The sequence below is a fragment of the Vigna unguiculata genome, chromosome 3 (assembly GCF_004118075.2).
Source record: "Vigna unguiculata cultivar IT97K-499-35 chromosome 3, ASM411807v1, whole genome shotgun sequence".
Taxonomy (NCBI): domain Eukaryota; kingdom Viridiplantae; phylum Streptophyta; class Magnoliopsida; order Fabales; family Fabaceae; genus Vigna; species Vigna unguiculata.
Window position 1 is genome coordinate 57,753,944 of NC_040281.1, and position 144,179 is coordinate 57,898,122.

Here is a 144,179-nt window from a genome sequence, read left to right on the forward strand (position 1 = left end):
GCAATACAAACACAAATTCATTACTCCAGGACATAATTCAAGTTCATTCCTGCATTTTCTATTCAAATTTGAGAAGAGGAGTTAGCTTCCCTTACCTCTATATATAATCCTAACTAGCTAGGGTCCTCCCACCCAAGAGCACTTCAGTTGTACCACTTAGTGAGCTAAAATTGCAAATTCCAAGTATAAGAAGGGTTTTCAGAATGGCTCAGCAGAAATGGGTTCTACAGATTTCGAATTTGAGAGGAAGGTAGAGGTTAGGAGTAACTTACATGGAGGAAAAGGGATCGTAGCAGAGAGGAGGAGTCCTGAATTGGCCTCAGGTCTGGATTTCTGCAAATCAGAGGAGAGTGATTCAGAATTCTCTTTTGGTAGAGAGAAGGCAGAGGAAAAGAAGAGGGAAAAGAGGTGTAATGTTGTGTAATTGAAGTTCAGTGGTGTGGGTGGCAGAGAGAGAATAGAGATTAATGGCTAAAGTTTTTGGGTCTCCACATAAATATGAGAAAAAAAATTAATAATTATATTCTTATAATATTTAAAATAATTATATTCTATTTAGAAATTAAATATAAGAATTTATTCAATTTATAATTAAATTTAATAATTTATAATTGAATTTAAAAAATAATAAATTTAAAGGTCAATTTTAGAAAAGAAATTAGTATAATTTGTATAAAAGATATTAAATTTAGTGTCAATTTGAAAAGGACAAAATTGATTTATTTTAATAAAAATTGGGACTAAATTGAACAAAAATAACGAATATAGGGACTAAATTGAACAAAAAAATAATACTACCACAAACTGACACGTGGCACTAGCATTGACATGTGGCACAATTGTGACTTGACACGTGGACCATTTTTTTTGAAATTAAAAAAATTAAAAAAAATTAAAAAAAATTAAAAAATTAAAAAAAACCAGGAGCTGACACGTGGCATATACCGTTCAAAAACGTTAACTATTTAAACACCGTTAGTGAAAAGGACCAAATTGACCACAATTTGACGAAAATGAGAACCTAATTGAACATAAAACGAAAATAGGGACCAAATTGAATAAAATCAACAAAAATAGGGACCAAATGTATATTTAAGCCTATTCGTTATTATATCATACTATTATATCATGATATAAACTATGAATATCATTTTGATAAGCCCTTTGTACCTCATCAATTTGATTTTTTTTGTAAGTATTGTCAAATTTAAGGACGTTTTTTTCCGGATCGTATTCTAATGAATTTTTAAATTCATTATAGTAACCCTAGAAAATTTAGAGATTTGTTTTTCATTGTCTTGAATTCTTAGTTCTCATGAAATTTCTTAAGTTTAGTTAATGTAGATGATTTTTTTTCAACTTCATCACAAATCTTCCTCTTTCCAAAAATGAATCAATTCTTTTACTCTTTATCATAATCTTTCTAATCTAAATTTATCACCTCTCACCTATTTAGAAAAAGAAAATTTGTATTCACAAATCACAATTATCACAATGCAAAACATAACAAAATTCATACAACTTTAATTAAATAAGCAACATTATAAAAATTCAAAACTTTTAAAAAATTTACCATAGACACCTAAAAACATAAAATCCCTAAATTTCATAATTAAGGGTTATAATAATTTGGAAAAAATTATAATTAAAGTTCATAAAACAATCCCTAAAATCAAAATTAGGGTTTATACTCATTTGGAATAAATTTAATTTGGGAGAAACATCCTAAAAAAAATTATAAATTTAACATATATAAATTATAATAAGATACTAACCTTGATATGTGAGAGATCATCCGAGAATGTGTTCCCCAATCTCTGTTTTCTAATCTATTTCTTTATATTTATGTCTTCTCACATATTTTCATGATAATTTACATTATGGAAAGTTCTTATAGCTAAGAAAAAAACTCTAATCTCTTTTATAAAATAATGTCTCTATCAGTAGTAGCGGTGGTGAAGGATCATAAAATGGAGAGAAGACTAAATTAAACAAATTTAATTAAAATAGAAATTTATTTAAACAAAACACAATCAATCATAATGTAAACAATGACGTGTCATGTGATGTGACCTGAGTCAGCCTATATCATCATCAACTTAAATTGTGTCCACGGAAAAAATAAAATTAAACACAATTTAATAAATCAATTGACCAAATTGAATGCAAAAAAAGAAGAATCAAATCAAACAATTCGGACAAAAAAATGACAAAAAGAGTATTTAAACATTTAAAATATCAATTTAGTTAAAATTAAAAACTGGAAACTGTTTTCTTAATCGGTGTAAAAATACTATTGTTTTCATATTTTGAATGCGAAAACGATTTCGTCGTGATAAAAATCAATGGCTCTAGTTTTTAAATACAGATGTTGGTCTCAAGATTACGTTTCCCTTTTATGTTTTTAATCATGTTTTCGTGTTTCTCGTAAAAAAAGTGGGAAATTCTAAAGAATATACACTCTTTTCTATATTATTTAAATAATCATTTCCAAAAGAAAAAACATTAACTAAATTTCATCCAAATAATTTTCATCTGGTTTTCATCATGAGTTTATCTGTTTTAAATATTTAAAAAATAAAAAAAGTTTTTGTTTTCTCTCAAATGTACCAGGCTTAATTTTAGTCCACCTGATTATATTTTTTTCTATTTTCAACCCTTTATTTTTTTAAAATGTACTTTTAGCACCACTTAAATAAATTTTTTTTCTCCCTTTATCGTGTTATCAAAACCAGGATTAAAAGTAGTGCACTGTAAAAGTTAAAGACAAAATAAAAACATTTTTTAAAAGTACTAAAACAGAACTTAATTTATTTTAGATAAAATAAAATAAAAAAACATATTTTACCCTATAATTACTTATGTTGAACCATTACGAGGAATGTTTGAGCTTATGCCAATTTGGTCGTAATTTAAAATTTTTACACGAATTAAAAAAGATAATAAATATGTTCTTTTTAATAAGTTTACTAAAGTAACGCCACCACCTCCGACTAAATATAGATAAAATAAACAATTAATCTAATAATAAAGAATTAATATTCCGTTGAAAATTGAAAACAACAACTGAATTTTATCTTTTTTAATATATTAAATCTGTATAGTTTTGAAATGGTAGAATAGTTTACTAGTCATATGGATGAACTTTATGCTCTGATAATAAATAAATACATAAATAAGTCGAGATTTATACAATAAAATAAATCGAGTGCAACGGAAAACTCGTTAAATCCTATCCTCTGCAAATTTCAGATGAACTTTTTGTACAGAATTTTGCAGAACCTATATTTTATTTTATTAATAATTTTTGCTATGAATTTTTAATTGAAAAATAAGCCCCAATGCAAACAACAGAAAGGTACCTTTACTGAGATAGCTCATGTTGTGTTGGGCTTTTTCTTACTGGGTTTGACGCTCTGACAGGCTTTCCTTTTGGGTTTTACTAATTGCAGTGATGTGAGGGTTTTTTTTTCTTGGATTGTGAACTCTGGTTGGTTCTACTATTTTCACTTAAAAAAGTTTAATTTTAAATAAAAACAAATGAATAATCAAGATGACATTTTTGTTTTGTTTTAATTTGTTACCTAACGTGAATTCTATCTTTATATAGTAGTAGTTTTTAATACTTAATCTCACAAAAGTGAAAATTCACTTATATATATATATATATATATATATATATATATATATATATATATATATATATATATATATATATATATATATATATATATATATATATATAAATATTTTGAGTCTTATTTTTATTTGATATCAAATATTTAATACACCACGTCATGTTGAAAAATGTGTCCAATAAATTCAACTACTTTTACCATAAGAAGTCAAAGGAGCATACACTTAACTAATTCATATGTTTAATTTTAGCATAATAACTATATTTATTATGTGATCTTAATTCTTCCTAAACTAATATAAATTTCCCTTTTCCTGAGTTGTAAAGTAGTTAGAGCGAGAGAAAAAATTATAATTACAAATTAGTCTTTCTGACCCGTATAATATACATTTTGAATTTTGTAAAAATTCATAATTAATTATTATAATAAATAAAATCTGACCTAACAACCATTAACAACCATTAATATAGTTTTATTATATTTAAAAATAAAAATACGCTTAAATGTTATATAACTGCATTTAATATTTTAAAAAAATAAAAAATAATTAAATAATATTTTTTTAATGCTGTTAAAAATTAAAATATAATTAAACATAAAAAAATTTAAATTAACAAAAAACCAACAAAAAATAGTGTTAAACATTTTAAAGTGAAAAAAAAATATCAATTTGAGATTTCATTAAATCTCTTTACTCTAACTTGATAACCTTTTGCAACATCTCTGTTAACTCAACAAATCATTGTATTAAAAAAATAAACAATATTTTAATATCTCAAATTATTAATTATAAATAAATAAATTTAGTAATATAAAAAAATTAATTACTTAGATACCTTAAAAATTTTAAATTATTTATTTTGTATTTAAAAAATATGAAGGACAATTTTGTCTTTATAAAAGTTTTTATGTGTATTTATATTATTTTAATTAATGTACTTAATTATTTTAGTTTTTAATGTAAAAATAATAAAATAAGCACGTGATAGTTTTTGTAAGGTGTATCATGTAATATAGAAGGATAGTATTCAATTAATTGGAAATTTCTGACAATCAATTATCAATAAGGAATTTGATTATTTCCCCCAACCTTTTCATTAGTATTCTTTCATTTTTTTTTTCCAACAACATTATCGATATAGCATTAAATATTGATGAATAACTAATAGAAATATAATAATAGGATATAATAGAATATCCTCGAAGAACCTCAGTAAAATAAGTTTTGAAATGAAAGTAGAGTATCGAGAAAAGAAAAACGAAGATGGGTAAAAATTGTGGTGGAAGAAAGAGAGTGAAAAAGGGGTTGTTTGGTATTAGGTGTAATTTAGGTGAGTCTAAGTGAGTGGCAGTGAGAGTGAGTGTTTGAAAAGGAGCCAATGTTTGCTTACCAAATTTCTACTAAAACAGCGATGCATGACTAATTAATGCACATCTTTTTTTTGGTCGTAAAACGCAAATGTGGTTTACTCATGCATGCCACTCCATGTTCTAATTCTTAGGCCCCCACCACAAACATTAAAGTGTGCAAAAAGCACGCGATTTTCAGAAAATGGTGGAAAAGAGGAACACTCCCAAACCCAAAAACTGCATCACCCTTTTAATCCATCACATGGGGTAGTTACACCTACATCCTAACATGGGGCAACTGCTCACTGTTAAATTCCATCTCTAAGGAGACAACATTAGCTAACTTACTATTATATTATACATTTCAATTTTCTCTTTCGGAAAAACTGCAAATAAATCTGCATCTCTTCATAATTAGGTGTAACAACGCATGTTTATATGCTTCAAAATCACCCTCTTTAGTTAAGCTATACATTTTCAACCGGATAATGACTTTAAACATGTATAACACTGTCATGATCCTTTTTGTTTGAAACGTGAATCTACTCATTCAACCCAATTAAAGAATAAATGTTTTTACTTTTATATTCACAATCCACTTTTTAGGAGTGTTTTACTCATTAAAATAGTTCATTTTTGTATTTGTAAAGAAAAATAATAATAAATTTAAAGTGTGTGTAAATTTTTATTGAGTTTCAAAATAATAAAAGTAACAATTTTTAATATATATTCTTCCATCGATATATAAGTAGGAAATTAAACCCGTGTATGTACATAAAATTTAAATTTAATTATTTAGAATTCCCTTGTCATCATTTTAATAAACTATTGTTTTGAAGAGTTTAAAATGAATCGAAAGTTTTACATTTAACAAAAGTCAGTCAGATGAGTAATATACAAGTAGAAGGATTTGTAAATCTAAATTTTGAGTTGAAAATTGTGTATTAATATCTTATATGATTTACTGATACTGAATCTCTCGATATCTCCTCTCATGAAAAATCTTACAAGTGAAGATCTTCTCTCGTGAAAAATCTTACAAGTGAATATCTTCTCTCGTGAAAAATCTTACAAGTGAATAGTAGATTTATATAAAAGATGAGAAGAGAAGGAAGGTGGTGATATATGAAGTATAATGATACTATGACTCTCATTTTTTACTCTTATCTTTTACTTTCTGATATAATTTAGTGTGAGTCATTGATTAATATACCATTATCTTTTTCTTTGAAAGAATTAATGACTTATACTAAACCACTAAACCACCTCAGGAAATAAAATATAAGAGTTTAAAAATGAAATTCATAATATAATTTTCCATATATGAATGAAGATAATAAGCGTTAATAAAGTAGAAAAAAATGATAAAATTAAGAAATAAAAGAGATATGAAAACGTATTGAAAGGTACATGACATGCAGAAAGTGAGAGTGAAGACAAGAGGGAAAGAATTTAACATAGAGCCGATTTTACAGACGGCCAGAAACATCCATGTTTGAGCCGGCTATCCCCATCTTTGCCAGCACAATCTATTCTAACCCATCCTTTACCCCATTCCTTTATAAATAAACCCTCTTCATCACTTCAATCACTACTTATATATATTTCATATTCATACATTTCTATATATACATATATATAAACTTTTTTTTTTTCTAATTAACCATTAATATCATCAACATCTATATCTCATTCTTCTTTTCCTCTCGCATGGTGCAATCTTTTCCATGGCCAAAAGATCACACTCACAGCTTCGAACCCAGAAAAACAATAATGCAACCAACATTGCCAACAATCTTAATGCGACAAACACTGTCCCCACCAAGGTCAAACGAACAAGGAGAAGTGTCCCCAGAGACTCCCCTCCTCAACGCAGCTCCATATACCGAGGAGTCACAAGGTTAATACATCTTCTTCAATTCCAATAATTTTACGTATCATTAGCTAATTCCATTTAATGGGTGTTCGTTCATCTTCAGGCACCGATGGACTGGTCGATACGAAGCTCATTTATGGGACAAGCATTGCTGGAATGAATCACAGAACAAAAAAGGACGACAAGGTTTCATGCTCTTTAAATACTTACATGTGTATATGTGCAGTTTTAATGTTTGATGAAGTTCGCTAATGTTTTTAATGTAATTTACTTCCATGTGGTGTTCACAATCTTGTGGGGGTTCTTGACATACGTAACTATCTCAGTTTACCTTGGTACGTGTATTAGATTATATTAAAAAAGAATTAATCAGCATGTTCAGTTACATGGATATTAAGCAATTGGTTCTGTAATTCAGGTGCTTATGACAATGAAGTCGCAGCAGCACATGCTTATGATCTAGCTGCACTTAAATACTGGGGTCAAGATACCATTCTTAATTTTCCGGTACTTAATAATATTCTAACTAATCTATGTTCTGTGGTTTTTCATATTACATATATGTATGCATCGTGCGTGTGGATTAATTTAGAACAAAACACACTAAATTTGTGTTTTAATCGCAGTTATCAAACTATCTGAACGAACTGAAAGAAATGGGAGGTCAATCACGAGAGGAGTATATTGGATCTCTGAGGAGGTAAAAACATGAGATTTTGCAGAAAAAACTATTCCTTATATATGCAGATCAAGAACTTATTCAATATTAAACTGCAGGAAAAGCAGTGGTTTCTCTCGAGGGATTTCTAAATACAGAGGGGTTGCAAGGTATATTTATATCTATATTATGCATCAAAGACAACCATTTTGTATTTGGAGATCAACCATGCATCAGTGGTAATGATCATCTTAATTATAGTTAATTAATCATATTTTCGTGATTTTTCTCATGATTAGACATCATCACAATGGAAGGTGGGAGGCTCGGATTGGCAAAGTTTTTGGCAATAAATATCTTTATCTGGGAACTTACGGTACGTTCATCACCCAAAATACTTCTAGCCAGCAATGAAATAAGAAGAAAATGAAATACTATAATATCATTAGTACGTAATTAATACACGAAAATGTGCTTTGGATCTTTACGTAACTAACGCTTTGTTTGTTCTTTAGTATCTTCTATTATATAAAGTTTAACCTTAGCAATTATCATTACAAATAATATTTAACGTCTGACTTCTCAAAGATGAAGTTTTTATTTTCATTTCGTGAATTAATAAAACAAGTGCCATAAAATTATCACCATTTGAAACTTAAATGAAAGAACTTTCAGAGTGAGTTTTGTGAACCAAAACCATTGAATGAATCTGTTTGGTTTGATCCATCACATTCAATTCGGTTATTATTTAATTAGCCTATTCCCATGGCATGGGTTTGCATGGGTCATGTATGGCGAATTTATCAGCAGTATTCAATGGGGGCAGGCAGAAAAGCCACCAACTCTTAACTGATTTGTTAACTTAACCTTTTTCTGCTACGCACTATACAATAACATGTCATTATCATTAATAAACAAAGTTTAAAAAATTGATGATTTGATATCAATCATTATAAAAATCTCAAATCTGTCATCTTTAATTTATGTATATAATTATCACAGCTACCCAAGAAGAAGCTGCTACGGCCTATGACCTCGCAGCTATAGAATACCGTGGACTCAACGCTGTCACCAATTTCGATCTCAGCCGTTACATTAAGTGGCTTAACCCTAATAATAACAACAATAATGAGCAGATTAGCATTAATCTCAGTGACATGAATAACAATAATTGCAGCAGCAGCAGCAACTTCACCCCAAACCCTGATCAAGAACATGAGCAAAAACTAAGCTTCCTCCACAACCAGGATTCACTGAATAGTACTGTTGTAGAAGAAGCCACGTCGGTGCCACATCAGCCCCGTGCAGCGGGTGCCACGTCAGCGTTGGAGCTTCTGCTTCAGTCGTCGAAGTTCAAGGAAATGATGGAGATGACATCGGTGGCCAATATGTCGACACAGATGGAGTCTGAGTTGCCACAGTGTGCGTTTCCCGATCACATTCAAACGTACTTTGAGTATGAAGATTCCGACAGATACGAGGAAGTGGATGATCTCATGTTCAAGTTCAACGAGTTCAGCTCCATTGTGCCGTTTTATCACTGCGACGAGTTCCAGAGTTGAAGTGAGGTTTGCATAATCAATGCATGCAGAGAAGAAAAATTATATGTTTGTTTATTTATTTAATTGGTTGATTATATGTGTTAAAGACCACTCTGGAATCTTCTTCACTCAAGTTTAAGGTTTTCGAAGAGGGTCACCATTCACAAAAATATTATAATAAGTGGACTTATTTTCAATCTGTGAATATTAATTGCTTTGGAAATGGATCTGAATTGAACCATGTTTGTGATAACTCTATATTCCACTAGTCAATAATTTTTTTTATAATAATACTAACATTTAATTCAGTTTAATGAGTTATTGGCAAATACTTAAATATATAATAACAGTTTAGTTTATTTTATTTTTTAAAGAAAATTAGGAGGGCTAAATCTTCATTAATCAATGTATTTCTATACTTCTCAACATATTTAAGGCTCTAGAATGCAAGCAAACCATATACTTTTAATCACATAAAATCTTATTAACAAATTGAATCTTTGGATTTATTCCATATTGACTCTCTTAATAAAAGAGTTAAATTTACATTATGTATACAAGGGTTGATTATTCTAAATAAAAGAAAGCTTTTATTTGTGGTCAAGTTCTTGGATTTTAAAATGCAGAAATTTCTTGCAGTTGAATGACTAAAATGAAATTATATATGTACACTTTTGGCTTGTACTTCAAGTGAGTTTGAATAAGCTTTGTTTAATCGTTTGTGTTATAGCTTTTTAAGAGTTTACACAATTACGAAAACTGATGAGCCAATTTGCAATGTTTGGCCGTTGAAAGAGATGTGGAAGGACATTCTTTGAAACTACTGAAGGACAAAAACCTGTTTTCATAAAATTTGAGGTACAAAAGTTTGATGTTACTAATGAATATGCATCTAACTCTGGTACATGTGTTTTCTTCTGGGTTAAGGACCGAATTCAACTGCTCCATCAAGTACTTACAACTTATCCTTTCACACGCTAATGTTTACCAAGATTAAACCAACAATCACGAAGAAAAAGGATGGTGTCAACCATTTCAGGCTAAAATTGAAAACTCCAAAAAAAAAAAAAACTGTACTGAAGATTTTTTTTTGTCACAGATCCCTAAAAACAGCATCCAAATGCAATTTTATTTTGGCATGTAATAGTGTTACCATCTCCATATGGAGAGTGTAAGAGCAGTGCTTGTTCTGACTGGAACAGCTGGCATATCTGATGATTGCATTCAATTATAGCACCTTTGCTCAGAGCAACCGATGGGGTAAAAATATTGAGCTCATAAATTTTGTGGCTCTGCTGGTTTTTCTGTTTCATAAACATGATGTTGAATGAATAGAGAGAAATGAATTTACCTAGAATTCATTTGTCTGGGACAACCTTTGCAGTGGCTGCAGCTGACCCAGGGAACATCACATCCAATGCCATTCTGCACATAAATTTCACTGGAATACCCAATTGCACCCTTGTAAGTAAACCCCAAAATAAGCCTTGGTTTCAAAACTAAAGCAAAAAACAGAAGATTCAGTGCCTAAAAAAAACCTAACTTTGAGCTTTAAGAAAAACAAACTACTCTGTTATTTGTTCGGAGGAAAAGAGATGACATACACACATATCTCTTGAATATGAAACATCAGTAACACTCTATAACAACTATTGATGAATGATGAGAATGATAGCTAAAACCATCGCTTTCGAGAATTTGAATTCTTCGTTGAATTTTGTTCTGCTATTTTTTTTATCTCTTCATAATATACATATTACTACTAATTATAATGTATTTTTAATATTCAGTAAAAGACAACGTCAAAATAATCGATAAAGAATCTGGATTCGGCTTTCATGTCACCATTAAAATTAATGTATGACCTGTTCTAATATATCTAGCAAGCACCAATCTACAGTATCATGTACAGCGCCCCATCAATAATTTTATAATCCTCTCGTTTCTTTGAATTAAAATGAAAAAAAGGGCAAATAAAAGTGGAGGGATAAAATAACGGAAACACAAGAAAACCAGTGATCGAAGATACAAATCACACACACATATAGGTGATAGCCCTTCTATAGAAACATGATTTGTTCCACTAAATATTTTTTATTTAACTTCTAATTTAAATTACCAAAGTTCCAGAGCCATTAAATACTCATTTTAAGAAATATATATATTCCATTTAAGAATGGTATCACACATTTTATCAAACACCCCATCAACTTTATTTATTACTTTTTTTAAATTATTCGATTTTCATTTTTATTAGGGATAGCAATCCATCTTGTACGAGCAGATCAGTGTCTATTCACTACTTATTCTATTAAGAAAATCTATCTCATTGGTCGTCTTCTTATATTGTTGATGATCCGTGAAAAAGTATTTGAGGTTTTTTCATTTTTTATACTTACGAGAATTCTATATATATTTGTGGATATTTTTATATTTTATTTCTTAAAACTTTAAATAAAATTATTTAAAAGTAAAAATTTAAAATATAAACTTAGATAATAAAATTTAATTTTAAGTACAATTCGAATCAAATAACTCGATAAAATATTATAAATTTACTTTTTTTCTAAAATAAAATTTAATAAATTACATTAAAATATATAATTTAAAAAAAAGACTACTATTTTACAAATTAATTTCAATTTTAATTATTTATATAAAAATAAAAATATATGAAGTAAATTTTTTTAAGTAATTCCTTTGTGATTGATTTTTTCACAAATAATTTTATTTTAAATACTTAAAATAAAAAAATACTCAAATAAAATTCATGGGTAATATTAATACTTATTACACACATTAAAAATGTTCATTTAGTATATATCACAAATTTTACACATAAATATTAGCAAGTACAAATTTTTTTTATCATCTTTAATTCTAAATGTAAAAATAAGAATGTTGATCGGATTGGTTATTGGGAATCATGTAAAACAAGTTTTTTTATTTTTATTTTCTGGATCGAGAAGAAAGAGAAAGAACATAATTTTTGTACGTATTTTCACATGGGTACTATAATTTCTTTCTTTCACTTACTTTTTCAATATACTTAATTTAACTCCAACAAATTATAATATTGTTGACATCTACAAAGTTAAAATTTTCATGACATTTATATACTCTTTTTAATAATAGAATATAATGGCTTTAACACACATATATATATATATATATATATATATATATAATTCAAATTTTTGCTAACGATCTCCCATTGATCACAAATAAAAATATATCCTTATAAATATGTTAGACTTTATAAGTTCAAAATTTTTATTATATACTTAAATATATTCAAAAAATCTTGTATATTGATTATGAACCAAAATAGCTTTAATTGCATTAATCCCAAATGAATTTGACAATAATAATTAATGTTCACATGACCAAATGATATGGACTCATCTTAAGATGTGAAACATGAAATGTTAGTGAAAATGTCGTGTACACTTCTACTTCCAACTAGTCATTACTTTAACTCAATGAGATCAATATAATAACTTTAGTATAAGAAGTGTTAATCATTTGAAAATATTATTTTGCTCACTTAATTTATATTTTTGTGATTAATATATTAACTTTTTATGTTTTGGTTTGAAACCGTGTTGGATAAAAATTGTTATGATGACCTACATGGATGGTAGTGACAATAATGTTTAGTTGCCTAAAAAAAGAGAAAATAACATTAAAGTATGATAATATTGTTATTTAATATATTTCTATAAAATTAATAAAAAGCACTTGTAATCTCACATGGTTAACAATGATATTATTTTATATAAATCTCATATTTTCCTAACACTTAAAATAAAATAAACAAGATAATTAAGTAAGATGATAAAACTAAATAATAATCACTTTATTAAGTTAAAAATAATAAACAATAAAACTTGGTTAAAAGATGTAGAAATTTAATCAAACTTTTAAATGTTAAAGGATGAAATATATATTTAAAAATTTAGTGGCTAATATTGCATGTCGATAAAACTAGTACATGAAAAAAGTGAATAGAAGTTTATGGAGAATCTTAATTAGAATCCTAATTTAGTTTCATTATTTTTATATAATTAATTTTATTAATTAAAATAATATAAATATTTATAATAGTTTTTATAAAAACAAAAATATCTTTTAAAATTTTTAAGCAAATAATTCTCTGATACAAAATTAACATTTTGAAAATTCAATAAAAACTCATATTAATACTTTAATTATTATCTTTTTTTAAACTTTTTATATGTTTAATATTATTTTTTATTGATTTTTTTGTTAATTTAAATGTTTTTATGTTTAATTATATTTTAATTTTTTAACAACATTAAAATATAATTATTTTATTATTTAATTATTTTTTAAATTTTAAATTTTATCTATGAATATTAAATAAAATATTAACACAAGTATACAATATTTTTAGATATTTTTTTTTTAAATAAAATAAAACTGCATTAAATCAAATTTTATTTAAAATCACAATTAATCATACACTTTTGTGAAATTTAATGGGTACTAATTATTTTTAACCTAGTACCCTTAGTTAATTTTAGCACCATCCTAAATTTATTTATTTATTTATTTATATGTTTGCTAAGGTCTTAAATGTAAGTGCATAGAAGGGATAACAAGTGCTGGAGTGGAGATCTATTTCCCCTTAAGAAAGCTCCTACATATCATCTTCCAGCATTCTTGGTCTGGCTCAGCAGACTCAAGCTGACACTTCAAATCTTCTGCTAATCCTTTCTATCATAACCATAACAAGCCTCCACTCATACATTCGAACACCAAAAACAATAACAAAACTGTGAAATGAATATGGTACTTAAATGTTACCTCAATGACATCCATGTCGCGAAGGCGATCAATGAGATTAAACAGTATATCTGTGGTGTACTCAGGATGACCCTGAATTCCAAGAATGTGGTCTGCAATTGCAAACATTTCCACTCTAGTTTTCTCTGAAGATGCAATCACTTCTGCACCCACAGGAACCTCATAAACCTCATCTTGGTGCACCTCTATGATCGAAAGGAATGATGACATTTCATGATGATCAAGGTACCTATAACATCCACCTACATCTTTCATCAAATTCACTTCTCTATACCCAATATCCCACCCTGTCTTCGATTTCCCTACCCTTCCACCCAAAGCCCTGCACAGTACCTATAACATCAACATCATTCACAAAATTACAACTCTCAACTATGCTTGTTAAGATAATTATTACAAAATGAACAAACTCTCAAAGTTTCTAATTTGATGACCCTTTACTCAGAAACTAAGGTCCAAATAAGCATTAACACATATACCTGGTGGCCAAAGCAAATGCCAAGGACCTTCTTCTCCATGCCAACAATGATTTGCAAAATGAAACAAAGTTTAAGGATCCAGTAATCGTTTCCATAAGCATCACTAGGGCTACCAGTGATCACAAACCCATCATATTTATGCAGATCATTGAATTCGGGAAAATCCCCCTCATACACTCTGAACAAATCCCACACATCTCCCTCTTCCCCAAAGGCTTGTACATAGACGTTGTAGTAGCCACCGTACACTTTCTCTACATAGTCAGAATCTTGCACTGCTTGCAGCATAGCATATCTTCTACTTCCACAATCAATTGCCATTTTTTTCAGGCTTGAAAAAAATGAGTTGTGGTTGTTAGAAAGAGAAATAGAGAAACCAAATTTTTGTGTGTTGGGTCGCTGAGCAAAAGGTCTTATATAGATGGTAATTCCCCAGTACATTATCTAAATAACTTGTTTTTTTTAGGATCTCTAAGAGCAGACATGTATATTCGTGAAACAATGTCGGAAGAAGTCTCATACTGTGGTTCCCACTTGTGGCCCATGCAAAACAGGGACAAAACCATAGCTCATTTTTTTTAAAGGTAGGTTGAACTTAATTCAGAAAGAAGGTGAATTGACGCATAACACATCAAACATAATATTATTAATTTTTATATATTTTTTTAATTTTTTTATTATAATTATTTATTATTTTTAATTATATAAAGTTAAAATTTAATATTTAAAATCAATATACTTTCATTCTAATACAATAAATATATAAAATAAATTTTAAAAAAAAATTATTCGTAAGTGGATCAATTTATTAATCCACCAACACTCTTACCTAAAATACAAAATACTTTTTATTTAAATGTTATGATATTTAAATTTAATCTAAATCTTTCAAGTACCTTTCTAATAATGCACACCATTAGACAAACATTCAAAATTTCTTATTTTTATAATTTTTTTCACCAATAGCATAAATCACATATATATAGTTTTTAATTCTCCAAAATTAAAAAATCATTGCTCATTAAAAAAAAATCTAAAACCTACTTATTTGAAAGATAGTATTTGATATGAACAAACCACGTTTCAAACATCATGAAGTATAAGCTAATTAAGGATATACGTGAGATGTCATTAACGAGCATCCAATTCTTATTCTTTGCTAAATCCATCTCATCTATACGCAATGCTGACAGTATTTAGTAGCAAAGAATGAATAATTTAGTTAAAGTCACTAAATACGTATTATTGTTCCAGTATAGATTTTATTCGAATTTAAAGAGATGTAGACAGAATATTTTTTAAGTATGTGTCGTAGACTAAAGTTTAGTAAGTCAAATTTTAAGTTTTAATCCTTATAGTGCTACATCTCTATGTTTTGGAGATTGAAGTCAATCCATTTTATGGTATTGTGGGTGGCCAATATTAGGAGGTATTGTTGTGAGCAATTGATACCTATTCAAAATGTTTTTTTTTCTTTTATTGTTATAGAAACATCAAAATACACAAAATATTAGTAACATTAGTAACGTATATTTTTCTTTTTAAATTATCCAATTTATGTATAGTATAAAAAGAATACTAATAGAAATTTGAAGTTGGTAGAAAAAAAATAAAACAGTACTCCTCCCAATTTTGATCTAGTGTATAATTTCATTCATTAATTGAATAAATAACTATAGGACAAAATAATTCTTTAATTTTTTGAAATCTCATTTTATACGTAAAAGAATAAAATAAAAGGTAAAAGTGATTTTTTTTGTCGTATATATTTCATACTTGTGGAGATAATAAAAAAGGAACAAATAAGTTTCTCGTTTGAACAACTATTTATGCTTGAAATATATTTAAGAAAAAGACATGATATTTAATTTCTACGTTTCATGATTAAAATTTCATACTTTACCATTTCTTTTTAAAAGGAATAGAGATTTGAAATGAAGATAATGAATAATTTATTTAAGATTATATTAGAATACAAATAAATTATATATTTTATAATTTAGTTTGGATAAAAAAATTATTAAATGAATATTACCAAGAAAAAAAAATGAAATGAAAAGGTCACGTGATCCAAGACTGTTGTTGCAGAGATATTGAAGAACCCAAGAATGTTGATGCAGAATGCTCAATCTTTGATTTCAAAGACCTTCCTACAAAAATGATACATCAAAACCAACATCAACGCTAGACCATTTAATTTACTTTGTCTTTTTCCTCTAAATATAAATAATATTATATATAATATAAAATAATATGGTATGATATTATGTCCTATCATTAAGGATTACTTTTATTTCATCATAATTGGTATGAGATTTCTACTATTTAGTTTTTTTTTTTCGTATTTATGAACTAACAAATTTGTTAACAATATTTCGTTTATTTATTTTTAACATGTATGGAAAGCTCGAATTAGAAAAAAAACCCACTAATTTAAAAAAAAAAACATAATCAATTACATATTGTTATCAACATATAATAACATTATAATTCATTAGGTTAACGTACATTATACATAATCCAATATAATCAAATAATGTGGTAAACATTTTATTACTATATTTTTTAAATTATAATAATAAACAATTAAAAGTATTATTAAAAATAAATAATAAATGTAATTATTATTTTATCTGATTCATACAATTTTATTTTCATTTCTTGCGTCTTACTTCTCATATGAGCTAATCTACACAGCATAAATTAGGTTAGAAAACACTCTTTCAAGACTTATACGCCTAAATGAATGTATCTTTAGGCATATTAAAAGTAAATGGTAGGCTAGTGGAATATATTACTTCTTTTTTTAAGTTATGGCTAAGATATTAATATTAAGAACATTAAGATTTTAAAATTAATTTGTTAATGTCCACAGAATAAGGTTTCCATCACCCTAAGTTTTACAGACTTAGGTTTTGATGCATTATTTCGTGCTACATAAAAGAATATGACCAGAATAGTCAACCATTAGAAAAATATATATAGTTGTTTGTGCTATAAAATCAAACTACCCGTGAAAGTTGTTTTTTTGTTTTTCAATTTTAGCTCTTAAAAAAGTGAATTTGAAGCATAATTCTCACTATATTAATTAGTAAATAATGTTGCATTTGTATTGGATAGACAACAAATTTTTAAATTATTGATGCTAATTGTTTCATATTTGTTTTTGAAAGTTAAATACATGTAACGTTGGCTAAATCGATATTAATTAGTTACAAATACTTAAATTGTTTTTAATTAAAATAATATAGTGTCAGTTAAATCTAGAAAAATTACGTTTATTTTAAAATTTATTTAATTTAGAGTTAACTAAATAAAATATATTTTTAATATCAACTTAATTTGTACCAATGTAGTTAAAGTTAATGATAATATTTTAAAGAAAAATTATTGTCGACTCTTATTTTTTACAAAAAAAAAAATGGATAAAACAGTAAAAAATAAAACATGTACTTTTAGCCTAATATACTAACTTATTCTATTATTGTTTGAGTCTTTCCAATTTCATTATACTCCATGTAAACATTTTAATGAGAACTTTTTCAAATTGTGCGGTGATTTTTTTTTTAAAAATTAAAATAGATGACATAAGAATGATATAAGATTTATTAAAGATATGGAGGTTAAGCTCAATAGTAATTTTTGTTTTATATTTGAAATAGTGGTTCAATATTTTTTTAGTATTATTATGTACTCCTATTTTTGAAAACAAAAAGTCTCATTTTGTGGTTTTTTTCTATTAGATTATAGCTTTAACATAATTAAAAATCGATGTTAGAAAAAAAAAATAATAATATAATGATAATAATAATAATACATTAATATGGATAAAAAAATTGATTTAGTCAAATCATTATTAACAAAGAATATGTAGGATAAAATTATAAATAAAGAACATATTACAAAGAGTTGAGAATCAGACATGTATAATGACAAAATAAAATGTACTCCTCTTTCAAGATATATGGTTAGATCGATAAGCAAAAGATTTTTGAACATTATAAATACCACAAAGTTTCAAAAGGTAATACCGAACAAATAAATTGAAAACACTTTTGTGTGAGTTATTATATTTGTTGTGAGATAGATATTTAAATCTTTCTACATCTAGCCTATCCATCTTCTGCATGAATTTACTAGTCCAGATTCTTTACTAGCTTTTTTGTGTTGTCCTCTGTTGAACATTAAAAGTATACTATATTTGTATTTTAAATGTATTTTTAATATATTTTAAAACGTCAAAATTAGTGTTAATAAGTGTATTATGGAGGCACAGTAGAGGAACAACACAAAAAAACTTAGTCAAGAATCCAAATTCATGAATTTACATCAATGTGGTGCTCTCATTAGATTACAATATTGTTAAAGGTCAGTGATATGACCTATGCTAAGTCATTCTTTTTTTTTCTTTTTCATTTATGCTCCCTTTCTTGTCCACGACTTTAAACACTTTAAACATACATACATTAAAGACGTTAGGTAAAAGAAAGGGGAATGAAAAGAAAAAATAGACATGGATCCTTGGTAGGGATGATGATGCAAGGTAGCCCATGTGAGCCAACATGCACGTCCACACGAAAAAATATGGGGTGGGCTAAGTATTTTAGCTCATTGGTCCCCCCACCCCACATAATTTGCATCCCACATCGGTTAACAATAGACTGACTCGCATTTGGCCCACATAGTCTGTATTGACTTAAATTCCTAAAGCACTAGTACAACATGTCTATATTTTCTCGTAAGTAATTTGTTCACTCACAATTTTTTTTCCACCCAAAAGTAGTTGGCTGATTCACGTCTAACACATCCAAAAATAGCTCCCTCTTTCACATTTCTTCTCTTGTTTAAATATAGATCAAAACAATTTTTATTTTCAGTAGGCTTGTACTTAAAAATGATAAGTTATATAATTATGAATATTACTTGTCTTAAGAAATGACCTTATAGAAATTATTATTTCTACTAATTTAATTAAATAAAAAAGTTATTCAAATTTGTATATGAGCCGCAGAAAAAACGTTATGCATGGCAGGGCAGAAAAAGTAGTCTGAATTTTTTATGCGAGAGAGACTAAAATGGGGTTAATAAACTTGTATTGTCATCCCTAATCCTCTACTACGTACAAATTATATACGATACATACTACTCTCTTATGTTTTGACAAAAAAAACACACTACTTGAAAGAAGTATAGAAAACAAAAATCCACAAGACATATGCGCAGAAAGGCACAAAGGTTTATAATATGTCATGGACAAAATGTGAAAAAACAAAAGTATAGGAAATTGAAACATGTAGATACCTATCTTCGGAGCCTCAGGCTTATGCAAATATGAGGATCAAACCTATTTTCGAAACATGAAAAGAAGTGGAGGTTGTCAAGGACTTTTCTTATTAGTGAGGGAAGAAGTAGGAGGAGGAGGAGGTTGGAGCATTGGTAGAAACTATGAAGCTTGGGGAAATAAGAGAACTAGTATGGAAAAGAATGGAAGCACAAATAAAGAAAAAGAAGGGCTTAGGAATATGAAATTATCATCTTTTAACGACGATTTAATAAAAGATATCACACTAAATCTTTTAAAAAAAATATAAGAATGACATTGAGTAAAAAATAAAGTAAAGAAAGATATATTGTAATTGGGACACGAAGAGCAGTGGAAGGTGGAAAGCGATAGACATGTTAGGCCCCTTTTTCTTCATTTGACCACAACTCAAACATTTCCAACATACCTACTTTGGGCCTTTCTGTTTCAGACCTTATTTTCGTAAATTTACAACACTCTCGACTTTCTTCTATGTTGTATTAATAAATCAGCATTATCATGGTACTTCAACTTCAATCCTACACATGTGTTTTCTTACTTTTCCTATTCAAGATAAAAACTCTTCAAGCTACAACAGTTTCTTCTGTTCAACCTTATCTCGGTTTAAGTACCCTACTCTCTCCAAAAAAAAGACTTTTCCTCACACATTCTGTCTCTTCCTGCTCTCCAATCAAAACTTTGAGCTCACCGTTCTCATTTTTCACCTAATCATCTTCCAATCTTCCAATTCCCAAGAAAAACAAAAAACAAAAAACTCAGTTCTGCTGCTGCACAACAAAAATAATAATAATAAACTCATCTTTTATCATGATTGTTGACTATTAGGTGCATAAATTTGAATTAGTTATCGGAGTTACTTGGTCAAAAACTAGTCATAATTAACCGTGAGTTGGGTAAACAAAAGGAAAAAGAGGATTAGTTAAAGCCTAAAGCTGTGCTCCCTTTAATTCAAAGTATTTATATAATTGGTGAGAACTATAATGTTCTATTAATGAGTGTTTTTTAATTATAATAAAATACTGTGATAAAGTTGAGTTATGTGGAACTGTGTTGAATTATTTTTGAAAAATAATATTTGTGTAAAACGATTTGTTAAGGATGCAAGTGGGCTTTTTTTGGGCTTATGGGCCCTCCACAGGTGTAACAGTTGGATTGCATTAATGAAACGGAGATTAAGGAGATAAGCAGTTGAGCATCCCAAGAAAATAGAAATTGGGGAGCGAATGAATGTTATGTATTTGGTGGTTATCTCCACAACTTTAACCTCGGCCCAAGCGCTGTGTTTTCAATATATATATATACAATACCGAACCAAACTTTCAAAATTGGTGCTGTTTCTGTTTCTGCTTCGTTACAAAAACCTAACCATTACATTACAGTGAGAACAGTTCCACCCAACTTTTCCTGCTCCCGCAAAATCCTCTCATTTATTAAACAAGTAATAAAAACATATATTATTAAAAATTAAAATATTATAAATAATTACCAGAATTTATTCATCTTTGTGCAACGGGTATAATTTTATGTAGATTGCACTCATATTTGTCTAGTGTTCCATTAAATATTTAACTTCATAACATTTTCGATAGATTTTTAAGTATTATTTTAATTAGAATAAATATTTTAAATACAAAGTTTTATTATGTTCAGTTTTTTTTTTCTTTTCAGAGACACCTTCTTTCAAAACTTTAAAAGACTTCTCATCTTTTGAATCATATTCTAATTATCATAAATTGGAGAAAGAGACAAATGTCTAGTTGGTAAGGTTTTTGGCATTAGATAAAGAAATATATTCGGTTAATGGCTTTAAGTTCTATAAGGGATCTTTAAAAAAATTAAATAAATTTTATTTAAAGAGATTATTTTCATTTAAAAATAATATAAAGGGTAACTCGTAATATTGTTATCTTATTCGGGTGTTATTACGTAGAAATACATTTAATTGATCAATTAACACACGAGTAAAACCCAAATTAAACATTTTATATTAATCCTACTTAACTTTCACCGTTATTCTAAAAAAAAATTGACGATAATTGTTATATAAAAATATATAATAAATTAACATATTACAAATATTTATTAAATAATAATCTTCACTTCAATATTTAACTATATAATTAACCTATGTGCCTCAAACTTAGACAAAATTACAAGTTTTGTATAAAAATCGAACAACTTTTTGTTTGCAAATATGAAAAACATATTTTACCCAAACTTATAAAAGTGAATTTTTTTTTAATCAAGCATCAAGTCATATTGATTGTTGTCAACTATATCATGCACACATCGATAATAAATGCATGGAATGTGACATGTATTTAATATTATGACATGATTAGATTGAAAAATGTATAGAATACAATAAATATGCAGTTGGGTGGTTGAAGATATCCATGGTACTTGTTTTATTTTCTGTGGGTTAGTACTAAATTTATATGAATTAAATTGATTATTTTACTATAGAGAGTGAAAGGATTAATATTAATTTTGATTTTAATGTTTTTTTTCTTAATATGGCTATCATATTTTTTAAAAACGTTTTTTAGAAATACAAGTGTGAGTTTTAATAAAAATGAAGAATTTAAGTACTGTATAAGAAAAAGAATTATAAATTTATTGTTTAAAAATTAATTGTCTTCAAAATTTAGGTTAAAAGTGATATTAAATTTTTTATATGGGTTAGACTCTTATCATATAATCTCTTCTTAATGAATCTTTTTTAAAAAATAATCATTCATGATATGAGAGTCTCGTCTTGATATTTGGCTTAGATTGTTATGATAAAACAACAATACAACAATGTCACTGCAACAACAATAACAATGGGTGTATAAGTAAAAATTATTGTACATGTTTTAACTTGAAGGAAATGTACCAATGTAAAAGGAATTCACTTTTGAAGGGAAAAAGTAATATCAATCTATTTGAGAAAAACTTATTAGTAGTATCAAAGTACTTGTTTTCACTTAAGGAAAATTGTTGATGTAGAAAGGACTCTCACCCTTTAAGAAAAAATGTTGGAAATTCAGGTGTGATGCTTTCATTGGAAGGGGACATGCTAATATAGAATAGACTCGTTCTTGAGAATAAAATATTTGAAAAAATATCATATTGGATAAACAAATGAAAAGTTGAGTACAATATGCGAAAAAAATACTCATAAATCCATTACCTAAAGATTTTGAATTAAAAGTGATGTCAATCACTGATGACAAAAATATCCATGTCCGTAAGTATTTGTAGCGGTTAATTAGTATTCGTAAGTATTTATTACTCACGAGTAGTCAGTAGCGTGTATTTTAATATTTGTTTATAAAAGAGGTCGGATGCGAGTAGCGTGTTAACTATTCATGTAGATATTCGTTATCCACAAAAAAACTAAAAGTAAAACTAAAATTAAAATTAATTTATATTTTATTTAATTAAATTTAATTAAAATTAAAATTTAATTTATATTTTATTAGATTAAATTTAATTAAAACTTAATTTAATTTGTATTTTTTTCATATTTTTTTGTAATTTGAATTAAATTTTATTTTAAAAATTTATGAAATATCTTCTTTTAAAATAATCGCAGGTATCCACGGATACTTGTGAGTTTTCTGAAACATACAAGTATTTTTTAAATAAAAGATTATAACAAGAAAGATATCAGATAAATATTTTTGTTGTGAACCAGATTACGGATAGATTATACGTCCTAATTCGATCTATTCTTATTCTTGTAGATACGAGGTTGGTGTTAACCTCGTTCAGAGAATAATAGTAAATTTTTCTCATTTGGTGTAGTTAGGTTAGGTTCCCTCCTCTCTTCCTTTTTTTGAGTTTGGTGTAGGATTATTGTCACGTTTGGAAAATAAATGAAAACCTTAATTGCGTATACACAATCACGAAAACTCCCACACAAAGATTTAGTCTCTAAACTTTTAATCTCTAGTAACTCACGAAAACTCCAATTTCATTAATCCTTTCAGTATTTAAAAAAATAAGATGGTTTTTACAGTTTATCATATGTAGGTCATATTTCACTTTCATCATTACTCATTGTAACAACATTAACTATACCACATTTATTATTTTTAATAAAACGAAGACCACATTACAAATTAAAGAATTACATTAAAATCTTGTTAAAAATATTTGAAAAAAAAATACTATTAATACTTATGTTGTCTTTTTACTTCTGCTCTTACGATTCTACAACATTCAAGTTTAGTTCCATATATATATATATATATATATTTTAAACTTTTGTTGGACTAAAAAACTCTTTATTTTATTCGACTAATGTTCAGAAAAAAAAATTAATAAAAAAAAAGTAGCCGTACAATTTGAAGTAAAAGGATAAAAGGGTTTGGCATAGTAATTGGAGATTTAAAAGCATATATAAATGAAAATGGAGCGTAAATAGTAGTATTGTATGGTGAGAGAGATGTAGGAGGGAGGTTGGGAACTAGAATCCAAAGGGAGAAAAGAGAAAAGTAATAGAAAAAGAGAGGAGAAGCACTTTTGAAGAAGGAGGGACCTGAATGGAATTATGGTGATTGAAGAAGGCGAAGAAAGGAAGAGAAAAGAGTACAGAGGTTGCTTGCGCAAATCTAGCTAATCTGGGCTTCTGGGCACCCACTGGAGAAACAAAAGGATTGAGATTTGAGTTGAGGTGAGTTCAGAGTTCTCAGAAACCAAACCAAAACACAACACAACACAACACACAGAAAGCACAAGACAATTATCTCCATGCGCAAACCGTACACAAAAAAGGCACACCAACCGTTCGTTTTCTTTTGCCCACGTTATGTTTGGCCAGACAATCACACAGCTTTCTTCCTTCACCTCTTAGCTTCTTCTACTTACCTCACCTCTTCCTCATTCCACCACAACCCCTTTTCACCCTTTTGCGCCATACACCATTCTTCTTCTTCTTCTCTCACTCATGCTTCCACTTTCACCACCACTCTGGCGGAGCCCCTCGCTCTGGTGCCACCACCACCACCACCACCACCAAACTATGCCCACACGCTACGGGATCCAACGCCAATGCTATGTCTTTCACTCCACCATCGCTCTCAGGCAAAAGGGTTTCCCTGAACTCCAATTCTCGCCTGTCACTACGCTGTTCTTCTTTTTCTTCTCCTGATTATACATCATGCTGCTGCTGGTGATATTGGCTAGATGGCTCAATCTGTTAGTTTAGTGGTATTAGCATTTAGCATTATTTTTGTTTACTTACTCTCTCTGTAACCAATGTTAATATGCCAGGAGTGGATATTTCAAATTCAAAGCAAATCTTATGTTGCTTTGCCACATTTTTTCTTTCTTTCTTTTCTTGTTTCTCATCATGATCTGAGTTTGCTAACTTTTTTTTTTCTTTTGGGTTTGGTAAAAAGAAACAAATTTTGTTTTTTTTTTTTTTGCTGTGAGTGTTTTGAATCGAAGATGGTCTGGAGAGAAAGAAAGCAAGTGAAGGAGGTAGACATTACTTGGTTTGAGCTTTGGGTTGCTACATTTTTGCAGTAAATGGGGATGCACCTAATCCTGTAGGATTTTAGTCAGTGATGCTTTAAATTTTGGGGGTCCCTTGAGGTACAGACTACAGACCCTTCAACATCCAAACAATCTTTTATTACCGTTTCAAATTTAATGTCAGTCTTTGCTTCTGTCTCTTTTGCAAATTTTATTGATTTTTCTTGGGCAATGTGGGGGCTTCCTCATATTAATAACAAGGGTCAAAAAGGAGACCCATTTCTAATAAATTATTACCTTCAATCATGTTTAAACTTTAGATTAATAAATCATCACCAGCCTCTGCCTTCAACACCTTATTTTTCTGCTGTGATGTTGATAATAATATGATGTTTATGGAGTGTTGTTGTTTTTTATTTGAATGTATATTGTCCAATCAGTGTGTGTTTATGAGGGTGGGTGAGGTGACAATGCAACAGGTGAAGTAGGGTCTTGGGTTGCAAAACACTGAAATTGGCAGTCGAAAGGAGCCTGTGTTGAGCACAATCATAGAGCATTTTATTTTATTTTTCTTGCATAGCGAATTAACTGGGTTAGTATAGTAACGCAAAAACAGACACAAAGACAAAGAAAGTTGAGCTTCGGGTGACGAATGCTTCTTTAGTCTATTTGCAAGTGTCCTATCAATTGTGCTCCCAAACTCCTCTTTTCTCTCAATCCTTTTAGTTTTAGTATGCACGTGAAAGTGGGGATTCTCCCCTGCACCATTAAAAGGAATAAACCTTCAAATTTTAAACCAACTGGATCCTAACCATTCAACTAAACCAAACCATTTAGTTATACCCTTTACGCCACAACCTCAATTATTATTAATCTTAATCAGCATTTAGCGTGATAGCAAACAACACCTCACCAATCATTCTTTCTTACCAAATTTTCATTCTTATGATGTCTGGTCTCTGTTCCATTTCTATTTTTAATTATTTTCTGTCTCCCTAGCATTATTATAGCATGCTTTTGTCTCTGATATACTGTTTATAGACGTTCCTGTCATGTGTTTTCTTTATTTTTAATCTCTCTCTTTAATGTTAGGATTCTTTGGTAAAGTAGTTATGTGGCTAACTGGTGATTTCCTTTTTTCTTTTTTGTTTTTTTTGAACTATGGCTTGGGTCTTGTGCTACCCTTTTAAGATGGCATTGATGCAATTAGAACGCTCCTTTTTCATTTCATATGAACTTGTTCAAACAGAGAAGCAACAAAGGACAAAAAGTAAAGAAAAACATCACATGCACTCGTTGAAACCAGCATGCATCTTTGCACATGAACTACAACAACTTTCCAAACAAGCCTTACCATTTCCATTTTCAAGTCAGTAGCAGAGTAGCTTTCACATACCAAACCAAGGATTTTAAAATAACCAAAAACGATTCAGCTGAAAAGGGTCATACTTCAAAGTGACTCAGATCACTACTGATCTCAGTGTGTTTAGATAAACACAGGGATGAATTCCACTCCACAAAAACCATGATATTCTTATGAAAATCTTTTTTTTTTAATTATTTATTTCTTACGTAAAATTATGTAACTCTTTTAACCTTTTATCTGAAAAGTGATTAGAATAGTGTGATTGTAAGGAACCAAGTGGGTACGGTCCAATCGACCATAATTTAGAAGTACTTTGTACATTGTCTTCATAATGAGTTCGTTCCCTGCTTCTCTTTTTGTTTCCATATTGGACTTGTAATAAAGATCCATGTTGCCTTAGCAACTTTGAATTTTGGAGTCAGGTTTAGCCACGTGACTTGATCCCAACAAAAATTTCCATATTAATTGGAAGTTAGCAGTAGCAGTGTTCGAACTTCCAAGTTTAGGTACCAGAAAAGTGAAAAAGAAAAAAGAGACTTGCAGAACAAAAGCATATATTTTTTTTTTTTATGAATAACTAATGCATCATTTTGTATGGTAATGAGAGCTAATGAGTGAAAGCATAATTATTTCATTCACAGTCGTTTATTTTCATCTTGATTGCCTCAAATTTTAACAAAATTAACTTCAATCCCAGTTCACAAAGCCAGTGAAAAAGTACATGATATTTGAACTAAATAGCTTGAGTTAATTATAGTATCATTCTTTCTCAATAAGGAGCTCATTAATGAGTGTGTTATGATGACGAATTACCGTAAGAAATTAAAAAAAAAAATACTATTTTTACTCTCAGTTACAGTAAGGGTACATTACAAAACATAACAGAGCACATCAATTACTGCCCCTGCACATCAACATTTATATACTTAATGGGAATGGTTAAATTCATTAAATTTCATGACATGTAGTTTCGTTAAATAAAAAGTGAAACTGAAAACTTTTCAATGAATATCAAATGATAAAAGGTAAACTAAAGGAAGATATCGGAACCCATTTCACTGTTCCAAAAGAGGAAAGCAGATAGAGAAAAGAATAGAGGTAAAATAGTGAGACCACAATCACGATAGGATATGCTACATGTGCATTCAATATGTACATATATAGCAGTAAAATTGAAGAGACAAGGAGAGAAATATTTTTCTTCATTACAAAAGCCAAACCAGATGAAAGGATCATTCATTGTTAATCATCTACATCTGCATTTTCAGCATTTGCTTCCATTAGTATTATTACAACTAATGTTAACTTTTATAATTATGTTTAAAGTGTTGATGAACCAGATTAAATAGAATTAACAGTGCAATATGATATTGCAATTGAGGGGCTCTATATTTGTGATTTGAAGAAGTGAATCGTACAGTGGTTTTATCTATGAAATTGGGCTGCAGCCTACAAAAGCTAAGGTCCAGGAGAAGGGACAGGCACCATTTACGGCAAAATAGAAAAAGAAAAAGAAATCCCAACACGTTAAAGTTTAAACTGCACATGAGGGTGCAGCAGTAAATATAATCATCAATCAACTTTATCAGAAATCTTTTTCACATTTTAGTTTCTTTTGTCTGTCTTTCTTTTTATCATTATATCTGTCTGCAGCAATCACAACTTCACCAGCAGAAATTGCACTTGATATTAGTGCCTTTTTTATGATGCATTCTTCTTGTGAATTTGATTAACTCAAATATCTCGACATTTGGCTGCATAGAATGATACCAGTTTCAATGATTCGCATAGTGAAAGCAAATCACGGTAACCAGATACGTCAGAAGATTGTTCATGCGAAAAACCAGCATTGGCTTTGTTTGAAGTCATATACGTGTCCCTCACTCACTAATTCTGAGTTAAGAATTGAATTATTTTGATCTCAACATCAGTGACAGAAAGTGGCAGTGGATTTTACGCATAAGAAGAAAAGAGAAAATAGGTAGTGGCAAAAGAAAAGATATGCAGAAGGAGTAGGTGGCGCGTGAGAGTGAAGTTTGAGATAGGGTTGTGTTGTGTTGTGTTATTATTAGATAGAGAATATTGAAAGTGAAGGTGGTGCAAGGACGGCTGAACAGGCATAATGTAAATAAGAAGAAGTTGAAAGCAAGAAAGTGAGATTTTGTGGACCATAATTATTGGAGAAGATTGAATCTTAGTTTTATTATGTTTGGTTCCTTAAAGGGTTTAACATTGTGGTGTGGATATTGTGAGAGAGTTTAACCAGTTATGCAAGTATTATTATGCAGTATGGAATGAAAAGTTTTGTTGTGCACATTTTCATGCTATTTCATACCATTATCAACACTTGATTTAGATTTAGTGAAAACAGAGACACACATGATGCTGCTTCTACACCTGGTTACCTTCATTTGTCCCCACTTTTCCATCTTTCAGAATTTGGTGTAAAGCACATACAAACGACAATGACTTCCTAGTGCCACCTTTTTCTGTACGATAATGCCTAAACTATGACCACTGCTTCGTCTCAATAAAAATACATGTTTTTTCTTTTCTTCTACAAAAATTCACACATGGTAACAACAACTTACCAAGCTCTAACTTTAAGTTTTTTACCATTTTTTTTAAGTCTTGTGCAAGAGTTGAAAAAAAAAAAACAGATGAATCTTTACAGTAGAACAATCTTAACTTTTGAAAATAGCTCAAAATGACATCATATATAGAATGTCCTTGATTCAATTTCGTGGAACAGTGTCTTGTCTTGTGATACTTTGGCATCCAACAATAAAGATATATAGAGCTAAGGTTTTTTTGTTGCTCCCACAACTCCATGAGCCCAACAAACACTGGCCTGCTGGCCTTACAAGTTTGTTGCATAAGACTGGAGTATGCATTACGTTTCTAGAATATGAAATGTTCAATAAAATATTTCGAGACTTTTCTAATAATATATTTAAAAGTGTTTAAAAGTGTATTTTAAATTTAATTCAATCATATAGATAATTGACTTTGTTTTTTATGGTAGATGTAGAATTTACAGGAGAATTTTGAATAATTTATATTTATCAAAGATTTAAAATATTTTTATGATAAAATATGTTATTTGTATAATTTTTTAAAAGAGATTTAAATTATGGGAAACTATGAGAGGAATTGGATCAACTAAAGTTAGATGTTTTAAATTTTACCTTGAAAAAGTAAGAAATTTTAATTTTTTTTTCTGGTTAAATTTTGACTCGAATATCGTTCATTTAACTTCGATTTAGACGGTTTTGACTTGGTCAAAGTTGAAGCATCATCCACACAACACTATTTTTTAGGTTAATGTCTACGTGTTTAGGTATCTAGGTTAAAGCTAATCAAAATTATTTTTTAATCAGTTATCTAAGGTTATCTTTTCACAAAACATACCAATGTTACTAAATTTTTGTTTAGATTTTCTCTATTAACATTAGTGATTCAATCAACTGTGATTATTTTTAGTTGATGTGAGTTGAGATTGTTTTTCAACTAACATTGATTAAGACGTCATTCACCTGAACTTAATTCTCAATCAACATTAATTAAAATTTTCTGACTATTTATTTTTTTTAATATCAATCATGATTTTTATTTTCGTCAATAAGACTATTTTTTTACATGAGTTATTTTTTGTTGATATTACTAAAACCTTTTATCTTTCTGAGATTTTGTTGAACAATATCGTTTGGACTATTTTTCTATTAATGAAAAAAAAAACGATTGAAATCCCTTGTGGTTTTGTTGTGGATTTTTCACTTAACATGCCTAGTGCTAACGAATGGTGGTTTTATATTCAGAGGTAAATGTAATATCTTAGCTCTACAAGCTTAAAATTTAATAACTTTAATTAGAGTCGTCAAAATAAGTCGAAATCTGCGAGCCAATCCGATTCAACACAAATTTGGGTCGGGTTAGGTTGAAATTTTTTTACAAATTTCAATACGGGTTAATTTTTTATTCGGCTCATTTAGAACATGGTTCACCCGGGTTGAATCCGTTATGAGTCGGGTTGGCTTACCAATTCCCGTAGATAAAAGGGTCAAACAAGTGTTTTTTTATTTATTTTTATTAAGTTGGGCTTTACATTTGGATCATGTTAGGTTGTTTATTTATCCAACACATAAATAATTTTTTTTATATTTTATTTTGTATTTGGATTGTATTAAAGTTTATTTAGATTTTAATTAGAATTACAATTTAGTTTTGACTAAAAAAAATTGTATTTTTTTAATTAAGTGAACTCGTGAGCCAACCCGTTTAACCCGCCAATCCGTGGTGGGCCGGACTAGGTTCGAAGTTTTTTGTCTCGTTAAAAAGTGAGCCAGATTGGGTTGACTCACTAAGTCATCAAACCTTTGTAGGTCGAACTGGATCAGACTGAATTACCCGTTTTGACAGCTCTAACTTATATATATATATATATATATATATATATATATATATATATATATATATATATATATATATATATATATATATTGTATCGAAAATGTTATATGTTACTTAAATTAACGGCTTGAAAAGAACGTATCATCTTTTAGACAGTTTTATTGGTGCATCGCATACGCATTGATACTGACAGTGAAGTCTCAATGTGCCTCACTATAAAAAGCATATCTATTTGTAAGGTCTAAATTACTCCTTGCATCTGCACCAATCTCACTTTTTCTATTTGGGTTTCGGTTTGGGCTTTTATCGGTTTCACTTTGGGCCGATAAATTGCAAGAGAAGCAAGGTCCACACTAACTAAAAGCAGGACATGTTATGACAGTGTGACCCCAAAAGTGGAAAACAGGGAGAGAATCTGACATTATTGAAATGCACTTGGCAAAAAGAAAAAAGGTTGATAAGAATGAAGAGGTACAAAAGAAGCTATCATGAATTTATCATTGAAATTCAATAATTATTGTAATCCAGCAGACAAGATAAAATTATTTGTTTAAATTACAGGCTAGCATATATCAGATTTATATACACCCAATTATGAAACGATAACACATTAAAATGGTTATTTTAGTATGTTAAGATTTAAAAATTAGATATGTTTTTGTTTGACATGATTTGTTTTTCTCTAACGTGTTATGATTTTACGTTCTAACCCACTGATGCATGATGCAGGTTTTGGAATTGACCTTGGGTTATTGGGATTAGACCTTGCAGCACTGAGGAAATTTGATGGTACAAAAGAGAACAAGTGGTTGAAGGAGGTTGTGGGGGGTGTGGTTCTTTATGCTCTAATGATTGAAATGATGGATGAGGAGGAAGTACAATTTATATCTGAAACACATGTGTGTGTGATAATAGAGAAGAAACTTAGTTTTGAAAGGTAGATAAAAATGGGTGCCACTGTACACTGCAGTGGAATGAATCATAGAACCAAATTTTAAGAATCTAAGTGGGGTTTTGGTAAGAAAGTTAAAATGAAGTGTGTTTTATTATAGGAGCCCGATGCGTTTGTGGTGAGAAAAGGTGAGTTTTTTGGTTTTCCCAGATGAAAGTACTCTGATAAAGGTTTGTGTTTGGAAGTTAAGATGAGAAAAGAGGAAGAGAAGAAGCAGAAAGAAGCATTGCAGTGTGGTTGGTGGTGGAAGGGAGAAAGATAAGGAATCAAGTTCCAATAAGAGGAGCATGGAATGGAAGAAGAATAAACGCACTCCAACGAAGATTTTATGTCTGAAATAGTGGAGATTCCCACGTTACCACTGCATACCCACTGTTTCATTAGTTTCAAAAATTTTCTAACTTCTCACCAAATATCCTTTTACACTTTTTTTTGTTCTTTTTAAAATTTTATTTTAACTCTTACCATTTAATTTTCATTTTGTAATCCCTGATTTATTATTGAACATTGATTTTTTAAGAAAAAAATTCATTAATTAATACTTCACATTAAATCAAATCAGAAGATATAGGATTAGAATAATGAAAATATGATTTTTCAATTTTATTAGTCCAAAAATTGAATGTACAATCTCATCCACAAGCAGCAACGAGGTTCCATTCCTGAGAATCATATGACCGGTTAAAGTTTTATTTTTCAACCTTGTTTGTACCCAGGGAATGTACATTTTCAACTAAAGTTAACTTATCCATAATTTAAAAATAATTTATATACAGGTAAAAAATTATAATTTAAAAATTATGCAATAATATATTCAAAATTAATTCATATAATAAATTAACTTATTTATGAAAACTTGGTTTTATTTTTTATATTTTTGTCTAGGTCCTCCTTATACGGAAAATTGTTCATGCGACTCGTTTCTCTATTTTTATAAACTTAATTTTACATGAATATGTTTCTAATTTCAATTGGTGGGTATTTTAAGGAACATGCTTGTGAGTTCTTTTCTTTCATAAACTCAGTATCTAATTTGCTTATAGATAAAAGAATGATCAACTAGCTTCTCGGATAATTAATATAAATAAAGATTAAATATGGTTTTAGTTTTTATAAAATTAAAATTTGTGTCTTTTTCAAAATTTTAATATATTTTACTTTTAAATATTAAAAATAAATTAATATTTTTTTTTAATTTAATTATGTTAAATTTTATTGATGTATCAAATATTTACATAAGGTGTCAAAAAATTTAACATAATCGAATTAAAATAATTATATAAATTTAATTTCAAAATTTGAGGCAAAATATCATAATTTTAATATAGAAAAAAATTCTAATTTTGTATCAAAATTTACTATTTATCATTAATCATTGTTGGATGATGAAGCACACATTTTGTAGATGATGAATAAGATATTCATCTCTAAATAAAGACTAAGTTTGTGATATATTTTATAAATGAAGATTTTAATAATTTTTAAATGATCGTAAGTTATATTTAAATAATCTATTTTATTTTAATTCAAAATCCTTCTAATTCATTTCTTTGATATTCCAAATTAAACCCTAAGCAGAGGATTTTCAGCCACGAATAAATATGATTTTAATGCAGTATCTGTTAATTTTTAACACATGTTTAGGACTGTGATGAAATGCAGTTGCATTTCAAAAGAATTTGTCAGGGCATTAAGGATCCATTATTGAATTTGTTGAGCTAGTTGTCATATCCTAACTAACTTTTACTTTACGTCACTTTTTGTTTAATGAAATGTTTGCTTAGAGAGATTTATGTTTAAAAGAATGAATCAACCTTATTTGTTTTAGGACTTCGAATTTATTTGTGTAAGAATTTGAGGAAGAATGGAATTTCATTCTTATGAAAAAATGGAAATGGAAAGACAGTTTAGCAATATGTATTTATTTAAATATCTTTCGGTTTTTTTAAATTATAACTTAATAAATATGTCTTTACTTAATAATAATAATAATAAAATTAATAATGATTATATTTTATTTTATTTTATTTTATATATCCAGCTTGAATAAGCAGTTGGATGAACTACCTGCATATAGTAGATATTAGAACATGCCTAATACTATGTGTTTTTCGGAATATATCATATAACAACTAATTTATATATTAAAGATGCCTAATACTATGTGTTTTTCGGAATATATCATATAACAACTAATTTATATATTAAAGATGTTTATGTTGATCATTAAGAATGTTGTTGAATAATATTTTTATCTTGTTAATAATACACCGGTAACCCGTTATTTACTTTCATTGTGTTTGAATTATTTATTACATATATTGTTATTAAGATATGATATTAATATATGAAGTTAATGATTGATGTAATTGTGCTTCATACAAATATATATAATATTTTAAATGATAATGACATGTTAGCCTAGTAAAGAAAAAAATGATATTTACATTTTGTATTAATATATATATATATATATATATATATATATATATATATATATTTATTTATATAGAGTAGATAATAAACATTTTCTAAAGAGTGCATAATTGTATAATAAAGAAAACATACATATATTAAGAGTTATGTGAATACTGTATTATTAGTCATTAGTCATTAGTCAATATATACAAAGTAATGGCGGAACATTTACAATGAACTTAATCAAAATAAAAGGAAGACTCCAAATTAAATATATATATATATATATATATATATATATATATATATATATATATGCTCACATATTATTTATTACATAAAAATATTTAATTAGGAAAAAAAATCTTAAAACAACTCATCATGTAATGATTTTATATCAATAATTTAAAAAAGTATAAAAAAAATAAAAATATTAAGAAAAGAAAAATTATCCAGCTATTTAGTCGTTTATTTTCCTATATTTTTATTGTGTTATTTATTTTGATTTCATAACTCTCGTTGATGGAATTAGAAAAAGCAAAAGAAGAAAGAAGGAGGGACCCACTGGACGGAACAATTGGCTGCGCAATGCAGTGAGGGAGTCTTTGTCCAATCAAAACAGCTTTTCTTTATCAGTATCATCATCACTTCCCCATTCCCCTCTCCATTTATTTTTCTAATTTACTTCAAATCTTAATTAATTTATTCGTCTATTTCGTTAAACATTATATTCATTTTTAACCATTTTTACCAAGCTTCTATGTCAAGAATAAGGATGAAAAACTTATAATTCACCTCACAATAATTTTAATCCTCATTCTCATTCATTTCATCTTTATCTGTTGTTGCTATCTACGCTTTCTCACACAAACACACACATATACATATATATATATATATATATATATATATATATATATATATATATATATATATATATATAATAAATGAATAAAAATTATTACAAGGTGAAGATGTAATTGATTTTTGTATCTTAGACATAGTACTACTAACACCATATTAAAATAATTTTTATTAACGCACATAATATATTTATATTTTTTGTCATATTTGAATTACGTGCGTATAAGTATTTGTATTTTGTAAAATAACACATATTATAAGAAGGAGCAAGTTAAAATATTTTATTGGTCCATGTTTTTATTCAAAAATCTCAATTAGATTATAAGATTTTTTTATTTTCAATTAGGTCTATATTTTTTTAAGTGTGTAATAATTAAGTTTCGTTAATACGGGGTAGTAATGATGTTAATGATAGGTCACGTGTTAGTTCCTCATTCTTTCTTTTGACACGTGTCAAGTTATTGTGTGAATCTCAATTTAGTTCATATATTTGTTATTTTGATTACATTTCAGTTCATTTATTTTAAAATTTTAAATATGTTTATTTTAACTTTTCACAAAATTGTTTTAAAATTTTATATTTAAATTTATAAATTGTTATTTTTAAACCAACTCTAACATTTGTATATAAATTATTTAAAACAATTTTGTAAGAAGTTAAAATAAATATTTTAGGGTTAAATATGTTTTTGATCCCTTAACTTTCAGTAAATTTTGGAATTAGTCCATTTTGAAACTTTAGACCAATTTAGTCCTTCATCTTTCGAAATACGTGGATTTAGTCCTATTAATCAAATTTTGTTAAGTTTATTTGATGTTTCGTAAGCATTTCAGAATTGTATTTGAGTTGTTTATACTTTTTGACACATTTTTGCTTTAAGGATAAGTCAAATATTATTATGAAACGCGTTTGAAATGTCAATTAAACTTAACAAAATTTGATTAAAATGACTAAATTCACGTTTTTCAAAAGATAAATGACTAAATTGGTCAAAAGTTTCGAAATGGACTAATTTCAAAATTCACTGAAAGTTAAGGAACCAAAAACATATTTAACCCAATATTTTAAAACTTTAAAACAAAATATAAGTAAAGTTGAATGTAAAATAAAAATTTAAATAAACTAAATATTATTAAACTAAATATTATTAAAAATTTTAATAAAAATATCATTATAAAATTTATATAAAGTTAAATTTGGTCTCAATTTGGGGAGGATGAAATTGAAAATTAAAAAAATTGACTGAAATATAATCAAAATAAAAAATATATGAACCAAATTGAGATTCCGACAATGACTTGACACGTGTCACCTTGACTTGACACGTGACACAATATTGACGTGACACGTAATATGAATAATTTTAAAAAATAAAATAAAAAAAAATCAAAAAAACAAGGAGCTGACACGTGACACACTTTAACACCGTTACCACCATACTAACAGAATGAACCTAATTGTTACACATTTTCAAAAATATAGATCTAATTAAAACTAAAAAAAATCTTAAGACCTAATTGAGATTTTTGATCAAAACCGGAGATCAAGAAATTATTTTAATATAAGGAATACTAATTAACGTATGAAAAGAAAATGTGTTTTAGGTAATCATATGAACCATGTTTCATGCGATGACAATGCTACCTTGCTATTTTAAAAGTTATGATACTTTAGTTTGTTAAAGTGTATATAAAGAGTCATCTTACAATCTGTATTTATATTTTTATCTGTGTAGTTTGATTAAAAAAGAAAAAGTATTTGAAATTTTCAACCGATATAAATTCTTCACCTTCTCAGGTATAGTCAGTTTATGCAGATTGTTACAGAGCAAAAAATGGTTTGAAGAGTGAAAAAGAGTAGCACAAACACAACACAACTCGTTCTTTTTGTGAACCTTAAGATAAGAATGAATAAGATTGACAGAGGAAAAAAATGATTATATAAGATTCAGTTCAAGAAATCCAATAATTTTAACGGTTCTGGCAAGATTGACATGTGATTTGTTATCACAAGGTAAAAACACTTGATTTTTGGGAGAGTATGTTTAATCATATAAATATTTTTTAAGTTTTAAATTGATCTATTAATAATTTTAATTGAATAAATTAAAATAATTATTATATTTATATATTAAATTATTTTATTATAACTAATAATTAGAAATTAATTATATATCAATTATTTAAATTATATAATATTACATATTTATATTTGTAAAAAAAATTAATATAAAAATTTTAATTTTTTAATTATTTTTAATTTATTTAAAAAAAAAAACAAGACAGTGGGTCAAACCAAAATGAATTGGTGAATTAAAAATTTTAACCCGTCCAACCGGTTCCTTTTTCTTAACTGGTTAACAGGCTAAACTCACTTTAACACACCTACTTATGAGTTAATATTGTTTATCGCTTGTATACTGTTTACTAAGACTTACATATAATTGAGATTTATTTATAAGTAAAACAAACTAAGGAATGAAAACCGTAATAGGATTTTCATTACGGTAAATGTAATATGCCGTTGTTGGAACATTCAAATGTCCTATTTGAATTACTATGTACCTAATCCCTTGAGGAAAATGATAGTAAAAACGTTTATGAACTATAATTCTATAAAGTTATGATATCATGTTAATAATTTATTCTTCTACAGTATAAAATAATAATAAATAAATAATATATAATAAAAAAAATTATTATTTTTCATAAAGAGTCAAAATTGTGCTTTTATTGTTTATTAAAATAAAGATGGAAACAAAAACAAAAATATAAGATTCTCTCCTTATCATTACATTTAAGGTATTTAGTGACCAATTTTGACCAATATTTTTTAAGGAACTAAAATGATATATGTAAATTATATATTTCATTGTTTCCATCAAGATAAAGATAATGAGTATACAATTTAGTACAATCATAATTATAAAATAAATCATAAATTTTTACATGATTGTCATTCATTCCTTTATATTGTTGAACTCACCGATAATTAAATCAAAACTAAAATTTTTAGTTATTTATTTTTTAATGTAAATAACTATATTGTCAGAAATAAATTCATCTTTCATCTTATTATGCAATATTGTTTTGATAACAAAAATGACGCACTTGTAATCCTATGAACCTTACGAAAAAGCTTATATGATTGAACAATTTGATCATTAGTATCATGGTTGAGAAAATATGTGAAGAAGTTGAATTTGTCCTCTTTTCATCTCACCATAATAATACAAAAAATTGAAAATTGAGACGTAAATACTAAAAGATAAATTTATGATAATAATCAGGCCACAATTAAAAATCGGTTATGAAAAAAACACATAGTACATTACTTTTACTTCTGTATTCATACAAATTTAATACAAAAAAACTCATGAGAAAAAAAATGTTAATTATTAAACTAATATTTCAGTATCAAGTGAGAAAAAATATTTTTTTTTTCAAGAATAAAAGAGAACAAATGAGATATGAGAGTAGAAAAAAATGATTTTTTTATAACTTAGAGAAAATGAAAATGAAAATGAAAGAAAATATAAAAAATATTTTGATAATTTTTTTATTCCTTATTATATTTGATTATATATTTTATTATTAAGTAACATTAAATATTAAGCTTTATTAAAAAATAATAATTTAATTCTTATCGATTCTGGTATACTCTACACGTAATTTTTTAAAATTCAAAATGCTATACATAAATAAAAAAATTTCAATAGTTTTAAATACTTATAATTAAAAACAAAAATCAAAATTTTGGGAGGCATGACTCCTCCTATCCCTCTTAGGCTATTGTCTATTTTTAACTATTGGATAGATAGGAACAAAAATAAAATTTAAACTTCTAAGATTTTTTAATGAATGCTAAAAGTATCTAACTTTCATTCATATTAGTTTAAGAATATTTGAGATAATGTTTAATTAGGAGTTGTATTTCTTCGTTTTACATATAAATTATGAAGTGCATTATTATTTGGAACGTGTGTGATTTATTCATAATATATATATATATATATATATATATATATATATATATATATATATATGTTGAAAAAATAATTCAAGATAACTTAAATATGATTGTAGTTATTTTGGAAATAATATAATATAAAGATTGAGATAAGAGTTTAAAGTAAATGTAAGAACTTTATATTGATTTACTTTGTAATTAAGAGAATAATTTGTAAAACGCACACACACATATATTGGTACTTAATATAATTATATATTATTGATGGTTACCATCCATAATATATAATTATGGATGTTACAACCATAAATATAACTATATAAATTTGAATTTTACTTTTTAAGTCTGTGTTTGATTATTATCATGTCATATAAATGTGAAACTCTCTTCAACATTTTATATATATATATATATAGGGTTTAAAGTAAATGCAAGAACTTTATATTGTTTTATTTCGTAATTAAGAGAAAAAATTACAAAATGTACGTATACATATAATCATGCTTTATACTAGTGAAAATGTATGTGTAACATGTGTGCCAATATTTGTTTATATTAATAAAGAACAATAAAACTATTATTATAATTATAAAAAAAAATATAAATATTTTTTTTAATTTTATTGTAAACGGTTATTTTAGTTTAAAAAATATTAAATTTAAAAGAAGTCAAATAAAAAAATAGTTATAAATTGATTAAGAAATGATAAGAGAAATGTGGGTCATGGATTTAGAGTGTGAATGGCAATGTAAACCGATTCGGTTTATTTATACATGTTTTGTATTAGGCTCACAAAATTAGGACTGGATTGTTCTATTTTACTGTATAAAAATGGGTTGAAAACTCTAATTCGTTTTCTCATTATAATTGGTGGATTTGTTGGATGACTCGCATTTCTGCTACATCATTAATTTAATTTTTTTTCTTCATTATATATTTAATTGTGTCTCAATTTAGCACATTTTTGTTTAGTGTACCATGAATCCAATAGCCCGATTTAAATGTTATTCTATATAATGCACCATGAATCAAATAACAATGTGGTTTTTAAATTAAAACTTTATAAATTATAGTGAAAAAAATGGCTATTCATTTTATACTAATGTCCTCCCAAAAAAAATTAATTTTACATTTTTACAAAAATTATACATCAGAGGAGAGAAGTTGAGTTTGTTGTTGTTGGAAATTAAAAATCTTAAATATAAGAAATTTTTTGTCAAAGTGTTATTTTCCTAAATATAATATGGAAGCCTAGATTGAAAAAAACCAAACTTTAGGAACCATGGGTGATTAATATTTTTAGGTGTTATAAACAATGTTTTAGTTAAGCAAACTCAATAATAATAAGCGGTTAAACATGTTTGTGGTGTCTCAATTTGGACTCGGTCACTTTTTGAAAATTTAACTCAATTTAGTTTTTATATTTAGAAATTCATAGATTTAGTCTTTTTTATCAAATTTTGTTAAGTTTATTTAACGTTTCATAAACATTTCAAAATAATATTCAAGTTATTTACACTGTTTGGCACATTTTCGCTTCAATGTTAGTTGAAATGTTATCATAAACACATAGAGCCATCAAAGTGGATTAGAACCAGTGGGTCAATCCGACCCACCACGAGTTTGGGCTGTGTTTGGTTGAAATTTGTTTACAAATGTAAGTACGGGTCAATTTTTGACCCGGTCCACCAAAAATCCGGCTCACCCGGGTTGAACCCGTGGTGAGGCGGGTTGGCCTACCAATTCGTATGGTCATACATGATATGTTGGACTGCTTTTTTAACTAAACACATTAGTGGGTTGACAAGTGGAAACCTAGCTTCAACTCCAAATAGATGGGGATAAAGAAAATGCTTCAAGAGATGAAAATGTTGTGAATTTATCCATTCAAAACTCTAATATTATAGTTGGATAAGTGACAAGAATGCTTTGATCTTAAATAGTGATTTTTTTTTGTTTGTATTGGAGTTTAACATCATTTTGGATTGTACTTAGATTATCTTGAAGTTTATTTAAATTTTAATCTAAATTATAATTTACGACTTAAGAAAAAAATTATATTTTATTTTAATTAAGTGGGCTAGTGAGACAAATCGTTTAACCTACCAACCCGTAGTGGGCCGATTCAGGTTCAAAATTTTTCGGCTCGCTTATAAGTGAGTCGGGTTGGATTGACCCACTAAGTGGCCAACCTGTGGTGGACCAGACGACTCATTTTGACAACTCTATAAAATATAGTTAAATTGACTAAATTAATATATTTATAAAATTTAAAAACTAAATTATTTTAAAATTTACAAAATGGACTAATTCTAATTTGATTTATAGTCAACAAATAAAAAATATATTTAATCTTAATATAAATAAAAATAATTATATTTAATATGCGTGATTGTTTTTTCACAATATATATATATATATATATATATATATATATATGCGACAAATTCAAAATAAAAATATATTACGTAGTTCATGAAATTAACACCAAAATCTAATACTTGTTCAAAGATTGACTTAAACATGCAAAATACTTAAAATATTTTAATGTGATTAAATAGGTTACAACAACAAATCCTCATGATTGAACTTGACATAAAATTTCATTGAATAGTTTCCCAAAGCAATCATAAAAATGAAATATGGTTTATTTTAATTTATACTTACACAGTAAACAAATAAATTTTTATAGATTATTGTAAGTAAGTTGGTTATATTATAAAAAATATCACAGAGAGTGAGTATCGACAAGACAAGAGCAGTGACATATATATAAAATAGTAAAATGAAAGTAGAAAAAGAAAAAGCGGAAGAAGGAAGCAACGCACAGTGTAGGCTGGGACTGCACTGCAATGCAACATCTGATGGACGTTTTGATTCTCGCGGCCTCCTTCACGTTCTTCTGCTGAGTAAAAAAGCAATCTCACGGAAGAGAAGAGAGAGAGAGAGAGAAAGCAAAAGGGGAAAGAGATATACCAAAAGAAGGAAGAGGAGAGAGAAATCCAAACATAAAAAAAGATTGGTTTGGTGTTGTTGCCTTCGTCTAGTCTCATTCCTAGCACCAACCTTTCTTTCATCTCAACTCAACCTTCCTTTTCAAATACCATGCTCTTCTCTCCCTCCTCTTCCACTCCCCCGCTCATGGCTCTGCACTTCCTCTCTCTCCTCTTTTTCCTCTCTCTCTCCTCTGCTTCTCAGCCTCGCAATCCCGAAGGTAATAATAACTAACCATTTTTAAGCTTCGCTTAATTCATATTGATTCTTTGTACCGATACCGGTGAATTGCAGTGGTGGCTTTGATGAACATAAAAGCAGCTCTCAATGATCCTCACGGCGTCTTGAATAACTGGGATGAATACTCCGTCGACGCTTGCAGTTGGGCCATGATCACTTGCTCTTCCGATGACCTTGTCATAGGCTTGTTAGTGCTTAACTAAACGCTTTCTTTCGCCAGCTTTTTTTTTTCACTTTTCCTGCATTTACTTTCTCACTTTCGTTTTTCTTTCTGCAGTGGAGCGCCTAGCCAATCTCTCTCCGGCACTTTCTCTCCGGCAATCGGAAATCTAACAAATCTTCGACAAGTGTTAGCACCTTCTCCTCTTTGCAACCTCTACAACTTTTTTTTTCGTGTTTTTCGTGTCTCTAATCGTGTAACGGTCATCTAATGCTAGCTGGATAGCTGGCGTGATTATCTTTTAAGCGTGTTTTTAGTCTCTTTTGCTGTGTTTTATGTGGTTTGAGTGTTCTAAAAGCGGTTTGGTGGTTGAATGCAGATTGCTGCAGAATAACAATATCTCAGGCAATATACCACCGGAACTTGGAGCGCTTCCCAAGCTTCAGACATTAGACCTTTCCAATAACCGATTCTCAGGGGTGATTCCTGCATCTCTTAGTCAATTGAATAGTCTCCAGTACCTGTGAGTAATTATTGTTTCCTTGATTTTAGTCCTCTTTTGGTAAAGAAAGTGCGGGAAATTATTTAAGCAACGATTGGCTAATGCCCACTATCTGTTCTTTAGTTGTTGACTTGCTTTCTTCTTTTTTTTGTTGAGGTGTAAAGTTTATTATTTTATTTTTTGTGTTTTTGGATTCTGTTACCTCTTTTTCGGATTCAAATCTTGTTGTGTAAATTATGTAGTGCAATTTATTAATTTACTGTTTCTTTGTCCATAATGGGAGCAGGAGGCTCAACAACAATAATTTGTCCGGATCCTTTCCCGAGTCACTGGCAAAAACCCCACAGCTTGCTTTCTTGTGAGTGTAGTTCCCTCTTCTCACACGTCAGTGTCTTGAAAATCGAAACAACCTGCCACTTGGTTCATTTCTTACTGTTTGTCAATTTCTTTGCTGAAACTGATATGCTAAATCTATGCACTCAGGGACCTGTCTTATAACAATCTCAGTGGACCATTACCTAAGTTCCCAGCCAGGTCATTCAAGTATGCTTCTCTCTTTATTGCTCATCTGTTTGTTTTGTGGACACGGTATTAAATTATTTCACAGTGTCAACTGTGCTTCTGTCCTGATTCACTGTTTCTTCTGTTTATTTAGTATTGTGGGCAACCCATTAGTTTGTGGGAGCAGCACTACTGAAGGTTGCTCTGGGTCAGCGACCCTAATACCAATTTCCTTCTCGCAAGTGTCATCAGAAGGTACGTCCTTTTACCCTCCCACCTTCTCGGTTTCTTATATTTTCTTTGCTCAACGTTTTTATAATATGTATTTCATTTTTGTTTACAGGAAAACACAAATCCAAAAAACTAGCAATAGCACTTGGGATCAGTCTTAGTTGTGCTTCTGTCATCCTCCTGCTTGTTGGGCTATTTTGGTATAGAAAGAAACGACAGCTGGGAGCCATCCTGTATATCAGTGGTGGGTAGTATTGTAACTAAGGTTCTTAAATTATATGATACTGGATTGGTATTATCAAGGTATTAATATTTATGGCTTTGGTATTGTTGCAGATTACAAGGAAGAAGGAGTTCTTAGCTTGGGAAATCTAAAGAATTTCACTTTCAGAGAGCTTCAACATGCAACGGATAATTTCAGCTCCAAGAATATACTTGGTGCTGGAGGCTTTGGCAATGTCTATAGGGGGAAGTTTGGAGATGGCACGATGGTGGCGGTGAAAAGGTTGAAAGATGTTAATGGCAGTGCTGGCGAATCACAGTTCCAAACAGAGTTGGAGATGATCAGCTTGGCAGTTCATCGCAATTTACTTCGCTTAATTGGCTATTGTGCTACTCCTAATGAAAAACTTTTGGTTTACCCTTATATGTCTAATGGCAGTGTGGCCTCCAGGCTTAGAGGTTGGATATTCTCTCCATGCCAGCGCTCTTTCTGTGACCATATAATATGATATATTTTATTAGGTGCAATATCATCTACTTGTCATCTTGCTTGAACCCTGTTTTAATCTATGATCTGTCCATATTTTGGCTTTCTTATTTTTGTGATCGAAGGGCCTTAATTTTCATTTCAAATTGCAATTTAATATCGCTTGGGACGTTGGGCATTATTTCTTTCCTTTTCTTTTGTTTTAGTTAAGTAATTTGCAATGTTACGCCTGCTTTTTAGTGTTAAAACATGTAGTCATGCATTCATGCTTACAATATGTCATTGGTGTTCGCTATGTTGGTGCATTCTATCAGATAAACATTCCCAAATTGTTGTAATTTTGGATGATAGGCTAGAAAGGTTCTGAATAGTCGATAATCAGGGGTACGCCTACAAACAGTAGTTGGGTAATTGATATCCTAATAAAGCTCTGATTGGATGATTTCTTGTCAGGTTTTCAATAATGTTTATCTAGGCTTCAGATCCCTACTTTTGTTACAATGATAGATTCAATATTACTTTTTCTTTGTGGCTGTTAGCAAGAGTGGCTATAAAGCCAATGGTGTTTTCCTTTAAATAGCACAATAAATGAAAAGTGTGGGAGGTTTTTCTTAAACTAACTGTTTTACCTTCAAGTTTTTCTTTGTTACCAGGGACGATTTAGCTATTGAATCTTAGTACTTTCAGACTCCTTGTGGTTTAATATCATGTATGTTATATGATAGGCAAACCAGCTTTAGATTGGAACACTAGAAAGAGGATTGCAATTGGAGCTGCCAGAGGCCTTCTGTATTTGCACGAGCAATGTGATCCAAAGATAATACACAGAGACGTGAAGGCCGCCAATGTGCTTCTGGATGACTATTGTGAGGCTGTTGTTGGAGATTTTGGCCTTGCAAAGCTCCTTGACCACGCTGATTCCCATGTCACCACTGCTGTCCGTGGCACTGTTGGGCACATTGCACCTGAGTACCTCTCCACCGGCCAATCATCTGAGAAAACAGATGTATTTGGGTTTGGCATTCTCTTGTTAGAGCTCATAACCGGAATGACAGCACTCGAGTTTGGGAAAACGGTGAATCAAAAAGGTGCTATGCTAGAGTGGGTAAGTCTATTCTCTCCAACCTAAACAAAACAATCAGCATTCTAAAACATTTGACATAATAATCTGGTAGTTAGTAATATCTTTTAGCTTATTCAATATTTAACTCTCCATTGGAAGTTCCTCATGCATGGTTTTTTCTGAACATGGTCTTTTTAATAATTTGCTATGATCTGCACTGGGCTACAGCTTCTACCAAAATGTCTTAATTTTATTTATGCATTTCTCTTAATGTATTGAATGCCCTAGTATGGAAAGGGAAAGGAAACCCCGTTCTTAAAATTTGTAGATTTGTTTACTGAAATGAGTAGCAACTGTGATAAAAAACCATTGTCTACACTTCTGTTGTGTGGTATGTGCATTGTATTAGACCTGGCTGTTTTAACTAATTGCTCTTAATAACTCAAACAACATTGTTAGTTATGTGTCGCTGTGACTGGTCTGGTCCAATATATCAGTTATTGTTGTTGAGCAGTGGATGACTTCTGTGCTGTAGTTACTAAATTACGAGAGGAACTTTTCTATCTGCAGCTGATGATGAATGATATTCGTTTTTTTCTTCAATAGTTAGTATGATATTATTGGAATATATAATGAATATAGTTAGTTGCTACCTGTAAACCAAACTTCCCGGTCCCCCCTTCTCTCAGAAAAATAAAAAAAAAGCTACTGAGTGTTGAGTAGTTGTTGAAATAGGTATCTGAAGTTTGGCTGAAAGAATTATGTACACTTCAGAGACCAGAGATGAATATTTGTCCGTATGTTGTGACAGGTTAGGAAAATACTACATGAAAAGAAGGTTGCAGTGTTGGTGGACAAAGAGCTAGGAAACAATTATGATAGAATAGAGGTGGGGGAGATGCTGCAAGTTGCTTTACTGTGTACTCAATATTTGACAGCCCACCGCCCTAAAATGTCTGAAGTGGTTCGAATGCTAGAAGGTGACGGGCTTGCTGAGAAGTGGGCATCATCACATAATTACGGTAATCACGACATGAACCCCAGCCACAGCAACAATAGTTGCAATAGTTCATCCCTCCCTATCTCTGCTTCCAAACATGATGATGATGTTCATGACCGTTCCAGCATGTTTGGCATGACAGTGGATGATGATGATGAACAGTCTTTGGAATCCTATGCCATGGAACTCTCTGGTCCTAGATAAACAATAAATGGGGAAAGGAAAACAGGAAGAAGATAGAAAAGGAGACAAAAGGAGTTATATTGGTCATGAATCTTAAATTAGTTAGTTTTGGTTATTCTAGGATAATATAATTAAATCAAATGTATATATATTCCAAAAAGTTTTGTCATATTGGGTCTGTGTTGTAAATAAAGAGGTTAGTACCAGTGCAGTTGTACTCGTGTTCCTGTGTATTTGGGTGCAAAATATATTTATAATGGTGGAAAATGTGGTAGGTGGGTGCGCAATACGCACATTAGACTTTTTATAGGGTTGGACAGGGAACATCATCAGATTCTTTGCTGTGGAGTGTGAAGCAGCAGAGACAAGAGGGTGTGTTCCGCAGAATGATATTTGACTGAAGATGAAGATGGGCATGCATATCTCGTAGAGTCCTCTCACATGTCTTGTTCATGTATGTTCAAACTTAGAAGTATGAGTGTGTGATGGTCACAGTCCGAGCTTTTGAGCTGTTAGAGGTCATTGTCAATCTGATGCTTTGCAGGGTCACGCTTGCTCTTTTTCTCCATTTAGTGTCTTTTCGTGTGTTCTTTTTTACCTTTCTGTCTGTCTTTGCTACTCCTATAGTATAGTGTTGGAAATTTTCCTTTTTCTCCCTTTGTATGATTTTCTTTGACTCCAATACCTGCTCCAAAATATATCTCTTACTAACATGGTCTAAATGAACATGGTTGATTCTCAAAGTATGTTAATTCTAATTATTGAGGAGTTTTTGGTTGGTAAAATGGTGCTTAAACACTCATTCTAGCATACAAACTCAAGAGACAAGAGAAGGACCAGAAGACAACCTCGTTAATAGAATCTCCACCTCCTCATATACTTTTAAACTTTAATAAAGAATCAGCGCCATTGTAATGCAATTTTCTCGCTTTTTGCACTGTTCCTTTTTTAAAGTGACACCGGTCTATGTTTTTAACCGTTATCTAAAAAACAACCTTTATTATTTTTGGTACAATGCTAGATTTTTTTGAGATTTTACTCTTCCTTAACGTTGGAGATTTTACTTCTGAAATTTAATTCCTTAATTAATATAAATTGTTTTAAAAATTGTAATACTGGGTTAAATTCTCATTTAGAAATGTGATTTCTATAGTGACTAGAATGTCATTACTTGAAATATAATTTTTGGAATGTTAGATTTCTGTTTCAAAATGTCAATTCATTAATGATTTAAAAAATTAATTTCGGATGACCCTGGTACACTCCAAAATTAAAATTTCGGAAAAAGTAAAAGATCCTTTAAACGGCTATTTTTGTTATAACAAAAAAGAAAGCAAGTATTAAAACCATTACCAGAAAACGGAGATGCGAAAGTCAATCTTCGGTCACCAGATTGCAACAGGTTGAATTTTGTTAAAAAATGGGAAAATAATATTTTATTTTTAAACTAAAAAAATAACGTTGATAAAAAATAAATAAATTTAACATATCAAGTATAGAGAGAAAAAATGTTGTGTACTGAAAATGTAAAATAGTTTTACATTATCATCAATTACAAATGTATAACAAAATTATTATTTTTATTAGAAATTTTACGTTTAAAAGAAATTATAAGAACAAAACGAGCTCTCCACTTTTTTTTTTTTAAACCTATTAGTTCTTCTTAAAAAGTAGTGTTGGAAGTTCGAGACTAAAGTAAAATTAGTTCACCATATATAACTGGGTATAAACAAGATTGTTTTATATGATTGATCATTTTGTTTCTTCCGATCCATCCATTAATTTTTGCAAATAAATTAATAGTTATTATTAACATTTGATATATAATCCCTATTTTTTATGGCTTACTGTTCACGTTCTTATATTCCTCTTTACAATTCAATTTTACTTTTATGCATATGATATAGTGTTTTACTAATAAAAGTACAAACACGACAATCCTGTGTGTCCATTTCTTCAGGCCGTAATAAAATAAAATATTTAGCACAAATAAAAAAATCACCACAATACATAAAATAGTAAAACAATACCTATAAACATGATAGTTTTATCATCTTTATTAATTGTATTCACTTTCTTTCATAATAAAAAAAATAATGAAATTATAATGATAAAAATAAATATAAATAATTATTACAATATAATTATGAATATTTTTATTTATTTTGTAGATGATTTTTATAATTTAAAAAATGATTAAATTTAGAAAAAAATGGTTAAATTTAAAAATGTGTTACTTACAATATAAAATTAAAAAATAATATGCACACCAAAGAGAAAAATTCTCTTCATACAATAATTTATACAATTTATTATAAGAATCTTCATCTATTTTTTTAATTATTTTTAAATCACTTTTTTTTGAACTAAAATTATTTTTGTATTATTTTTAATTTTTAAATGATAATTAATTTAAATTTAACAGTTTCTTAATGTTATAATTTGAGTAACTTTTTAAAATTAAATAATTAATTATTATTTTTATTCTTTAAGTAGTCGTTAATTATAAATTTAACTACTCTTAAAATTAAATTAATTATTTTATCATTTAATTTTTGTAATGGGTGTTTATTTATATTTAATAAACTTTTAAAAATAAATTAATTATGTACTATAAAAAAGAATAAACAATTTAATAAATGACAAGTAACAATAAAAACTTGATTTCAAATATATATATAAAGATGGTTAAAAGCAGTGGTGGAGGTTAGAAGGGGCAGCGGGTCCACGACCATCTCCCCAAATTTTTTTAATTTTTTTATATTATTTTTATATTTTAAAATTTTTAAAATTATTTAATTTTTAAATTTTTTAAAATTGTATGCATCTTTTTAAATTAAATAATATTATATTAAAAATTAATAAAAATTAAGTTAAGTATTTATTTACATATTTTATAAAGTACAATAATAAATAATAAAATATAAAATCAAATATATAAAGAAATAAAATAATTAAGATATTTTTTGTTTTTTGTTTTTTCTTTCTATTGTCTTTTGAGTTTTTCATATCTTGTATTTTCTTTTAATTTTATTTATTTTCTTTTGTTATTAAAAAGAAGTTAGACAAAAACTCATCATTTCTGTCATCATATTTTCATATCTTCTCTTCCATTATTAAATAAATGAAAAAATTATAAATGAAAAAAAGAAGTAACTTTCTCTTGTTCACTTATAGTGAACTAATAAGTGAACTATTTGTTTAATATTTAACATTATTTTTTATTTCATGACCTTTTTGTATATTAATTTTTTATTAATATAGAAAAAGAAACTTGTGAATTTATATACTCACCGAAATTAATAAAAAATGAATATACAAAAAGTTCACGAGATAAAAAATAATGTTAAATATTAAACAAATAGTTCACTATCAAGTGAGACAAAAGAAAATTACTTATTTTTTTCATTTATATTTTTTCATTTATTTAAGGGTTAAATATGTTTTTGGTCCCTTAACTTTTAGTGAATTTTGGAATTAGTCCATTTTGAAACTTTGGACCAATTTAGTCCTCCATCTTTTGAAATGCGTGGATTTAGTCCTTTTAATCAAATTTTGTTAAGTTTATTTGACATTTCAAGCGCGTTTCATAATAGTATTTGACTTAACATTAAAGCAAAAATGTGTCAAACAGTATAAACAACTCAAATACAATCCTGAAATGCGTACGAAACATCCAATAAACCAACCAAAATTTGATTAAAAGGACTAAATCCACATATTTCGAAAGATCAAAGACTAAATTGGTCCAAAGTTTCAAAATGGACTAATTCCAAAATTTACTAAAAGTTAAGAGACCAAAAACATATTTAACCCTTTATTTAATAATGGAAGAGAAGATATAAAAAAATGATGAGTTTTTTTCTAACCTCTTGAATATGTTAAATAGTCATTTTTAATAAAAAAAGTATTAATATAACATTTATATAAATAATAAATTTGGTGTAAAATTGGAGAAAAACAATGTAAATATCAGTACTCAATTTTATAAAAATATTTATACTTAATTAGTTTTAATCTTATACAAAATGGATTAAAAAATATTTTAATTATTAAAAAAATTGGGACAAAATTGAATCAAAAATACATAAGTAGGAACTAAATTGAATCAAAAAGACATATATGTGGACTAAATTGAAATCAACACAATGACAATGATATTGGAATGTCACGTGGCATTGACAATGTCACATGTCACACAAAGAACTGTCTGAGTAATTAAACCTAATATATAATGATATGTACATCGAATTTGGTAGTTTATAAGGACTGATAAATTATATTATAGTATTGTTAAGATGGCTAGGTGGATCGATCTAACCTGCAGTTCAAAAACAGTTTTACTTTTCGGGCCAATCTTGTTCCGTAAGTTGAACCGCATTTGTGATGAGCAAAATAAGCAAAATACAAACTTTTTTATTTTTGCATAATAATTGATATTCATTTTCTATCGAAATAATTCAAATTAGTTTAACGAATCAAAAAATAAGAAATAATAACACCGAAGATTATATAGCTAAAGTACAATAACAACATGTCACCTTACAAGACAAACACAAGTTTATTAACCTAAAAATGTATAAAAAGATATTTCATATTCAATAACTAAAATCATTATCTTACATACAATGATTATACATAATAATAATAATAATAATAATAATAATAATAATAATAATAAAAGGAACTTACATCAACAATAATAAATGATACAATGAATGATGTAGGGATTGAAAAAGAAAAATATTAATTTTGTAAACAAATCAGTGGACTAGCCTGTTCTACCCCACCTTTAACCCACATAAATTGTAAGTCTCTGCGGGATAATGAGTTTAATATCTCAACTTGTCTCATATCTTTTTTTTGTGAGTCTACTCAAAAATATTATATTAGTTTTTTAGATAGTTTAGAACGGTAATAATGTACAACTAGACATGTCAAAGTGAGCCAATCCGGCTCACACGGGTTGGCTAACTACGAGCCGGGTTGAAAATAAGTGAACCCAACCAGGCTCACTTTATGGTGAACCAGAAATTTTGTAACCCGGCTCAACCCACCACGGATTGATGGGTTGAGTGGGTTGGCTCACCAACCCACCTAAAAAAAATATTTTTTTTTTAGTATTCAAATATTTAAATAAATTTTTAAGTAACCCATGAAATGACAATCATAAAAATCAATAACCAATATTTTGATCATGCTCACCACCAATATATGAAGAATTATTTTCAAGAAAATATCCATATAGTCTAAGAAAGCATGACTAATATTACAAATTTTCTGTCATGCTATTCAACAAAATATAAATAAAAAAACTATACATCTTTTTCATGCTAATTTAGAAAAAATTGTTTATGAGACGGTTATTTGAGTAATTTACTATAAAGATTATGGTTAAAGATTAAAGTATCAACATATATAACTTGACAATCAAATTAATTAAACATTCAAACTATTCAAATATAATTAAGCAACATTCTAGCATTTAAAAATATGAAATTGTGAACAAATATAATAGAAATAGTAAATAATTATTAAAAAAATTAAAAATAAATTAAAATAAATTAAAATAAATTGTAAAAAAATGTTGATAGGTTAAGTGAGCCAACCCACCTTCAACCCGGTTCGAACCCGTTTAACCCGTGGATTAAGTGAGCCGGGTTGAGTTCAACCCACTTTTGAAAAAGTTAAATTTTTCTTAACCTAACCCAGCTCGAACCCGTGATGAACCTGATTAATTCACGAGTTAAAATCCATTTGACATCTCTAAGTACAACCTTATTATAGTGTAGGAAATGTGATGCAGAGGTAATTTTAACATTTTGGATTAGATTGGTATTTAATTATTTGGTTTTTAATGCGGATAAATTTTAAAAAAGTTTAATTGAGCTTTTATTAAATTTTTATATCTATCGACTATTTAATATTTAAACTTTTTTAATTGAACTCAGTTAAATTGTTTTCTAAAAATGTAAGGTGACTTTAATGGGTGATATAATTATTATCTGTACTCATCACCTTATTTATTATCTCGACTCACTATTTTATTTAATTTTATAACATGTAACTTTATAATTTTATATTTTTATATAAAATTAGAAAATTAGAAAATAATATTTGACGAAATAAAATAACAACAACATAAACAGCAATGCTTAATTATCAGAATGAACTAATAACAAGAATTTAATAGAAAATTTTAAATTTAAAAAAAAAACTGAACAAACTAAAAAAAATTAATGATTGAAAATTTTAATATTTATGAAGAACTAAAAATTAATTAAACTTATATTTATTAAAAATTTATATAAACTTACAACTAACGTGATATATATTTGATTTGAAGTGAAAGAATATATTTTAAATCAGAGATTTGCCTTAACGGTAAAATATAAAAATTGTTAACCATCATCTATAAATACCTATCAGAAAACAATCAGAAGAAGCGAGTGGGACAAGGTACCTATTTGTTTTGGGAATGATGATCATAGGTAGGGTTTAGGGAAGCTTCGGAGCAGCACTTGTAATTGAAACTCAATTCAATGGCCAACCACTCTTCTACTTCCTCTATCCTATGCGCTTCTTTCAACCAAGACCTTAGGTCAATTCATGCTCTTTCAATTTCTTCCAATTCCTCCAAAATCCATTCAAAATCGCTCACTTCATGTATACATATTTCGTTGTAGTTACTTTGCTGTTGGCACCAGGGATGGTTTTAGAATATTTGAGACCAATACAGGAAAACTCTGCTATGAAAGAGGTAAATTCCATTTAATTGATTAAAAACTTCTTTTTTTTCTTTTAATTCAATCTCTTAATATTCATACTTCTTTCTTGCAGCTGTTGGAGCTTTTGTTATTGTGGAGATGCTGTTTAGCTCCAGTCTTCTTGCTATCGTTGGTGCTGGTGATCAGGTACTATACTCATGATTACTCAACAAGCTTTGCTATTGGGCATGGACTTGAGCTTCTGCTTTTTTTGTTTAATTGTCTATTTACATGCAGCCATCTTTGTCCCCTCGCCGTCTCTGTTTGTTCAATAAAACCACGGGTGCTGCTCTTAGAGAATTGAACTTTCTAACGTCCATACTTGCTGTTCGCATGAATAGACAAAGGTCAAAACTCCATCTTCACTGTCGGACATTTTCTTTTTTTGTATAAAATCATACTATGCTGTGTTTTTAATATTAGAATATGAAATGGGCATCAAACATTCTTGAAGCCTGGTGGGGGGTTGATCACTGAAACAATGATTATTTATGCATACATGTGATGAAGGCATCATGATATTTTCCTAATACTCAGTGTAGCACTGCCAAATGCTTATTTTTTGTAAGGAAGTATGTTGCTGTTATAATTATGCTGACTAGTGATATCTGTGGCTTACTTTATGAGGTTGCGGTTTGTGTTGGAACTTATATTTCATATTGTTGGAACAGAAAGGGGCAACTTTTTGTACATTAGTTAGAAAGATTGGTTACATCTGCAGGGGAAACTAAGACTCAGATTAGGGGCTTCATTCTGAATTTGATAGTTTGTGAGTGAATGGAGTAATCCTTTTTGAAAGTGGAAATCGTGCTGGATAGACTCTCCTCTGTTCTATTTTCAATCATCTAACAAAATCGTTGATTTCTTTCCGTTTGTTTCCATCTATCATTCCCTCTCTTCTCACTTGGTTTGTAACATATAGAGTAGAACTAAGGAGAAAGTTTGGGACTTGTCTGTGGGTTGTTTTTGTCCAAATTTGCTGATCATTCAGGTGACTCAAATGAGAATGTTTAACAAATTGGTGTTCTGTCTGTTTCTGGAGCTTTGTATGTGTTCATTGTGTAGTAGAGACATACGATCAGATTATTATTTTGTTAGTTTATATTTAACATTAATGCATGCTAGTCTACAAGTTTTGGATTCAGCCACTTTCCTATATATCTGAATTTCTTTAGTTATTATTCTTTTCTCAATAAAGTTTTTTGTCAAGTCCTATTACCTTCTTTGACCACTAATATTACCCTAATCTCTCTGTTTCTCCATAATGCAGACTCGTTGTCATTTTACAAGATAAAGCATATGTATATGAAATAAATAGTCTCAGTATTGTGGACATTATTGACACAGTGCCAAATATTAAAGGTGAGGGTGGAATCACTGTGGGCCTTAATTTCATTTAATTGGATACTTTAATTGTTAATTGTAGTTCTTACTTTTTAGATTATGACTATATTATTCTATTCTCATCGGATTGCCACAAACACGGTGAATTAAACTTTTAATCATGCCAACAAACTGCTATATCATGATATAATTTTCTGAGGCAATTTTTCCCCACAGGGCTTTGCGCTTTTTCCCCTTGTTTGGATGCTTGCTATTTGGCTCTTCCTGCCAGTACTACCAAAGGATCTGCATTGTTGTATAATGTCATGAATCGTCATTTACACTGTGAGGTTATACATAAATTTCCTTCTGAATGCTAAACGACTATGTTACTATAATTTCATGAATTTTTACTTTTGTATCATCCTATCTTGTAGCCTCAAACTAGTGAGATGATAAAACTTACAATATTATGCTTTACGTTTTTGAATGTTTAGTAATAATCAATTTTATTTACTGTCGTCATGATTTGGCATATCTTGTTTGTTCTAATATGTTTAATATACTAACCAGTTACATGCACGGTATGCTAATGCCTACTTGCATTATGGGATTTCCTTCTTTAGGGAGCACAGCAGGAAAAAGTTTTGAGTTTAACTACATATCAGCAATTGAGTTATTTTATCTTCTGACAGTGATATTTTCTTTTTAATGGTTGACATATGAGCTGGTATATGGTTGTTTATATTTTTTACCTATATTCATAAGCATTATCAAACATGATTTACAGATTGAGGCTCATCGTTCACCATTGGCTGCAATGGTTCTTTCTTCTAATGGAATGTACATAGCTACAGCATCTGAGCAAGGTACCATAATCAGAGTTCATTTGGTGTCAGATGCAACAAAGGTGATGAATAGAAGTCAATATTTCTAAATATTAATTGGGAATATTGGTGGTATAAATCATTGTTTCTTACATCTCTCAGTATTCTTTCTCCTTGAAATTATGGTCATAATATTGGTACTGTTCTCTGGTAGGTCCCTTCAAGTCATATCAAAACACAGTCCCTTAACTAAGAATGTTGGCTCAAGTGTGTGAATTCTCATAATATTAGCTAGTGTTCCTAAACTGTTTTTGCACCGTGGACATATACCCTCCATTTTATATTTTGCATGTGTACTTTCTCATAGGAAATTTATGCGACGAGTCTTTACATAGTTATGCATTTGTGCGGCGGTTTCTGTATTCGATGGGCATTTGGTATTGATTGTGTTTGAGGGAGAAACCCTATCTGTTAGGGGGCCTTTATATTTGTAAACTGAGAGAGTGGTTAATTGGTCTTGTGCAATTCCTTGATTCTAACTCTCTCGCTTCTCATTCTCTGTTCAATTGTCTTCTATGTTGGATGACTCTTAAAGATAAAAGCAGTTGTATGTTTTATGTGAATAGGCTGTCGATCCTCCTGTTGTTTTTTCATATCCTCATTTAAGGTTGTGTACTGTCTGTCTACCAGATGAAACTTTGGATAGAACACTAATTGATAAACCAATTAAATACATTCATGGACACATAAATCATATATGATACATTAATACAATTGCTATCCCAGAGACAAAGAGTCCTACCAAGGGCATTTTTTGCCCACAAACTTCAAAAAACAACACACTTGCCTAATAATACATACTATCATGTTGGTTTTCTTACGACTCAATGCCTCGGCTATTATTTTGTTAAGGTTTTCTGGATCACTTAATTCGATTTATAATTCATCAACACCTATTTTGGTAATATTTAGAAACTTAATGATGTTTTGACTGCTTTCTTGCTTCATCGAGAATCTCTTTTGCTTGACACAAATCCTGATTGACAATCTCAAAGACATGACTATATTTGGTGGCGTGTGTTGAAATTTTGGTTACATTCAGTAGATAGTAGATGATATTCATAACTTTGGATTTTTACTGAATAATATGTTGACACAGATGTGGTGACCAAAGACTGGTTACATTTTTTTCTAACCATGTTAATGAAGGTAAACATGTAAAGTGTATAGCATTAATTGAACCATGAAATCAAATATTTTCCTCTAACGTAATGCTCTTTTTTTCTCAACTGTTATTTCTCGGAAGTAATTCATACATGAGTTATATTCATTGTGGATTATAGACCTAGTAGCTATTTTTATGCTTTTAATTTTATGTGTTACTATTTTACTTCAACTGTTGAACTGACATGTTTTTTTTCAGCAGTCATATAGCTTTAGAAGGGGGACATACCCGTCTACTATATTTTCACTGTCATTTGGACCATCAAAGCAGCTTCCAGATATCCTTGCAGCCTCAAGTTCTTCTGGTTCTATTCATCTTTTCACTCTTGGATTTGCTTCACATCCAAGGCGAGAATTGCAACTTAAAATATTCTTCCCCACTTTCCATCTTTTTGGCTACTTTATTGTTGTATTCAGTGAATATTGTCATATAAGTTTAGGTTTCTTAAGATCACTGATGTATTGCCAGCCTAACTTAAATTTAAAGCAACGTTATTTATCTTGCTTGACTCAGTCACCACTCAAATGGACCAGCAAGCATGAGAAACCTCTCATAATGAAAACTTCAAATTTGATTCTGATTCATATAAAGGAAGATGTGGTTGCATAATAGTGATTTCGTGATAAATGTGTACAACCTCTGTGGCTGATTTTAGTGTTGCATATAATCTTGATTACCTTCCTTTTCTCTTTGAGAAAAATTATTTCCGATGTTTTTTCCCTTAATTATCTTGCTTTCTCTGAAATGGATTTTGGAAGTCATCTCATGCATATTTGGTGACTTTAGCAGGAGCAAGAGTTCAAGTGGCTTTCTAGGATCAATAATTCCTGGTGCTGTGAGTGATGTGCTTGATCCTGCTTATCATCACGTACTTCATGATACTGTTCCTGCTGGGGTGAAAAGGTGAAGTATTGTTTGGCTATGTAGCTTTTTATTATATTGACCATTTTAAAACTTGGAATTTTTCATATGATCTTTATTTTCCATAATCCGAAAAACTTTCTATACCTTGACATCTTATGGTGTTATCCAAACGAACCTTGTTGAGGATTTATGATTTCGTATTTGTATGAAATTTGCATATTTAGAATTATTTTTTAAAATCTTGTGTTTGTCTTTCAGCTATGTAGTAATTCGCAAGGTTGAAAATATGACCAACTCCTCATCATCTGACCTCCTAGCTTGTAGGTGAGTGCTCATTATTGATCTTGATCTCAGATGTTGATAGTATTTGATCTCAGCTGTGTAGCATTAAGAATTCATCACACATAATTTTTCCAGAAATTTTCTTCATAGTTTACCTTTTCCGTGTTTCATATAATTTTTCCATTTTCCAGGGCAATTTTGTCGGTAATAACATCTAACGGATTCTTCAAGGAATACAACATAAGCATTAATGCCCGTAATGAATTATCTTGGGCCTTAGGTCGTGAGTTCAATCTTTTGACCGTGACCTAGGACAAGCTACCAGGAGTGACAAAACACTGTTTATAGCGAACCATCTATAACTCAAAAGCTTGATTGAGGAATTGCATTCTACACTCAAACTTCTAGAACTACCACTGCTACCAACATTCAAGTGTTACTCAGAAATTCTCAGAGCTGTCATGGCTGCCATCAGACGAATCAGTGATGCAAAATTCCGTATAAGTTATGTGTACAAGTAAGAACTTCATTTACTTTGTTTCTGGCACAATGCAAGGGAAATACGTTAAAAGTATATTTAATCTGGATCTCTAAAAAGTGTTTATAATCTGAGTCTCGTATGTTAAATTGGTTTATCAAGTGGCAAGTGTCTTGCACAACCCAAATTAGTACTCATGTTGAACATACTGACTATTTAGGTCATCCTCGAAAATGTAATTATCAAAATTTGAAATAAATGGTAATTGGAGGCACAGTTAACTTTGTCAAACTCTTTGACGTATTTGTATTTTGTAGTATTAATTAATAACAAAATGAATAGGTTAAGAAATATTCTTAAGAATGTATCAAAAGTTGTGCGCTTAATTTTTTTTCAAATAATAATAATTCAAACATTTTCATCTTAATTGAATTGATACACTGACCAATTACATTTTGTAAAAATGATACTTTAATTATTATATTATGATCATGTCAATGAGACTTTAATTTGAGAAACACTTGCATGTACATGTAGGGTTTTATATGGAATGACGCGAGCAATAAATGGTGGTTAATCACAGGAATGTATAATTTGGAGTATTTATTCCTCAGTTAGTTCCACATAAAATTGCTTTAAGAAAATGATTAAGATATCGGTGTACAAAAATCAAAATAAAGATATACAAAGAAATATTTTAAAATTCATGAATACGTTTCAAATTATGTATTTGTTATTATACGTTCTGTTTAAATTTGTGGTACTAAAAAAATATGCAACTAAAACTATATTTGATATTTAAACAACATAAACATATTACTCACGAAATTTCATCCAAAATAATAAAAATAGTATCTAAACGTATCCATGTGAACAATTTTTGAAAACAATCTTAAACTCATCTAATATATGCGCTTTTATTTTATATCTAAACAAAAAAATCTTTGAATGTTAAATGCGCCGTAATTAATTTGATCAAATTTTGTTTAAGATAGGAATAACATCAAATTCAATATGATTCATAAGAGGATTGACATTTTCCCGTGACATGACCAGCAAATTTCAAGCAATTAGTAAAAATGTTGACAGTACTCTGATGTTTTGATCTCAATATATTTATTTATTCATTATTTTAAGGTAACCATCATTTTATTTAATATTATTACTTTGTGATATTTGGACATTTTTTTATTTCCTCAAAATATACTATTTTTTTTTACCATCTAAAGACTAATATATAATTAAAAAATTCTAACAACCAAATAAATCTGTGTACCACTCTGGTCGACTAATTGGTTCATACGAATAGAAAAAAAAAATTACAATGATTTTTTTGGCCTAATATTGTGATTCTTTTCTATTTTCATTTTCTAATATTACTCTCAATTTAAATGCTCATTCTTTTTTAATTATGCTAATACAATAATTTTATGATTAGATTCTCAAATATAAGACAAAATACACTTAAATACAGTGGCGGAGCTTAGGACCAGAAGGGACTTTGACCACATCCCCCAATTTTTTTATATTAATTTATATATAATTTAATTTTTTTTAAAACTTTAATATATTTTTATATATTTTGTATTTTAAATTTTTTTATATATTTATATAAAAGTGTTAGTATTTTTAAATGTTTTTTCATAATCGACTTTTAAATGTGATTAATTATCGTATATTTTTTTTAGTAATTACATTTCATAAATTATTGTTTAGTTTCAATTTTTTAAATAAGTAATTGATGAAAGTTAAAAGAATAGATTTATTTTTTAAAATTGATCATATATTGAAAATATGACAATACAGTTATGTATAATGAAAGTTTGTGAAGACTTGTTGAATCAATATATTGACATTAGTAAAATAAATGATGAATTTCTTGTCAACAATATAGTTATGTACATTGAAGAAAAAAGTAGCTGAAATTTTTAATTTTGATTCAGTTATAGATGTGTTAAAAAATTTAAAAAAACGAAAGACAATCTTTATATATGTGTGACTTAGTTTATAGTTATAATTATATTAACGTATATATTCGTTTTTATTACATCAGTGTATTTAAATATGTAAATTTTGAATACATTATTTTTACTCTCCAAAACATATTGTTCAAGATCCGCCTTTACTTAAATACAATAACTTTTTAAATTAACAAATATTAAATTTATGCTAATATAATTAAATTCACGTTTTGTTGTTGTTTAAGTTTCGAGAGACTTGTCGTCAATCCTAATATTATATATATATATATATATATATATATATATATATTATGATTATTTCTAGCTATATCTTTAATTACAAAATACGTGCTAAAATAAAATATAAAAAAATGAAAAATAACTGTGGAAAACGGAAGCAACTCTTATCAAGACCAAGTTTCAATTCTGGAACTGTGGGTTATGGGCCACCACATTTTCGCTGTTCCACAGTTAAACATTATTTATCATCTTAAATAATTAGCTTACAGCGAATTAAGGTCTATTTCACCAACCAAATAATAATCCTGACACCCCTGCACATTGACGGAAAATTATAGAAACTATCGAGAAAAAGTAAATTAAGATATTACTTGTTAATTATCATCTTTTTAACAGTATTGTTTCGTCTGATTTCTTACTCTTTTTAATTATATTCTTGAGAAGTTTTTTTAGAATATAACCATCAGTTTTTTTAAGACTACTTTGTGATATTTTAACATTTTTATTTCTTCAAAATATACTATTTTTTTTTTACTGATATATAATTAAAAAAATCTAACAACCAAATAATTTTGCGTACCACACTGGTCGCCTAATTGGTTTATACGATGGTTGTTTTTAGTCTAATATTGTGTTTTTTCTATTTTCATTTTCAAATATTACTCTCAATCTAAATGTTCATCCTTTTTTAATTATGCCAATACAATAATTTTATGTTTAGGTTATCAAATATAAGACAAAATATACCTAAATACAATAATTTGTAAATTAATATATATATATATATATATATATATTAAATTTATGCTAATGTAATTAAATTCAAATTTATTTGTTATTTGAGTTTGGAGAGATTATGTCAATGCTAATACTCTATATCATATTATGATGATTTCTAACTATGCTTTTAGTTACAAAATACACTAAAATATAACAATTTTTAAAATCAATATACGTTAATATTAATATAATTTAATTAATTAATTTACGTAAATTTATGATAGTTTTAGAAATCAATACTGTTATCTTATGTTATAAGAAATCCATTTTAAAAATATTTCTTTAACTTTAATTTTTGAAAAATTATTTAATTACTTATGAAATATTTCATACTGGTTACAAGAGGGATAATAACATGCTAAAATACGTATAATTTTGGTTATATTTGTTGTTATCCACTAATTAAAAGTTGAGATAAAAGGTATATAAGTGATCATTCAAATACTTATTAAATAAATAATTTATAAAAAAAATAAACATCAAAGTAAGAAAATATGAGAAAATTAACGTTCAAGTGTATGATAAAAAAATATGCATTTGTTTCTTCTCAATGTATTAAGTGATTATAAAAATAGTCAACTGATTCAATTTTTTTCTTTAGTTTACATTATAAAAATAAACTTAATTATAAGAAAAACTAACTTCAACCTATATTAACAATAAAATTATTTAGATATAAAATTATTATAATTTATTTTATCTATTTTGAATTATTTTCTATCAATTTTTTAAAATATAATGTTTAAAAACAAAATTTGAAAAATATTATAAAAATGGAAGCTACTCATATCAGAGCCAGGTTTCGATCCTGGGACCTGTGGGTTATGGGCCCACCACGCTTCCGCTGCGCCACTCTGATTTGTTGAAAATAATTCGTTCTCTTTAGTTTTTGATTATGTGTATTTTGCTGGCAAAGAAGTTTTTTTACCAGAAAGTCCTTAAATTCTTTATCAATTGGAAGAAAGTTTATTGTGAAATTGTATATCTAACAAGTTAAGAATAAAAATAAAAAAAGAGAAGAAGAGTATGCTGAAATAAATTCTCACACACAGTTATTTTAGTTAAATTGTTTAAATTATCATTAAGCTGATTAGAGAAACTGCAAGAATATAAATTCTACAACAATGATTTTTTTTTACAATCTTTGAAAAATTACTTATTTAAGTAAAAAATTACTATTTTATTTCTTTATTTTGGTTAAAAAATAAAAAATTAATATATTTTAATTGTATTTATAGAAATTTTGTCAAATTTATAAAAAATAAGATTGTCCAAAAATAATTTTCCTAAATTCTTAGAATATGTTAGAAAGGTAAGGTTATATAATGTCAGATTTTAAATGAGTTAGAAAAATCCATGTTAGAGATTATAAGAGATAACATAGCTCTCAAAATGGGTCTAACCCGTGAGCCAACCCGGCTCATCACGGGTTTGGGTCGGGTTGGGTTGAAATTTTTTTACAAATTTTAATACGGGTTGATTTTTGACCCGGCTTATTTAGAGTCCGGCTCATTCGAGTTGAACCCGTGGTGAGCCGATAAAAGGGTCACACAAGTGTTTTTATTTATTTTGATTAAGTTGGACTTTACATTTGGATCATGTTAGGTTGTTTTTTTATCCAACACATAAATAATTTGTATTTTTTTTTTATTTTGGTTTGTATTTGGATTGTATTAAAGTTTATTTAGATTTTAATTAAAATTACAATTTAGTTAAGTGAACCCGTGAGCCAACCCATTTAACCCGCCAACCCGTGGTGGACCGGATCGAGTTCGAATTTTTTTGACTCGCTAAAAAGTGAACCGAGTTGGGTTAACCCACTAAATCATCAACCCGTGATGGGTCGAGCCGGATCGGCCCGGATTACTCATTTTCACAGCTCTAAGAGATAATGTTAAAATATGGAGATAAATTTGACCATACAAGTGATTATGCTACGGATTCAATACAAAAAGAATTGAGTAACTAACCTTTTGAGTCATGTAAAAATAGTTCAGCAACTGTTTTTGATTCATGAGAAAGGTGTTTTTCTACGTAAGGGTCAAATAATAGTCACTACTCCCTAACCAGTCAAAATAAGCAAATTTCTCCATAATGGATTTGAAACTTGCTCAAGAAATTGCAGTCATGGCGGCAGCACTTGTTTCGTTGCCTTTCCTTTTTCATTTCACCTTAACCATACATTTCACCACTGCCACCACAGCTTCATATAACCTATTCATTGTTCAACTCTCACCATTATCTCCCCACAATTCGAAACACACCATTTGGGATCATAACTCGGATAACGTGTTAAAGCAAGTTCCCACCAATGATTACGTTTCCAATCTCGTTCCTAGCTCCAGAAATGTAGTGTTCTTGATGAATGTCTCCATTGGTGAACCACCTGTTCCACAACTTGCTGTGATGGACACTGGCAGCAGCCTTACATGGTTTATGTGTGAACCTTGCACATTTTGTTCACAGCAAACTATTCCAGTATTTGATCCTTCAAAGTCCTCCACATATGCTAGCTTGACATGCAGTGAATGTAACAAATGTGATGTGAAGAATAATAATGGTGAGTGTCCATACAATTTAGAGTATGTTGGGAGCGGTTCATCACAAGGAATCTATGTTAAGGAACAGTTAACTTTAGAGACAACAGATGAAGGCACAGTGAGAGTACCTGGTTTGATATTTGGCTGTGGTCGTAAGTTTACTGTAGCTTCCGACGGTTACCCATATCTAGGAATCAATGGGGTGTTTGGACTTGGAAGTGGAAGGTTTTCTCTGCTTCCTAGTTTTGGTAAGAAATTTTCATATTGTGTTGGAAGTTTGAGAAATAGTAATTATAAGTTTAATAAATTGGTGTTGGGGGATAAAGCCAATATGCAAGGTGACTCAACTGCTTTGCATGTGATTAATGGTTTGTATTATGTTACTCTAGAAGCTATAAGTGTTGGTGGGAAAAAGCTTGATATAGATCCAAGTATATTTGAAAGATCAAGGATAAATAATAACAGTGGAGTGATAATAGACTCTGGAGCAGACCACACTTGGCTTACAAAATATGGATTTGAAGTGCTGAGCATAGAAGTTGAGAATCTTCTTGAAGGGGTTTTGGGCGAAGATAAGCACAACCATTATACTTTGTGCTATGATGGGGTAGTAAGCAGGGATCTAAGTGGGTTTCCGGTGGTGACATTTCATTTTGCTGAGGGTGCTGTTTTGGATTTGGATGTAACAAGCATGTTTACCCAGACATCAGAGAATGAATTTTGCATGGCTGTGCTTCCAGGGAACTATTTTGGAGATGACTATGAAAGTTTTTCTTCTATTGGAATGTTGGCCCAACAGTATTACAATGTGGGTTATGACTTGAATGGGATGCGTCTCTACCTTCAGAGGATTGACTGTCAACTTCTTGATGGGTGAGTGTAAATTAGTGTTAACTCTCTCCACCACCCACTGTCTTCTTTTTTTATTCTACTTCTAGCAGTTTTCAGGTCTTAATGTAGTTTTTTACAATCTGACAAGTGCAATGACAAGTTTAAACATATAATTTTACATACAAACTACTTTAATTTTCGCACTGACTTGAAAGAAATTAGTACCGTCAAAAGATTAATGTTAGTGGATTAATGATTTTGAACATTGAAAATGACACACAAAATAGTAAAAATATTTTAAACAGACAACTAAAAGGTGACTAAAAGTGAAACATGAACATCTTTGTGCTATGTAGTTTTTATGTGCAAGCTACCAGTCACACATGATACTAATTTTTACACGCACCTAGGATTTCAAACACCACCGTTCAAGCAATTCCACATCGTTCAATTTAGAAAATGTTGAGACGTTTGATAAATATGATGAATCCCGAAATTGACAACTCTTAATCTCAATATCCCACAAAGGTTAGCTTTTCCAAATACTTCTTCTAAACTGTGTAAAATTACATGTTCTTGGAGGGTATAAAAGCGGAAAATAATGTTATACATGAAATACAACTCAGACTTTGTGCAGCATGTTCTCCCAATAAGGTTGGAAGTTTCAGGGCTATCTCCATCAATATTGGGTTATAGTAACTGGGTGCGTACACTGAAACAAACTATCTAGTTCTTGTCTTGACAAACTTGGGTCTCGATGCCTTCTTCTCCATCTTTTCCCTCTTCTTGCGGGTCTTTTCATCTTCAAATGATTCCTAATTCACAGAAATACAGAATTTACGTTATTATGGTCTAGTTCTTTTGTGGTTCGAAAATAAACACTGATCAACAAGGTCTATGGTTCTCTTTTTGGTCTGAAGTGAACATTGATCATCAGGTGACCGTACCTCTGAACCTTGTGGCAAAAATCCTTTAATGAAGCCAAAGGACTTGTATGCTCCAAAAGCCGGGATCTAGAAAATGCCGAGCAAAGGCAAAATTACGTCACACACTTAGTTATGTTTGATTTCAAATTTAAGAAAATGTTTGATTTATATACAATTAAACAAAAGTTGTTCAGATAGAAAGAGATACAATTCAAGAACACGAAGCCAGGTGTGGAATTGTTGAGAAAAAATGAAAACTGAAATTAATGATAAAACACACCTGCTTTTGATTTTTGGTATCTAAAATACTGGCTTTGGAAACAATGTAGACTTCACAGATTTTGGATGAGAAGAAAATGACTGATGGGTAGTGTAAAATTATTTGTGTATGGGCACCAAGGACATCGTTAGCTAACAGTTGTAGACTAATCTTTGCAGAGACAGAGACCACCAAAGTGAACTTTGTCTCTCATAACAGTGTTGTTTTCTATACACATGACTAGGAACTGAACCTTGGCCAACCTGCAATTATTTGCCAATGTGCTTCGTTGGTGGATTAATGATAAATGACACTATTTTTGTCAACTCTTCTCTCTAGCATTGATTGTTTTCAGGTATAAAGAATACACAACATGCACTTAAAAGGAACTTGTTCTCTCTGGCTTCCTCTCTTTCTTGGAAAGTACTCTTCCCTAGGGTATAAGCACTCCTATGTCTAACTACAGAACAAGATGGCGATAGTACATACAAATGCACACAACTAAGGATAGAGTACAGTAAATCTCTCTTCACAGATACGAGACTGTTTGAAGTAGCTCTAGCGCAAAAACTATATAACATTAAAACTTAGAAAGCCTATATTGTAAAGCTATGACACATTTGAGAGCAGAGTCTTACCACAAGATATGTATACCAGAACTTTCCAGAGATAATGGACATGACTTGCACAAAACATGTTATGTAGATAACATCGTGTAAATATCTGCAAAAGATTAATGAACATCATACACCAACTCAGAAGATATAAAGAGAGTGAATTTAATGGTTTCACAGTGACAGCGTAAAACAATTTTACCCATATCACAGTTCATGTACTTATACTTTTAGGTCGTTATTATAAAAAGTAAACAAACTAAGAACACAATTTGTTCTGTGATCGGATGACAGTGTATTTTTTAGTATCTAAGAGGGGCCTAATCCCAACAACAAAAAACACAAAACTAAGAAGAATCATGAAACATAGCCATCCCAAATACATCACCAATTAACAACGGAAGTAGTTGAAAACGATACAACAATAAAGACATACCCACAAACTCCACCGGTAGACATATCAAACCCACCATCTAAAAGTTCACCATCTTCAGCGTAAGCAGGAGTTGCCATCCTTGCGAGCTGTTGATAGGGAATAACATATGCCAAAGAAGTCAAAATCAACCCAATCCAGTGCTTCCAGGTGAAACTCGAATGAAACACCAACATTCTTAGCAACACATAGATAACCTATACATCAATTCAAAAGTAAAGATAGAATTAAGTCCTCAATCGACAGTATCGAACAAAAAATTGGTTGCAACAATCACAATTTAAGAGAATAAGAGAGAGCACGTTGCAGGCGATGATGACTTGGCGTAGCCTAGCCATGTGACGAGCATTCTCTTCCTTGCGTTTCTTAGCGCCCTGATTCGCCATTGTTCTCTTCCTCTTCTTCCCCAAACGACCACACGCTACTGCACTTCTGATTATGTTTCTGCGTTTGCGTTTGCTGGAACAGAACACAATGACACCCGAACTTCGATAGTGGGCCTTCTGGCCCATCACACTGAATTGGGCTCTATAATTAAACAGTACTGCCAATTGCTTCCTCCACCCAATCATTTTCTTCACCCCATCATTTTATTTAATTCCGCTTTTGTCCTTGGGGATTTTATTACAAACTTGTTTCTACCAAGGAAACACAGTAAAGGTTTTGTGTGGCCGTGCCGTTTGTGGAGCTGTTCCATTTTCTGAAAATATAATTTCGGAAAATGATATCCGAAATAGTTGGACGGTGGAAAACGAATTCCGGAATATGGTTTCCGGAGCAGAAAATTATTATTCTAAAATATTGTTTTCAGTTCCTTTGATTGGGTGGAGTTTATCTCGTTGCAGTCAATATGTTTATTCTATTATTCATAAAGTTCAATGATGCCAGACCTAACCTGCATTTGCATTTCATGTTTATATCCTTTTAGGACATGCTTTTATTACGAGTGTAGTCGTCTCAAAGAATTTTGACATTTTTTTTTTCAAACCCACACCAAATCTTTCTCTTTTCTTTTCATGTCATGTCAATTTTTTTTTTCACGTAATTAGGTGTTGTCACGCCAACATTGTTAAAAATTTGTCAAAAAAATATTGTTAGAAAATAATTTTTGAGTGTGAAATTGATTCATCATGAGTAGGGTTAAAAATGAATGAGTCTAACCTAACTTATTGTTTGGTGAGCCAAAAATTTTACAACCTGATTCAATTCATTATGGGTTAGCAAGTTAAATGGGTTGGTAATTAAGTGGGTTAACACACTAACTGATATAAAAAAATGTCTTTTTAATTATTTTAAAATATTCAAATTTATAGGATGGAAACAAATTTATTCCTTTTGAGATATTGAAATTTACATGATCTCAAAGATATTGAGAAATGCAGATAAATACAATGAAATTAGAGTTTCTTCTACTAGTTCAAAGATATAAAATAGGTTTAAAAAAATGGCTTGTGGGTTAAGTGAGGCTAACTCGGCTAAACTCGCGTAACCAATAGGTTAAGTAAACTCAACCCATTTTCGCTCATAATAAAAAAAAAAAAGTTCTCATCCCAATCCAGCTTGAACCTGTGGTGAGTCAGATTGACTCACAAATTCTTACCCATTTTGACATGTCATAGGCATGCACTTTTTTCAAGAGAAGGGTGGGTGGGTGGTTATTAAGGATAATGATACTTTAACTCACTTTTTTGACCCACTTTTAACCCACCACTCTCATCACCCTTAGATTTGTGATGTCAAACAATCCAAGATGAAAAAAAAAATAAAGGTTTGGAAAATGAATTATGTAATACACATTCACATATACTTTGTTTTCAAGCATGACGAAAGGATGGAGTTCGAGTAATGTATAGTAGATATACATATGATTTTAGTTCACTTTCTTAATTTCATGTTAACAATAATAATAATTTATCATGGCTATAATAAAAAATATTATTTCTAAAATTATTATTAAAAAGAAAAAAAAAGTTTTCATGTAAATTAATTATTTTCTACATTATATATTAAATTTATTTGTATACAAAATATATTGTATCATTCATTTTTTTTAAATATTTTTTCCTATTTTTAGTTATTCAATAAAATTTATAAAATTATTTTAAATTATTTATATATATTATTATATTACTTATAACATTAGGGACATTTTGGTAATTTAACTTTTCTTTTTCTACTAAAAGTTTTTTTTAATATATCACATCAGTCAATTTAGTCACAAACTTCACTCTTTTATCCACTCTAAAATCACCTCTAAATCACTTAAAAGAAACAACACCAACTTGACCCTCTAATCCTTTTGATCTCTTTCTCTCCCTCCCCTCTGATCATTCATCTCAAAAGAACATAACCTAAAATTAAAATTTAATTCATTTTTTATGAAGTTAAATTTAATTTATATTTTATTAGATTAAGTTTAACTTAATTTAATATTTGATTTATATTTGATTTAATTATTTCTTTTTTTTTGTAATTTTATTTTAAAAAATTATATTTTCTTTTAAATATTTGCATGTATTTATGGGTACCTGCAGATTCTAGATTATACGTGAATATTTTGTAAATAGATATTCGATAACAAGTAAATTTTTTTTGTTGTATATCAGATTATGAATAAATACTTTTTGTGTTCAATTCGATCCGTTGAGACTTAAGTATTAAAATATCTTTTACAACTTAATTTCCTTCTCCATCACACTAAGAACAAAATTTAGATTACTCTGCAAAGACTCCACCTTGAATTAAATACATATTGTCAAAATCCTATATATTTTTAAAAAAACTTAACCAAATAAATATTAATCTGATAACCTGAATTATCTCTCTCAAACCGTTCATATAAATAATAATATTTCAGTTAATAAAACTTGTTAAAATTCAAAGGAAAATAGATTCATTAAGACCAATTAATATTTCATAAATCACTACTTCAACTATATATATTGTATTAAAAATTAAATAAAAGATAAAAATCACTTGTGTACATGATTTGAAAAAAAAAAAGAAAACTCTTTCTTATCTCTGTCACGTGTTCCTTGATTTATGTCCACGTCACGTAAGCGTAAACTACTACGTGTTGGATTAGAATATGAATAAAAAATGGATGGTTGAGTTGATGGTGACAAAACAATTATAATTAAAGATTTGAAGCAACGTGGATTGTAGGAGTTGTTTTTTTCGTAGGTGTCGAGAGAATCTGGCGTTAAAACATAACCTGCGATTTCAACTCCTAATAGTGGCCGGAGTTGGAATCCACTTTCAAATCCATATTTGATTGCTTCCGCGAATTGCTCATTTGTCATTCTATAGAGCACACGCTATTATCCACTCCCTATTATCATTCAAAACAAATTTAAATACTACACCATCAAAACAAAAAAGAGACCTTCATTTTTTTTTATTAAAAATATATACTCAAAATGAAAAAAATAATGCCCTAAAAAATTATATAATACATGTACTTAATAACATAGAAAAATAATGTTTATTTTTTAGAATTAAATATATTTTTATCCCTTAACTTTCACTAGATTTTAAAATTAATCCATTTCAAAAATTTGTACTAATTTTGTCTTTTATATTTTGAAATATGTGAATTTAGTCATTTTAATATAATTTTGTTAATTTTATTTAACATTTTAAACACGTTTTATAATAGTATTTGACTTAATATTAAACAAAAAGTATGTCAAACAATATAAACAACATAAATACAATCCTAAAATACGAACGAAACATAAAATAAATCTAATACCTAATAAAATTTAATTAAAAAATTTAATTTATATATTTAAAAAAATAAAGGACTAAATTAATTTAAAATTTTAAAATAAATTAATTTTAAAATTCACTTAAAAAAATTAGGGACAAAAACACGTTTAACGTTATTTTTTATTTTAAAAATTTAGTAGTTGCGGGTGACGGTGAAAACGAATTCATTGGACCACGTGAAAGATTGTCATCTGCAAGTTTTTGGGGTCTATTATTAATTATTGTACGGATTAAAAATGAAAAAAGAATCAAGATGATTATAACTATATGTTTAAACAAATGCATCATCTCCAATATAATTTGGTAAGGATATTATATTATTATATATATGCCTTTTACCAGCTTTATAAAGACCATGCATATAACAACATCCAAACACTATTGGACATTCTTTTGTATAATATCAATGCTCAACACAAGTGGTATAAAATATAATAAATTCAAACTATCCAGTTATAGGACTTACACCTATGGTAGAGATAAATATAACCAATGCTAAGCCTCTTACAAATATATTAATAAAAAAATGCCTATCTATAAGTTTTATTATATTTTAAATGTCTGTATTTTTAATTGATTTTTTAATTTTTTATTAGATATTTGAGAATTTATATTTTTTAATTAACCTTTTTTAATAAATTCACGTGATTATAGTTATTATTTATCTTATTTTATATTATTGTTGCCTTATTTTCACAAATTAAGAAATGTAAAACTTTATAGTTAATATAGAATAATATTAAAATACTAAAACAAATAATTTTATCTTATTTGTAATATTACTTTACATTAATCATAAAAATATCATCTTTCTTCATCTTAAAATGATACAAGATATTACTTAATTAACAAATATAAAAATTGAGCAACAAAAATTTAATTAAAAAATTAAAAAATTTGAGTGTTTAATAAACATTTTTTTTAGTAAAAACTTAATTAAAAATATATAAATTTATGAAAAATTTAAAACTTTAACCAAGTCTAATTGAAACATACTAATGCTGACCATTTATACAGTTTTACTTTTAAGTATTTCTAAAAGCGCTTATATTTTTTGAAAAATATTTTTTCATAAACACTTTGAAGAGATGAATATATTAAAAATAGTTTCTTTATAAGTTAACAATAATTTAAATGAATTAATTAATAAAAATTCTCTAATACAATTTTTTTAATTTAATTTTCAAATTACTCATAAATTAATTTTAGTTTATTTAATTTAATTTATAAACACTATTTTACACATTTTTTTTTTAAATTATTAAAAATCATTTAATTTTTTTTTCTTATGGAGATATATAAATAATACAAAGATACTCTTATTGTATTAGATTGCATAGCATTTTAAAATTAGTATTAAAATATTGATAAAAGTAATAATGTGTGAGTCCTCTAAAATACAGGTATCAATTAATTTCTTTGTTGATATCAAAATCAATTATTGTAATTATAGTTAGTTTTACATTTTGTAAAATATGAACCAATCTTATCAGAATGTTAAACAAACAGATAATCTTATAGAAACAAATTAATATCATTATTAAATTATAATTCAAACCCATGACAGATTAAATTACATTTTAATAATATCTTATAAAAGTTAATCTGAAAGTAGAGATATAGATTATTTGGATGAGAGCTAACTTTATGATGCAACTGTAGGGATTGAAATAAAGAAGGAGAAAGAAAAAATGGTGGGGTCAGGTCAGGGGTTTAGGGGAAAAGAGGGTATACAAACCATATTGTCATTCTTATTGACCTTAGGTTATACCAAAAAAAATTAAAACCAAGCTGACATTAGCTTATAGACTCCGTCACATGTGAAAAATTCCCACTTTTCATGAACAAAATTAGACCAGACATTATTATTTTTTCAGAATAAAGTAAAGGAGTCTCTTTGCATTACCATTGCAGCTCTTGAGCAAGCATCTTCACTTTTTCTGAGTCTCTTTGCATCTTCAATTCAACTTTCTGAACCACTAGTATCATCGTAATCAGAGATCATCATCTCTCTCTTCCAAACACTCCCTTTTCTTTTTCTTTATTTTCTTTACTACTTCTGTTCCTGTTTAGTGGGAGAGCTCTTTTCAGGTCATTTTTTAGTCCATCCAGGTGAGGTTTTTTTATCCTATAAATAACTATAGCGGGTGTTCAGTTTTTTTTTTTTTTTTTTTTTTTTTTTTTTTTTTCATCGGAACGAATTAGAAATACGCGGTTTTATGGGGTCTTATTAAGTTAAGCTTGTTTTGCATCATGCATGTCTGTTACATTTATTTGTAGATTCAATCGGTGCTTTGTTTAGTCGGATATTGTCGCAAAGTCAGGAATTTACCCTCTAATTTTGGTCAAAGCGCAATACCTTTTTAATCCTGTCTCGAGATTTTTGGTAATTTAATTTTGGATTTTTATTTATACTGAGAAAATTGTGGTGAATTATCAGTGTCTTGATTTGGGATTTCTTGAAATTTGTTCATTTATAATTCTTGGGAAAAGTCGGAGTTCAAAGACCCTTGATTTAATTTTGGTTTCTTTGTTCTTGAGGAGTTGCATGATTAAAAATTGAGTTTAAGCGAGTTGTGTTTCTGAAATCAGGGACCGTTAATTCTTTTCGTGGGGGTTTATTGGAGGAGTTGGGAGTTGTTGAGGATGAGAAACGTGCTCCGTTGTCTGCGACAATTGCGACCAGCCTTTCAGAGGCTAGATTGTGTTTTGTTCAGTGTTAATGTTGCAGAAGAATCCCCATGTCATTTTGGAAAGAGCTGTCATATTCACAGTTCAGCTTATAGAGTTGTTGGTCCTTCTGAGACCAACTTTGTCAAAAACGATTCGTTTGTAGCAATCACGAGAGCTCTCTCGACTGATGCTGCAAAACTCACAAATACAGGTTCTCATCTATTTTTCTCTGGGTGTGCTGGCTTCGGGAGGGTTTGAAATTTATTCTCTTCTTATGCCTTTTTGTATTTGAATTTGTTGCCTAAGTTACAGAAACAACCAAAGCTGGGCCTCTTGTTGAATATGAACGAAGAATTGCTAATGGTGAACTTGTAGAAGGTGATGCTTGCCAGGTAGAGTGTCAACATTTCATTTAATGCCTAATTTCATTGATGAAATGGATTTTCTTGCTTATTTTAATGGTAAAAGGTTGTTGGATATTACTATGTGGATTATATGTTGTGGCACTTATTCCTCAGTTGTTGCACTTATTCTTTATTTCCTTTGTTCATTGTTTTCTTTCCTTTTGAAACAGGTTGACACTTTGTCAGAACTTCAGAGACTATATGATGAGCTTGTTGAGTCTGCTGATGTCTGCCAACTGGATCGCAATTCTGAAAAACCTGTAAGGTAAGCATTGCTTACTTCCAGTATAGATCTTGCCTCGTGCTGATATGTCTGCTTAAATCTTGAAGCTTGTTTTCCACATTTTGTTTGCCTGTTTGGTTCTGAATTTATTGATCTTTTGATTTTGCAGGAGTGGGTGGTTGTGGTCTAGGCTCTTGTCGCATCCTTCTTACTCACCTGTAAAAGGTTTATATCTTTTTGGAGGAGTGGGTACTGGTAAAACTATGCTGATGGACTTGTTTTTTGATCAATTGTGAGTTTGAATGAATTTATTTTTTAGTGATTTTTGTTTTCTCATTTGATGTTGTCTTGCATTAGTTGCCATACCTTTTGAACTTTCAATATAGGAAGAATATGAGGCATTTTTAGAATATACTATGGAAGTGTGTTCTTATGAGGATTTATAACTTTACTGTCTTCACCGGTTGTCTCTTATCAGGCCCTCTAATTGGAGGAAAAAGAGGATTCATTTTCATGACTTTATGTTGAATGTTCATAGCATGTTACAGGTAAGTTTACCCAACCTGTTAATTTCCTGTCAAATGTTTTTCTTTTCTTTTCTTTTTGGTGGATGAAAGGGGCAAATCTATTTACTGTGATACGTCTTACACTACAGTTTTCCCAATACAGTTACTGTTGATAATAAATCCAAGTAACCTACAGTCGAATTGCTTTCCTTGTGTCTATTTTTTCTTTTTTTTTTGTTTGGAATTCATTACCTAACGTAGGGGGACAGTGCCAATAATTATGTATGTTTTTGCGAAGGATTTGTTTGAAAATCTTCATAAGATACAAAAGATGTCTTATGCTTTGAGCATTAATTGTTTGTTGCCAGTTTCCAGAATGATGTTGTCTTTGTATGTTTAATTGGCCAACAGAATAAAATGAAACCTATCTCAGATTTCCTATTGTTGTGTCCTTGTAGAAGCACAAGGGGTTGTCAGATCCACTTGATGTGGTTGCAGGAGAGATTTCTGATGATGCAATTTTATTATGTCTTGACGAATTTATGGTAAAGTTTTAGCATAACATTTATTTATTTTGTGATAATAGATCATGCATATTTTTTGATGCTATGTCTTGGGATTTTTGTTTGGTTTTTCAATAGGTAACAGATGTAGCAGATGCATTGGTACTAAATCGCTTGTTTAGACATTTGTTCAACAAAGGCATTGTAAGTAATATAGCTGTGTGGTCTGTCAAAACAATAATTGTGGGATTATTGCCTAATTAATTTTTCAAACATTCGTGTGTTTTGTGCTTGAACACAAGTATAGATTCTAGTAGCCACATCGAATCGTGCACCAGATAAGCTGTATGAAGGTGGATTGCAGAGGGATCTCTTTCTACCCTTCATTGCAGCACTGAAGGTATGTTTCTAGATGTTTATTAGTTGGTAGAGGTGTTAGATTGGCTTTCCAAGTCCATTGCTAAATCTACTTTGTGGAATTCGGGTGTGTAGTGTGGAAGAAAGCAAAGAATCTGGACATATTTATATTTTTCTCTTTGTAATTGCCTATTATATGTTTTCTTATATTATTTTTCCCAGTAATTTCCTAATACATGTATACTCCTGTAGGAAAGATGCGTAGTACATGAGATTGGTTCATCAGTTGACTACCGCAAAATGACTTCGGTATGATTTGGAATCTTTTATATGTAAGTGCACTAAGCTCAAATTGTTGGTTTTTTAATTTATTTCCTGCAAATTTGGGTTGTAGGGCGAACAAGGATTCTATTTAGTTGGGGGAGATTTATCTGGATTTCTTAAGCAAAAGTTTCAACAGTTGATTGGAGAAGGTACACCTACTCCCCAAGAAGTAGAAGTAGTTATGGGAAGGAAACTGCAAGTATGTACTAAATTGACACTGGACACATTGAGCACACAACCATGGTTATAATCAATTTTAAGCTGTGTTTGTTTTCTGCATTAGGTTCCATTGGGAGCTAACGGATGTGCCTATTTTCCTTTCGAGGAACTTTGTGATCGACCTCTTGGGGCTGCAGACTATTTTGGGTTATTTAGTAAGTCATTTTTGAGTGAACTTTCTCATTCATGCATACATACATTTTTTTGTGTCCTATCCAAAAGACAGGGTACAGTTTTATTGTTTGCTATGAATTGCACATGGTAATGATAAAAGTAACAATGCTTTGAATATGTTAAAAGTAAAAAATGATTTATTTTTTGTGTAACTTCATTTATTCTCATTGTGGGAAGTTTGGTTTCCTAAGCTTCTAATGTAAGAACCATAAACCGAAGTTCTCACTGGATATCATTTTTGTTTTCAGAGAAGTTTCACACGCTGGCTTTAGAAGGCATTCCAATTTTTGGGCTTCACAATAAATCAGCTGCTCATAGATTTGTCACTTTAGTTGACGTAAGTCTCTTACCATTCTAAATGGGTTTTCCGTATACGAAATTTTGTTTGTTGTGAGTTTCACTAGCATATTTTATCAAAACCTTTATACAGTAATATTTCATTGTGCCCACGGAATGACCTTGGTATCAGTTGTTCCTTTGCTTGTTGACTCTAGTATCATGCAGAGACGAATGCTAGAACACATTTTGAATGTTGCAATCCACTCTATTGTTGAGTGGATTTCATGGGGGGTCCCATTACAAATTATGTGGATCTCACTTACCATTCCATGTGATAGTAGTGTGTCAGAAATGTATTGTAACATTTCTCTTATGTATATTATTCTTACTCAGAATATCTGAGTGTGTTTTTCTCCATCTAGCTTAGTTTGTTCCTGTGAATCTTCATATTTATAAATATGCCTTATATGGCAGAAAATGTGGACTTCTGACTAGAAAAATAAAGAATAAAATTCTGCTTGTGTTTCCCAAATATCCAACAGCCAAGGATTCCCATAACGTGAAGCTTGGGAATAATTACATTTAAATGAATGATCATATTCTTTTCTATTACCCTCTAGCTTTCTTTTTCCCAGTGAGAGAAGAATAATTTGCTTTTTTCACTGTGATTACAGGTAATATACGAGAACAAGGCCAGACTATTATGTTCTGCTGAGGGGACTCCTCAAGATCTCTTTGAAAAAATAGTAACAATATCTGAAGCTAAAAATATGGCACCCAGAACCTCTTCAAGATCAAGGAAAAATGATGATTCTAATCTTTGCGTTGATAATGAATTGGGGTTTGCGAAAGACCGCACCATTAGTAGGTATGGTATATCTCTACGCAAAAACAACTAGTAGTATTATTTTGTAACAATTTTGATTTAGTGATTCCAGTTGGAATATCTCGCCTTTAAATATTACTGACAATGCAATTAAAGTTGTACCCTTAAATTTGTGAAATAGAGAAGAAAACTAGGATGTTAAAGAACTGGATAACGGTTGATATGCAATACTAGGAGCAGACAGCCCCCTTTATTCATTAGTATATTTTTTCATAGAAATATTCAAACACTAAATCTCTTACCTCAACCTACGATTGACATTACCAAGAGCTAAAAGCAATATAAGAATGGAAATATAACATAAAGTTACCAAGATAACCACAACTCTTCCTTGTAACAGGTGTGTATTTGTTACAATTATTGATTGTGATATACATTTAATGCAGATTGACAGAGATTAACAGCAGGGAATATTTAGAGCATCATGCTGCCATGTTATCAGAAAAGAAGGAACGTATGGATCAGAATGCCATTGAAGCCTGAAGAAAAGCATCGGAAACCTCTTTTCATTTTGGTTCCTACTGCTGTAGCATATAGTGTGAAAGTGGGGTATATTGATCGTGAGCAACCAAAAATTTAAAACAAAGAAATCCATATGCAGCGCATTATGATTTGGCTCAGTTTGGTTCTTATTGTTGCCTCGTTAAATTTTCAATAAAAAGAGAGTGTAGAGAGCTTTATATTGCCACCTGCACTGGAATAGAGGTGTTAGATGGTATCAATTAGTTACTAGCATATCAAAAAATGTTGTATAATCTGTGTAATGCAAAAATTCAAATAATTTATATGGATGATGATCTTCCTAACTACATTCATTTATTTTTAATTTTTTGGAAGTTTCCCCTTGTCAAGTCAGTTTGTCCTGACATGCTAGATGAAACCTTTGATTCCCAATCAATCGATTTATTTCTCATTTGGCTTTGCATTCCTTAACAACTGCCTGCACTTTCTTCTAACTGTAAAAAAGTTAAAAGGGTATAACTTAATATTGAGTCCTAATTCTTTTCTGCTGTTGTTGTCTCTTTTGCATTCTTGAGTGACAGTGTTTTGCTTCTTCTCTGAAGAATATATATTCTTTTTCCGAAATCACTGCACACAGTTGTAGGTGATTTTTTTTTTTAACTTCCGGATTTAATCCAGAAAATTCCTAGATTATTCAATCAGTTAACTTTTTGGATTATGAAAGGCGAGAGGTGTTTCATTATGGAGCATTCCCAGTTGGTCATTCTAAAATAACTTTCTGGATAAATGCATAATGTATATAAAATATTTTGGAATAGTGTAAGATATATGTTCCGGAAGATTTTCAAATATATGTTCCAGAAATCTTGATTCCGAAGATCTTCGGAGTAAGTAATCCAGAATACCGGTGTGTTTGTTCATGGATTTGAAGCGGAATAACTAGATGGATTTGAAAGGATAAATATAGAAAAAAAAAATTATTTATTTGGTGTTTGTTTAAAAACATGGATTTGAGGCAGAATAACTAGATGAATTTGAGAAGATAGATACAGAAAAAGAGATTATTTGTTTGAAGGATAATGATATTTTAATTTTTTTTTCATTTTTAATTCACTATTTCAATCACCATTAGATCATCTCTTTTGATTTTTTTTAGTGATGTAGTGTGATGATTTAATGGTAATTAAAGTACTGGGTTAAAAGTAGGTAAAAAAAGTGAATTAAAAAGGTGAATTAAAAGAGTGAATAAGTGAAAATCAAAGGATTAAATTTGTTGTGTGAACGGTGTGATGAATGTGATAGATAATAATTTAGTAGATAAAATTATTAGATTAAAATTTTACTCTTATGGTTAAAATTAATATAAAATAAATTATAATTAATAATAATAATAATTATTAATAATATTATCAAAATTGTAATAATAATAATAATAATTACTAATAAAAACACATGTCCTAGTAAGAAAATAATGAAATTATAATTATAAAAATAAATTTTACAATTTATTTATTTTATTTAAAAAATAACTAGATTTGAAAAAGGTTTATTTTAAAAAATAAGTTAAATTTGAATAAAATGGTACTTGAAGTGTAAAAGTGAAAAAAATAAACTGAACACCAAAAATAAATTCTTTTATATATAAATATAGATTAATATTATTATTGTTATTAATCATCCAAAAAGGTTTAATAATAATAATAATAATAATTATTATTATTATTAAAAAATTCAATAGTTTTAATTTCATAATTAATATTATTATTATTGGAATTTAAGAAAAAGCATTGAACATTTAAATAAAAATGTAGGTGTTGATTTATCATTCCTTTATCCCTTCAATATATGAATATTTGATTCTCCTTCAAATTCATCCATCTATACAAGTCACATGTAATCACAGAAACAACTGAGTTTATCCATTTTAATCATCTTCTCCGGGAAATAACCGAAAGCAAAACACGGCATAAAGCTCATTGCAATCCTTAAACTTGAAGTCATCCAGAACAAACTTCTAATGAAGTAAAAAAAATAAAATAAAATAGAACACGCCAGCAAGTAAAAAAGTAGGAAGAAGCACCATTGAAATAAAACATAAACAGTAACATAATCATTTGAAAAAACTAAGGGTGCAGGAAGCTAAAGTCTCCCTTCTAGTTTTTTAATAAGTGCAGCCTGACGTAGATACACTTTTAAACATTTGTTCTTCTTTGTTCAGATTTTACATATGTAAATTTATAAGTATTGATAATTTATATTAACATTATAAGGAAAATATGTTTGACGTCCTTGTAATTTTTTTTTCAAATTTATCTTTGGTCAGTTCTCTAATTTTTGAAAGTGTTGTTTTAATGTTTGTTAAACTTAAAATTTAACATTTACATATACTTTTATTATTTATTACAAATTGATAAGAAAAAAAGTTAAATTCATATACTATATTAATATTGTCATGTCCGAAATTAACATGTTATGATAGCTTATTACTGTCATAAAATCGTTAAATGTCTAATTTCACACAGTTACAAGTTTGAGATCTATAAATCTATTTTTCAGAGTACCGAGAAAAAAAAATTAAAAATAGATTAAAAACATATTTATACATTATTCACAAAAATCAAGCATAATCTAAGAAAAGGTAATTTTATAAGGCAATAATACATATACATAAACACACATATTAACATTTTAGTTTTAAATTTAATTTTTGATTTTTTTTTCAATTTTAAAGAATACTTTTGAATAATTCCAAACAAAATATTTACCCAACAAAAATATACAACCAAACTAATAATAAAAGATTTATCTAATACAAATTAAACATAAAATATTTATTTTGTTATGTTATTCTATTTTATCGAGTCAAAATTTAATTGTAATAATTTTAGTTATCTTACATATTGATATATATTAATTCTAAATTTAATATTTCTTTAATACATATATAATTTATTCATTTTTTATGTATTTTTTTTAACTTGAAATATTATTTAAAAAAAATTAAGATAAGAATGTAAAGTCATCACAAACCACAAATGATATGCGCAAGAATGAATAAAAATAAAAGAATAAAATTTAAAAAAAAAAGTGAAAAGAAGTAATTTTTACTTATATTAGAAAGTAAAACGTAAGAAAATCCACTATCATTTCTGTGATCACTATAATAATCATGGTCACTGTCATTATATATTATTTTTAATCTCGTTAATGAATTATTTTTAATATAAATTTAATAGTTATAAGTTGTTTTTGCGTAATGAATAGTTAGCAGATAGAAATAATGAATTGAAGCATACGAGACAAAGTTAGCAGTGGCAAGAAGAAATTAGGGAAAGAAGAACAAAAAGAATAAAATTGAATGGACGTTTTCACAGCAGCAATTGTCTTCCAGTAGTCCCTCTCACAAATTAAATGCTTAGTTGATTTGTCACCTCATTATTCCGTTATTAGAAGTTTGAATGATTTGGAGTGCAGTTCATCCAGTTTTCAAGAAGGTTGAAGGAACCTAAGAAAGAGGATAAGCAACAAGTTATATAAAGAAAAAGTAGGCTGAAGTGACATTAACTACTATGAAGAAATGGATTACCTTGACATGATGAGGCAAGATCTTGACATCAAATGGAACATAAAGCCATGCTTCAGGTGAATGCAAAAGAAAATTCTCTGGCTTACTGGTATAAACATCTGCATACTGGTGGATGTGATAGGCAAAAGCAGATTCTTGTCCTGTGCTAGTCTGGAAGGTTGCTCCAAAACATCTATTAAACATCGTCTTCATCTTGCTGCGTGCTTTTTGTCTCTCCCCATTAAGTTCTTCCAGAAGTGAATTGAAAGCTGGAGTTCTCAAGCTACTACATGCGGTTGCGTGCAATTTACCAAGTAGTTCTTGTATTATATGAAACTTTGCCTGCATTTTTCATCAGGATACAATCCATAAAATGTGAGACCTCTAACAGTAGTTAAAGAAATAAATTATACTGTTAGTCTGTTACTCAACCAAACAGACCTTTTTTACTTTTTACAATTTGAATTTTATGAAATCTCTGTATACAAGATAAATAACAACATTTGCATGAACTACTATTGATCCCAAAATTCTCCAGAATCACTTACACCTCAAGCTCTTAACATAAGAGTAAAATAGTTTTTAGTTGATGAGTCACCGAGTCTTCAATACAATACAACCACTCAGGGAAAATAACATGAAAACATCTACGGTATATGAGCTAAAAAGTATGAAATTGTAGAGAAGTAATGTCAATATGAACAAAAACGTGAAGTTACCAGCTCAGAACGGTAGGTATCTTCATTTTGCATTTGAATTTCGCTCTGCATTGTTAAAGAAGCAAATTCATAAATGTCTGTGTTCTGATGTTAACTATGACAAAAAGTTCTACAGGCATCAGATCCTAATTAAGGAACATATAAATTTGAAGGAGAGCATTCAGCAAGCACAATTTAACTTCAAAAAACATTACCAAGCACAATTATATTAATAATGTAGCAACCGCATAACCAACAGGAATTCTAAAGATTGATATTCGTCTTTAGCAACTGTGTAACCAACAGACGTTAAACACTCAACTACTACTGTTCTTTACATTCATAACGACCATCATCACATGTACAAGAATGGTAAATTAAATTTTACTTTTGATAAGGTCAGTTTTCATATAGATGACAGAAAAAAAAAAAAAAAACTTCAACAATGCAAATAAATGTCTTCGTCATTGTCTAAGTTGACAATATAATAATAAATGAAGAAAAAAAAAGCACAATAATGCAAAAAACCTAGTAACTATTTTCTGAAGCTAGGCCTATTGATTAGAGAGAACTCACTGCCAATGGAGTTCTGTGTCTTACAGCCAACCACTAGGGGACTTGCACTACCGCTCAGTATGGACAAGTAAGCAAGGGGCTTATACACACTGGCAATGGTAAACCAAGCTATGGTGCTGGTGCAACTTATGAGGAGAACCAACACTCGCAAGCCAGGCCGATAAGAGGGAGAGACTCTTATGTAAATTAGAGTTCATGTTTCACACTTACAGCTCATTTAAGACTCAGATATTAGTTTCACAAACTCAGGCAAGTATAATGAGAGCCATCACGAATGCTGTTAAATGAATTAACCTCATTGGAAGCCCGACCAACAAAATATCTAAACTTGTACATATTTGCCCTCAGCAAACATAATATGATACAACATTTTCATGCCTGTTTTTTAGGGAGTCATATTTAAGAACCCATAGAAGGAAGGAGGAATTTCAACTCTGATCTATTTATCAGAAGTCATGAGAAATAATGACAAGCAAGCTCTAAATTCTACGAGAAAATGGATTAGATGGCACACATGCCTCTAGTTCGTGGATGATTGCTGCTGTACGCCAACCTGCCTTTGATGGCCCTCTCAAGTCGCTAAATAGATGATCTCCAAAATATATCACCTAATTAAAAATGTGAATATTAGGATTTTAGGGACTCCATGTGAAAGAATATTTATGTCAAATTCCGTATTTGCTTTATAATTAACAATTATCGTAAATTCATGTAAGTAAATGGAAATATTGCATACAATGGTTTATTATCAGACATCAAATAAAGCATACCTCTGGGCCGTTCCACTTGGTTATTTTGAGAAAGGATTTCAGGCATCCATGATAATAAATTTTACCGGGAAGAAATTTATCAACCTTGGTAAAAGTTAATGTGTCCTTCTCCGTGTCGTAACAACTGCGTGAAAGAGCATGTTTCAGGACCTTTGCAAAGAATTCAAAATTTAAGAATATAAATTCAAAGAGATAATAATGGAATTAAATAATTAGCAAAAAATGATTCTGAAAAGAAAATATCCACGTTAGCTACACTACCTGTCAGAAAAATTATTTGTTTCTACTAGTCCTTCAATCACTTAATCCTAATGAAAGCCACATTTAAATGATCTCGTCCCGAAATCAATTTTATTATGTTCTTAATAAAAATAAATAAGTCTATAGCACAATGTGACTCCCAAGTATCCCTTACTAAAAAATAGACCAGAATCAGAATAAGAAAAATTAAGTTAGAAAAGAAAACAAGCACCATATCACATATGATAAAATTACATGTAAGGGATACAAACCGGAATGGATGCTCAGATGTATAAAATTGCGGTTTATTGGCGTTAGCAATCACAACATCAAACAGTTCCGTCCAGGAGTCTCTACAATCCATAGAATCCTAATCAAAATTCAAGAATGAACTCAAGGAAATTATGTCCAGAAATGATAAGTGCTAAATAATCATGAACCACAAAAATTACATTTAAAAAAAAGTAGGGAACTTTCAAAATAACAATTTAAGAGACCTGACTGTCAGTGTCAGTGTCAACTATCTAAGTAATACGTGTGCTATACCATAACTCCACCATACACCTTCCCTTCCCTATAGAAAAGTTCAGGGCAAGTCTATAGTATATTCCATATTCTCGTTCATGAGCACAGGTAGATTTCAGAACACGATAATTTTACTCAAAAACACTAAAGGATTAAGAGTGAGATAATTGAAATTAGGTCATAGAGAGAAACCCAGGTTATAGTCAACGGCTACAACAAATGACATCGTGGACAAACGCAGAACTGATGTATGTGACCCTCATAACAAACTACAATTAAATGTAATTGGTTTTCCACATTTTAACCTGATAAAGCAAAATCTACTAATAAACGTGAGCACCATGCTAAGGTTTGTGGATATATATGCCTTACAATAAAGTAGAATACCATAACTCCTTTATCCTCCACAACATTCTGACGTAATTTGATATATATCTTCACAAGTTACTAAAATGAAGTAGTGCACGCAATCAGCAAGAAAACTGAAAAGTACAGAGGATTTCCATTCCAGATTCCGTCATCATGTCAATGTAAATTACATTAATCATAATAACTGACCACATTCATTATTCTACCAATACTGTTTTTGCATTCTTTGAATAATAGTTTGCAACAGGATGAAAGAAAAAAACGCATATGTATTTTAGAGATGGAGCTTTTGAAGCTGTTGAATCAATTGAACCATGTGATTTTCATGTGTGTCGACAATAATTGGGCAACATCTCTTTCCGCAAAAGAAACAAATACTAAACAGCAAGTGGTAAAGTGGGAGTGAAGTCATAATAAAAATTCCTAGGTTTTGTTAGAAATAGAAGCCTTTACTGTTTATTATCCTTCAACGTATGTTAGAAACTTGTGATACTTGAATAGTTCTCTTGAAAAGTAGTACGTATTTATTATCTTTGTAACCATTCCTATCGTAAATAAATCAATATTCTAAGTGAAAAATACACTTAAGCACATTCAGGAAATTTCTTTTCTCATTTTCTCATATCCTATCGTAATTAATCATTTGGTACCTATAGTTACAAAAATATTTCCTTCTAGTCCTTATCCTTGAAAATATCCTCGTTTAGTCCTTATACATATAACTTTTAATACCTTTTAGTCCTCTCTATATAGACTAAAAGGGATTAAAATGATATGTGTGTAGAGACTACACTAAAAGGTGATTTTTTAAGAATAGGAAGGAAAAGTTTTATAACTATAGAGACCAGATAAGTAATTACACCAGAACACAAAATGCATGATATAGTTTCTTTTCTATCAAATACCTCTAACATAAAACGCATTCCTCCATCCACAAAGTAATAAGGAGAATTAGTCAACAAGAAAAGCTTCTTCCCCCGCTCCCTTAGCATCTTAAGAAAATGCAATATCTTTCCCTGAAATATTCATCACAGGAAAAAGAAAAAGCTACAAAGTCTCAATAGGAGAATAAAATAATTCAATCTGATAATAAGACAACACGAAAAAACAATGTCTACCTTGATAACAGATAGTACGACTGTCAAAATAAAACTTAAATGGATTAAGATAATAGACCCTGAGATAGCATTTTGCTCATATTATGACCACTTATTACAGCATCCATTGAACACATTCCTTCATACCAATTAAAGGAAATCAACAAAATGGTTGGAACTTACATTTTTCACCATGTATCTACGTGGATCAGATAGAATTCCTCGATGTACCAGGCCACTTCGATGGACATGCTCAATTGCACGAACAACATCCTCATATACATAGGAAGGATCAAATTCTAGCTTAGCATCAACAAAGTACTGCACTATATCTGCAAGAAGGCATGCCTACAGAGTAACAACGCAAACAATCAGTTCTCAGCCCTAGGATAGAAAGAGATTTCGTAAGTCAATAGACAGTCAAAGAAGAGGCAAATGAAATTGGAGGAGATTTTTTTAACTTTCAGTAGATTTTTCAAATTTCCAAGGGAATCAACTCCATAAAAGGAGCTTTCCCTTAAAATGTAAGTTCTATAGTTTCAAAAAATTGGCAACATAGTTCTTGCTTGGCGATAGTGGTATAGCTTAGCCTGACAGTCTAAGAGATGTGCTTTAGCTTTGTTTGGATACAGGAGTGAGAAAGGGGAGTGTTTGACCACTTCTGCCTTCTTGGAGGGTTCTTTTCTTAAGTAAAGACTCAAGTATCCATCTTTCTCTGTTTATCTCATGATGGGTGACACATACGTTTGTTATCTAAAATTCCTTGTTGAAGCTTATGATCGAAACATGCTGGAAATCCCACATCAACAAAAAATAAGGTAATATTTGAATATATATATATATATATATATATATATATATATGGCTGTATATTAAGAAGTAAACTTTAACCCTTACTTAACCTCACAAAACTGCACTCATCTATATATTGTAAATTGACTTTATCTCTAGTCGATATAGACTTCCAACACACATTCTCACACCAAAGCATATATATCTCAAGCGTAGGTCTAGACATTAATAGTGATCCTATAACAGGTGGAATAATAAACCCAACAAACAACAAACTTTGTTAGGATAGGCAACCCATGACCCTGATACCATGTTTACAACTCAATAGTCTCTTATGTGTACGGGAGACTTTGGTAGTTGTGTAGGTTTACAATTTTGTCCAAAAAAATTGCACTAGAAATGTTTGCAATCTTTTCCAAAAAATTCTATTTGCATTTTTAACTAGAAAAATTGCACATAAAGGTTTACAATTTTGCAAGAAAAATTATACGAAGATTTGCACTTTTTGCCAAAAAATTGCAATATTGATTAATAATATTTTGTTGACTATTTGTAGACATAGAGGTCTTGAGGTGTCTAATCACGTTAAATTTATGATGTACTTATATTTCTGCTAGTACTTGTGGATGTGCTTCCACTAGAAGATATTATTTTCCTATTGCTTGATTCCCTTGTCTATAAGTCGTTTTTGTAAGAGGCTATCCCTAATTAAGTTCTTTGGAGCTATGGAGCTATTATATATATATATATATATATATATATATATATATATATATATATATATATATATATATATATATATACACACGCCAATGTTGTGAAGTTGAGTTATGAACCCACGTACTAAGAAATCGTTTTTTTTACAAGGTAAACGTTTTTGTTTAGTCTTGTTCTTTCCTCTTTTCTCCTAACCATTCTTGGTTTCCTTCTGCTCTTGCTCTTTTGAGCTTGTGCACACCTCCTCCTTTAGCCATCAAAATTCATCATTCTTGCAACCAAGAACATCACCTAACAAACCAAACCTCAAGGCCAAACCTCATAAAGAATCAAAGCCTACTTTGTCTTTAAAGAACTTTTTTCCTCCTAAACTAAACTCAATCTTCTCGGCCTCCTTAGATTACCAACATCATACTTTCATAATTAAAATAATTTTCACCTTATGCTTTTGTTGCTTGGCCGAAATATCAAAGCAAGTTAGAATCCAAGAATCCTTCAAGTATTCAAGAAACATTATCCTAACCTCTCCCAATAGCTTCCACAACCTATGATTGTCCTTACCTCTAAGTACCAATCAAGAAATTCAACATAGCCGACAGCAACCTCTCCTTGAACCATCAAGAATCCAGCCAAACCATGTCCAACCAAGAAAACCTTCAATAACTCACGAAGATTCCCAACTGGTGCAAATTCTTACATCCAAGAAGGTTCTCTAAAGTCTTGAAGCTTGAATGGAAGATCCAACCCCACAAGAGTCTAAGAAGGTCTCTATCTATCACTTTGAGTGCAACAGTGAACAACATAATAATAAATGATCAATTAAAGAAGAAAGCGCAATTAGGATTGAATATACTTGGTCAAGTCTCATTAAGGGTGCGTGCAATTTGATAAACTTTTGAAAACGGTACTTCTGCTTTGATATTAGCTTATTGGAAAAGCAACTAAGCACCAAAACTATTTTTTTGGGTTTTTCCTTTTGTTTTTCAAAAATAAAAAATATCTAATCACCATACAAATATTTAAAAATTGTGCCCCGGTAGGAAGTAACTTTTTTTCGTACAAGATTTAGTTTTTCCCTACATCCTATGACTGCTTCATATGTTGTAGTGGCTCAAATTAAACACAGAAAGATACTACAGTATGGCCATTCTGGATGGCAGTCAATTATTTGTGCCCAATTTTATGACATGCATACACGGAATAATGATAATCTTCTTTGACATATGAATAAGAGTACAAACCTCACAGCATGATAGTTCACTTAGGTAAAGCTCTAATATTACACAATACAAAAGCAAAAGTTATTATTTATTAACAGTATAACAAGGAACTAACCTCACTAAAGCAGAAGAAATCCATCAAACCAACAAGTGATCGAGCTTGATCACGACCAATATGCCGAGTGCCATATATGTCATGTATTTCCCTTTGATCTAGCTGTAAAATTATTCAATAGAAAGAAATCGACGCAAAAAAAAAAAAAAAACTGTTACTGGCGCTATTTTAATTTATGTAAAAACAGACAAACCATGCTAACTGACGTTTGTCAAATAGAACTACCATTTAATCTGAACTCGTGCAATCTATAAAATAAAACTCAAAGTGCCAACTGTGTGTGAATTTTCAGAACCATGGAAACACTTCATAGAGTTTAAAACCAAGTAAGTTATAAAGAGGTGCATTCAACTGCCAATGAAACAAAACAAGGAGCTCCAAATACCTTCCGTCTACCATAGAAGCATTCATCCAGCTCAATCGAACCAAAGAAATCCAGCTTCATGAGGCACCCTTTTACCTTATCATAGTATAGGCCTCTAATGGGGAAAGTTGGATCATATTTAAAACTCAAGCAAACCTCCGGATACCTAAGCTGAAAGAAGCAACAAGACGAGTAAGCAAAGGAACCACAGCCATGAAAACACACAGCCAGAGCGGTTGTCAGAGCTAACCTCACCAACCAAATACTCCTTGGCAAGGTCATATATCAAAGTCTGCAAATGCGACGAGTAATGCGCCAAAGTGTAATCATAGTCGAACCCATAAACTTGCAATTTATCCAATCTCAAGTTCCTATTCACATATGTGCCTAATCAAATAACATAAGATTAAAAATAAATAAAAAATATAAAATAAAAACTATCAACATAATTCCGAAAAGAAATATTAAAGCAACAAACCTTTAGGATTCATTTTGGGCATTCTTCTGAGCGCATCAGGAATAGAGAGAAAACTCTGTTTGACGGCTTCGAATTCGCGACGGAGCGCGGATATCTCTTCCTCATCGGACTTCAGTAAACAATGTTGCGAAGATTCAACGACGCTGTAGCTTCGGGAGCTTCCCGAAAACCCTGAATTATACACGTCTCAGCAAAACGGTTTGTGACGCAGTCGTTAAGCGCGATTCGTTATTCATTTTTTTTCTATTTCTACTATTACAGAATAAAAAACACAAACAGGTAAAAGGCATAACAACTACTACTAGGTAAAAGTGAAGAAAAAAAGTGATGACAGGGAAAAGACCTTGGTGGAGTGGAGAACGTGAAAGCAGCGTCCCCTGTGAAGAATGAAAGAGAAGAATGAATGAGTGTGGTTGAAGGAAAATGAATGAGAGTAGTGTAGCGTCATACGTACGTGTATGGAGAAACAGAGAGGGAGACGGGTACGAATACGAAGAGAGGCCATTTGATTGTGCAGGGTTGAATCAAGATCGAGGAAGAAAAAGGAGATTTTGTATCCGTATTGGGAAAAGTATGTGTATGTGAATGTGAATGTGTATGGCCACAAACTGCGAAGAATCGTACCCTTGCTTTTACGCGCCCATTCCCAACGAATTTTAGTTTTTATACAACCACCATTGATCCTCTCCGGTTCCTAGAAACTCAAGTGTCCGGTTTAAACATCTCGCCGTTCATTTATGTTTTTATCTTTCATATCAAAGTGTCAAAATTAATATCGATTTAGATTTTATTTAGTGTCTGTGTAATTGTAGATGACCTTTTTCCTGCCACCAAAAATTAATTAAAAAGACAAGAAAAAAAAAAAGAATAATGATATTACGCACAACGGAGAAAAGAAAAATAAAGGAAAAAAACTGACAAATCATAATATAACTAATATTTTAGCAGGATCAGTAATTATTTGTTTGTTTATAATTATAATTATAATTCTACTTTAAAATTAACGTAGATTCTAACATTAAAAATTCTACTGTGTTTAAAAATTAAATATATAAACTATATTTATATTTGACAAACAATTTAAGTTATAGTGTGAAGTTGTTTTTAATATGAAATGAATACATAATTAAAAATAAATATAAATAAAAAATAAAGATAGTTTAAAATGAGTGGAGGAAATTCTTTTCACCTAATTATAAACAATGTGTATGTGATATCTCTTTTGATAAATAAAAAGTTAATAGTACTAAAAACTTTAGTTAAGAAACAAAATTTAAGAAATAAGTCGGGAGATTGAAATCGAGAATAACCACATGAAACAATGAAGATATTGAGCACAATATTAAGAATGGTTACACAGAGAATCAAAAGACAAAAGTCGAAATAAATGAGATAGATAAAGCTAGCATAGGAATGGAGATTGAAGAATGGTCTAGTACTAAAAATCAAATTGAGAAAGACGTTCACTATACAGATCTAAAGGTAAATTGTGCGAGATCGAAAAGACATTTACGACGTAACCACTATAAGCATGGCTTAGTAGTCATAACTGATGTAGAGGGGACGATTTTTAAACAATGAAGGCGACTTATGTAATTTTGTTTTGTTTTAGTTTAGCTTAACTTCAGAGAAAAAGGAGAAAACATTTAAATAAGTTGTTTATGTAAAAAATGTGACACAAATTATATTTACAAGTTAAACACTCTAAAAACGTCGTGAATAGGATAATGACAAATATAATGATTATTGCTACAAGTTGGATCATTACTTTTGTATATTTTTTTCATCAATTTTTTTTTTATCTTTGGTAATTTACTTTTTCTAATTTACTTTCTTACATTTTGTATTTCTGATATGTCAAATGTGACATCCAAAAGATTCAGTTTTTTCATAAAACTCTTTTCTTCTCTATAAATTTAGATCTTCCAAAAACTTTATTTTCTCTTCTAAAATTTTGAATCAGTTTCCATCCTTTTAGAAGAATCAACACTATTAGAGTAATATACGCGAAGAACCCTATTAAAACCCTCAGTCAAATTTTTTTAGTGGTGAGTTTGAAATTTCTACTCATTCTCTGAAAGCAATATGTGTTCCCTTGCATGCAAGCCTACGATTAATTTCATTCCACATCTTTCGTTCTTAATAAATTCTTATCTATTCATGATCCTAAAAATTAGCCTTCATCCTTGGTCGGGCTTTGATATCGTAGATAGTGATTTTTCATGTGTCATGTTGTTTAGGTCAGGGGAGCGGAGTTAGATAAACAGTGAAGTTATTTTCATTCTTTTATAATCTATTTTATTTTTGGAAAGATATTAATTGATGGTATGATTGTTTTGATTGAATGTTGTTGAAAAAAAAAATAGAACTTCTTAAGAGAAGTATAAGTTTAATGCATAATATCTGTAGTGGTAATATTTTCCTTGGACTAGAGAAAGTTTAGAATTTGTGAGAGGAAGGGATTTTTGGGTTTGTATTGTGAAGTTCCTAAGTGGGGTGAAACTACCAGTGCTATTACATTATGAAATTGGTATGAAAGTAGTAATGTAAAAGTTATATAAGTAGAAACTTTATTAATTGAATGTGATTTTTATAATTGCATGACTAAGTGATTTCTTTGAGTTTGATGGTTTATGTCTCTGATGCGGTGAGGTGATTATACTTATGACTTTATTGTTATATGAAGGGTAAGGCTTAAAGAGAGTAGAAGCATAGAGAAATTGGTATATAAAGATATGAGAAATTGAATTATTAAGGAATATGAAGTTTATTGAGTATCTATTGTTGAGAAATTTATGAATTTATTTTGGCATTGTTTGATTTGAGTTGCATAGTAAGAATCTGTGACTTTGAAATTTTGTTTGATTGATAAGTTAATTAGGAACATGGATACATATGTTATCTTCTTTGGTAATTGATTACATGTCGAGCATAATTGATTGCACGCGCATGATTTTCAATAAATGTTTAGAATTTGAAGATTTTATGTTAGAGAAATCTATAATGATGCTTTCATACCTTGATTTGAAATGATGATTGGATTGAGTTGTCTGTTGATGAATGTTTGGTTGAGAAGTTTTGGTTGTGATATAATAGTTTAGATTAGTTATTTCCAACGAGGAGTTACTAGTATAGGGTTAGTCAAAGTGTATCGAAGAGAATTTATATGAGACTATCTTGACTTGGCATACTCAGGGAGGTAAATACTTAGGTGGTGAAAGTCGAAGGAAGCTTTACTTGGCATACTCAGGAAGCTAGCAATGTTAACTCTATCATGATTGGATGAGATAAGTGAGTTCCATTTGATAACAAGTTGTAAAAAAGAATGAGATTGTGGTAAGTATGACATGTGCAGAATCTCATGAGTCTATCTTATACACTAGTCTTCCAGAAGCATAGTCTATATTTATTTTGTTGTTGATTCTCTTTGGAATTATGTTTGTTTGAGCCATTGGGCTTAGTCATGTGGACTAATACATGTTAATTGAATTGATGAATGTGAACTAATTACATTTTTTGCTGATTCATGTAATGAAATGTATTGTTGAATGGGTTATTGGAATTAAGTAATGGAGTTGTATAAAGGGAAAAATAAAGAAAGACTAAGTTAAGGATTGATTTCTAGCAAAGATTTGTTTTGATAATCTTTATTATAAGTTATTATTTTTTTCATATTAAGCTTATTCTTTTAAATGCATTGTTTGTGTTTTTATGTTGGTCTTTAAAAATTATAGCCATTGAGTGAGTATTTGTGTAGTAATATATGGAGAAACAAGATAAGATGATTCAAAAGCTTATTTTATATCAAATATACTTCGATATTATTCATAATTAGTTTGATATGTTACTATATTTTTGTATATGATTGCTCATCATTTTTTATACATTAGTTTACCCTTGCAATTGCGTGTCTCTTGTTTTCTTCCTAACGCGATGATGCTATATTTTTATACACGGAAGATGTGTTAGGAGCTGAAGGTGACAGTAGCACATAAACTGGAATGAGAAGCTAAAGGATTAGTATAGAAATATCTTAGATTATCCATTTAACAAAAGAAATATTAAGTTCATATTTTATGTTTTGTATTTATGAGTTTATTTTGAATGTATTTTAAAATACAATGTGGTCTAATATATATTAGTTTGATCTCCGATTATTAATATCACAAAGTCATTATGATTAGTAAGAACTTAATCAATATATATATTAGAAGAAATTTGGATTGTTACGTAAAACAATTCAAATTAAATATATCTTCATCTTTATTTCTTTCTGCCATATTTGTCACAATTCCATTTCTATAAAAATACAAAAATATAACTATTGAAAAAAGATGCATGGATTTTTTATTGAACTTCGAATCAAAAGAGAATTCAATATCATGAATATATTTATGAAACCGATGCAAATAGTTTATATATTAATTTTTATTAATTACGAAATATTAAGTTAAGAGACTGTATTTTAGATCGACAAACAAATGTTTATAAGTCTAATCGATAAATAGTTAAAGTTTATTTGGTTAACTAATTTTCAAGAAATACCGAATAAAACCTTTAAGAAATAGGACCTCACTTTTTAAATCAATGATTTATAATATAAGGTTGTCTACTAAATTAATAACGTAATAAGAAACAAAAAATAGTATGCTGTAAGACGATTATTAAATTAATTATTTTGCATTTTATAAATTAAAAGTAAAATAAATTTAGTAGTCTCCATCTACAATAAACATTAGCATTCTACCTAAATTTACATTTTAAAAATATTCACTTAAAATCAGTTGACTTTATATTATATATATATATATATATATATATATATATATATATATATATGATAAAAATAACTTTTTAATAATTATATTTTGAAAACTTTATTTTATAATATTAGATGGAATCTTTTAAATAGCTTTTTATTTTTTCATTTTCTCACTCCTCTATATTCTAAAATCATGCAGAAGATACTACCTCAATTCATAAGAAAAAGTTGTTAAATTTTAGTTATCAAAATATCACTGTCCTAAAATAACTGCTAGGGCTTCCTCTAGAGCTAACAAAACCGGTAACCCAGTCCAACCAGACTCGACCCACCATGAATTAATCACTTAATGAGCCAACCCAACCCGACTCACTTATTAGTGAGCCAAAAAATCCGAACCTGACTCAGCCCACCACGGATTGGTGGGTTAAAAGTTAGCTCACTTAATTAAAAAACTAATTTTTAATCCAAATACAAACTAAAATAAATAAATAAATACCAAATTATCTATATATTGACTAAAAAAATAACCTAACATGACCCAAATGCAAAACTCAATTTAACCAAAAACACTTGTGTAACTCTTTATTTGCAGGTTGATGTGCCAACCTGACTCACAATGAGTTCAACCCAGGTGAACCGAGTTCTAAGTGAACCGAGTCAAAAATCAATCCATATTAAAATTTATAAAAAAATTTAACCCAACCCGGTCCGAACCCGTGGTGGGCCGGTTGACTCACGGGTTCCGACCCACTTTGAAAGTTCTAGCTTCCTCATTGTATATTCGTTTCCTAAACCATAAAGTCGCCAGTAGCGTGACTTGTCCTACGCCATAAGGTGCTTTTCGCTAGTTCCAAACTTCTCCAACGCAAGCTATATGATGTGTCCAATGAGTCTATCTTTTTAAAGAACATTAGCTATAGATCCACTGTTTGTAATCAGAACTAATGAAAGTTAGACACAGTTGAACAAAGTTGATTATGCGACACACTAAATTTCCTAGGGAAATTAACCATTTGCTGCTTCATGCACAGCTTCAACTTATTAGGTGGTCTCAGACTCAGCTTCATGCACCACTGGTCTGCAGTTCATGCATACCTCTAACCCCTGTTACCTTTCTTGCCAAGTGAACAAAAGAACACAAGACTCACATAACAAACCAAATACAACCTCCTATCTATCCTTTCCCATTATTGAAAGGGCGATCCGTAATGGAGAATTTATTCTTCCTTCTCGATACTATCTCTGATGCCCAAGCTTTGCCAGTTTCAGTCTGGAACTTCCCTGCACAAGGGTAAAGTTTTCCCAACACATTATCTAACCATAAAAAGCAGAAATGGATACTTCGTAAACAAGTGAAAAATCCATCCAACGTCCTCCAATCCAAGATCAACTCCTTACCAAGTGAACAAAAATATGCAGCATATCAAAGTCATGGGATAAACTCACAAATCAAGTAAGCGATTTAGAAATGTCGATTTTGAGATGTTATATATGACATTCAATATCATGTTAGCAAGCAGTTACTGCTGAGGCTTAACATCATTGTTCCACACACAAAAAGGAGCAGGTAAGAGAAAATCATAAATGTGGGATTTCTTCTTATTCACAAATACCAAAATATCTAGCCTCATTCATTCAATTTCTGAATACAAAGTAATAAACCACACTTTGAAAAAATTCATACCAGCAGTTGACCGGAAGAATTCTTCCAAATCTTTTCCCTGCTCTGCAAAAAGTCAAGGAAGAAAATTTCAGAAGATCTAAACCATGAGGGTTATAACACTGAAAGAAATAACCAAAACACCCCTTCATTTCAATGTTTACTAATATAAAGTTTTAACTCTAAATGCAACATGTACTAGAATTAAAAACTAGTAGGAAGCAACCTGTATAATTCCCGACAATATCATTACAACTGAGAAGTCAATCCATCATATAAGTACATAGTAAAGGATATTCTATTCAATCTAACGGAAGAAGAAACATATAAGGCTATTATTTTTTAAATTCTATGAACAAGGACCAACATTGCATAAAATTAATGATTAGAAACATTTGTATAAAAAATATATGAATGCGCAGTTAAATAGTTGTTGGCCCTCATCATTCTTATTTTAATATAACATATCATTAATGATATCCTATAGACAACAAATTCTGAAAAATTCTAGCCAAAATATTAGATATAGTTGCTCATTTGTTGGCGAGCATGATAAAACTCATAAGTATACGTGCCTCTCCAACAAGCTTGTCTTAATTATTGAGGTGATCCACTCAGTCCAGGAAAACCATGTGCCCAAAACTCAACATCATTTCACTTAAACAAATTCCTTGAACATATATAGATTACTCTGTAGATATTTATTATAAGAATTGCCAAACTATCCAGATGATTTAAAAAGGCCTGAATATAATCATCACAAAGTGAAAAGATGTGAAGAAAAATAAAATTCAAAAAATTGTCTCACCATCTTCGTATTCCAAAGCTTGGAGTATCATCTCAACCTGTATAGAACAGAATTTAGAGAATCAGGATAACTAGTTGTGAATTTGGCGAGACCCAAAGGCATTCAGACAAAAAAGTGACAATAATTTTAAATAAATTAAAATCATCTGCCTGACAATAAATCCAATAGAGGAACAGCATTACACATATTATACCATCTTTCCCCATTCAATGAACATAATTCATGAATCACAATATCTCATTAAAATGAATAAAAAAGTAATCCTAAGCAAAGCTCACTTGGATGGGACATGGCAAGTTCTCAGGATAAGTTCAATACCCCCCCAAATGGAACAGCCCTTTCCCATTCCCCCAATTTCTCTCTTCACTCTATATATACCCCTCATGAGGACCTCTTGATCATATACGCACCAAATTACACACAAGTCAAAAGTTATAACCTATGTCTCACTGAAAGACACTAGCAAAACAGCCACCAACCTTGTCAAGGTCCTTGACGAATTTAGCTTCTAGAGAAGTATTTGATTCATACTCCATCCACAACTCAGTTATTTCCGTCGCTTCAATATGAAAATTCAATTAAAAACCAAGGGGTGTGAGTTTTCTCCATCCTCACATTAACAAAGTCATGTACAGACTACAGACTGAAAAATACCTGCAGATCCTCCTCCAAGTACTTTACACATATGATCTAATGCTGTTTGTTCGAGATGACTCTTTTCTTGTTTAGACACCCCATCCATTGGCGTTATGTCTCCAACAATTGCTGTTAAACAAAGCACCAAAGTGAACAAATGAAACTGCAGACCTGAGCTCTGAAGAGAAGGCATGAGAAATATAATATTATTGTAAAACACTTATATTAAAGCTTCTAATAACTTGAAAACCCAAATTATGCCTCCGTAGTAAACTCGATGTAGGGGTTATGAAAGCATTGTGAATTTGCATGCATCAACTAACACTAAGTAAAACGGATTTACAAAGGTGGACTTCTAGTGGTTTTGGCATTTATCAAGTTCTCATGGAGTGAAACATGGAAACAGTAAAATAGAGGGCAGAAATGCATGCGCATGAATGTATATTAGTTTCTAAATCACTAATCGCTTGGCATCATAACATAACTTGTTGCAGTTAGGATTTCCATCTAGAACACACTATATATTGTGTAACGAATCTATTTCAAAATTCAAACCTAAACTTTCCCTTGTATTCCACTCAATCTCGTCTACTGTTTCAAGTTTATTTACATTTCTAGCAGAAGTTAGCCTAAATTGTCCACAATATTATATCATTATTCGTAAACAATACTTAAGGCATGCAGAACCACTATAACCAGGCACAGACAATTATGTGAAAGCAAGTGGCAGATTAGCATACCTTCTGCAATGTCATGAACAATAGCCAATTTAATGCACCTGAAATAAACAAACACAAACAAATTTCAGAAAACCTACCTCCCTTCATATTCTTTCCAAGTTTATTACAAAAATAAAGTCATTAAGAATCGTATAATCATCTAAGGTAAAAGGAACGTGAATTTACTTGTTTCGGTCAAAACCGGAAACATCTGGTGCAATTAACGCCATCAAGCCCATTCGATACATGTGATCAGCAATAGATTCTGGATTCTTAACATCTTTTCGTAACCACCCTGTTCTCTTTGTTGTCTGTTTCACATACCACACAGAACTCAAACAAGTTAAGCACTACAAATTAAAAGCAGGCAAAGCACAAAATACGAAACGAAACGGAACAAGTGAAATCTAGCTTTTATTGAAGTCACTTAAAGTCAAACAATACAAACAAATTTCATTCTGAAATTAATCTAAGGTTAACTAGTTCTGACAGTTTTAGTAAGCGAAATTAATCGGCGGTTATCTGGATAATTTCTCCGGTACTTCTGAAAAACGAAGTACTACATTACAAAATAGAAAGCTCGTTAGAAATAAGCACCTTGAGGCGTTGACAGATGGAGAGGAAGTCAATGACGGAGGAAGCAGAAGGAGTGTCATTGCGAACCGCATCGTCGGAAGGTGAAGCGGCCATGTGACAAACCCTAGTGCAAGAAGATGCAGATTTGAACTTAAAGAAGGCAGTAGAAAGAAAAGGAACGGGGGCGCGGGAAATAAGAGGGAATCGCATTCCACTTTCGCTAACTAATTCCTTTCGTTCGATTCGCAACTCTCCAGATTTTCTGTAAAGTAGTAGCGATTTGTACAAGTTAGATGGAAGGATACATGATGAACTGCGAAGAGAATTATCACGGATAAAATTTGGATTAAATATCTTTTAGTTACTTTGTCACGTGAGAATTGAAATTATTTCTTTTATAACTTTTAAATTAATTTAATTTCTTAACTTTAAAATTAAATTTATTTGTCATTTTATATATGTTTATTGTATTATTTTATTTTATTTACATCATTCAGATAAAAAAACGTTAAATTAATTTAACAAAAATTAATTTAAAAAAAATAAATTATGCATAAAGATAAAAGATTAAATTAGTGTAAAGATTTTAATAAAAATTAAATTAAATTTTCATTAAAAATTAAAAAATAAAAACATATTTAATTCTAATTAATTTTATAATAAATTTTAAATTAATTTTGAACATAATATATGCCGAATTATTTCAAATTGTGTATAGACTATATTATTAAAAATATCTAAAATATTTAGATAATTCAAAGTTTATATAATGTTTTTCGTTGAAAACATAGTTTAGTTGATAACTCATCTTCATTTATTTATATTTTTTTATAATATCTTAGTTTATGGTGTGAACTGCAATTTTTATTTTTATTTGAGATTTGATTTATAATTTATTTTTTTATATTATAATGAAATTTTATATAATAATAAATGATGGATGAATTTTGAAATATGCAAAAGATGTTAAATTTGGTGGTGATGGTTTACTTCACCTACCTTGTGAATCTCTGATATTTGGGTGAGCTCTGTCCTCAATTTGGTTACTTAATCCAACCATATAAACAATACTCTAACAAAACCTAAATGTAATATATTTTAAATATAACTGTAGGAAAACAATATACTTATTATTTTATAGGCTCTCTCTCACTTCTATTTATTATTTTTATTCGATCAAACATTCACACTCACATCAAACTAACTTTTAATTGTGTGTTATTCCATTCAACCTCGATCACGATTCACAATTGATATATATTAACAACAAATTTTAAACATATTCTTAGAGTACTAAGAATTTTTTTCCTTTTAATTTTAGGCAATATTCTAAATCTTCTCTACCTTCTTTTTCTTCTTTTCAAACATAACAACTTATTTAAACATCTTTATAAAGAATCTACTTAATCACTAACATAATTTTATCAACACGAAAGATCTATTGACTTTGATAGATTTGTCGTGCAAGAAGATAGGAGAGCGAGGAAACATTATGTTCACTTCCACTTATTGGTAGAGATTGGCGATGACAGATGTGCAGAATTTCACCATTCACTTATCCACCCTTCAAGGAGAATATTTGAAGGTGTAGATTTTTATTTTACACAATTACCCTATATGTTGGGATATTTCATGGTGGAGGAATTAATTAGGAGAAAAAAATAATAATTATGAGAAGGATAATGATATTTAACCCTTTTTTTTACTCACTTTTAACTTAGCACTTTGATCACTCTTCACTTATCTATTTTGATTTTTTGTAAGTGATGTGATATGATGATCTAAGGATGATGAGAAGGATGGGTTAAAAGTGAGTCGAAAAAAGTGGGTCAAAATATCATTATCATTACGAGAGAGAAGGATGCAAGCATGATTATGGAATAAGAAGGATTTTGGAGAGAGAAAGAAACTAAACGTTTATTTTTAACATTATTTTAATTTTTTATATATAAAAGTTACTCACTTACTCCAAAAATTTTCATTTAAAATTATAACAATTTATAATAATATTAATAATTAATAATGATAATAATAATAAATTGATATTAATATTAATAGTAATAATATTTTAATTTTAACTATAAGAACAAAATTGTAATCTTACATCTATTAAAATTTTATTTTATATCTATCACATCATTCAAATCACTTACAAATTCTTACATCGATTTACTCACCTTCACTCTCAAATTTCTTAAAAAACACACACACACACAATTCACTCTCTAAACCACTACAACTCTTCATTTTCCTCTCTCCCAAACCTATCTTCTAAAGTGAACAAAGCCTAAAATTAAATTTATTAGTGAATTTTATTAATAAATTTTATATTTTAATTACTTATACAAAGTTTTATGGTTAAATTTGTTGACAAAATACATCACTTGATTAAAATTTTAAGTACAAATGGATTTTTTGTCGATAACAATTATATCGGTAAAATTCATTGATAGATTAATAGTTTTATTGTTGTTTTTTCATCGATGATATATAGGTGTCAAAAATTTTGCTTTAGACATGATTAAATATGTTTATAATGATTTTTTTTTAATTTGTTAAATACTTAAATTTTTGAAAATTATTTGACAATTCATTTGTAATTTTATTTTTTGAAAATCTACTAATAAATTTGTCAATTAAATTAGACGTCAAATTTCCAACAAAATCCTATGAAGTATTTTTATACATTAATATGAGAGAGGTGAGAAGAGAAAGGAAATAAAAAGGATATAATGACAAGGTGATAGAGACAACAATGATAACAAGTAGTAGTGGTGGAATGACGAATAACAACAACAAAAGGTGTTAGTGGTGGAGGAGGAAAATAAGGAGGAAAATGAGGAGGAGAAAAATAAGAAGATGAAAAACGAGTAAGAGGAGAAAAATGAGAAGGAACTATACTGTAATACTTATTAACGATTTTTACTCATAGTCAAAATTTATTAGTATATACGGATGATTTTTTATCGAGGAATAATTATTAAATGATTTTTTTTCAATAATTACAAATAAATAATTATTGATGAACGTGTGGTCATTGATAATTACCGATAAATTTGTATATTTATAAATAAAATTTATTGATAAGTGTTTTACAAAAAAAATTTCACTAATTTTAATTTACCTTAGTAGTTTTGTAATTATTGATGAATTTTGTCCATCGTTAATTTTTATTTTCTTCAATGATTGTTTTTTTTTACTAGATATGCTCAACAATACTAAACATGAATATATAAGTGGGTAAAAAAAAAAAAACAACTTTTTAGAGTGTATTTGGGCTATTTAAATTATAATTCCCTAAACTTGTATAAATAATGCAGATTCCAAGTCAAATGCTTATAACTTGACCTCAGAGACAACTTTGTTTTATTTACGAAGAAGTGTTAAAAAGGATTAGTGTATAAGTTAAGAAACTCCCACGTTAAAAATCAAATAATGTATGAAAGAAATAAGTTCGTGTGTAGATTGTTCATTACCCAACCATCATCATGGCTTGATAGAGGGTGACCATTGGAGTGAGGCTATTTAATTGCTTCACAAATAGGTAAGTCTATGCTTTGCACATTAAGAAGCGTGCTAAGATTATATATGTTTGGTCAGTGTTTAAAGTTTAAAATGTGGAAAAGAAAAAAATATTTAAAATAAATTTAACTTTGACACTAAACTAAATATCAACAATTATGTCTAACTGGATTTGTATCAAATTAGTAAAAGTAATTTTGACGAGAATCTAAGGGCAACAAAATCTCGTTTATTTTCATAGACCCAATGGTACTAAGAAAATAAAATAATGCTTAGTTATTTTTAATCAAACCTCATCTTCTCGTCAAATTATTTTACATTAAATGAAAATAAAATAACATAAAAACACCTTAGACAATTCCTTTCATTTCATGTTTATACAATAAACTTATCTTATGCATAAATTTTCATAAGCATTAAGAGCCTGTTTAACTCTTACTAGGTATATATTATTTCGATATTTTTTTCATTTTAAATACAATATTCTGAAAATCTCTCATTTTGTTTATTTTGTTTCCGGATTTAAAGATAAGTGTAACAAATATTGAAAATATATTTTTATGTTTTTACTATTTTATATTCATTTGAAATTAAGAATAAAAATAAAATTAAATAAGTTGGAATCTTTATATTTACTTGCAAAATTGAAAATAAGAACGTAAAATATTTTCTCAACCAAACAGGCTTTAACTAGTTATTTTTTTAATTGAAAAAAAAATAAAGTAAAATATTTTATTACTAAAGATAGCTAATAGTAATTCATTAAGACTTATTATGGCTATAAACAAACCAAAAACTCTTTTAATTGTGACAGCCTAATATACTTAAATATAAATAGGGAATTTTATTGAAATATGTTAAAATCATATTCTATTGCCTTATTCAGATGTATACGTCTTTAACTTGTATAAAAGCTTGATCCTATTGAACCTTGTAGATATAAGCTACTAGTCTGCCACATAAAGTTAATATAGTTAACAAGATTAAGAATATTCGGTAAAATTTAATATTAAAATATTTTGTATGTGAAGAATAAGGACTTCCTTTTATAAGTGTCTTAAATCATTTAAACAGTGGTTAATTTTTTTTCTAAATTCTAATTTATTTATGTATTTAATGTGGGTATGAGATGTAAGTAGGATAGTTTAAGACTTTACTAGAAAATAATGGTTGTCTTGGATTTGATGGGGTAAGAATAATAATTACGGATGGTGTACATACTAAAAACAAAGTGTGGTTTGTAGCATAAATAATTTAAAAATAGAAGAATAGTGAACTTATTTCTTATACCACATTTACCTCAACTCTTCCTCTCTTAAGACTCGTGGAAAGTATAAATTAAGAGAAATTAACTTCATTCTTATATTTCAACTTAAACTTTCAAGCAATAAATTAAGAGTGTATTTGAGGGATATATACTGAAATTAGTTAACTTGACACTTTAATCTTATATTTTGAATTGATGAATTTTAGCATAGTTTAATAGGGGTGATTTCTTGTGCAAATTTCATTTCTCTTCTATCAATTGAGAGATATAATATTGTAGTTTTTATTTGAGTATTAGAATATTAAGTGAGTAAATGGATTTGGTTAAACTTCTAATGTTATATTGTAAATTGATGAATATTTAGTATGATTAGAGAATGGTGATTTTTTTTCTAAGTTCTATTTCTTGTAACAAACTTACAAATTTTAGTGTGTATAAATGCACATTAATATAAATAAAATAATCTAATATTGTAGTTAAGATCATCACAAAAGTAGCTAAAGGTTCAAAGTTTTTCAAAAGACTTTGTCTAATCTAGATACATTCAATCTCAAAAAGTATAAAACACTATTCCTAAGTCAGCTCCCTATACACACTATATATGACCATCACACGAATAAGAGAAACAAAATATACAAAATGCGTGATTTAAATATCAAAAAATAATCTATAATCGAAAGATATCATAATTTTCACCAAAATCTTAAATTTAAAGTCGCTTAACTAAAGTTCAAGCATCAAACTACAAAGAAAATTTTAGACTCTAAACTCTTGTTTATGAAAAACTAGTTATATTTGATAGACTTGCGAGACTTTGCACCTGTCATGCCTGCGATCAAATCCTACATTGATATTTCAACACTTATGACCAATGTCTCAAACAAAGCCATGACAAGGTTAACCCCACTAGCTCCCTATACCATATTGTATGTCATGTGAAGCCTCTCTCGACTCATATTACCTAGATGTCCTACTATATGTGAGTTAGACACTAATTGAGTCAGGATGGTGTCACATCACAAGTCTCCTTCAATATATTTGACTTCATCGTAAATTAGTATTTCCCATGGAAATGACTAATGTAACAACCATAACACACTAGACTCTAAAAAATAATCTTACATTCAAGAGATATAATTGAGTTTGTAATATGACTCTATAATAGATACTCTATTTATAGTTTAGCTTTTTATTAAAAAAATATTTATTTTCTTGGTATCACAAGTTATACAGATAATTGTACAAAGATTTAGATGTACAAAAAATTAAATTTTGTACAAATTTAAATGTATAAATTTTAATTGCACAAAATTTATTTTTATTCTGGAAATTAAGACTTTGTGAACACTTCATATTTCTCTCATTCCTATACTCAATTTACAACATTTACCCACACATACAACATTCTAATAACCAACCCAATATTGCCTCTTTCATTATTATGACTTCAAATTTGATTATTCCGTCTCTATTCTTACAAGCACAAAGAATAAATACTTGAGTCATGTTTCCAAATAACTCATCAATCCAACATGTTTCAAATCATATATTTTAACATTAAATTTTCTAAACCACTCTGATACACAGAAAATCCACAATTTTACATAATTAAAAGTTTCAATCAACCATATTTTTCAGAATAATTTCTTATCTTTCTCATATTTAAGTCAACATGCAACTACAATATTTGTACCCTATGTTTAAATTCAACAATATGACTTTAAAATTTGAAAGAAATTTAGCTTCTCTTACCTAAATGAGAGTATTCACTGGATTTTTGTGTTGATCATCGTCAATTTCATCCAAACTATCGAAACAAAAACAATCTTCCGAAAGGTTGGTGTTCCGACACTCATAACCAATGTCCCCAACCAAGTCATGATAGGGTTAATCACACCAACTCCCTGAGTATGATACTTTTTCATATCATATCATCTGTCATGTGAAGCTTCATTCGATTCTCACCGCCTATATATATTTCTCTATGTGAATTAGATACAAGTAGAGTTAAGAGGATAGTCTAACCCCACCAAAGTTCATTCAATACATTGTGACTCCACAAGCAATAATATTTTCCCATGAAAATAACTATTGGGACTCAGCCACACAACAATACTTCAACCAATGATTTAAGATTATTCATGTTTAAGTCTCACAATATCATTTTCACACTTATACTATAAAACTTTAGTAGATTTCGCTTCATTTAGAATTCTATAATATTTTTCATTTCGTTTAGTTTTCATTTCGATTTATAAGATTTTTCATTTTAAAAAAGGAGTTTTTATGTCACGTTGTAGAGGACCTCGTTTCAAAAAAATACGTCGTCTAGGATATTTACCAGAACTTACTAGTAAAAGGCCAAATGTGAAAAACGAATTTTAGAAATTAATTGTGCAGGTCATCATTCAAGTCAAAATTTCATCTCACTCACTACAATTTTCATATATTATTTATACCTCTTCCATATTTTGAACATAATTTTGTCCAATAAATTCACATCATGAAACAAATCATGCAGTTCATCGTATATATATATATATATATATATATATATATATATATATATATATATATATATATATATATATATATATATATATATATATATATATATATATATATATATATATATATATATATATATATCATCAACCAAATAAAAACACATTCAAACTCAATCACACAACACAATTATATGCCTCATAGTTTCACAACATTCACAGCCTAACCCTTCATAAATGAGTAACATCAATATTATAATATTTTCCAAATCCAATACATTTCAATGCACCAATTCTCAACAATGAAAAACTCATATTTAGTCTAACATTTTACAATTAAAGTTTAAGCAATAGAACACCACAATACACATGTTAAGTTTCGTCATCCAAATCTCTTTCTCATTTATGTACAATAATATCCTTTCACAAAGATTTCATCACAATCATTATGATTCACAACCATAAATCATTATACTGCTCATTCACAACATTTCCTTGTACTTAAATGCTTTATTCTCATTTCTCTCATTCACCAATGGTTTAAACACATCTCAATTTCATAGCATTCACATATTACCATCCAAAACCATCCAACATTATCATATTTATAAATTCACTCATAAATCCACCCACACCTACATCTAGACACATTCTAAAATACAAAATCGCTCAATTTAATATCAAGATAAAGACTTAATAATTTAAGAAAAATTAATCACTTCTAAATGATGGAAGAGCTCACCAACGTTTTCATTGAACACCACTACCGTACTACTCAAACTTGACTTATATACACAATCAAAACTTTAATGATAATCAAATTACAATTTTATGACCACCATGAGATAAAGGTTTTACCTAAAACATAAAAAAAAAAAATTACATGCAACTCTAGAAAATTGCATGCATTAAAATTTTGGATCATTCCTGAAGAGAAATAGATTTTCACTCACTTAGTACGAATGGTGGTAAATAGTATAGCCCAAGTGCAAAGACGACCTCTATTGCTAAGGACGAGGGGTATTAGCCTCTAGGAAAAATAGAGAAGGAAAAAAGAAAACTCTTCAAATAGAGTGGGTAGTAATGGTTTTCTAAAAATTTCAAGAAGTCACTCTCCCATCTTCCACATCTTTATAGTTTTTATTGGAAAAAAAAAGCATTTAATACTCTAAATATATATATATATATATATATATATATATATATATATATATATATATATATAGTGGCGGATCTTGGCCAAAAGTGTTGGAGGGGCCAAAGTAATATAATTTTTAGATCATTAGATTGGATCATTAGTATAATGTTTCAAAAATGACTTCTCTAATCGAATATTTTTAATCATTAGTATAATGCTTCAAAATATAATATTTGAAGAGGTAGAATCATCTTGTTTTAGTCAATAATTTCATTTTCATCACTCTTAAACGATTAATTATTCTTCCATTCTTTATCAATATACCTATTTTCTAAATAATACTAAAAAATAATTGATCATAATCTAATAAAAAATTAAAACACGTAATTATTAAAAGAAAAAATATATTCATTATTATTAATAATACATTATTATTTTTTTCTATATTCATAAAAAAGTGAATACACAAAAAGCTCATGAAATTAAAAAAATAATGTTTTCATTATCAAGTAAGACAAGAGACAGAAAAAGAAGAGGATAAATGAGAAACATAATAAGTTTATGTCTAACTTTTTTTTCTTTAAAAACAAAAAGAAGACATATGAGAGTGATAGATTATTATAATTTGTGAAAAACTAAAAAGACAATGAAAATGAGAATAAAAATTATGTTAATAAATATTTGGTTTAATTACTCCTTTTATTCATGCTTTCGTTTAACAATGTTAAGTTGGTCCTCCAATTTTTTTTTTAATCTCAATTTGGTCTCGATTTTTGAAAAACTGATGTAATTCGATCTTTTACAATAAATTTCATTAAATTCCTCGAAACAGATCAATGATCTTTTCATTAAAATTGAGACTCTTAATATGAATGATTTACTTTGTTGGTGTAATTAACTTAATCCTAGTATCAATTTTTAAATAAAAACAAGGACCAAATAAATATATATATATATATATATATATATATATATATATATATATATATATATATATATATATATATATATATATATATATATATATATATATTTTGGATTCTCACATCTCTTATCAAGTGAGAGAAATAATGTTGTATTTTTTATTTGAGTGTTAAAATAGGAATTAAAATAAATCAAGGAAAGTATTTTAGTTTTGTCACATACCAAATTTTTAATGTGTTGATATTTGCATTCTTTACTCACCTTTTATTAATCTTTATAAAAAATTTCCTTCAAATAAACAATACTAATTTTTAATTTTAATATATATATATATATATATATATATATATATATATATATATATATATATATATATCATAGAGATCAAATTTAAAAAATAGTTAGAAAAATATCGAAAATATTTACATTGTTGCACTTGTTTTAATATTGGGTAAAATGTATGTATGATCATATTTAAAAATGATTGATAAGTTTTTGATAATTCTAGAAAAAAAAAACCTGAAAAATTAATATTTTCAAAACTTAATATTTAATAAATATATAAATTTAGTTGTGCCGAAAACTTTATTATTGACATATATTGTAACTAAATATTTGTAAAATATAGCGGCATCTAACCATGTGAAAATAAGCGTGTGAATCCCCTTAATTAAAAATGAAAGAATAATTACTGGGATTAAGTTTACATATTATTAAATGAGAGATGCGATTTTAATAATGTGAGTAAAAATATTTAATCCTGAAAATATCGTTTCAGTGTTTTGTCCTTTGGCATTCTTATGGAAGGAAAAGCACAAGCTGTCTGAAAAAAAGACTCCTTTTATTCAACGGGCATCTCTTCTGCAACTGTTTCTTAATACCTATCAATAACGCCATCAACCGCCCAAACTCCTTAATTTTGGCAAGTAGGTGTTAAAAACATCCCAAAACTCCCATATTTCACTTTATAAACAAACAACAACAACAAATCAGAAGATGATAGCTTCTGGTTACTTGACAAACCATTACTTCTGTTTGTACCTCATTCAAAATCGTCTTAATTATTAAATAAATCGTTTATTTTGTTTATGCTAATCGACAAAGCAGTTCACATGTTGATTGGGCCCACGAGGCATGTCGGTGGATAATGAATTGGATTAAGTTAAGCATGCGACTTAGAAAAGATAAGATACGCTCCAAACACCCAAACCTGCAACGATTAACAACCAAATTAATCACTTCTGCCCCTAGAAGGGCAACGGCAACGGCCCCATTTGAAGCAATTTCGCACAGCATTTTTTCCCTCATAATAATTTTGTTACTCCACACTCACATCAAGAATAACAAGCAAGAAGAAGAATGGTTCAGGACCCACCAGAAAAAGGGCTTTTGCACATCCACTTAAAAATAAAAATAAAAAGTAAATTAAAAATAACTCCATCCATTCACCGTGCTTGTTTTCTTCAGAGTGTCGGCAAGCTGACACTGTATTTGTGGTGAACCCACCATGACATGACCACCACTGCACTGCATTGCTACTTACTACGTAAGTACTTTACAGCTGGACAAATCCATCAAATTCCTCAAAATCCAACGGTCATTACTGTCTGTCCCACACTCCCACCACTTTGTGGATCCCACCACAACCATTTCACCACTTGTCCCTGTCATCCTAGCTGTCTCCACCCTTTCATATATCTCATCTCTCCTACAAAATCATCACATTACCAAAATTCCTTTTTTTCAAAATTCATTTTTCTCACCTACCAAAAATAAAACCTTTTATTCAGATTGCATTCAATATTATAGTTTTAATATAACCATACCTCATATTTTTACCAAATACAACACAACAATTCGCTCGCAAACCGTATCCTCCTTATACCTGCACTGACATTATTGGATTCATCAAACCTTTTAAATGCAGTTCAGTTGTTAAACCGACCATTCACAGAACAGCGACCATTCACAGTGCTACGCATTTCGTTCGACTATAAATAAAACCGCAGGGGAAAGTAAAAGTAATAACAAAATGAAAAGAGGAGGCAACCAATGAAGGATGAACTTGAACTTTCTTTCTTTACAGAAAAAGAAAATGTAAAAAAGAAAACACCAATTAATACCAAAAAAAGAAAAGAAATAAAGGAAGAAACAACAGCTGCTTTAGCTGGCCTCCTAAGTAAAGAATCTACTCTTACTCTTATCCTTCTCCTCTTTTCTTCTCTCTCGGATCCATTAAGTCTGGTTTCCCTTGTTCTTCTACCACACCAGGGGTTCTTTCCCTTTTTTTTTTTTTTACACTGTCTGTTTTTAATCTGTGACATAAAAGACTACCGTACTAAAAAAGAAAAAACCCTCCCGAAAAAAAAAAGGGAAACAAAATTAATTTACAGATTTGCCGTGATTGTAGCCGTAATAGGAAAGGTACCACTTGACGAACTTTTTCAACCCGGTTTGCAAATCGGTGGTTGGCTTGTATCCGAATTCTCTCCGGGCGGAACTAATATTCGCGTGAGTAAACGGAACGTCGCCGTTTCCAGGCATGTCCACGATATTCCTCTTCGCCTTAACCTTCAAATGTCGCTCCAAGATACTCACAAGAGTGGGCACGGTAACGGGCGAAGTGTTCCCGAGGTTAAATATCCGATAAGGAGCGGGTCCCCGTTTCTTCCCACCCGACCCGGTACTCTGGCCAGCGGTATCCAAGGAGCCAAGGCACCCCTTCACGATATCATCAATGTAGGTAAAATCGCGAGCGAGGTCGGCGTGGTTTTTACCGCGGTAGACGGTGATGGGTTTCCCCTGTAAGATATTGCGGGTGAAAGAGAAGTAAGCCATGTCGGGTCTCCCCCAGGGTCCGTACACAGTGAAGAACCTCAAACCGGTGATCGACAATCCGTAAATGTGATTGTAAGTGTGGGTGATTTCCTCGCCGGCTTTTTTGGTGGCGGCGTAGAGGCTAGCGGGCTGGTCGGTGCGGTCCGATTCGGAGAAGGGGACCTTCTCGTTGAGCCCGTAGACGGAACTGGAGGAGGCCCAGACGATGGCGGGCTGAGGGTTGGCCGATTTGCAGGTCTCGAGAAGCGTGACGAGGCCCGCGATGTTGCTGTGGACGTAGGATTGGGGATTCTCCATGGCGTAGCGCACGCCGGCCTGTGCGGCCAGGTGCATGACGTGCGTGAAGGCCACGACGTCGAAGAGCTTGGCGAGAAGCTTGGCGTCGTTGACGTCGCCTTCGACGATGAAGACCTCGTGCGTGTTGAGCAGCGATTTGCGGGCTTTCTTGAGGGAGGGGTCGTAGTAGTCGTTGAAGTTGTCCAAGCCAACGACGCCATCTCCGCGTCGTTTCAAGGCGAGGGAGACGTGGGATCCGACGAAACCGGCTGCGCCCGTTACCAGTACAGACATGCCTCCCTGGCGGTGGATCTGGGCGGATGTGCGGACCTGCTTCTCCCACTGGATCCCGCCCCAGGAGGCGGAGAGATAGCGGCTACCGGAATCGACGAAACCCTGGAAGCTGAGGTAGGAGGCGGTGAGGGCGATGAGAAAGAGAGCCCATAGAAACATGGTACTTGTGGAGGCGAAACAGCGGTAGAGCTGGCGGTTCATGGTGTGGGCACGCTCGATCTTGAATTTGCCCGGCGTTGAGGGGAAGGTCTCGTCTTCCAGCGGCGGCATTTTAGTGTTTCCTTTCCTAATCGAAAAATGGATCTTGATTATTGGTGGTGTTGGGGTGATTTGCGTAAACGGAAAAAGTGGTGGTAGGGTACAGATGCAGAGAACACAAACAAAAGAGAGATTAATTCTCCTGCACCTGCTGAATGAAGCAATGGGAAGGGTGGTTATATATAGTGGTCACCCACGGACAAGCGACAAGCTAGTCTACGCGTGAACGCGTTAAAGGAGGGACAGAGGAGAGAGAAAATAAACCGAGGAGCCCAGCGACTGAACCACCAGGAATTTAGCCCACCCTCACCCTCTCTCTCCACTTTTTTAGATCCGTAAACCAACCAACTGCGCCTCATGACTTACATCAGTTGAATCTCGCATATAAAACTCCAGCATTCTCCATTTTTTTAATGCTCTACAATTTCTTATTTATTCCTCATTTTTTCCCTCATTTTTATCTTCATGCCAATCAATTTTCCATTCTTTTTCTTTTCTTTATTTCCTCCATTCACATGCCACCTAAAAATTATTATTATTATTTTTAGTATCAGATAATAATAATAATAACAATACATTCCACTGTGGATGGATGCACAAGACCGGACCGTAAATGCTATGGTACCTAATATAACTAATGCATTTGGCGGTTTGAACACTTTTAGTTAAAGATCAACTGAATTAAATTATTTTAACTTTTTTTTTTGGTAAGCATCAACTGAATTCTATATTTTACCCATTAACTCAATTACCACTGGTTTTTTATATAAATGTTTGGAGTCTCACCTACGTAAGATGTACCATTTATGATATAGTGTCTAAACTACTGATTTATATATGCATATGCTTAGTTAAACATGTATTAATGGTTTATTAGTATATCATTGAAGTCCGATATCACACATAACTAAATTAGAGGAATTAGAGAGGGATTGAAGTTACAATATTTATTATTCTTTCATGTTATCACAGTTAGTTATTCAAGTCTTAAATATATATTGGTCCTAACTTTAAAACCTTAAGTTTTATGGTGGAAAAGATTCAAAGATAAGATAAAATTGATTCTCTCGTCAAATTTATAAATGATAAACAACCCTCCCCCATTGAATGTCAAAATACTTTTACAAATATCTAATTTCTCTTTATCATGTGAAAGAAGGTTTGAGCAAGCAAAATAATTGTGGATACTTCAAAGTGAAAAAAAAAAAGAACAACAAAGACTTACATAAATTTGTAAAATGAGATAATTTTTTTATAGTTCTATGTGTTAAATTTATTTTTTCTGGTAAAATATTTGTTATAAAAAATGTGATATTTAATAGGAAAATATAACATATATCACATGTATAACGTTTTTTTTTTCTTTAAAAAAGAACAAACACGTTGCAGTTCGTCGGTGTGTTAATTACTAAATTAAGAGAAATTGAAAAATAATTCGAAGAGGTTGATAAAAAAAATCTAACTTCAGCTATATAATTTTAGAAAGTCAAATGTGGATCTCAATTTTAATTTATTTAAATAAAATAGTCCATTTTGAAGTATCCAGATTTTTATAAATCAGTCTTAAGGTTTAACTTTGACTTTTTGCATTTATTGAATATAGCTTTTATTAAAATTGAAAAACATCGCAAAACATGGAAAAATATCCTTAGAAGTATCGACTAATCAATATTAATAATAGTATGAATATGATCCTTATCATGTTTCCATTTTCTCTAAAGCAGATCAATTTTAAGCCATTTTTTATTAAGGTTTCCCTTCATATGTCTATCCATCATTTGAAGTTTTTCTCAATATTTAATAATAGAATTAATATGGGATTATGAAGGACGTGAGCCCCACGACCACATGCAGCTTAGGGGAATAGCATAACTGTGTGCTATTATACTATCAAAGGTAAGGAATATTTTATTTTATTATGAGAGGAAAATAAATTATTATGTGAAACTAATCTTATATAATAAATTTATATAAACTAAATTTTTATTAGTGTACTACCTATATCCCAATTTGAATCTCTCCCTCTCCTTCACTTTTTCACTTTATTTGTTTCACCATATTTTTCTTTGACTAAGTAGGCGTTTTCTTGGTTTCTCTTTACAATAATTTTGTCATTTCAATGTTTTTATTCTTTTTATTGCTATTAAAAGTTATGTGTGCATTTTAATGGTTAATTGAATAGGCAACAATATGTTGTGGATTTTATGTAAAAAAAAAATTGACAATAAGATTATATTATGTTATTTATGTTTATATATATCAGCACACTGATAGTAAAATGTCTAAAATTAGAAAACACTATTGTAATAATAAAAATCATAAAAAAAAATCTAAATAATGAAAGCACGTGTTCAGGAGACAAAGTTTACCTTGGTACGAGCCCGAACAGCAAAAAACACATTAACAGATAAAGACGCCGATTTTTTTTTTTTTTACCACTTTGGTTCTTGTGCCAAATTGAATCCTGCATAATTATGTTCCTGTTATAAAATAAAGGTAATAAGAGAGACAAAGGAGAGGAAGAATAGAGAATGAGAGAGTAGGGAGCAACTTCTGTTTTTATGTGTGTCTCATTACTGATAGGACGAGTCCTATTTATAGGTACAATATGGTAACCCAGAAAGGATATAAAATCAAATAGTAAATACAAAATATTACATCATAAAGAGTAATGAATAATATGATTATCAATCATATGAGTGATTGTATAAATCAATGGACGACCATTAATTCATAACACTCCCCCTTGGGTGTCCATTGATAAAAGAATGTGCCTCGTTAAAACCTTACTAGGAAAAACCCTTTGGGATAAAAACCTAGTGAAGGAAAAAGAGTACATCATTCTATATAATATTGTTCTTTGCATCTTCTAATTTCTCCCCCTCATGTAAACTTACATCATTAAGATGGCGGAGTCCAATCCTATGAACCAATTGCTCAAAAGTTCTCCTTGGCAAAGACTTTGTAAATAAATCTGCTAGATTTTCACATGAGCGAATCTTTTGGATCTCTACATCACCATTTCTTTGAAGATCATGAGTGAAAAAGAATTTTGGAAGAATATGTTTTGTTCTGTCTCCTTTAATATATCCTTCTTTCAATTGAGCAATGCATGCACTATTGTCTTCATATATCGTTGTTGGTTTCATTTTTCCCAAGGATAAACCACAAGTTTGTCGCACATGTTGAATTATAGACCTTAACCAAACACATTCACGACTTGCCTCATGTAATGCTAAAATTTCTGCATGATTTGACGATGTTGCTGTTATTGTTTGTTTCACAGATCGCCATGAAATCGCTGTGCCACCACATGTGAACAAATATCCTGTTTGTGATCGACCATTATGAGGATCTGATAAATAACCTGCATCTGCATAACCCATTAGATCTAATTTTGAATCATTTGGGTAAAACAAGCCCATATTCATAGTGCCTTTAAGGTAACGGAGTATTTGTTTTACTCCATTCCAATGTCTTCTTGTAGGTGAAGAACTATATCTTGCTAACAAATTTACAGCAAATGCTATATCGGGTCGAGTATAATTAGCAAGATACATTAGTGCTCCTATAGCACTAAGATATGGTACTTCAGGACCAAGTAGTTCTTCATCTTTTTCTTGAGGTCTAAAAGGGTCTTTATCAACATCTAATGACCTCACCACCATTGGAGTGCATAGTGAATGTGATTTGTCCATATAGAACTTTTTAAGCACTTTCGTTATATAAGCTTCTTGATGTACAAGAACACCTTTGTTTAAATACTCAATTTGTAATCCCAAACAAAACTTTGTCCTTCCAAGATCCTTCATCTCAAATTCTTTCTTTAAACAATCAATTGCCTTTGTGAGCTCATTAGGAGTTCCAACTATGTTTATGTCATCTACATAAACAGCAATTATGGCAAATTCATTCTCGGATCTTTTCATATAAATACAAGGACAAATAGGGTCATTTTTATACCCTTCCTTTAATAAGTACTCACTTAGACGGTTATACCACATACGTCCTGATTGTTTCAATCCATAAAGGGACTTATTCAATTTTATTGAATAATCCTTTTTAGAATTTGCTTTGTTGGGCACATTAAATCCTTCAGGGAGTTTCATATAAATATCATTTTCCAAAGAGCCATACAAATAGGCTGTAACAACATCCATGAGGTGCAAATTCAAACCTTCTTGTGCAACAAGGCTAATTAAATATCTAAATGTTGTTGCATCCAATACTGGAGAATATGTCTCCTCAAAATCAATACCAGGTCTTTGTGAAAAACCTTGAGCAACTAACCGTGCTTTGTATCTAACAATTTCACCATTCTCATTTCGTTTTTGTACAAAAACCCATCTGTACCCAATAGGTTTTACACCCTCAGGTGTGCGAACTACAGGTCCAAAAACCTTTCGTTTAGCAAGCGAATCTAATTCTGCTTGGATTGCATCTTTCCATTTTGGCCAATCATTTCTTTGCCGACAATCTTCAATTGTCATTGGTTCTTGATCATCATTGTCACTTATGACATCCTTTGCTACATTATATGCAAAAACCTCGTCAATATTGACTTTATTTCGATTCCATATTTTATGATTCATGACATAATTTATTGAGATCTCATCATTTTCAACAATTTCAGGTACCTGAGGTTCTTCTGGAACCGAATCATTGATTATGTCAAAAGAATCTTTTGGGACTTTTACCCCCTCGATTAGGCCATCTTGCCTTTTTTCCCTTTTTCTCACACGAGGATTTTTATCTTTGGAACCCAAAGGCCTACCACGCTTTAGGCGTGTTTGAGATTCATTTGCTATATTAGATTGTCCAACAGGAATATCAATTCTGATTGGAGTATTAGCAGCGGGTATATGCGACTTAGTTACCCTTTTTGTGTCAGTAAAAGCATCTGGTAATTGGTTGGCCAATTTTTGTAAATGAATTATCCGTTGAACTTCTAGTTCACACTCTTTTGTACGAGGATCAAGATGAGATAATGATAATTCATTCCAACCAATATCTTTTTCCAGTTTCTTTCTTTCTCCCCCTAACGTTGGAAAAATTGATTCATCAAAATGACTATCAGCAAATCGAGCTGTAAATAAGTCACCTGTTGATGGTTCAAGATATTTTATTATCGATGGAGAATCATATCCAACATATATTCCCAAACGTCTTTGAGGACCCATCATAGTCCTTTTTGGTGGGGAAATTGGGACATATACAGCACACCCAAAAATTCTTAAATGAGAAATATTTGGTTGTTGACCAAAAACCAACTGTAAAGGAGAGTATTTGTGATAACTTGTTGGTCTGATGCGAATCAATACTGCAGCATGCAGAATTGCATATCCCCAAGTAGTCATTGGAAGATTAGCTTTCATAAGTAAAGGTCGTGCAATCAATTTTAGACGTTTTATCAATGATTCTGCAAGTCCATTTTGAGTATGAACATGTGCTACTGGATGTTCAACTTCAATTCCAATTGACATACAATACTCATTAAAAGCATGAGATGTAAATTCACCAGCATTATCAAGACGAATTTTCTTAATTGGATAATCTGGGAAGTGGGCTCTTAACTTGATCAATTGTGCTAATAACTTAGCAAATGCTTGATTTCGAGTTGATAGTAAACAAATATGTGACCATCTAGTGGACGCATCAATTAATACCATGAAATATCTAAATGATCCACATGGTGGGTGTATTGGACCACAAATATCACCTTGTATTCGTTCTAAAAATGAGATTGACTCATTTCTAATTTTTTCTGGTGATGGTCTTATTATCAATTTTCCCTGCGAACATGCAGTACATGAGAAATCATTGGACTGAAGAAGCTTTTGACTTTTAAGTGGATGTCCACATGAGTTTTCAGCTATTTTTCGCATCATGATATATCCAGGATGACCCAACCGATCATGCCAAACAAGAAATTCATTCTTATTTGTAAGCTTCTGGCTTACAATAACATGCGTCTCAATCGCATTAATATATGTGTAGTACAAGCCATAAGAGAAGGCTGATAATTTCTCCAATACACATTTTTTATTTGACTCAATTTGAGTGATATAAAGATATTCAACATCTCCTTCATTATTTGTCTCAATATGATATCCATTTAGACGAATATCCTTGAAACTTAATAAGTTTCTATTGGACTTAGGAGAATAAAATGCATTTTTAATATGCAATCTTGTACCTCTTGGCAGAAGTACTGTAGCTCTTCCAGAGCCTTCAATTATATTTGTAGTACCAGAAATAGTACTAACATTGACTTCTCGCATTACCAAAGTAGAGAAAAATTTATTACTCTTGAGAATTGTATGAGTTGTTGCACTATCAGCAAGGCACAGATCCTCATCATTGGTGTTAATGCCAATATTCATTCTTCATATAAACATAAATATCAATATTAGAGATTACTTTGTAAGAGGAGAGAAAGAAAAAAAAAAATAAAATAGAGGATTTTATTCATAAAAACATAAAAACTTGTACATATAAAAGCAACATGAATTAAATATAAAACATTGTCTTAAAAATTAATCATAAAATAAAACTATTTTCTAACACTCCCATCACCAATAAGGTGATCAATGCTTCCATCGGGTTTAGAAAAGAAATCACCAATATCAAGATGAGTAGTATCCATATGACCATAATCAGAATCACCATCTTCATAAGCAAAGTGTGTTTCTACATTCTTCTTTTTAAGTGATTCTTGGTAGAGTTCAACAAGATGCTTTGGTGTATAACAGGCACGGGTCCAATGACCTTTACTATCACAACGGTAACATATATTTTCAGCCTTTTTGCCATTATTTTCACCCCTTTCTTTTTCCTTTTTCGCATTCTTGTTCCACTTCTGTTGATGAAGTTTCTCTTTGAAAATTTCCTTTATAACCATGTCCACGACCATGATTAATAGCACGACCACGACCACGACCATGGCTACGACCACGGCCAAAATTACGACCACGATTATTATTATGGTCTTGACCTCGTCCATGATTATATGGATCAGATGTTGCTGCATTCACTTCTGGGAATGGAGCAGAACCAGTTGGTCGGGCCTCATGATTTTTCATCAAGAGCTCATTATTTTGTTCAGCCACAAGAAGGCATGAAATCAATTCATAATATTGATTGCTCCATTCACTTCTGGGAATGGAGCAGATTAGGCGGATCTCATGATTTTTCATCAAAAGCTTTATTGCTTTGTCCAGCCAGCCATGCATAGGCATGAAATAAATTCACAATATTTGTGAAGTCTCTTTTCACAATATTTTTGTTATGAGCAAATTAGTTGCTTTATTTCTTTATTTAATGGTATCCCAATATCCATTGCATCTAAATATATTTCAACATTTAAAATCCAATATAAGGAATTCTTCCTTACAATATCAAGGGTCACAAATCCAAATTTTGCAACGTTTCGCGTGTTTAAAACTAACACATAAAATAATAATATTAATAATAATCATCATCATCAAAATAATAATATTAATAATAATCATCGTCATAATAAAAATATTATGACAGAGAATTTTGCAACGTTTCGCGTGTTTAAAACTAGCACATAAAATATTAATATAATCAAATTTCATGTATGAAATTATTAAAATCAAATAATAATAATAATAATATGACAGAGAAAAATAAATCAAACAATTATCATTACACAAAAAAAAGAAAATGAGATAAAGTTTGTGAATGAGAAAAAGATTAGAAAGAACCTCGGTTAAGGAATATAGAGCGTTGTTCTTAGGGAGAAAAATAAAAAAAATATGCCTTCACGCTCAGTTGGATAACCCTCGTGCTGATAACGTGTTATAAAATAAAGGTAATAAGAGAGACAAAGGAGAGGAAGAATAGAGAATGAGAGAGTAGGGAGCAACTTCTGTTTTTATGTGTGTCTCATTACTGATAGGACGAGTCCTATTTATAGGTACAATATGGTAACCCAGAAAGGATATAAAATCAAATAGTAAATACAAAATATTACATCATAAAGAGTAATGAATAATATGATTATCAATCATATGAGTGATTGTATAAATCAATGGACGACCATTAATTCATAACAGTTCCTATTTGACAAAATGTTAAAATTATATTTTATCCAACACCTGTCACGCGTTTGAGTATATAACATTTCTTGTTGACAATATCATATGAATATTAACTTTATATAATTAAGGATGTAATAAATAGTTTAAATACACAGCTTATATTTAATTAAAATATAATAAAGGAAATTATTTAATTTTTATTATAAATAATTTATGCTATGATTTATGTGATATCTTAGTGTGATGATTGTAATATTTAAAATTCAATTTTAAAATATTAAAATGGACAGATCGATAAGGTTAAATGATTATGAAAACTTGGTAAAAAATAGCTCAGTGTTATATATTTAACTTTTATAATAACTGTTAAAATACTAGGTGCATGCCTGAGAAGGTTAAATTAAATGTAAATAATTTATTTTTATAATTAAGGAATAACCTTGTATGTTTCGTTTGTAGAATTTAAAAAGAGTAAAAGTAAAAGTTTTAAGTTTTAAGCTTTAAGTTATATTTTACGGATCACATTCTTTTATAGATTTGTTTTCTTCATAATCTTTGTGAAATTTGAAGACACTTATAATTGGGGCTTAGTGTCAACCAGTTTCACTTTTAAAGTAATAGCAATAAAATATTAAAGGTTATTTTTCATGCTCACTGTTAAACGTATACATATACTTTATAGAATATATATAATTGTTATAAATACAAATTAGTAAATATATTAATTTTATAATATTGCCTGTTATCACTATCTGTCAAACAAACACTACTGTTTAAGAAAAAAACGTGTTACTCAAAAACAATTTGGGATTATTTTTATCTTAATTAATCCCTGTGGTTTATAGTATTTAATTTAATAACTCTTTATTATTTTGAAATACATTGCTTGATTTCAGTTTTGGTTGCAATTTGTTTTTAACTTTGAATCTTGTTCGCCATGTCCAACAAAAACACATTTTAATGTAAGATAAACTAAATTCTGACATTATTAAAATCTTAGTGAATTTAAATTTAAATTTAACGACCGAAATATAAATTTCAACATTCTATATCAGCAGGGACGTTATGTTTCATTCAAAAATATATTTGTATATTTGTTAATTGTTATTATATGATAGAATAAAATATTCATTAGTTTTTATTTATTACATTATTGTTTGTATTTATAACATCGTTAGTAATAAACATACAATTTCCTTACTTTGTTTTCACTTATAAAATTATACAAAAGATTTAAGATTATAAATATCCAAACATGGAAAATTTATGAATTTTGAAACTAAAACCTAATGTGTATCATGTTAAAACTAGATTTTGATTCGACATTCTAAAGAAAATGCCGTGGTTGAAATGTAAAAAAAAATAAAAAAAACGCTGACAGAAAATACTTTTTTAATGTCAAAGTTAAACTGGACTCTGTATTTTTAGATAAATATTTAACAAATAATGTTAGAAAAAAATATAATACTAATTTTTATATTCAAAACACGAGACTTAATACCACATGATTTCAGTTTTAGATTTATATAGATGCTATTTTGTTCTTATACATTCTTATATTTTACGGTGACAATATAATTGTAATGTAATATAATAATGGATACATTTTTTCAAAATCTCTACCAATATATAATGTTACCTTTTCTTTTTTATTTTTACATATAACGTAGTATAATAAAAATATTTACAATAAATATTTCTTACGTGTTGTATGTTGTATGAAGATTTATTATTAAAGAACTAGGGAGATATGGTGTAAATGTGACAATTATATTCACCTCAATATTTGAGAATGATAGAAGGAGAAGAATCGTTAAATTGACTTATTTTTTAATCTTTCCTAAACTGTGAGATTTTAGATTGATTATTAATAAAAGATTATTGTAACCTCAATTCATTTTCACTTCTAAAATTAGATTACAATAATAACTAATATCCAAAATTTCTAAAATGTTTACAGAAAAAAATTCAATATGTAAATATATATTGTATTTTTATTATTTTATTAAAATAATTTTTTTTTTTTGTAATTTATTCATTTAAATATCCTTTTATAAAATAAATATAACCCTTTTAAATATAATTTTAGATTACTCTCGACATCAATTTAGTAATCTCGTTTTATTTTAATTAAACTTAAATTTTAATTTATCACAACAACCAAATCACTCACTCACTATCTTACAAACTTTACTTCTAAATTCATTCTCCTTCACCTCCAAATTTCTCAAAAAAAATATACAAGTTTATGCTTTCTAATCCACTCAAATCCATGATCTCCTTTCCTCCCAACTTAATCTTCATAGGTTAACACACCCTTAAAAAAATCAAAAGTAATATATTGACACTATAAAAGTATTTAAAATTTATTTTTTCTGATATGAAAAAGTTAAACATTTCACACAAAAAAATTATAAATTTATTATTTTAAAATTTTATATTAGAATATAAATTAAACTCATGTTTTGTTATTCTTGTAACAAATATTTCTTAATGATTAATTAGAAAGAAATATTTCTTTCAATTAAACATAATCTTTATATACAGAAACTAAATAATATGCAATGCGATTTTGGTAATCTTGATATTAATATGGAATATACACTATAAGTAATTTATGGGAGAAAAAACGGTTGACTACTATAGAAATAATATTGATTATTATATTTAGTTTAAAGAAATTTAAAAAAATGGAATACGTTTGTTTGACCTAATTGAAGCTTCCATTGCATGCCAATTGACAAGAGAGAGAGAGAAAAAGACGGTGAAGTTGATGGTTTTATTTTATGCTAGCTGGCGGATCATGGGAACATGTTTTCTTTCTGATTTGCATTTTGGAACCTTCCCGATTTTTCTTCTCCACTTTTTCAAATAAAAAACTAAACAAAATTTCAGATTTATCCCATTATTTTTCTCCACTATCATGCATAGAAATATTTATTGCTTCAAATTTAGGACCGCTACAAATGGATCAATTTCCTCCCCTCTTAATTGCTTCTATCACTGTAATTATCACCTCATGATTTTAAGTTTTATCTACTAATTTTTTATAAGAATAAATCTAATACATACACATACTTGATATTAAATTATTTTTTTATAAAAATATTTTAATTACAAAATGTTTTCTAGTCTGGTAAATAATAAGTGTAATAATAATCAATACTTTTAGGATTCTTGATTTGACTATTTTATATACACAATGAATAACAATAAATATAATATAATATAATACATTTATCAATAATGGGGATATTTAAGGAATTAAAATGAATAAAAATGTTTCAAAAGTTCAATGACTCCTTAATACGGGGAGTATATTTGAAAAAAAAAATGTATAGATTTAAAACAACAATGAAACATGAATAGGCAGTAACTTTGAGTTTATGAAAAATTAATTTGAGAGATTGAATTCGACTGTTGACTCACACAGTTAAAAACAAATAATAAATGTACTAATAATGAAAAATACTTTAGAAATTTTAACTAATATAACTATTAGGGAAAATTCAAAATGTGTTTCATTGAGTTAAGAGTATTCTTGGATAAATATGTAAATATAAAACAAAAAATAATAATAGCAATTAGATTATTTGATTTCATTAATTTTAGTAATCATAAAAAGAAGAACAATAGACTATTGAAATACAATTCAAATAAGTGTCAATAAAAGATAAATCTTTAGGGGGTGTATCGTTAAACATGGGGTCTAAGTAGCAATTCCGCGCTTATTATATTAGAATGTTCAATGCATTTGGGTCTTGAACTGGGCTTAACTCATCAAGTCTGCAACTTGAACATTAGGATACAAAGATGATGATTTTCTACTTCTTCTATCAAAAATACTTGATAGATGGCAAATAATTCGAAAAAAAAAAGTGATATAAATTTGGTATAACCAAGCGGAAACTAAAATGAAAGCGAATAAATTAAAGATGTCCCCTTTAACGCAAATAATTAAATAGACCATGTCCAACAATTAAATAACTAATTTTACTAAACATGTTTACCAGAAGTAAACAAAAATTTAAAACATATTATGCCTTTAAGTTGAATTAGCAATGATCTTTTCTATTTCATTTAGAAAGTGGAAATAATTGATCTTTCTTCTGGGCGCGTACCTTCCACTCATGAAAAACTCATGCATGGAGCGGAGGAGAAAAAACAGCAGGTTTTTGTAATGTGCATTCGTCAAAAAAAAGAAAACTTCTATTTATTACGTATACATGACGTATGTATGTGGCTCACATGATCAAACATAATACGGAACATTCACATGGATATGATATGATTATGATTCATAAATGGTTTTGCGTATCCCTCTGACTATACAAGTATTCCAACATAATTCCTCGTATACGTCGGTATTTTGACATCTTTTTTTTTTCACATTTTTTTTATTATCATTTGAAACTATTTTTTATTATTATTTACTTTTTTTTTTCTTTTAAAAATATAAAAATTAATTTTTGTTAATACTATTTTATCTTTATATAAATTGTCAAATGGTGTGAAACAACATTTTTTCTTACTCAAATCTTAATAGAAAAAAATTATGAATAAAACTTGACTTAAAAAATAATAATCTCATGCTTATTTTTCCTTTTTTTTAATCTTTGAAGTCAAGCAACTCATTTAATAGCAACAAATCATTTAAGATTTGGCTTTTGAGAGGAAAAGAGTGTCTAATAATAGCCTCAACACCCTTTTTAATCTTTCAAAGCAAGCAATTTGAAATAATGTTATACATGGTGCGTGGCTATAAGAGGATTGGTCCCAAGTTTTGTATTATATTCAAGCAAGAACTTAAAAGCAACTCCTTTAGGTAGTTTGACATTAATTAAAGAATGAACTTTTTTTATTGCATTCATGATATGTTTTACCAGCTTTTAAAGAAATTAATATTGACAAAGTCATTGGCTTAGCCTAGAACCCTTGTTACTGTCCTATAATCTCTTTAACAGTAAAGTGAGTATTAGTATATACCAAATATAGGAAATTCAAACTAAAACTTTTGCTACTTTCTTTAGCCAAAGGCTGAGGTTAGACAACTAAAGAGGTTTTGATTCTTAACTAACCACAACAACATCTCTTTGGTTGAAAACTTTTTAACAATTCACATGCAAAATTTGCGATAAATCACCACCAAACTCAAAATAACCTCTTTGAATCCCAAAGGAATAGTTAACAATTTCTTTGGAACTTAAAAGAATGATAAAAATGTAAAGTCAAACTTGAGATATATAAATATATCACAACAATTCAGCCGTCCAAAGATAATTGATTTCCTTTCCTAAAATGCTGTTCATAGATGCAGCCACTTCACTCCTTTTGGTAGCAAAATTAGGCAAATCAAGAAATTGATAGGGAGAGAACAAAACAACAATGAAAAATTTCAAAATATACAGTAAAAATAATTTATTCAAGCTTGTAAGAATTTACTAAGAATAACAACGATAAAAACTGATAACAATAATCACAAAAAAAAAAATCAAAAATTTTAACTTGGAAAACTCTTTTAACGATAGAAGTAAAAACTCATGGATTTAAATTAATAAATCAAATTTCACTAAAATGAAATATGAATATAAGATAATCTAATAAAAAAATATAAATAAAGTGTCTATAACCAACCAATATATTTAAACAATAATATTCTCAAAATTTTGAAAGAAAAATCTCAAAATAAATATACCAACAAATTTTTCTCTTATTTTTCTTTTCTAAAGTTTGCAAAAATAACATTCTCTCTTTATCCAGAAAATCCATCTTCACTTACACTATAAGAAAATTCCTCGTTGACTACCAATTTTAGTGACAAACAATTGTTAGTCACTATAATGAACAATTTATAAAATAAAAAATTATTTGTTACTAAAATAATAATTATTATAAATAAAAATTTATAATTGATCTCTACATTAGTTTCTAAAATTTATTTACCAATGTTTTGGTTACCAAAATAAATTGATCACTAAAATTTAGTTACCAAGATTTTTTATACTAAAAAAATTAATTTATAAATTAGTGATTAATTAGATTTTTTTATTCTAGTAAATATTTTAATAATTAATAATATTTTATTTTGTAAATTAATATCTAAATTTTAATATTTGGTTAATCAAGACATATTAAACTTAATTAAATTTTTTTTTAACATACTGGGAGTCCAACTAGAATTTCCGAACCCACAAAAATATTTCAGTTTGACTTTCCAACCAAAATTGTGTCATCATCGCAGTAAAGAAAAATGATTTCCTTTTTCACCAACTTAAAAATTTGAGAAATTTCCAAGTTCGAAGGTATAGAGACCCTGAAACATTTGAATCCTCTTGAATATTTTGAGAGTCATTCACTGAGGTAGACACTATACTACAGAAAAAAATGGTAGCTTCAGTTCAATATATGTATTATTATCATAAAAAAAAGGCATTTCACCCGTAAAATGGTCTAAAAAATTTCAGTTAAGTCCTGAGCCCTTTCCATGTCCACCTTAAAACTTATAAATACTGTTCTTTTAATTTAGATTAAAAAGTTAAAATTTATAAAAATGGTTTCCTTTAAGAAATATAACAACCTTTCTACCCATTTTCTTTCATGATTTTTCTTTTCCATTGCTTCTCCTAGAATCCAACCCTTCCTCATCTTTTAAATATTTAAAGATTGAAGCAGTAAAAGTAAGATTTTTGTGACAAATTGTACAATTTGTATATGTTTTAGATTTATATGTGTAGGCAAGTGCAATTTGCTTTTTTTTTTTTAGGAGTCAATTCTGATTTTCAATGCAAGCAAAATTCTTAGATTTGCATGTGATTTTTCTGTGTTTTAAATGAATCCTCGTCTCTTGATTGTAATGAAATCGCAATCTAATTTTAGTAGAGTAATGGGGGTGTCCAAGAAGAACCTTGGTAGATTCTATTTTCAGGTAAGAGAAACTAATTTAATTGAAATTTTAAGGTCTTATTGTTAATTTAAAAAGAAAAAATTGGTATGAATGTTATCTTTATATGCCTGTTGAAATTTGGGAATAATCCTTACGAGAAAGGTGTTTTGATCTGAATTGTGAAATTATAAAGTGTGATGAGAAACTACTGATTTGGATAGATGAATTATTGTTTGTGCTATTTTTTTTCTTGATGGGATGAGTATGAATGTGATTATAGAGAGATTGACTTACTTGAAAAATTGATACTTAAGTGTGTTTGATAATGTATTAGTGTGAAATACCTTAATTATATATGGAAGAGTTAACCTATAAGATGATAAAGAAATATGCGTGACTGTGAAGTTATATTATGGTAAAACTATTATTTGGATTTGTAGGATTGAATGTTTTTGGTGTGGTATAATAACTTTTCCTTGTAAGCCTTAAGTAATTGAACACTTTAGTTTAAAAGAGATTAAAAATTGTAAATTTGGAATATTGTGGTAAAAATTATGAATATGTTTGACAGAATGTTTGTATTATACTAATGTAGTATTGAATGTAGCATTGTATTTTCATTTCTGAGATTTGTGGTATGTCTATATGATTGATATAGAGTGTAAATTAGTGGTGCTTATGTTGTTGCTAAATAGTTTCCTTTTATGCTACTTAAAATAATTATGATTGTCTGATTTTATCTTTGTTAGTGAGTGATCGGAACTCCGATCACAGTTGAAGGTGCAACAGTAAGGCACGGTGGTGCGGACTCCAACACAAGGACTATCTTGCGCGGGAGAAGAAACGAGAAGAGAGACAATTCGCGAAGTTGAGTTCTCGTCGGCGATGCTTCCGGTGGTGACTGGCGTCGAGACGACGTGTCTCGCCGGCCGTGGGACTTGCGACAGCGGCACCTGCTGCTGGAATCTTGGTGGCTCGAGGCAATGGGGAAGGGTCTCGTGCATTGGAGAAGGAGGAAAAAAGAGATGTGGTGCCCGTTAGTGGTGGTCGGCGTCATCGCCGGCGTCCCTGATCCGCCAGAATGGGTGCGGCGTTGATGATGGTTGTTGTTGATCTTGGTTTCGTGCGTGAGAGGGAATTAGGAAAGCTCGTGGTCTCTGTTTTGAGAAGAAAGGAGTTGGGCTTGCCTCCTTTTCTCTCTTCTTCCACACCCTTTCAATTTTATTGGATCTGTTTCCTTCGTGCACCCCTATTTTCAATCTCTGCATCTCCATTATCTATGTGGCATGCTGTGTATTTCTTCTTTGTGCAGCATCCTGTTTTATTGTCATTTTTGGGCTTGTTTTCTTTCTTTACTTCCCGCACCTTTAACTCTTTTCTTTCACCCTCCTTTGCTTTAGAAACTTCTTTCCACACCTCCATAATTGCTAATCTCGCACCCCATGTTTTTGCTGGTCTTGTTTTGGGTCTGATTGTATTTGCTATCTGCACCACAATTTTCACAATTTACACATTTCTTGTTTTTTTACTCTATTTTCACCTTTTACTTACTGCACCCCATCTTTTAATGAACACACCTCATTTACTTCATGCATCTCGCACATTACTCATGCATCCACATTGTTTTTCACTTTTATCCTTTTTAAATAAATTTCACCTTTTTAATCTTTTTTCCTAAAAAAAATAACAAAAATATTTGAAAATTACAAAAGATAGAAAAAATCTAAAAAAAAATGATAAAATGTTTTTTCACTTTAATGTGTCTGCCATAGTTTTCTTTATCTTTTAGTGTTTGTCCGCGTCGTATGATACATATTTTCAAGTAATTTAAAAATACCAAAAATATAAATTTTCAAAATATAAAAACATCAACATTTACAAACAATAGTCTTTTTTTAGAACTATGTAATCCTTGATTCATTCTCCACACTGAGATATGTAGGAGCAAGGTCAGTCTTTGTCAGGTTCATCTTCAAAAAATCAAATCATTTTCTCAATTGTTTTCCAAATATCTTTTAAAGAATTACGTAATCCTGATTTCTCACTTTAAGTGAGAATACGTAGGACCAAGATAAATCCTTGTCGGGCTCAAAAATTAAAAAAAATATTTTTGTTTCTTTTTAGTATTATTTGTCTCATTATTTTTGGAGAAAATTAACATTTTGAAAACCACCTCAACTTTGCTCATTTAATTAAAGGTACTACCTTTGGGCGGACGCGATAGGGTGCTAACACCTTCCCTACGTGTAACCAACTTCCGGATTCAAAATTCGGTTTTTCGCAAACTTGTCTTATTTGTATGGTTTTCTAGAATAACTATGGTGGCGACTTCAAATCTATTTACAAACTCGTTTTCTTTTTTGGTTCGTCGTCCCCTCCCGATTCTGGTTGCGACAATATCTAAAATAAGTTCTATAATGAACTGGTTATATTTAAACAAATATTTATAATAATTATTTATGTAATATATTGAGATAAGATATCTAAAATAATAAGAGAACTTATAACATGATTTTAATATAGTAAAAAACAGATCAAAATTTAAATAAAAAGGAACACAAAACATCATATTGTGTTATTTTTATGTTTAATTATGCCTTTGGTCCCCATTTTCATAGTAAAATCTCAATTTGGTCCCTGTTTTGAGAAATTTAATCTCAATTTAGTCATTTCCGTTAGTGGTATAGTAACAACGTTAAATAGGGTGCCACGTGTCAGTTCCTAGATTTTTTGATTTTTTTATTATTTATTTATTTCTTTGATTTTTTTTAAATAAAAAAATTGCCACGTGTCAAGCTGTCATCATGCCACGTGATAGTAATAATGCCACGTGTCAGTATTATGACAGATGTCATTTCCTCATTCTCAATTTGGTCCTTGTGTTCTAATTTTTGTCTCAATTTAGTCGCTATTTTTGTAAAAATAATGCAATTTCTTTCCTCTCCAAATTGAAACAAAAATTAATTTTTATATAAATGTTATACAAATAATTTTATTATTAAATTTGATATTTTTATTCAAATTGATATTTTTATTATATATTTTTAACATAACTAAGTTTATTTAAATTTGTGTTTCACATTCAACTTTTCTTAAAATTGTTTTCAAATTTTAAATTTATATGTTTTTCATTGTTACATGAACTAGTTAAAAATTATTTTTAAAATTTTTATAATTGTTATTTTTACACCAATTCAAACATTTGTGTACAAATTATTGACTTTTACACATTTAAAAAATATACAATTATTTGAAATATAAATTCAAATAAAAAAACAATATTAAGGTACGATGTAATAAAATATCAATATAATTTATGATTTTTTTATTAATATTATTTTCTATTAACAACTTTAAAACAATTTTAAATAAAGTTAAATTTAAAATATTAATTAAATAAACTTAATTTTGTTAAAAATATTTACTTGAAATATTAATTTTGATAGAAATATTTGTGTACAGTTATATAGAAATTAAATTTGATTTCAATTTGGAGAGAGACAAAATTGATTAATTTTTACAAATATTGGGACTAAATTGAGACAAACATTAAAATAAAGGGTCCAAATTGAAAAAGTGGAAATGACACGTGACATATAAGTGACACTCGTGTCATTGACACGTGACAAATTTTTTATTTTTTTAAATTAAAAAAATCATAAAAAAGTTAAAATATTCAGGAACTAACACGTGACACCCCTCTAACGGTGTTTTTGTACCACTAACGGAAATGACCAAATTGAGACATAAAAAAATATAGAGATACCAAATTAAAATATTATTACGAAAATAGGGACTAAAGACATGATTAAATCTTATTTTTTTTCATGCATATTTACTATTCAAGCCGATAGCGAATAGTTTAGTTGATACTTTGAGCGAATTTATGCGTTGTTTGTATTATGTGTTGCAGGTATTTTGAAAAGTAAATATGTAATTGCTTTTATCTATTAAAATATATATTTTTATTTATCACATCTCATCAAATTTTTTTATTTATTAAATTTAATTACTTTCACATATCTATCTCTAAATATAAACAACATCATAATTCTTTCTTTATTTTTTCAAATTCATTTATTTGGTCTTTTTTAAATTCATTTTTTGAAATAAACAAAGTCGGGATGATGATGTGTGAGATAGTCTAATTTAGAACCAATTATATAATACCTCTATCTCTAATTAAAATTTATATATGTTTTAAAATTATATCTATAGTAAAATTAATTTCCTTTAAAGTGTGAGTTCTGAAAAGTTTTCATAATATTATATTTTATGTTAAAATCCTTATTTAATATATACTAATGAAAATGAGACAAAATTGCAATACTAAGGATCGGTTGAGATCAAGAGAGCTTAATGATCCTTAAAAATGAAAATTAAGTGTATCTATTAATTAATCTAAAAACTATTTTATTATAAAGTAAAATATTAAGTTCACACTAATGATGATTGGACAAGCACTACAAATTTTAGCCATACTTAATAAGTAACAGGTCTGTTACTTCAATATGACACGTATATATTGAACATAGCAGTAACAACAGACAAAAAAGAAAAAGAAAAGACAGACACATGCAAAGGAGACATAAGCTTATTTTTTTGACACTAACATGTTCCTTTCACCATCTCATATACTTAACTCTCATGCATCAGCATCACTTTACTTTCCGTTACCACCGTAAGATCCTGAACCTGCACGAGACCCTGCGTATGAACCTGCTTCAGACCCCGCTCTGGAGGACCCTGACCCAGCACGGGACCCTGCATAGGAACCAGCTTCGGAACCTGCTCCGGACCCTGATCCTGATGAAGAAGAAGAAGAACCAGAACTTGAATAAGATGAAGAGCCGGAGCCAGAACCAGAACCAGAGCCAGAGCCCGAGCCTGCACCTGCACCAGAACCACCACCACCACCGAGGCCAATTCCAACCCCAGCACCCACCCCAATTCCCAACCCACCAAGGTCCAACCCCAGGTCCTTTCTTGCCACTCTACTTTCACACACTATGCCATTGATTGCAACAACCAAAGCAACAAGAGCCAAAACCCTCGTAGTCATAGCAGAAGCCATTGCCAATGCCAAGGATCAATATAAAAAGTTCACAACTAATGAAAAACTAGGGTTGATGAGTTAGCTTAAGTGGTTGATAATTTTTGTGTGAAGAGGCTATGAGGATGCATGCTATTTATAGTTGAGAAGAGGCTATGAGGATTCAAGCACGTGTAAAAGCATGAGGCGTGCGTAGTAGGACATTACGAAGTGGGGGTGTCACTTGCAGCCTTTGTCCCAGAAAATGTTTGCACCATTTTTCATTTCATTATATTTTTGGTACAAGTGGACTTCTATCATCCACATATTTTTCAATTCAATCAAATCATTATAACCATTTTCCTTACTAAAATTAAGATTAATTTATGCTACCCTAAAGTTCTTTTCATAAAAACGCGTAACTAAATAATCATATTATGTATAATAAACCTAATTGTCGAAGTGGAAGTGGAAAGCTGTAGCAGAAAGACAAATATGCAGTTTATAATTATGATATGATGAGGCCATTAACAGCAGCAAATCCCACTCACTTAAGCACAATGATTCGCGGGATGTATGATTGGCACGGAATTCAATTTGTCAGGGATAAGTTTTCCTAATAGCAAAACCACTAAAACATGTTGGAGATATAAAACATACGAGGAGAACAATCTAGAAAAGCAGCCAATAACCTTTATCTCATAACTACATAAAATTCTTCAAAATCTTTTATTCAAGTTCGGATGGACTAAAGTTTTTCGTTTGTCTCAAACCCATGCCATTGCTAATGAATTGAATGTGTACATATATTTGTTAATTTAAAAATAAAAATTGAAATGTTTTAATTATGATATATTTTTTAAGCATTAAAATTCCATATAAAAGATGGATAAGAGAAAGTATTTTCAAAAAGATAAAGAGTAAAAATAAAGTCAGAATAAACATAAATCTAAGGTTTGAATTGATAAATTGTTTTCTATAATTACAAGTATAATACGTGAATTACGCACTAAGCTTGTTCTTTTTTTCATGGTAGAAAGTAGAAAAGATAGATGCTCTTTGTAGTTACTTAGAAACCTTTTATTCCCATGGCAGATACAAGGACAAGAGTAAGCAAAGAAGGTGCAATACTATTTTTGTGTTGTATGTTATATCAATTGTCCTGTAATGGAGGTTAAGTGGGTCAGATTACAATAGAATCGTGGCATTTTGCCTGTTACACTTTTAAGTAAAAATAATCTTGAATAAAAGTTATAACTTTTGGCCTAATAATAAACACTTTGTCCTAACACTTTGGTATGGTAAAACTTTTTTATTTTACAAATCAGACTATAGACTATAGTGTTATTTGCTTTTAGAATAAGATAAATGACTCACTAATACGCCTTCCACTATATTTTAATGTTAAAGTTGAAATAGTATTATACAAATTGAGTAATGCTGGTAAAGTATTATCTTGACAATCTAGTCACATAATCTACTAAATTTGAAGAACGTGATGAAGTTATATCACATTTAGTTCTTGTAGTTTTCACTTTATATCATGATAGTAATTTTTTATTAATTATTGTAAGTTTTAATATCTTTTTTATTTTTTAGTCATATTTTATGTAAGTTATTGTTAAAACAGATCTGTCTAATACTCAACCAAGAAATAGTTATTGAATCTTTCACTTATTTTAATTGAATATTGAAAGTTTCTTTAACCCTTATGACCCAATTGACCAGTTTTATAGTTATGTGATAATAGATTGTGTAAAGCAATTAAGAAAGGCATAAGAGATGAGAGAAACAAAGAACACAACAATTTATACTACGTCCAGTCTTCTCCTAAGTAACCCACTTAGGAAGATTCCAGTAAATCAATAGAGATTCAAGAATTACAAGAGCATCTATATAATTCAAGACCCTAAAGACTAAGGAGTTTGATCTACAAATCAAGAACTCCCCTAGATGCAATGCATCCACACAATTGCACATAGACCTTCACTTCACACAGTGAATCAACTGTAAACAAAAATACAATAGAAAAGAACCAAGGAAAGAATACACCTAGTAGTTGTGCAGATTTGTCACTTGATTCCTAGATTCAAGCTTGATCCACCAAGGTTGAATCCACCATCAATCTTCTTGAAGGCTCACTTGAATGATCTCTCAAGAATGCACAAGAACTTTGTAGATCTCAGAAAGACAGTCTCTCAAAATGTTTCTCTGGAATTCAATAATTTTTCTCTCTGTCTAAACTGATTTCAGAAAACAACTTTTGTAAAGAGTTCTTGCTGCAGTTATTAATAGATTAGGAATTTGACCTAATAGATTATCGTGAGTGTATTTTCACTGCATTAGTGCAATGCTCTCAAGCTGACAACACCCAATTTCGTCCGGGTAAATAAATTTATTTTCAAAAAAAAATAAAAAAAATAAAAAAATGTGAACTTCTTCAAAGATTTTCAAACTTTAATTTTAGAAAACAAAAAGAGAGATGGACAAAAAAGAAAAAAAAAAGGAATAAAGAGGGAAGAGTCCAATTTGTTATTAATTATCGCACTCCTTCTCATGAGCCCAACAACTCAACCTGCTTTCTACCCTTGTTCCTGGAAGTGATATGATTCTAATCATTAGAAGAAATATTTCTTCAAATGATTATAATGAATATTATTAATTTTATTAATTAGAATTGATTTTGTGCTCTGATTTGTTAATGGTTAGAATCAATATTACTAATTTGGGATTGATTATGTGCTCTGATTTACTATGATTTGATTCTCATAATGTGTTGCTATCATAACCAATTTCTTCCTTATATTGTTCATTACAATTAAGACTGAGATTGCATTGATATTGTAAGGTGCGAGTATAAATACGCACTCTATCATGATCGAAAAAAAAATTCTCTACACTTTTCTAATTCTTTCCCATCACCACTCCCACACACACCTTTTTTATCTCTCTTTCCAAAAAAAAATATATTGAAGGAGGTAGAAAAAAATAGAAGAAAACATTCTCTACTTACTCTCTCATTACCACGCACACAAACGCATCTCATTTTTATCTCTCTTGAAAAGAAAAAAAACACAAAAATATTAGAAAATGAGGCAATTTTTTTTTAATTTTCATTATTTTTTTAAAATCATAAAAAAATATTTTTTCCCATTTCTTTGGGGTCTGTTCGATCGTTTGCGTTGCATGACACCCATTTTAGACTTTCGTTCATTTTTTTTTTCTAAAAAATATATACCAACCTAAGAATAAAAAAATAACTGTCTTTGTTTACAGTTTAATATCTATTTGGCTGCTCTCGTCGCAATGACACTCACATTCACTTTTAAAAAACTAAAAAAGTATTAAAAATTTATAAATGATTAAAAAAAAGATTAGAAAAAAGAATTTGTTTCAAGTGTCTAACCGGCCGCTTGTGTCACATGACACCAATTTTAAAATAATACTAAAATTTAAATAAAAAGGTTTTCAAAATTATAAAATAAATTAAATCATTTTTCAAATAATTTTCCAAATAGTTTTTCATAAAGAACTACGTAACCCTGATTTTCTACTCACATGGAAATACGTAGGAGCGAGGATTAATCTTCGTCGGGCCCAAAAAATCAAAAAAATATTTTTGTTTCTTTTGTAAATTCATTTATTATTATTTTTGGGAAAAAATAATTATTTTGAAAACCACATCATTTTGTACATTTAATTAAAGGTACCGTCTTAGGACGGACGTTGTGGGGTGCTAATACATTCCCCACGCGTAACCGACTCCCGGACCCAGAATCTGGTTTTTCGCATACCTTGTTTTATCTTTTTTGGTTTTTCCTTAGTTTTTCAAAATAAACTAGGGTGGCGACTCCAAACTTTGTTTTTTTTTTTTTCAAATTTTATTTTTTTGGTTCGTCGTTCCGTCACGATTTTAGTTATGACAGATGACAACACAATATAAGGAAGATGGTTAAGTAGCTAATCTATTTACGAATCACATTCAAGAGTTTGATAGTTGATACAATTTAATGCAAGCTTGTTTTACAAGTAATTTTTGACCTACAACATCTAATGCACAAACTAAGAAAGCAGGACTAATCCTAAACTAGTAATTCACATGATGCGTAGCCTTGGACATCATTAAAACTATCTTCATTTGAGTTGAAATAGCTTCCCCTTTCAACAGCTATATTATCAAGTTTTGTTTTAGTTTATATGAGTTTTATTACGTCACATTATTTTTAAATTTTAAATATATTTGTATAATTTATATTTATATACTTTAATATGTATAAAATATTTTTTTATTTATATAATCAGAGACTTATTTAACATTCGTAATGTTATTTAAGGTTTAACGTTTTTCTAAGATTCATGTATATTTGAATGAAAATTTCTTTTATTATTTATTTACATATTTACCTACACAACTCGGTTACTCATTGTTTCTTTTATCTCACACTGATTGTCATTAATCATCCTCAACGAATATCTATTAATTACCATTAACTTCAAAATTATAAAGATAGCATAATTGCATCCATTTAAATTTTTATTTTTTTATTTTTATGGAAGGGAAGAGAGAAAAAGGTGATGGATTCCATCTCCAATAATTTAAACAAACAAGATTGGCTTGATGAGTTTGGAATACAGGATGAAAGAAGTTATGGATTCAACTCTTCCCATTAACAAAAATTAATAACTAAAATTTGTAAATAAAAAGAAAACTTAATTTAAAGCTTGAAAAGAATGTATCCCGAACTTTTTCCTATTCTTCCTATAAACTTTTAGGTTTAAATACATTTTTCGTCCTCATTTTTGTAGTATTTGTTACGGATGATCCTCATTTTAACAAAATGTTTAAAATGGTCCTCATTTTTATCGGAATGTTTAAGTCAGTAAAGGAGCACTGTATAGGTGACACTGTTTGTATTACGTTGCATTGGGATGTGTTACGTGTACTGTACATATGGTTCCATTACTTATTTAAACGGCGTCACAGAAAAGGACCAAATAAAATACGAATTGCGAAAATAAGGACCACTTTAAACATTCTGTAAAAATGATGACCATTTTAAACATTCTGTCAAAATAAAGACCATCCACAACAAACACTACAAGAATGAGAACGAAAAATGTATTTACGGCAAACTTTTAATATTAATAAAGTCAACAATGACTAATAATATTCCACTTGAGTATTGTAGGAATTGTCATTACAATTGGTATTGTTTATAATACATTTATTTAAAAAATAATAGGCATATTATCTTGTAATAGAAAATTGTTAGATATTTGTATTAAATTATACTTTAAGAATACAACATCTCATTCACATATCCATTATTTTTCTTGATCTGTTTTGTCCTCGTATCACTCATCCCATACATTTCCCTTTTTTTTTCCTGCATATTTACTAGCACATGGTGTGCATGCAATAATTTTCTATTTTGGAACTGTTTTTACTACTACGTTTTTATAAATACTAAAATATATACTCAAGTAAGTCCACAAATAAACTAATAAAATTTTATTTTAAATTTAAATTGGTCGTATATGATAGATGATATTCTTTTACTAGGATAGTTCATCGAGGAAAGACGTGAGAAATACCAGACAAGCCAATCGAAATATGAACGAATTAACCATCTATGTAATTCTGCTAATGTAAAAAAAAAAAACAATTAACTTTAGTCTATAGCTTAAAATAAAGGTTAAAATCTTATTTTGTTCATCTGATCTTTATGAAAAATTTAATTAGATCCCTCATTTTTATTTAATTCAATTTAATCTTTTAATTTTTAGAAATGATTTAATTAGATCATTTTTGTTATATAGATGTTTAAATATTTTTTATAATTTATACATTAAATCATTTAAAAGGACTAAATTGAATCAAATAAAAATTAGAGATCTAATTAATTTTATTTTTTAAAGAATTAGAAAATTAAAAGAATATTTTAACCTAAAATAAAAGAATTCATTGACATCAATAATTACTATTTGACAACTTACTAAGGATAAATTATCCTAACAAAACTAAACTATTGTATTTGTAAAACAATGAAACGAAAGATATTGAATGATAATGTTAAATGGAAGTAAGAACTTTTTAAGTATCAAAGTATAATTGTCCACATTAAAATGATACTATATATCATAAGTGATAGAGTTGACGAATATATCATAAATGATAGAGTTGAAAAGAAAGATACCATAAGTGATAAAGTTGGAAAGAGAGAAATAATAAATATATACTATAAGAGATAGAGTTGACAGAAAAAGAAATAATAAATATATATTATAAGTGATACAGTTGACAAGAAAAAAAAAGGTGATCATAAAAATATTTTATAAATTTATGAAAAAGATAAAAATATGATTCGTGTTTTTGATAATATATATATATATATATATATATATATATATATATATATATATATATATATATCATTCTATTAGTCATTCAAAAGAATAAAAATAAAAAAATAATTAAAATGTATAATATAATCTATAACAATATATAAAAAGAATTTTCTCTTTTGTCACATCTCAAAATACTAATTTTACCCTTTAAAATATAATTATTTATTAAATTTTAAAAATTAACCGTTACTTTTACAAACTCTTTAATAAAATCGTTTATATATGCTCTTCTTTTTTATCCAATTTATCAACAATTATTCTCTCATATTTTCTAATATATTTTACTTTATTTTTAATAAATATAATTTTATTTTAGATACTAACTTAATAACATTACATTATCATTACCTACTAATATAATATCACGTATATTTAAAAAATGCGTATACACATATACGACAGTGTCTCTGTGTACGTTAGTTAAGGATAATGATATTTTGACACTCAAATATAATTTACTTTTTAGTATCTTTTATTTACTTTTTTTTCTTTACAAATATAAAAATATATTTTTCTATGATCATTTTACTCTTAAACAAGTCATCGGTGTCAAATAATTATTTTTCTTATAAACAATGAAAGTGCCTATCTAAGAAAAAAAAGCATATGACCGGTGACTAATGAATCCAATTTGGACATTGATTTGTAGTTGGCTAGAAAACCATTTTTAAACCCTCTCCTAAGAATAATGTTATGAGAAATTCTTATGCAAGTTGGATAGTATATAAGAAAGAAACGGATAATAATATTTTGACTACTAAATTTTGATAACTTTATTTTATAATATGAAATGTCATTTTTTAAATAATTTTTGAATATTAAAGTTGAAAAAATAAAATACTATTTAAAAAATATCACTTAAGATAGTAAAAAAAAAATTATCAAAATTTAGTAGTGAACAAATTTTTCAAAAGAAAATTATTATAAAAAAGAAAAGCATTGTGGGAATGATGATAGCTCGTGCTCACCTATAACCGGCCATGAGGTGGCCACATACAGAAATGAAATTACTTTAATGGGCAAAACACAGTCAACAACAAAACAGGCTTTCATCCTCCACTATGAGAGTGGCCATAATGGGAAGCTATTGCATTGGCACTTGCCCTCATACATGTGATGTGCAAGACGCTTAATCTTTTGGAAAATAACTGTTTTGATTATTTGATAAATTTTATTTATATATTTAAGTGTCATTTTTTAATTGATTTTTTATTTTTTTTATTTTTAATATTTAAAAATTACTTAAAAAATGATACATTATATTATAAAAAAAATTGTTAAAATTTAGTGTTCAAACTATCGAAATCAAGAATGCCACGCCATCTTTCCCGCTTTCTACCCTCAATGATAAAATTATGTATTCACTTGTTCACACTATCATACCCACCCTCTTGCCATTGTCACTACGGCACTAGCTAGTAGTAACTACTCACCAATTATAAATACTCCACAATCCTTGAAGGCCTCTTCAGAGTTACTTTTCTTCATTCTTACTCTTGCACACTACATTACACACAAATGGCCGCATCTTGGTCGTCTTGTCTGCTTGCACTGAGTGGCGAGGAAGGCCTTGGGCCTTGGTGGAATTGGAGTTGGAATTGGCCTTGGTGGTGGCTCCGGTTCCAGTTCTAGCTCTGCCTCAAATTCAGCATCTTCATCTTCCAGTTCTGGCTCTGGTGGTGGTGGCGATTAAGGAATTAGTGGTCTACTGAAATGAAAGAAAATATGGCGTTAAGTGTTTTTAGTTTGTGTACGTAGTTTGCAGCAATATGTTTTTAATAAAAAAGTGAATTAATTTCAGTTTGAAACAGTTTCTATGTTTTGTTACTCCAACTCTCTTTATCCCTTTCCTTTCTACTTCTAATATGTAACGTCTAATTATTCATATATAATTAAATCAAATTTTAAATTTTTAACTATTTTTTCCAATTTCAGTAATTCGGGTATAAAAAATTTATTTGTTACTTTATTTTATAATCTTGTTTTGAAAAATTATTACAGAAAAAAAAATCAAGTAAAATATATTTTCTATTTTTATAAAAAAATTGACATAATTTAAATATGGTTGGTAAAATTTTTAAATTTGGATAATTAGAATCATCCACGGTAAAATAATAATGCTGAAAGTTTAAATTACTTTTCTCTTAAATATCCAACAGAATTATTAATTATTAACGAGTGACAAATTTAGTAAAAAGTCACAATAAATATTATCGTCTTTATTCATATGTTTTGAAATTTAATAGTTGATTGAGTTTTATCTCTAAAAAAAACTATTTTTTGAATACCCACTCTTTTTCTTACCCAAAACACAAGTTCACAACTAATTTAATATATTTTATCAAAACATAAATTGAATTAAAAATTAGTAAAACAAATGAAAGATGCTTGTATAAAGCAAGAAATTGTTGATTCATATTCTCTGCATAATTATCTAATGTTATATTATTAATGTATTTTAATTAACATGAATTAAATATTTTTTAGAATTCGAAATATAAGATATGACTAGGTTAGGTTGAGTAAAACTTGTTGTAGAAAATATTAAATGTCCAATTGCTTACGTAAAAGTATGTTGTGAGAATTAGAGATGTCAAAACAAGTAATCGGTTTGATCCGGTTCGACCCATCACGGGTTGATTACTTAGTGAGTCAACTCAACTAGACTTACTTATTAGCGAGCCAAACAAATTCGAACTCGATCTGGTTCACCATGAGTTGGTGGGTTAAATGGGTTGGTTCACAGGTTTACTTATTAAAAAAAATACAATTTTTTTATTTTTTTCAGTCAAAACTAAAGTAAAATTATAATTAAAATCTAAATAAACTTTAATACAATCCAAATAAAAAAGAGAATCGCAAAAATACAAATTATCTATGTGTTGGCTAAAAAAACAACCCAACATAGCCAAAATGCAAAACTTAACTTAATAAAAAACACTTGTGTGACCCTTTATATGCGAGTTGGTGAGCCAACCCGGCTCATCACGGATTCAACCTGAGTGAGCCGGAATCTACGTGAGCCGGGTCAAAAATCAACCCGTATTAAAATTTATAAAAGTATTTCAATCTAACCCGAACCCGTGATGAGCCAGATTGGCTCGCGAGTTCCAACCTATTTTGACAGCTCTAGAATCAAACTATGATAGTTGAATTATTACAATTTTGAATAGAAAAAATTACACCTAAACTATCAATAATAATTATATTTATAACCTTCCATTTTTCTTTTAATAGTCAAAATCACAAGACAACAAATAACATTTCATCCAAATACATTTTTGAATTCAATTATATAAGTCGGATAATTATTCTGGGTTTTGAGTATACATTTAAATATTTCATCAAATTATTACACAGTTGTTGTCCAAAAATTAGTATAAATATAGAAAATTAAAATCAAAATAACAACCTAGAAAAAGAGAAAAAAAAAGATACACATAAGTTTTTGACAGGTAAAACAATAAACTTTGATTTCTTTATAACTTTTTTCATAAAATTTCCAATGAGGTGATCTTTTAACCTAAACCTAGGTTTTTATTTTTTAAGAAAAAAATTGTTCAACTAAAAGAAAATATAGTCTATTTAAGGATCGAAGTTGAATCCTTTCATACAACAAATGATACTCAAATATCAAAATGGAAGGACTCAATATGATATATTTCTATACACTACTAGAAATAAGTGTTTTAGCGACCAACATTAGTGGTCACTATCTGCGACCGAATTAGTCACCAAATTATATTTATTGTAATCTGCGACCAATATAGCGACAAATAATTATGCTACTTAAATAAATTTAGTCAACGACTAAAATAGCGACCACAACTTTAAGTTGCAAAAATTTAGTTGCTAAAGCGATGACTATATTTATACAAATGGACGTAGAATTTTTAGCAACGACATTTGCAACTGAAATAAAAAATGTATTAGCGATCGAAAACATGATGGTCACTAAATATGTATTACATGAAGATTAGCGACTGAAAAATATTTGGTCGCTAAATATAATCTTTTTAATGCCTGAATTGGTGATTGAAAGTGCATTGATCGCTAAATATGGATAGTTTTATCGTTAGCAACCGAAAACTTGGAGGTCAGTAAATATTTATTACATGGTGAATAGCGAATGAAAATTATTTGGTTGCTAAATATAGTCTTTTAAATGTTTGAATCAGTTACTGAAAATGTTGTGGTCGTTAAATATGGATAACATTGTAATTAACGACCAAATTTGTTAGTCGCTAAATTCAATATTTTTTCAAAATTTCATTAGTTGTTAGTGTTTGGAGTTTGAAATTTAGGGATTAGGGTTACATGACTTAAGATTAGGGTTTAAAGTTAAATATTATATTAAGATCCGAAAATTTAATGGTTGCTAAATACGTATAATTTGTTGATGCTTACTTTCTTTGGTTAATAACAAAATTTAATATTAATTGGATTAAACTATAATTAATATGATAAATTTTATATCATCATTTAATATAAATTGTGATTACTAAAATTTTTTACTTTTGCAATTTGTTACTACTTACAGAAAAACATGTTCCCACTTAAACAAAACTTAAATTTTCATGGTTAACGTCAATTTCTATTCTTTAAATTTGATCAAAGGATTGAAAAAATGTGAAATTTGAAAATCCTAAATTTGTTTACGTCTGTATGACATTAATGGTTCCAATTCCACATGCCATGGATACATATGCATTGCATAATTAAAGAAATATGAATGGAGATCGAAAGAAGTCTAGAGTCGACAAAGAAAATAATGATTTAAGATTTAAAGTTTATAAAAAGTAACTATGAATCAATTTATTTGTGTTAACATATATAAGATGAATTGTATATATTTGATTTTCTCTATCTAAACATTTTAATACATGAATCTAAGCATATTAACATGTAAATCTAAGTCATTTACCTCAATTTAAGCATTCTATTTTAGCTTTTATAAAAATCTTAGTTTTCCTAACTTGAAATACGATTAGTGACTAGGATATCCTGTTACTCTTCAGACATAATTCATTCTTCTCTATTTGAGCAAGCATTAATGATTATTAGAGTGTTATGATACCAACCAATAATAAGTCTTGGTGTCCTTGCATACATTAAATATTACTCCTCATTAAATATTACTCCTCAGAATTTCTCGAAATTCCCCAAATCATATCACATTCCACACTTAAGATAAATTCACATAAATATATACACATACATTTCAAGTTCCAGTAACAACTAATGCAATATCAGATCCTCTAAAATGAAAGGGAATTATTTTATCCAAGTCTTGGTCGAGTCACTCAACAAGCACATTTTCACGATAGGCAAGAGGTGTACTCTCGACCAACGATTGCTTTCCCAACGAATTGACCACTAGGACTCCAGTGAAATAATTCCCTCATAATTTAACTAGTGAGTAGGACTCATCCAGCGACGCTTAAAACTAGTGAGCCCCTGATCCGTAACTCGCCCATCGAGCTCGTGCTCGCCCAACGACTCATGAATTAGTGAGCCATCTTTTTTACAGCTCGCCGAGCGACCCTACTCAACCAACGAGTCTGCATAATTCTGTTGATCAGAATTCTGCATAATTTGTGTGAATTCTAAACCTACATAATGGTGCATTTAAGAGTCCAGATGCTTTGCTACTAGAGACTTTCACAAATATTCCATTCATACCAAAGTCTCAGTTACAACAACATGCAATAAAAACTTTAAAAATATTGCCAATTTCACAAGCTCAACTTAAAATCAACAATCAAATTTGAAATCAATTCCTATACAGTCCATGTCACAATCAAACTAAGCAATTAACACCAAAATCAACATGCACACCAACTAAACAACTTCAAATTAGTTTTTTACCTGAATATATATTTCAGATGACTTAAAGTGTATTGAAATGCCCTTTTTGTGTCAAAGCTCACAACTCAACCTAAGAGCAGTACAAATATGATCAAGGAACATCATTAGAATCACTGATCAATAAAGAATCCTAAAGAAAACTCAAAAATCACATGCGTCTTATAATTGATCACATGTAAAGCTAAAAATAATTGACAGATAAAAAGAGTAAAAAATCAACGTACTCCATGGAAGAAACTGATCGAATATGAGAGCGTTCTACAAGAGTCACCGTAATAGTCTCTGATCGTCAAACAAATAAATGCATGAATGCAATAAGATACTATAGAGAGAAAGGAGAGATATGTCCTAAAACT

The 144,179-nt window shown here is 29.4% G+C and overlaps 11 protein-coding genes and 1 non-coding gene across 16 annotated transcripts; 5 read left to right on the forward strand and 7 right to left on the reverse strand.

Annotated features, from left to right (window-relative positions):
- The first annotated feature begins 6,418 nt into the window (after window positions 1-6,418).
- On the forward strand, window positions 6,419-9,277 carry LOC114177374 (AP2-like ethylene-responsive transcription factor At1g16060). The gene is made up of 8 exons (XM_028062692.1): window positions 6,419-6,888; window positions 6,968-7,050; window positions 7,191-7,199; window positions 7,283-7,371; window positions 7,491-7,564; window positions 7,642-7,692; window positions 7,822-7,898; window positions 8,525-9,277. The coding sequence occupies exons 1-8, from the start codon at window positions 6,716-6,718 to the stop codon at window positions 9,082-9,084; spliced, it is 1,116 nt and encodes a 371-aa protein (XP_027918493.1). The 5' UTR covers window positions 6,419-6,715; the 3' UTR covers window positions 9,085-9,277.
- A 4,415-nt stretch (window positions 9,278-13,692) lies between these two features.
- LOC114175230 (gamma-glutamyl peptidase 3-like) lies at window positions 13,693-14,750 on the reverse strand. The gene is made up of 2 exons (XM_028059997.1): window positions 14,373-14,750; window positions 13,693-14,226 (listed from the first exon to the last, which is right to left on the reverse strand). Exons 1-2 carry the CDS (start codon window positions 14,691-14,693, stop codon window positions 13,807-13,809), a joined length of 741 nt encoding a protein of 246 aa, XP_027915798.1. The 5' UTR covers window positions 14,694-14,750; the 3' UTR covers window positions 13,693-13,806.
- Window positions 14,751-41,939: 27,189 nt separating this feature from the next.
- Window positions 41,940-47,381, forward strand: LOC114178139 (probable LRR receptor-like serine/threonine-protein kinase At2g23950). The gene is made up of 11 exons (XM_028063870.1): window positions 41,940-42,355; window positions 42,430-42,562; window positions 42,653-42,724; window positions 42,915-43,058; window positions 43,324-43,395; window positions 43,521-43,580; window positions 43,693-43,793; window positions 43,882-44,013; window positions 44,106-44,450; window positions 45,204-45,583; window positions 46,353-47,381. The coding sequence occupies exons 1-11, from the start codon at window positions 42,247-42,249 to the stop codon at window positions 46,743-46,745; spliced, it is 1,941 nt and encodes a 646-aa protein (XP_027919671.1). The 5' UTR covers window positions 41,940-42,246; the 3' UTR covers window positions 46,746-47,381.
- A 5,784-nt stretch (window positions 47,382-53,165) lies between these two features.
- LOC114178601 (autophagy-related protein 18b) lies at window positions 53,166-58,764 on the forward strand. Of its 2 annotated transcripts, none has more exons than XM_028064604.1 (11): window positions 53,166-53,325; window positions 53,411-53,484; window positions 53,565-53,638; window positions 53,729-53,838; window positions 54,762-54,853; window positions 55,052-55,164; window positions 55,605-55,724; window positions 57,065-57,213; window positions 57,656-57,769; window positions 57,989-58,054; window positions 58,204-58,764. In XM_028064604.1, the coding sequence occupies exons 1-11, from the start codon at window positions 53,267-53,269 to the stop codon at window positions 58,322-58,324; spliced, it is 1,092 nt and encodes a 363-aa protein (XP_027920405.1). In that variant the 5' UTR covers window positions 53,166-53,266; the 3' UTR covers window positions 58,325-58,764. The 2 variants fall into 2 exon arrangements, with proteins under 2 accessions (XP_027920405.1, XP_027920406.1); XM_028064605.1 differs by having other exon boundaries at window positions 57,068-57,213.
- Window positions 58,765-62,258: 3,494 nt separating this feature from the next.
- On the reverse strand, window positions 62,259-62,330 carry TRNAM-CAU. The gene has a single exon. It is a non-coding gene; the product is annotated as a tRNA-Met (tRNA).
- Window positions 62,331-63,565: 1,235 nt separating this feature from the next.
- LOC114175540 (aspartyl protease UND-like) lies at window positions 63,566-64,888 on the forward strand. Its single transcript, XM_028060295.1, has one exon. It carries the CDS (start codon window positions 63,566-63,568, stop codon window positions 64,886-64,888), a length of 1,323 nt encoding a protein of 440 aa, XP_027916096.1.
- A 405-nt stretch (window positions 64,889-65,293) lies between these two features.
- LOC114176440 (transmembrane protein 208 homolog) lies at window positions 65,294-67,552 on the reverse strand. The gene is made up of 5 exons (XM_028061483.1): window positions 67,377-67,552; window positions 67,078-67,271; window positions 66,666-66,750; window positions 65,790-65,855; window positions 65,294-65,657 (listed from the first exon to the last, which is right to left on the reverse strand). Exons 1-5 carry the CDS (start codon window positions 67,458-67,460, stop codon window positions 65,565-65,567), a joined length of 522 nt encoding a protein of 173 aa, XP_027917284.1. The 5' UTR covers window positions 67,461-67,552; the 3' UTR covers window positions 65,294-65,564.
- A 5,069-nt stretch (window positions 67,553-72,621) lies between these two features.
- LOC114179082 (AFG1-like ATPase) lies at window positions 72,622-78,229 on the forward strand. 3 transcript variants are annotated; one of them, XM_028065291.1, is made up of 15 exons: window positions 72,622-72,957; window positions 73,438-73,729; window positions 73,825-73,910; window positions 74,093-74,187; window positions 74,315-74,437; window positions 74,624-74,693; window positions 75,110-75,196; window positions 75,293-75,358; window positions 75,462-75,554; window positions 75,764-75,820; window positions 75,906-76,034; window positions 76,119-76,209; window positions 76,477-76,565; window positions 77,182-77,375; window positions 77,780-78,229. In XM_028065291.1, exons 2-15 carry the CDS (start codon window positions 73,492-73,494, stop codon window positions 77,874-77,876), a joined length of 1,515 nt encoding a protein of 504 aa, XP_027921092.1. In that variant the 5' UTR covers window positions 72,622-72,957; window positions 73,438-73,491; the 3' UTR covers window positions 77,877-78,229. The 3 variants fall into 3 exon arrangements, with proteins under 3 accessions (XP_027921092.1, XP_027921094.1, XP_027921093.1); XM_028065293.1 differs by having other exon boundaries at window positions 72,624-72,957; window positions 73,831-73,910; XM_028065292.1 differs by lacking the exon at window positions 72,622-72,957 and adding an exon at window positions 73,083-73,231.
- A 2,818-nt stretch (window positions 78,230-81,047) lies between these two features.
- On the reverse strand, window positions 81,048-90,058 carry LOC114176711 (5'-nucleotidase domain-containing protein DDB_G0275467). Its single transcript, XM_028061839.1, has 14 exons — window positions 89,836-90,058; window positions 89,725-89,758; window positions 89,382-89,552; window positions 89,154-89,290; window positions 88,925-89,074; window positions 88,540-88,641; window positions 85,879-86,043; window positions 85,504-85,614; window positions 83,977-84,074; window positions 83,465-83,588; window positions 83,213-83,302; window positions 82,140-82,184; window positions 81,442-81,762; window positions 81,048-81,360 (listed from the first exon to the last, which is right to left on the reverse strand). The coding sequence occupies exons 1-14, from the start codon at window positions 89,884-89,886 to the stop codon at window positions 81,331-81,333; spliced, it is 1,629 nt and encodes a 542-aa protein (XP_027917640.1). The 5' UTR covers window positions 89,887-90,058; the 3' UTR covers window positions 81,048-81,330.
- A 4,745-nt stretch (window positions 90,059-94,803) lies between these two features.
- LOC114175837 (HD domain-containing protein 2) lies at window positions 94,804-98,880 on the reverse strand. Of its 2 annotated transcripts, none has more exons than XM_028060658.1 (8): window positions 98,567-98,880; window positions 98,156-98,280; window positions 97,991-98,028; window positions 97,269-97,379; window positions 97,094-97,173; window positions 96,615-96,651; window positions 95,831-95,867; window positions 94,804-95,427 (listed from the first exon to the last, which is right to left on the reverse strand). In XM_028060658.1, the coding sequence occupies exons 1-8, from the start codon at window positions 98,753-98,755 to the stop codon at window positions 95,412-95,414; spliced, it is 633 nt and encodes a 210-aa protein (XP_027916459.1). In that variant the 5' UTR covers window positions 98,756-98,880; the 3' UTR covers window positions 94,804-95,411. The 2 variants fall into 2 exon arrangements, with proteins under 2 accessions (XP_027916459.1, XP_027916458.1); XM_028060657.1 differs by having other exon boundaries at window positions 94,992-95,427; window positions 95,831-95,872; window positions 98,567-98,879.
- An 11,073-nt stretch (window positions 98,881-109,953) lies between these two features.
- LOC114177908 (UDP-glucuronate 4-epimerase 1) lies at window positions 109,954-111,902 on the reverse strand. Its single transcript, XM_028063504.1, has one exon. The coding sequence runs from the start codon at window positions 111,576-111,578 to the stop codon at window positions 110,283-110,285; it is 1,296 nt and encodes a 431-aa protein (XP_027919305.1). The 5' UTR covers window positions 111,579-111,902; the 3' UTR covers window positions 109,954-110,282.
- A 19,009-nt stretch (window positions 111,903-130,911) lies between these two features.
- Window positions 130,912-131,690, reverse strand: LOC114176628 (glycine-rich protein 5). The gene has a single exon (XM_028061727.1). The coding sequence runs from the start codon at window positions 131,587-131,589 to the stop codon at window positions 131,179-131,181; it is 411 nt and encodes a 136-aa protein (XP_027917528.1). The 5' UTR covers window positions 131,590-131,690; the 3' UTR covers window positions 130,912-131,178.
- Between the last annotated feature and the right edge of the window lie 12,489 nt (window positions 131,691-144,179).

Excerpts from the sequence above, each read along its gene's own strand:
- LOC114178601 (XM_028064604.1), top strand. The coding sequence starts at position 53,267 with ATGGCCAACCACTCTTCTACTTCCTCTATCCTATGCGCTTCTTTCAAC. Across the intron at positions 57,770-57,988 it reads GTTCCTGCTGGGGTGAAAAG|CTATGTAGTAATTCGCAAGG; the intron begins GTGAAGTATTGT and ends TTTGTCTTTCAG. Across the intron at positions 58,055-58,203 it reads TCTGACCTCCTAGCTTGTAG|GGCAATTTTGTCGGTAATAA; the intron begins GTGAGTGCTCAT and ends TCCATTTTCCAG.
- LOC114178139 (XM_028063870.1), top strand. The coding sequence starts at position 42,247 with ATGCTCTTCTCTCCCTCCTCTTCCACTCCCCCGCTCATGGCTCTGCAC. Across the intron at positions 43,396-43,520 it reads ACCCCACAGCTTGCTTTCTT|GGACCTGTCTTATAACAATC; the intron begins GTGAGTGTAGTT and ends CTATGCACTCAG. Across the intron at positions 44,451-45,203 it reads TGTGGCCTCCAGGCTTAGAG|GCAAACCAGCTTTAGATTGG; the intron begins GTTGGATATTCT and ends GTTATATGATAG.
- LOC114179082 (XM_028065291.1), top strand. The coding sequence starts at position 73,492 with ATGAGAAACGTGCTCCGTTGTCTGCGACAATTGCGACCAGCCTTTCAG. Across the intron at positions 74,438-74,623 it reads GACTTGTTTTTTGATCAATT|GCCCTCTAATTGGAGGAAAA; the intron begins GTGAGTTTGAAT and ends GTCTCTTATCAG. Across the intron at positions 75,821-75,905 it reads ACTACCGCAAAATGACTTCG|GGCGAACAAGGATTCTATTT; the intron begins GTATGATTTGGA and ends TTTGGGTTGTAG.
- LOC114177374 (XM_028062692.1), top strand. The coding sequence starts at position 6,716 with ATGGCCAAAAGATCACACTCACAGCTTCGAACCCAGAAAAACAATAAT. Across the intron at positions 7,565-7,641 it reads TATATTGGATCTCTGAGGAG|GAAAAGCAGTGGTTTCTCTC; the intron begins GTAAAAACATGA and ends ATTAAACTGCAG. Across the intron at positions 7,693-7,821 it reads AAATACAGAGGGGTTGCAAG|ACATCATCACAATGGAAGGT; the intron begins GTATATTTATAT and ends TCTCATGATTAG.
- LOC114175230 (XM_028059997.1), bottom strand. The coding sequence starts at position 14,693 with ATGGCAATTGATTGTGGAAGTAGAAGATATGCTATGCTGCAAGCAGTG. Across the intron at positions 14,227-14,372 it reads GCATTTGCTTTGGCCACCAG|GTACTGTGCAGGGCTTTGGG; the intron begins GTATATGTGTTA and ends TTGATGTTATAG.
- LOC114176440 (XM_028061483.1), bottom strand. The coding sequence starts at position 67,460 with ATGGCGAATCAGGGCGCTAAGAAACGCAAGGAAGAGAATGCTCGTCAC. Across the intron at positions 67,272-67,376 it reads AAGTCATCATCGCCTGCAAC|GTTATCTATGTGTTGCTAAG; the intron begins GTGCTCTCTCTT and ends ATTGATGTATAG. Across the intron at positions 65,856-66,665 it reads TCTGGTATACATATCTTGTG|ATCCCGGCTTTTGGAGCATA; the intron begins GTAAGACTCTGC and ends GGCATTTTCTAG.
- LOC114176628 (XM_028061727.1), bottom strand. The coding sequence starts at position 131,589 with ATGGCTTCTGCTATGACTACGAGGGTTTTGGCTCTTGTTGCTTTGGTT.
- LOC114175837 (XM_028060657.1), bottom strand. The coding sequence starts at position 98,755 with ATGCGATTCCCTCTTATTTCCCGCGCCCCCGTTCCTTTTCTTTCTACT. Across the intron at positions 97,380-97,990 it reads TGTTCATGACATTGCAGAAG|CAATTGTTGGAGACATAACG; the intron begins GTATGCTAATCT and ends TTTGTTTAACAG. Across the intron at positions 95,428-95,830 it reads ATTCTTCCGGTCAACTGCTG|GGAAGTTCCAGACTGAAACT; the intron begins GTATGAATTTTT and ends ACCCTTGTGCAG.
- LOC114177908 (XM_028063504.1), bottom strand. The coding sequence starts at position 111,578 with ATGCCGCCGCTGGAAGACGAGACCTTCCCCTCAACGCCGGGCAAATTC.
- LOC114176711 (XM_028061839.1), bottom strand. The coding sequence starts at position 89,886 with ATGGCCTCTCTTCGTATTCGTACCCGTCTCCCTCTCTGTTTCTCCATA. Across the intron at positions 89,759-89,835 it reads CTCTCTGTTTCTCCATACAC|GGGACGCTGCTTTCACGTTC; the intron begins GTACGTATGACG and ends CATTCTTCACAG. Across the intron at positions 85,615-85,878 it reads GTAGATACATGGTGAAAAAT|GGAAAGATATTGCATTTTCT; the intron begins GTAAGTTCCAAC and ends TGAATATTTCAG.
- LOC114175540 (XM_028060295.1), top strand. The coding sequence starts at position 63,566 with ATGGATTTGAAACTTGCTCAAGAAATTGCAGTCATGGCGGCAGCACTT.